The sequence below is a fragment of the Callospermophilus lateralis genome, chromosome 9 (assembly GCF_048772815.1).
Source record: "Callospermophilus lateralis isolate mCalLat2 chromosome 9, mCalLat2.hap1, whole genome shotgun sequence".
In the NCBI taxonomy this organism is placed as follows: Eukaryota; Metazoa; Chordata; class Mammalia; order Rodentia; family Sciuridae; genus Callospermophilus; species Callospermophilus lateralis.
The window spans coordinates 43,981,290-44,125,468 of NC_135313.1; the positions used below are offsets into that span (position 1 = coordinate 43,981,290).

General features: G+C 34.7%; 1 protein-coding gene and 2 long non-coding RNA genes across 3 annotated transcripts; 2 read left to right on the plus strand and 1 right to left on the minus strand.

Moving 5' to 3' along the window:
• Positions 1-4,130: 4,130 nt before the first annotated feature.
• On the minus strand, positions 4,131-30,393 carry Wdr75 (WD repeat domain 75). Its single transcript, XM_076865898.1, has 21 exons — positions 30,296-30,393; positions 28,228-28,357; positions 25,964-26,029; positions 25,001-25,091; positions 22,147-22,271; positions 20,682-20,752; positions 19,068-19,187; positions 18,505-18,593; positions 16,090-16,248; positions 15,166-15,225; positions 14,961-15,076; positions 13,385-13,560; positions 12,136-12,293; positions 11,487-11,667; positions 10,588-10,682; positions 9,711-9,806; positions 8,910-9,079; positions 8,340-8,399; positions 5,209-5,355; positions 4,755-4,846; positions 4,131-4,336 (listed from the first exon to the last, which is right to left on the minus strand). Exons 1-21 carry the CDS (start codon positions 30,379-30,381, stop codon positions 4,132-4,134), a joined length of 2,493 nt encoding a protein of 830 aa, XP_076722013.1. The 5' UTR covers positions 30,382-30,393; the 3' UTR covers position 4,131.
• A 249-nt stretch (positions 30,394-30,642) lies between these two features.
• On the plus strand, positions 30,643-50,678 carry LOC143406797 (uncharacterized). Its single transcript, XR_013092297.1, has 3 exons — positions 30,643-30,719; positions 47,222-47,263; positions 50,631-50,678. It is a non-coding gene; the product is annotated as an uncharacterized LOC143406797 (long non-coding RNA).
• Positions 50,679-53,569: 2,891 nt separating this feature from the next.
• Positions 53,570-59,154, plus strand: LOC143406907 (uncharacterized). Its single transcript, XR_013092306.2, has 3 exons — positions 53,570-53,639; positions 55,710-55,771; positions 59,063-59,154. It is a non-coding gene; the product is annotated as an uncharacterized LOC143406907 (long non-coding RNA).
• Positions 59,155-144,179: the final 85,025 nt, after the last annotated feature.

Consider the following 144,179-nt stretch of genomic DNA (forward strand, 5'->3'; position numbering starts at 1 on the left):
GAGAACATTCAAAATCATCTCTATTTGCTATTTTGAAAGAGTCAATTAGCTTTTGTTAACCACGACTGTCCTATGGTGCTATAGAATACTAGAAGTTTTTCTTCCTCTCCAACTACACCCATATACCTGTTAACCATTCTTTCCTCACTCCCCATCTTGACTTTGGTGTCAAGGTGATTTTTGTCATTTTCACAGCTGTCAAGGAACATAGTTAACAGAGAAAGCATAACTTTTGGAAGTAGAGTTCAGGTAAAGCAGCCTTACAGAAAAATGAGTGCCATTTATAAGACTTAGTTAATTTTAACCATCTGGTTATATTTAACTTAAAATATTTCTACTAAGAGCTCCACTATAGTTATTGTACAAAGAACTGAAATTATTTAAAACACACTATCCACATTACACTGTATTCTGTAATTTTTATACGGGGTGGGATCTATAATAAGAAATGAAACCCCAAAGAGGAATGATGTTCTAGCACATGATTGGTACGCCTACCTAATTAATATGTGGTTATTCAATTAGCATAAACTTCTCATCAAAATTTTGCATATATTCCAGTTTATCATCTCACAATATTCAAATTTGACATACTTTCCCCATACCTGAAACATAATAGTACTGGTCAGGAAAACAAAACCCTCTGTATGGGAAGGAAGTTCTCAGTTGAAGGTAACAGTTTAAGGACTTTAGCCAGGTCACAGAGTTATCTAATTTTTGTTTGCTGCTGGCATTAGCTCTAAATCTGGGCCATTTCATTTATCACAGTTCCTCCCCAGTTGTAAATGCCTTTGCAATGCTAACTAACTGTTTTAAGCTCTAGGAGGCAGGGTTATCCTAGAAAGGCACACAATTTGGAATTTGATAGGCAGGATTCTTGTGTGTTAATGCACTTCTGATAGCCTAGGGATGTAGGTAAGATTTACTTAATCCCTTTGGAGACTGTTTCCTCATTTGCCAAATTGGGGTAATATCTGACACATGGAATCATAGACAAAATGTGATGTGTGTGAAATTAACGACACATGGTAAGAGGTTAGCCTATGTGGTCCATCTACTAGTGAGGTTGAGATTATGTATTTCCTAAATTACAGGCTGTACCTTTCATAGTAGACACAATAGTGTGACGGGTTCATGCCTGGATAGAAAAATGAGATGAACAATGAGGAAGGATAGAAGTAGTCCTTATGAATTCATCTACTACAATGGGACCAGTTTCCTATGGTAAAAAAACTCAGAGAAACAGATCTGCTGAGCGTAAATCCAGGTTTTAAGGAATGAGCAGCCATTTCTTCCTTACTGTATAGTTTTCTTTGGGTAAAAAAAAAATTGATACCGTTTTTAAATATTGGAGGAGGAATTAAGATAATCCCAACAAGGATGTCATGTTTTAATGGAAGAAAAGATAATTTAATTTATACTTATAAAATGATTTTTCAGGTTATACAGTAATTAGTATTTAAGAAAGACATGTCCCAAGTTTAGTTGAAGTAATTTGATTTTTAAGTATAAAATAAAAAATTTATTTATTTTATATATATATATATATATATATATATATATATATATATATATATACATTTTATGTATATTATTGGCATATTTTATATTTCTAACTTTATAAAAGTTATTTATACATAACTGCAAAAATAAGTATTTCCTGGAGATATCATGTCCATGTCTGAATATGGCAAAATAATAATCCACCACACTGGGAGGGGAAAAGAACTGACAAGACCAAAACAATCTTTGTTTTAGTTAAAAGTTCCACGCTAATATGATCAAGTCTCTAGATTCGTGCTATCCAAAATTGTAGCCACTAGCCACATGTGGCTATTGAGCATGGGAAGTGTGACTAGTGCAAGTGGAGATGTGCTGTAAGTGTAAAATACCCACAAGTTTTGAAGACATCATGTGGAAAAAAGTGTGAAATATCACAAGAAATATTTTAAAAATTGATTATATGTTGAAATAATGTTTTATATCCAGGGCTTAAAAAAGTATATCATTAGCATTACTTTCCTCTGATTATTTTAAAATTTTATTGTAACTATTAGAAAAATTAGTTATACATAGGACTTGCATTATTTGGTATTGGATAGCAGAAATACAATCCAGTATTTTAGATACATCCAAAAATATGAAGAGGACAGAGGATAATATTAAAAGTCATTAAAACAATCTGCAAAATCAGTGAGAAACTTTCGTGACAATTGAGATTTCTTCAACACACTGAGCACAGATAGTGGGGGTGGGGAAGAGAGACAAAGAAGATATAGACTGAGACTTACGAGACCTCTGCTGCTGGGATGGCAGAATGAGATCCATGGACCTCTTTTTCAGAATCATAACTGGTAAAAACTATTTCAAAAACTCAGCCATTTAAAGTCTCCAGAAATTGTCCTAAGCGCAAATAAACAAACATTCCTTGAAGAAAATCTAATGTCTTCGTGGAATAGCAAATCTGTCACTCAAGCCATTAGCTGCTTCCTTCTCCCCAATCCAAGATGGCATGACAGAAACTTCTCATTCTTTTCCTCTCAGTTCCCAGCCTTTCTTTTTGCCACCAGGTCCATGTTGCAAAGCTTAACCGAGAGCCTCTACCTGAGAATCCCTGGGGCCTCATTGCCTTGCCCAGTCTCCTCATAAGGCTTAAATTCTATGTCAGATGACACATGGATCAAAGGCTTCTGCCTCAGTTTAGTTTGGGAAGTAGGAGTGTCTTTCAGAGATGTGGGCTTTTGTGCCCAGTGGCTAAGATCTTACCCAGGGCAAAAAACAGTCCATAAGAGAAAATTGACATTATTTGAAATGTAGTGGAGAAGTTCAAGTGTAAGGGTGTTTTTGATAACAATGAAGATTTTTATGGTAAGCAATTAAAAGCCTGGCAGCTCCATGAGAACAAGCTCAACCACAAACTCAAATAGTTTACCAGGAAGAACCAGGGGAAAATAAACAGCTAGAGTCCTACTGGGATTAGGGTAAATCTCAAAGACTAGCCTCAAAAACTAACCCTGCATTTTCAGGGCAATATAAATACCCTGCATAATATTATAATGATAGACAAATGCCATTTGTCCAAAGCCATAAAATATAAAATGCAAAGAATGAATTCATAAGTTATGGACTTTGAGTGATAAAGGGGAAAAGAATATCTATGAATGAAGTACTCATACTTCTATGACACTAATGGATGTTAATTCACAAGCCAGTCAAAAAAAGACTATATCACATGATTCCACTTGCATATGACATGTTCAGAATAGGTAAATTCACAAAGATAGAAAAAAATTGTCATATAGGGAGTAGAGTAAGGAAGCTTGAGGAAAAAGGGAGTTTTGGGATGATGAAATTGTTCTAAAATTTTAATGGTGGTGCACAATTTTGTGAATTTACTTATAATCACCAAATTGTCCACTTTAAATACATGAATGATGTGGTTTGTGATACATCTCAATGTAGCTGTTATTTTTAGAAAAGGAAATATGGACCTTACTTGAATAATGATTAAAACATACTTAATCCATTTAGGCTGCTATAACAAAATACCATAGACTGGGTGGCTTATAAACAAATTTATTTCATAGTTCTGGAGGCTAGAAAGAATGATAAAAGGGCGTCAGATTTGCTGTCTGGTGAGGACCTGCTTTCCTGTTGTTAGATGGTTGTCTTCTTGTTGTATCCCCATATAGTACAAGGTACAAGAGAGCATTCTAGATTGTTTTATAAGAACCCTAACCCTATCCATGAAGCTCCATCCTCATGAACTAATTAACCCCCAAAGGCCAATACCAGCAGAGTGTAGATTCCATTCTAACATGAATTTTGGAGGGTCACAAACATTTTGTCTATAGCATATGCCAAAAAGCCGTTTGCAGCAATTTTGTAAATATTCATTGAGATGTACTTTTATAATTTGAATACCTTACTGTTTTTATGTTTACTTTTTAAATATAAATGTTATGAATATGATGTGAAGGAATATACCTAGCAAATGTAAAGCATGATGCAAATTAAAGGTTCATATTACCAGTTTTTTAAAAATGCAAAGCCTGTAAATATTTAATATTTTATTTTAAGAAGAGACAACATTAAAAAATACAAAACACTCCCCACCCCCCACCCCCAGGCCTAAAGAGTAGCTATCCAGCTATAGTCCACTTTCCTTAATTTCCTCAGTTCTTTCTCTTCAGATTTTGACAACTGATGTATAATGTCTTCTTCCAAACCTGGGTCATTTGTAACCTGGGCCTTTTCTGTAAAATCATTTTCTTCATCTGAATCATCACTTTCTTTTTCTTCTTCCATATCTACATCATCAGGAATTTCTTCAGCACTTGTGTAGTAACAGAGTAAGATGTAAACACCATTAAAAACTTCTAAGTAATAACACCTTGCTTATTTAAGACACCTACATAGAAATATAATCATATAGACACAGGGAATGAAAAATCATGCTACTGAGTGCACTTTAAAAATTATGGGTTATTGGAAAAAGAATAGGTGAACTTATAAAATGTATGATTTAAAATTACATATTGAATCCTTAGGTACTTAAATAGGACATTTTTTTTGAATTATTTTCAATTTATTTTACTTGACTTACTAATCCTATGTTCTTATCTATATTTTTAAAGTTAAAATAAAAAGAAAATACAGTGGAAGAATATTATAATAAGGAATAATAATAAGGAATAATATTCTCTTTCCCAAAACAGAATAGAGAATAACAAACGTTTTAAGAATGATTTTACCTTTTGGTCTCTTTAGATAATAATAATGAATTTATAAACATGGAACACAGGAAAGAAGCAGATGGCAGTACATGAGCTGGAGTGTGAAGAAGCTGGAATAAAAAAACAGAAAAACAGGGTTTCATTTAAGAATATCATCCTTTGGCACAGTTTGTACCTTTACAGTCCTTAGTACCCTTTGCTGTAAATGCCAAGAGTCAAAAACAAAATGTCTCTTCCCACAGAAAAGCCAAACCAAAGAAAAAAGCATTTTCACTTTCCAATATTTAAAGCAAACCTCATCTCCTTCACCCCAGGTGCAGGCCAAAATAATCCCAACTCCTAGGGTTACGTTATTTAGTGTATTAACTGTATAGCATAAAGGTGATTATTCAAAAGTGATTTGTAAATGCCAATTTAAGGTGATGTAATACATTTTATCGATTTCACATGGTTTGCTCAACTAATTTCTTACCTCATTAACTGCAGGTATGTTCTCGGTTAAGGGAAGTTGTACCAATTCATTCTCCAGTGTTTCATTTAATTTTTCATCCTGTTGTTGCCTGTGCTTTCCCAATATGAAATAAAATGGGGTTGTAGGAAGACTTTCTTCTGTTAATAGCTGTAAGGATATAAGAAAAAGGGAAGTTACCTGCATAAAAAGGGGGAATTCCGTTGATTATAGAATCACAAAATGTCTGGGATGGAAGGAACTTTAGAAATTATTTAGTATGTCTCATAGGTAAAGCAACAGGCCTAGTACCCCACTAGAAAAAGCTAACAATGGACACATAGATGTATGAACCAAATAGGCATTTATCACTGTTTCTTTGCCTAATCCTACAAAAAGGACAATATAAGGGTTTCAAAGGGTAGAAACCCAAAGACAGAGAATGGGGGAAGAGTCCTGGATAGTAACATGTTGGAAGGATGAAGCGGGTTGAAGGACAATAAATTAATAGAGCTGAGAAAGCAGAATTTTAAGCTGGCTACGGGAAAAGTGAAGAAACATCCCAATTCACAGTACAGAGTCGAAGAATTGGTACAACAGAATCTATAAGTAGTAATGAAAGTAGGGCTAAATAAACAAGAGGGGTTGGTGAAAAGTTTATGCAGAAGTCCTTCGAAGCCATATCTCCTTCGAAGCCCCAGCAGAAGCCAAAAAAAAGTATATTCCTTGGAGAAGAGAATAAAAGTTATGTCCTTAGACTTGGGGGGGGGGGGCGCGGGAGGGGGCAGGAGCAGGTGGTATCCTTGTCATAGCTGGAGGCAGTTTTCCTCCATACAGGGGAGTTCTCAGAACACTAGCAAACAGGTTTAAATTCTTTAGACAAGATCATAAGAAGAATTTTATTTGTATAATTTGACTAGTGTAAGAGAAGAAAACTAAAAAATAATGACTCAGATTTTCTCAACAAAATAGCTCAGCCAGATGACAGTTCCACATTGGCAGAGAATTTTCAAACAGATGCTTGTGCCCACATTTAAAAATAAGAGCAGACAGTAAAAAATCAACAGACTGAAGAAAACCTATAAAATAAAAGATAGCTATCCAAATAATTGAATCAAAAATCTGATGAAACAGACCATGCAAGAAGGATAAAAAGATTTGATGATAAAAGATGAAGAAATTGCCCAGAAAATGGAAACAAAGCAGGCAAAAATAAAATAAAATAATAGCACTATTCTAGAAGACTCAGCACTAAATAATAGAAGTCCCATAAAAAGAACAGAAAAATGAGTGGTGGTAAGTGGGGAATAATTAATTCCTACTTAGGTTTATATTCAAAACCTATATTTCATTATATTTATATTCAAAATCTATATTTCATTCAGAGGTAAAGCAAAGTCTTTTCAATAAGATCTACAATGAATCGAAATGCATTCTGCTGTTATATATACCTAATTAGAATATACAAATAAAAAAAAAAAATCTACCTTGATTTTCCTATTTATTTATTTTTATTTTTTTTAAAATTTTTATTGTTGGTTGTTCAAAACATTACATAGTTCTTGCTATATCATATTTCACACTTTGATTCAAGTGGGATATGAACTCCCATTTTTACCCCGTATACAGATTGCAGAATCACATCAGTTGCACACCTATTGATTTACATATTGCCATACTAGTGTCTGTTGTATTCTGTGTAGACGGACACAACACAATACCTTTATTTTTAATGTGGTGCCGAGGATCGAACCTGGGCCCCACCCGTGCTATGCGAGCGCTCTACCACTGAGCCACAATTCCAGCCCCATTGATTGCCTTATTTATTGCAAACTACCCCTCATTTAACCTCTTACACATTCTTCATTCTACTACAATTCTTATTATCTTCTAGAGTATTATATATTTTAGTTACTTAATGCTTGTTGTTTAGTTCTTTATGTTCCTGTAGACTATAGACAAGTCTCTAAACTTGGGGGTGTTTATAGGTGTTTATGTTCACTAATGTACCCCAGGGGTCTAGAATAGTTTCTGGCATATGGGAGATGATCAACAAAGTTCTTAAATAAATTCAGTGAAATTTCTATGAAAACAAACAAGCCAAGGATAAAGGATCAAAGAATAATAATGGTATTAGACTTGTAGTAACACCAGAAGCTATAAAATAATGAAATAATGCCTTCAAAGTGCTGAAAGAGATTTTTAACATCTCCCTACTCAACCAACCAATCAAATAGAAAATAATAAAGCAGCAATAGAGTGATCAAAGAAAGAGGAAAACTGTGGGAGCTGATAAAGTAGAGCTAAAATGAATCCCTAGAATGATGCTCAATGTGTATACTAAGGCGACTACTGGGTAGCAGATCTATACAGCAAGCAGTCCAGATTGAAGAAAAGTCAGAAGAATTTTGCAGATACTTCTTTATGATTTCAAAGAACATCTAGTGGGTCTGAAAATATTAAAAGAAGACATAAATAACTTGGAGAGAGTCTGGGGTTGAATTAGATAAAAATTAGGGGGCAGGTAGGGGAAATGTGTTTTGTGTATATTCAGGGAATAATGCGAAAAAGCTTAAGATTTCAGGTTCAGTAGCTTTAATAGATCAGAGTTAATAACACTAAATCTGCAAAATCCAGAATTAGTGACATAGACATGCTTTTTAGAGATATAAAGTTAAATGAAAATTTCATCTAAAGGAGTTGGAGGTGATTATCTTAGTGGAAAAAGGCAGTGGTATAGAGAAGTTTTTTGTAAGAAGTTTGTAGTATTATAGTTGTCCCTCAGTATCCATGGGGAATTTGTTCCAGAACCCTCTGAATCCAAGAATGCTCAAGTCTCCCATATAAAATGGCATAGTATTTAAATATAACCTATATAAATTTTCCCATATATTTTGGCATTTTTTTCATGAATATTTTTGATGCAGAATTGGTGGAATCCATAGATATGTAGCCCATGAATATAGAGGGCCAATCATATTTGACTTTTTAAATCACAATCCTATCTTACTGACATTTTAAATCAAACCAACATCAATTCACAAATGTATGTTTTAAAGTTTCATTTAAAACATTTTTTCTCAGACTGAGTTCTAAAAGATAACTAGCTTTGTAGGCAGGCAATGCAGTCTGCACCTTGAATGGCTAAAACATACCTGTTTGCTTGTTGGTGTGAGTTTTTCTTCTGGAGACTTTGTACTGAATGTCAATAAGCTCTACAAAGAGAGATCAATGAATGATACAAAATTAATTTGTAGAGTGCAAATCAAGTGTTAAAAAATGAGGCTAGTCTTTCAAGATTATATATCTACCCAAAGAGAAGATTTAAATTTATTTAATAACCTTGTGAGAGTTATAAGATTGTGTTCTTGTAGGAGAGATTTAAGAACTGGCAACAAATAAAAATGAACCATGCTAATAAAAACAATTTAAAGTATTTTTGTTGTCTTCTTCTGGTTTTCTTTTGTGTGTGTGTGTGTGTGTGTGTGTGTGTGTGTGTCACAGAGTTAATGGAGAAAATATTTAAGGAGCCTCAAAGTTTAGGGGTATGTGGGTAAAGTGGTACTAAATATTAACAGGTTATTTCTTTTGGGGAAATAATCCTTTAATGAAACGATTCCATCTAGAAATAAACTCACATCAACAGTCATGGGCTGACAACTACTCTCTAAAATTATAGGTACAAAGTGGTCACCTTTTTTGGGGTGGGGAGGACGGTCATTTACCTGTGACTTTGTTAGAAAGTAAAACTGGGATCTGTTCAGCCACTGGTGAGCTTCTGAGCTGAACAACTCAGGGACATCTCTTGGAACAAACACTCCCCACTGGACTTCCTCTCTGGAGATATTTTTTTGAATATACAATGGCCTTGGCTCACTAGGTTTAAATACAAACACTAGAGGAAAAAGGAAAAAAAAATAGACAATGACATTTTGCCTGCAAAAGATAGCTCTAACTTCAGACCCCACTAATTCTGGGACTCACCCCACTGAGTAAATGGTCCAGCTCATGATTGTCTTAGATTCTGATTCAACAAATATCTACTAAATGCCTACTATGTACCAAGTAGGTTGGTAATGAGGACTATGAACCAGAAAAAGAGAAAAAAGGTACCCCTGTTCCAGAAAACTGGGACTACTGCAGAGGATAGATACAAAAATTTTATTGAACTATTTTGTCTGAAGTACAAAAAAGACATATGTAGAAATGGTTTCAAAAACATAGAGGACAGTTATACCTTGTTATGGAAGTTGGAAATGCACCAAAGGAGTGAGGCCTCTGTTGGATTTTTGAAAACTGAGTGCAAATTGGCTGTGGAAAAACAAGGGATGTAATGGAGCTCTCCTACAACTAAGTCTGAATTTATATTTGGTGTTGGAAGAAAGGAGGGGTTGGGTCTCAGGCAAAATGGCTTCAAATGAATGTCTGATTTGAAGGCAAGTTTATTTCAAATTATATTCAAGACACTAAAAAGAAAATTTAGGTACTGCATTTCTTATAATTATCAAAGTATAGTTTGTACTTACAGTCTGAACCCTCTGAAGATTGAGAGACTGCAGCAAAATTCTCTGAATAAGGATCAGGTTCCATAACTCTAATATTTAATTTTGCACTCCATTCCACTGAGGGGGGAAAAAGTGATTCACTTCTAAGAACAGATTTACCAAATTTATTTGAGGCACGTATTCTTAATCTCTATCAGGACAATCAATTCTACTAGGGAGAAGTATTTTATGCTTTTGTCAATGGAGACACATTGAAATTATCTGGGAAGCAGTGCACTGAAGTGAGGAACAAGAAGCAGAAAAATGAAATAGAACTTCAGCATTTCTTCCATATACTATGTGTTATAAAATAAAGTTATTCTTTCATTGATTCTTATGTCTAGTGCTTTTGCTGCTGCTAAATGTGGGTAAAATGTTACCCAGAGTTACCACAGAGACTATCACACACATTGATTACGAAGCAACTACCATATCTTCCATACTCTCAAACAAGTAAATACCAGTGAATTCACATTTCATAGTTGTTAGGATTTTGCCAGACTACATTAAAATTTTATGCTGTCAGGGATACTACAAATTAATATGCATTCAAATTAGTAGAAATATTCCTGAAAACATTAAGGGATAAAGAATGTAGAAGACATCAAAAGTCTCATACCTTGAAGACAGTAGAAAAAAGTGAAGATAATGGAAGCTAATTTACTGATAATTAGGTGGTTTGTAAGTAATCTATTACAAGCCTACCACTCCCAATTTGGTACTATGTGTCATGCAAAAAATTCTATAATGTCTAGGTAGAAATAGAAAGATATGATTCCTCATTTTTAAAATGTCAAAGTTTAACGACAACTTTCTCTACATGTTTTTCCAAGTCACTTTAGAGTAAAAAGTATCTTACATGTACAACTGAGCAGATTCCAACAGCAAAGAATGCCATCTTCAGTCCCACCAAGAAGATACTTTGAACACGTCAATTTTCCAAAGCAGAGGTGCCTAAGTTAAAACCATAAGGAAGTTAACATTTAGTTACAAAAGACTGCAGGATTTCAAGCACTGTATTAGTTTAATGCAATGTAGATGTTTAAGAAGATGCCTATACTATAGTAATACTGAAGAAAAAGAGGCTAGGGAGTATAAAAGGTTTGCTTTAGGATAAGAGGATTGATGATCAATTCTCTAAAATGCGCATAGCACAACAACCAACCCAACAAAGAAAATGTATATAAAATACACAAAGTCACTTAACAGAAACTCTATTTTATGCTCTTTACCAAGAGGGAAACCTGTAATTTGAATTCTGAAGAAAAGTTTTACAAAGTAAATTCAGAATCAGATATGTTGGGAATTAGAAACAATTTTATTAGCTATTTGCAATTCTGCCCTCAGGCTGAAGGAGGACAGAATTGAATGACACTGTTATTTTATTCTATTCTTTTCAGAAAACAATGAGTATACAACATTTTTATGGGAATACACAGAAGTGAGCATAGTTTAAATCCACTGAGGCTTTAAATGTAGCTTCTATTATTATACAGCACATCGATGGAAATGTTTGGTACAAAGAAAACAATCTGCATGCCAGGAATTAAATATTAATCCTGATTTCAGAATTGTTGGCATTTAGCTCATACTCATAGTCAGAATTTTTAACTTTCCAACATTTTAGTTAGCTGTTTGCCCCTTTAACCTACAGGCCACCTATACAGAAAGTCTAAAGTTTAAAGTTACTAAGGTTTAAAGATTTGCTTAAATAAATTTTTAAAAAAAGTACTTCATACTTCCCAATGATTTACCTACCTTATCTTCCCAGCTCGTTGGCAAAACGTACATTTAAGTTCCCATGTTTCTGAGTCCCATATGGTAACTATTTCCTCAAAACTAACTGCTAGTAAAGAGCCATCTTCGGAAAAACAACAGTTGGTTGCTTGATACTTGTGATAGCTACCAACAAAGTCACAGGTCCAGCCAACAGCTTTCTCTTTGGAAAACAGAAACCATAATGTTCAACAATGGCATCAATGCTATATAGGGACATTAAAGGACATTAAGGATTAAGAAACAAAGACAAACCAAACAAGTCTGTTCCTCACAACTTCTTTCAGTTATAATTGCTGCAAAATATTGATTAATTTGAAATGTATGCCCCGTTCTAGAGACTTTGAACTCCCTCTAGTGGAGCAGAGAAAGGACTAATAGCAAAAGCCCTTTGTACTATAACTCTCACAACTAAACAGCACACTATTAATTAAAAACAACACTTAAAAAGTATAGATTTTTAGAGAAACTTATGTAAAAATCTCTTTAAGTCTACTAAAAATTAAGCAATCTTACATAATTTTTATTTGAAAAAATAGAAAAACATTCTTCTGAAATGGATATGTTATAAGGCAAAAGTACCAATTCTTAAAATTGTATACTCTTTGAATACACTACTTAGTTGACTTACTGTATATATCAGAATCATCTGTTAATATCCACACTTTGAAGTAACCATCTTTGCTAGCTGTAACCAAGGTGGGGATTTCAGATTTTTCTGCATTACAGAAGCAGAGAGCTGTGATGTGGTCATCATGTGGCATGCTAATCTTTGTGTTAAGAACAAACCTGAAGGAAAAAAACCCACAAATTTATTCTCTCATCAGAACAATATGATATACTGTCATGAGTCTGAGAATGTCTTACATATTGTACATTTTACAATAGCATCTTTAAAAATGTAATTGGTAGATTACCATGTTGAATTAGAATTGAGTGCTCTTATTCAGGATATAGAGATCAAACAAACACCAGTGTCCTTGTGTGACTTTTGATTGTAAAATAGGGGGTTCCTCAATCATTGTCCAAAATCTACTGCACAACTGTAGAAAAACTGCATAAAAACTAGATGTCTATTTACTTTAAAAAAAAGGTTAAAAAATTGTGTGAAAGACCCCACTTGTAACAAGAAAACATTCAAACTGCCTTCGTCATTATTTACTATTTTTAGTCACCCAAACTACCTCTTGAAGTTTCCTCCAGCTTAAGAGGGCAATAACTTAAATGAAATATATGATAGGATTGTGTGTTCTAAAAAAACATCAAGGAGACATACTGTCATGACTTTTAAAAAAAGCACAGTTACAAGAGGAATGACTAGAAACAATCACTTAGTTTTGGACCTATTTCTTCACCTGTAAACGTGGACAACAGGCCCATCTATAATGTTCTTTTAAAAATTAACAAGACAACAGGTATAAAAACAATAAACCCAATTTTTGGCAAACAGCAAGGAGCTGATAATTGGTTGTTAAAGCCAGTGGGCTTCTTATCTAACCACAGCACACATGCTACCCTACAGCTCCACCTACACTCTCTTTTCCCATGGAAGGTGGCATGATGTTAAGGAAGAGCAAGCCAACTTTTGGATTTTAATTCTGGATTTGTCTGGAACTTGGTATTATGTCCTCAGGGCTGTCATTTTTTTCATGTTTCTTCATTTATGCAATGAGATGACATTATGACTAGGCAGACATCAATGCTTTCTCAGAACAGAAAGTTTAATTAAGGGATTATTAGAAGAATAACATCTCCCTGGAATCTCTAAATGTAAATTTTATCAAAATGAAACATCTTGAGGTCTGATAATTACAACCACAAAGTAAGAACTCAAATATTTTATATTCTGAATGAACAGGTAGCTCTATAGGTAATATTACCCTTGCGTTTTTTTATTATACATCCACAGTTTCATTTGCAATTCAAGCTCAGTTTCCTTTTCTTGCCGTTGTTCCACTGTTGCAAGCCAGTTACCATAGCAGCCAAATGCAGCCTTTGTTAGTTCAATTTGGATCAGACCATCATCATTGATATATTCTTGCTGTATAATATCTAACTGAAGGGTTAAAAAGAATCCAAAATGTTTATTAATACATAAATGTTAAAGAATGCAAGGCATAATTAACTACATCTAAGATAAATTCCACAATCTAACGTTAATAGATTTGTAGATAATGGAAACAATGAACCAAATGTTACCATGGACAGTAAAATTGCCATTAAAAAGGGGAACATACTGTACAGTACCAATTTGGTAGTGATTTTCTTCAATGACCTTAATAAATTAGTGATGACTAAAACCTATTATATGATTCAATAGAACCTTTAACCTATAGTAGTGCTTTTGTCTAAGAACATATAGCTTTACATAAAATTCTAGGCTAAATTTTATATCATTAGAAATAAAAGATCAGAAATAACATAATCTTTACAAAAGATAAATAATAACAACTTAAGTAGGCTAGCATTTATTTACAATTTTAAAAAAATCCTATTTCCTTGCCTATATACTAAGTAAATAAAGTGGCTACTATAGGTTGAACATTCTTTATCTAAATTGCTTGGGACCAGTAGTGTTTTGAACCTCAGATTTATTTTGGACTTTGGAATCTCTGAATATGCATAATGATATATCTTGGGGATGGGACCCAAGTCTAAACATGAAATTTATTTATATTTCATATATATCTTATTATATACACATTCTGAAGGTACTTTTATACAATATTTTTAGTCACATGCATTGTGATGCAACCTATCACAGAGGTCAGGTATGGAATTTTCTAATTGTGGTGTCATGTCAGCATTCAAAAAGCTTCAGATTTTGGAGCAGGGTGGATTTCAGCTTTTCAGGTTAAGGATGTTCAACCTGTGTTAAGTGTACTAAGTGTCCACTATTTCCAGGCATTGTACTAGATGTGAGGTTATTAACAGGCTTCCTTTTTTGAGGGGTTTAAAGGACCTGGAGAGAAAGAAACAAAGTGACAGAAATCTATAAGCAGCATTGTAGAGGACAATGAAATGATGGGATTATGTTGATTGGGATTATAAAAAGTGTTCCTCTTTAGTCTACACTGAAAATTATCTTCAATATGTGAATGACATTGTTTCACCATAAAGCAAATACACATTTGTACTGTCAATCCACATGTTCTCATTTCCTTATCTTTGTGACTCAAAGGCACAGGTGTGTGGGATAGCTAACTGCAGTGCATTCTGAAACAACAAAAAAAGTAGAAAAAGAGAGCGTGTGTAAGAGTGCCAACTGGCTTCCATGTAACCTGCAAATGTGGCCTTATTAAACCCTGTTTTATACAACTGAACTAAATAACCACAGACAATACTATGTTCAAGTAAATATATGCACAGGAGCATGAAGCTACAAATAAATGACTTGACCCTGGTGGTAAAGAACTTTCATTAGTTTTACTACCAGTTAACAGATCAAAATCTTACATTGTATAATTGCTTATCACTCTGGAGAGAATAAAACTGCAGGTGACCAGGTTTTCCATTCAAAACTAAAGCTTTAGTTCTTGGGTCAATCATCAAACCAGTAAAGATACTCCTATCTGTAAAAAAGTGACAAATAATAGTTGAAGTCAGAGAAACATGCATTCTTAAATATATGCAATTCCAAATCCATGGGATGCTGCAGTACCTTTTACCAGGCCTTGAATTACTGCAGATGCATCAAGGTTTCGGTGAATGACTATTATCTCTGTAGATAAAAGAAAAATATCATTTAAACATAAATAGGTTGGGAACTTTGAGGTAAGAAGTCATGTGAATTTATAACATTTTGTAATATGCCAGAATACAAAATAGCTCAATGAGTTCAATTAACTCAATGTTAGTAGAAAATCAGAAAAATATTTTGTAATTTAGCTAAAAAATCTGGGGTGGGGATGGGGGCTTTTGTTAGAGTCTAAGTTCTACAAACTGCACCTATCAGCATATAAAGTATTAATTCAGAAACTATTATTGTCAAGAGTATATATAAAACATAGTTAGGGTATCTTTGAAGTAAATCATTCCACTAATGGATTGCTCAGAATTACATAATATTTCAAAGGGAAAGGAAGCAACGGGCTATCAATCTTACAAAGAGGCCCTGATCTAGGCTGAATAGTAACAAGATGAACAAAGTTTTGGAAGAATACTGAGATTGTCTCTTTCTACTAAAATCCACAGGACAACAATACTAACTAATGGCTGTACAAAAGAGAACTGCACAATATTCTTTTGAAAATGTCACTGTACTTATGAAAGCACCAATGCCCATTTGCAACCCTTCCTTTACTTCCCCATATCATTCAACTTTAAGATTTTGAAAACATAAGTGGCATAGCAATAACCAAATATGCTTAATCCTCCATTTCATAAAAATGATTCTGAACATGTTGGCTTCTGGTGGCACCTGGGGATAGAGAGGGGTGGGGAAAAGAGGAATGAAAGAAAAAAACGCTCATTAACTATCACATTACTCTAATTAATTTAAGGTCTCTATTTTCCCTTCCTACTGTAGCTAGCTGATTTATGGCATTATACAAACTGTATTTCCTCACAATAAATTTAAGCTTACTGTTATCAGAGTGAGAAGTACAGAACAAATCTCCTGCAGGTGAGACAGAGATATGTTCTATAGTAGATCCTAGACGAGGGAGAAACTCTTTGTTCTTCTCTGCCGCATCGCGCCATTCAACAAGCACACACTCACGTCCACCGCTCAGCAGGCTGGTGCCTTTGCATTCATCCAAAGAAATTAAAACAACAGTATTTTGGGGGAAAAACAGAAAAATATAATTAATATTTTAGTTTTCCTATCTAGTAGAGAAATAAAACTCTTTAGAAATACAGGTATCATCATTTTCTAATGATTTATTTAATTTTTATCATTATTTTTAAAGTCTCATTTTAAATTGATTCAATACTTGTACAAATTATGGACTACAATTCGATCAATATGTGTGTATATAGCATAATGATCAAATCAGCATATCTATCAACTCAAATCTTCAATCTTTTCTTTGAGTGAAACATTAAAAATCTTTGAAACACACAGTATGTTATTACTATCTGTATGTACCCTATTGTGCAAAGGAGGAAATAATCACAGCACAGAAACTTCCCTCAAAGAAACTATCTGGGCAAACTCAACATGGGGGTTGGTTAATATCTAGAATATATAAGAAATTCAAACAATTCAACAGCAAACAAATAATATGATTGAATATGGGCAAAAGACCTGAATAAACATTTCTGAAAAAGATATATAAATGGCCAACAGGTATGTGAAAAAACACTCAACATCACTATTCATCAGGAAAATGCAAATCAAAACCACAAGGAGATAGTACTTCACTCTAGTTAGAATGGCTATTATCAAAAAGACAAAAGAAAACAAATGCTGGTGAGGTTGTAGAGAAAAGGAAACTTTTATACATCGTTGATTGGTGGGAATATAAACTTTTAAATATAGGCATTATGGAAAAAGAGTATGGAGTTCCTCAAAAAAATCAAAAAATAGAATTGTCATATGACTCACCAATACTACCTCTGGGTACATACCCTAATGAAATATAATCAGTATATTGAAACGGCTATAATTTACTGGGTTTGATAACAAATGAAAAATTTAAACAAATAAAAAATTTAGGTTCAATGAGGAATTTGAATAAGCTGTGTTCATGCTAAAAATGCCACTAAAAGGACTGTCTTTTCATTACTTAAATGTCAATGACTTCCAAAAGAAATTATCATGGTAGGATATCAGTCACATGAAGTTACTAATATATGCACATAATTGGTTCTTACCCTGAATTCAGGCAGACACTATAAGAAAGAAAGAAACTGAGGAGGAAGGGCAAAAGAAATAAACCTGAGTTAGGAGGGAATAAAGACAATGCTTGGGACATGTGCACATATGCACACTTGTGCATCATATACTCGTTAGTACTTTGGGGAGGTATGTGGAAAGGAGTACATTTTTTATCTGTAGGGTTAATTCTTCTTCATTCTCTTCTAATCTCAATTTTCCTCAGTACTCCTGCTGTGCTACTGTGTTAGGTGGGATGTGGCCTACACACACTCTGCTCATTGTTTCCCAAATCCAAAGTTTTAAGGAGGCTTAAATTGCCTCTGATTTTCAGTGAGTAAAAACCAAGTAAACCTCTAAGGATCCTAAGCACAAGGTACCATCTAATACTTGTCCTGTCAGTCTCTAGGGAGACCCACAGAAAGAAAAATAACATTCGTGCCTTCTTGTTTTTCAAGTACACTATACTTTCTAGCATCCTGTCATACATAGCAAACTGACATAACTTTCACCACACAGGTATGAGGGTGTTAAAGCAACCAAATGCAAAATGTACTTTTTCATATTTCTGTTGAAGACAGAATTTCAAGGAGGTATTTTCACTCACTATATTCATACTCTCATACTACTTAATGGAACAAAGATCTGAATTAATTTAAAATAGTAAAGACTGAATGATGCAATATGTCAGTTAAAAACATGAGTTTTTCAATCAGACCCAGGTCAAATCCTACTTCCCATGTGACCTTGGGAAGTTACCAACTCCAAACCCCATTTCCTTCATCTATAAAAGGAGAATTAATGATATATATTTTATAGGATCAAAAACTAAATTACATAATGGATGTAAATGCTAGCATCATTTTTTTGTGCCTGATAAACTGTAGCTAAGTTACGGATAGCAAGCACTTAGCTATGTAGACATACAATAAAGAAAAAAAAAGTAACATAACTTAAAAAAATAGATTCTTTATGTCAATAACAGATTATACCACAGAGGTATACTTTGGATCTCTGAAGGGCTTTGAAACAAAGCCCCAAACAAAGGGATCATAGATAATTATTTATCATTCATTTGGCCTATGCAATTTTAAAACTCTTTGGACTATAAAGGCAGTAAAGTAAAACACTACACAAACACATACTTTAAAGGCTCATTTTAATTATTAAATTGGCACTTACCTGTCACTGAAAAAGCCAAATCCATAACCATATCATGGTGCCAATGTAAGCAAGTGTATGTGTATTTCTTGTCATCATCAAAATTTCTCCTATTGGAGAAAACAAGATTCTTAATTTAATCAAAGCTATAAATAATGACATGCCAAATGTAATCAATCATAATATCAAGCTTTCTGGTCTAAATGTGTAAAAAGTTCATTTTTATTTAAAACTAGAGTCATTTCTATAAGCAATGTTATCTATGGGTACCCTACTAGATATTAGGTATTGTCACTCTTTTTTTTAGGTAAAAGCTGACAGAAAAGTTCTCTTCAATAAGATGATTGTAGGCAACAGAATTTTTCATTCTCTTCACAAGCCCAAAGTTAGAAATCATAAAGTAATTAAGTATGAAATGAAAAGCACAATAATAAAAGAAATGGAGGGTATCAGCAAGCCTCCCTATAACACGCAGTAGTTTTTCAGTATGGTCCTTTTTACTGGACCCTGTGACAGCCCTGTTCTGCAGGATTAATATTAAACAGTATAAAAGTGACCATCATGCTTTTTATGTGTTCACTGACCAAAGGCGAATTTTGCCATCCATGTGACCAGATGCGATGCAGTCCTCCTTTGGGTGGCAGGCTACACATGTAAAGTTGTTCTTAGAATGTTTTTTATTTCTTGATGATGACAGAGTAAACCTAGTGGGGGGAAAAAAATCTTCCCATCATTATTAAAGTCTCTGGAAAGTAGTGATGTAGATAAGTCAATTCTAACCTAAATTGTGAAGTTCTAAGAGTTCAATCAATGTGGGATTTTAAAACAAAATTTTTTATTTACTTGTTCTAATCATTATACATAACAGAATGCTCTTCAATTCATTATACACAATACAGCCAATTTTTCACTTGGCTGGTTGTACATGAAGTAGGGTCACATCATTCGTGTGATCATACATGTACCTAGGGTAATGATGTCCGTTTCATTCTAAATGTGAGATATAAAGAAAAAGAACTTTTGATCAAGAATAAAGCATTGTTTTGTAAACATCTATTAACACATGATATAAACTCCATGTTGACTACTATCCTATCAATAACTTGCCTATGGAAGCTATTGACATTTAAGTAAGAAAAGCCAATCAGTGTCTTTTTTGGGCAAGGCATAGCTTATTCATATTTCTCAAGGAACCTAAGTTTTATTGCACAGTATGGTCTGAGACAATTGGCCAATGTGTCAAAGGGACAAATTCAAAAGAATAAATCTACTTGTCATACATAGGCCATTTCCCTCTCTTAAGCCAGATATTTGCCTATCTTTTGGCTCTGAGGAGATCAGGATCCTTATTATTTTGCAATGAATTAACAAATGTTAATCTTAGCAGAGTAAATGGGAAGATAGGACAGAGCTAAAGAGAGACTGACTACTCAGTGCTTAGCACCAATCTCCCTAAACATGTTATCTTACTCATTTATCCCTACGACTCCATTAAGTATACAATATCTCTTTTAAACACTTATTGATCTAATGTACATAGGAGTTTAAATGGACTAAATTTGACACATTTATAAACCTAGGTATCTTAAAAATTATATTCATACCTATAGCCATAAAACAGCAATGAAAATCACCTGGTGGAGTTATTTCAATCTACATCCAATTTTGAAAGCAAATTAATTACAGCAGATGGGATAGAGAGAGAAGATGGGAGGGGAGGGGAGTGGGGATAGTAGAGGATAGGAAAGGTAGCAGAATACAACAGTTACTAATATGGCATTATGTAAAAATGTGGATGTGTAACCGATGTGATTCTGCAAACTGTATATGGGGTAATAATGGGAGTTCATAACCCACTTGAATCTAAAGTATGAAATATGATATGTCAAGAGCTATGTAATGTTTTGAACAACCAGTTTAAAAAAAAAAAAAAAGAGAGAGAGAGAGAAAGCCAATAATCAGACCAGAATTTAGCTGTAGTGCATTGGGAATTTGGGCTGGCAAAAGCTCCCTAGGTTTTTATAATTAACATACCCCAACACTACCCATGATGAGTTAAAAAACTCTACTTCTATACCTTGTGGTCTCACACTCTTGAAATGTAGAACTAGAAGCCGCTTTGGATCACAGCTAATAAAACTCATATCATAACAAACTTTTCATTAAATAAGACAATACTAACAAAAAGAAATTCTTACCTTGATGTTGTTTTCTTTTTGAAAAAATAAACAGATAAATAAAAGTCTCGTACTGCAGCGACATATTCTCCCTGTAGATTCAAAGATAACATTCAGAAAATAGTCAACATTCTTTTAAGGGTATATTAACATAAAATGATACATTATACTTTCGCTATAGAAAAGAAAATTTTAGTTCTGAAACAAGAAGAACTTAAGTATACAATCCTAAAAGTAGAATCTCTAATTTAAAAGTGTAATGCTTTAAGGTTTTTTTTTTCCCCATTAAGGCATAATGCACCACGTACAGCAATATGCAATGTTTAACATATAGGTATAGGTATGTCCATATAACCATCATCATAATAAAGATCTTTAGCATTTCCTTCACCTCAGGAATGTGCCCTCCATCTTCTTCAGTCATTCCTAATGTCCCCACCCCACCAGCAACAACTAATTTCTATCACCATTGCTTATTTCTGTTTTCATTTGAACTCTTTTGCTGGACCTATCTCATCTTTTTCAGGTTCATCTACATACTATGTGTCACTATTTTCTTTTTATTGGTAAATAACATTCCACTAATCATAATTTGTTTGCTAGTTGATGCATATTTGGATTATTTACATTTTGGAGCTACTATGAATAATAATAATAATTTCTATACACATCATTTTATGGTCATGTTTTCATTTTTTTACCTAAGAAGGGAATGACTGGATAGAGGTAGTTAGTTTTGCTCCATCTTTCTAACATTAGCAGTTCTAGTGGATGTAAAGTGGTATGTTGCTATGGTTTTAATTTAACAAAATGACTAATAATACTGAAGAATGATGACTTAATACTGTAAAAAACAATTTTCTCTATTCTGGAAAATTTATCCAGAAGAATAACAAAATAATGCTACAAAACTTAAGGCTAAAGAAACATGCCACTACAGTGATGTCTATGGTCTCTTGGTGATATTTGATATCAAAATAATGAAGTAATTACTAACAGGGCTTTGCTAATTAAATGAACTACATACCTTAAATATTATCACTAGGGAGATTACAGATTTTCTTTCCTCACTATATTTTTCTGTAGTACCCAAGTTTTCTATAGTGGGAACATTTACTATAAATAGAGAGGTCATATTTTTTTAAAGCCACACAATTTAAAATGAAATAAAAATTTGAGCGGCTTACTGAAGAGTAACACTCTATCCTATAGTGGGACAGGGAAAAAATATAGGACAAACAGCAAACATTGTTATTTTTGAGGAAAACGAGAGACTTTAGAAGGGCCATTGGAGAGAATACACAAAATAAGGAATGTCCTAAAAAACTACACCAAAAATACACATTAAAGCAATGAAACAGATTTCTAAGTTAATATCAAAATAAAAGCATTTGAGGCAATATAATAGCATCATAATATAAAATATGAAGACTGCAGGAAAAAGAAATTATATGTATAAATCAAAAAACCAGCAAAACCAATTTACCTCATTTCCAAAGGCAATGCACTTCGGTGACTGGTTTATGTAATCCAAAACAAAAGACAGCTCCTTGGCTTCTATTTCCTGGCTTGATGATTTTGGCAGTTTCACTGAAACCAGCTGAAATACATCTAGCCAAAGGAAGCTATATTATTATAAAGCACCTCCAAAGAGAGTGAACATGATCATTCATTCATATGAAACTATAACTCAGCACTCTAGAATGTAAAGATTATAATCATGAGCTATCTTGAACAAAATGTACCTTAAAGTTGGACTTTTTGTTTAAACATACAAGTTTTAAAATCAAGTCTAATTCCATAAGTTATATACATATATGGCCCATACATGTAGAAATTGAAAGCAATTATGTCTTATATTGGTGCATTCTACATTTCAAAGTACTGAGCTGAGTTTAAAATGGAGATGAAATATGAATACTGTACTGATGAAGTGAGCAGCCAAAAGCAATGAGCCATCTGTGAGAACTTTCAGAAATGCTCTGGGTTTATCACAACATTCATAGAATAAATCTCCTTTCCTGTAATATTGACATACTCTTCAGGGGTCTTCAAGGCAGTATATAATCTATTCTCCCTTGGTTCATCCCAATTTAGCCTTTCTGCTATTCTGCAAACACATTATTAATGCTCTAGAATATGATTCTTCAAAATAGCTACACACCACTTACTCTTCTTCCTCTGGGGACCTTCCTTGAACACTTATTTAAATGTGTTTTCCTCCAACACTGACTCTTCCCCATACATGCTTATTTTTCTCTAGAACATCTAATTGTACCATATAATTGATATAGCCAGCTTACTGCTGGAACTCACTGTCTGCTTTGTTCAGTGCAAGCAGAATGGTAGATGCTCAATTAGCTGCTGAAAGACTATATTATATCCAAGTCAAGAAATGAAACCATAAAAAATAAAATACAAATAAAAGATTAATTTGTTTTTAAACCAGAGAGGGATACTGCCATATAACTTATATAATTTTCTATCAGAGACTCTGGTTTAGGGCTATGGAACTCAGATGACATTTATGTATCTATGTTTATTTGATAGATTTATGTAATATATATCCAGATTTTCATATGCTGGGTACCTGTAATGTACAAATACTGAAGAGTAACACTCTATCCTATTATAAATGGAATTCAGATTAGATTACGGTATTTGACATTGCCACAAACTCCCAAAGGCCAATGACCAAGATCAGTAGCTTTTTATTTGTCTTGTACATGAGGTCCAACTGAGGAATTTTTAAGCAAATAATTAGGTCCCATTGCAGAGAATCTTAATATTTAGTTCCTTGGGAGATTTTGATGTGCAGTCAAAGTTAAGAATCATTGGTCTTACAGGTATAACTTGGATAACAAGTAGCTACTGGCAACTACTTTTCAATAGAGGAATATCCAGGTGAGTATAGAAGGTGATTATCAAATCTTGGTGGTGAGTAGAATAACATCTATTCAAAGATACTAAAAATGCAGATTCCTAGACTATACCCCAGATCTAGTGCATCAACTACCAGTGAGAAAGATCAGGAATCTGAATGTGGACTGATGTTACAAATCCATATATATATCACAAGAGTGGAATCTTTGAAGCAGTTATCTGGGAAGTAACAATCTTTTAAGAATGTTGCTATTTTCAGAACATTTTTTGAATGTCCATTAGAAGTAGTTTATCAGTCCCATGAAAACATTAAACTTAATGCTTCTTATTCTTTCATGCCACATTCTTTTTTTTTCTTTTGGGTACCAGGGATTGAACTCAGGGGCACTCAACCACTAAGCCAATCCCCAGCCCTATTTTGTATTTTATTTAGAAACAGGGACTCACTGAATTGCTAAGTGCCTTGCTTTTGCTGAGGTGCCTGGCTTTGAACTTATGATCCTCCTGTATCAGCCCCTCAAGCCTCTGGGATTATACTCATGCGTCACTGCGCCCAGCTTCGTGCCACATTCTTGATAAACTCATTACCAGATTTGGCACTAAGGAATTTTTAACTAGAAAAATAGATTCAGCTTTTGTAGTTTTGACTATTCGGGTTTCTTAAAAGCCTGTGATATATGAGAATTTATAAATGTTTCAGAAACAACAACAACAACAACAACAACAAAAAAAACAAACAAAAGCATGGCAGAAAGGATTCACTTAGCTAATAAATCTTGAACAAGTCTAGCCTAATAGTCATCTTAAAAGCTGCTTTGTACCTCCGAATATGACTTTTTTTTGAGTCCACCACAGGATGTATTCTTGAATTCTGAGATTAGAAATTTTCCTTGGATGTATCATTCATGTCAATGTTCTATTGATTCAAATTCTATGATGAAGGACAATTATTTGCAACCACTGACAATATTTCAGGAATTCCTAAAACACTTGATATATGGAAGTTTCAATGGAATAATGCTCCATTGATAGTAAAAAACACAATAATAATTCAGTCACACCACTGGCTCTTATTATCAGCCTATTTTTTATACTCTTTCCTACAATTATTCAAGACCAACAAGTAGGTACTCATAACAGATAAAAGAATAGTGATGGTTAAGCATGATGGGTTTAAGTTCTAAGAAGACAAAGTCTAGCCTGCCTTTCAAAATAGTTTAAAAATTTGATTTCTGAAGTATATTATTACAACCAGGTATAAAATAATCATTTCCTCATTGAATATTTCAGGACTGGTAGTCTCCTCAAATGAATGCAATGACGACAAAGGTAATTTAAATTTCATCTCCAAAAGATGGTCAGCTTCAGATTAAAAGCAAAATGTTAAATTTTGAAGAACTGTAACATGTAAAGAGCCACTCAATGTCCTATTTTAAAAAAAGTTCATTACACTATACCTGGTTTTTCTTTATTTGTTATAACAAAGACAGAATCTTCAGCATGGGCAAGAGTAAAGAGGGCATGAAGTTTATGTCCAACAATGAAAGTCTGAAAGATAAAAAGCATTGAATTGTTTACTGTCTATTTCCTCCAGCAGAATTTCAAGTTCCTCAGAGCAGGGATTTTTACTATTTTGCTTGCTGCTTTATTCTTCCTAACACAAGAATACCTGATCTACAGAGAATAATTAACACATATTTGTTGAGCAATTTTTTAAGTTTTGTACATACAAATCTACTTGAGTCTTAAGTGGTCATATAGTATTCTATTATGTGCTTTAAATAACATCAAGATTATATTTAATTTTTTCCACCATAAACAATATTATAAGCATTTAAGAATTGTGTATAAAAAACATTACTTTAATGATAAATTCGTATTGGGAGGTTGCTGAAAAAAATGTGTTTTCAGGTTTACTCTCATTGATCATGCTAAAAAAATAATCATTTCTCTACATTTCACCTATCAATAGAATTTTTTCCATGTATAATTTGTCTAAAGTGATAGGGAAAAATACCATATGTTTGTTTTAATTTACGTTCTAATTATTAATGAGGTGAAGCATCTCTTCATGTTTATTAACTATTTGTAATTCTTTTGTGATTTTATATATTGGTCTCCTATGCCCATTTTTTTTTTTCTATTGCGTTATTAGTTTTTCCTTATTAACCTGGGAACATTTGTGTATACGTGTGTGATATTTTTGAGAAATGCTTTCTCCCAGTGTTTTTGTCTTTTTTTTTATCCTAGAAATTTATAAGATTTTTATATAGTCAAGATTATATATTTTAAATGGTGTGTAAATTTCAAGACTTGTTCAGAAAGTTTCTCTAAAGATTAGACCTTCTAGCAAAAAACAATGTGTGTTTATATTGCCATACCTTTTTTACATAAGGAAAACTGAAGCTCAATCCACTTACCTTTATCAAAATGCCATCTAGATAGTCCCACAGTTTAATTGTACCATCAAAGGAACAAGAATATAGCTAAAAGGTAAAAACAGTACAAAACAGATTAAAATGGAATCCCATTAAGATATCAAGTTAATAATTAAAAGCTGATACAGAAAGCATTTTCTGATCATTAATTCACTGTTAACCTTAAAGATGGCAAAGTTTATACAGGTTGAATATCCCTAATCTAAAACCTGAAATCCAAAATTTGTAAGCACTAAGATGATGCTTAAAAAGTTTCAGACTGGAGCATTTTGGATTTTGGGTATTGGGATTTTTACAACCAGTGAAATTTTTGCAAATATTCCCAAATCCAAAAAATTCCAAATTCTAAAATACTTCTGGTCCCAAGCATTTCAGGTAAAGGATACTCAACTTATATTGCTTCTGCAAAATAGACAATCTTGTCACAAACCTCAGGAGAAAGCAAATCTATCATTTTCAAGTTTTAACTAAAACTGAGGGGAAAAAAACCTGTTTTAAAGAGGGACATGGTAAGACACTGAATTAAGAAAAGTACAATAGTTTTTTTCTATTTTTCCCAGAGCTCAGTCCCTTTTTATCAGCTGCACTGCTTTCAGCTTACATGAGCATTCAAGGATTGCTTCTCAAATGAATGGATAATGTCCTGTTTAAAAAAAGATAACATTTCCATTAAGGACCAATATTCTCATTATTTAATGAGAATTAAACTGAAATTATTATGCACTTGAATGCTGTAGCATTGTTAACATGTTATGAAATGTATGGGCACTCAATTTCTGTACTCATCTTGTGGTAAAACTCATAACCAATGATTTAGGACCATACTTCAGTGGCAACAGAAGGTCTCAGTAATACATGGGTTTATTTTTATCTCAATGAACTCAGTTTTACTAAGGTTATGTCAGATTTTTTTATTGCTATGCAAATATACTTGGTTTATAAATAATCTTAAATTTTCTTATGGAAAGTGGCAATTTTAGGATTTCTGCAAATAGGGACATAAATTCAGAGAAAAGAAAAAAATGCTAGGGTAAGACAATATTATGTATTTAAGTAAAATAATCATATTAAGTAGAAAATGTATATCACAGTTATTATCTATCAGAATCATAAATATAGATTAGTGAAATAAACAAGTCAAACATACACTGTCAAAATAAATACGGTGACTCCTAAGCTTATACAATCTCTGTCCTTTAACTTCAACCAACCCTACTGATAAAACTGCCCACCTCTAATTTTATTAACTCTCAGTCACCTGAAACAGAACTTTTATCTAATGTGTATGCGTTTTTTGTTTGCCTATAAAGCTTAGTAATGCATACTTCACAAATTTCAATTTTAACCAGAGAATATCTTTTGCCATTAAAAACTTCAAGTGAGGGCTGGGGTTTGTGGCTCAGTGGTAGAGTGCTCATCTAGCATATGCAAGGCGCTGAGTTCGATCCTCGACACCACATAAAAATAAGTAAAATAAAGGCATGTGTCCAACAACAACAACAACAAATATTAAAACAAAAACAAAAACACTTTAAGTGACACACATGAAAATAAATTTTTGTCAAACCTTCAGAGAACAGGATAAAAAGTGTACCTGGGCCCTGCAAAAAAGCTGTACTTAACTTTCATTTTTAAGAGTAGCTCATTTAGTTTTGGAAAGAAAAGACCAGTGTTATCTTACATCCTACTTCTTTTGTGATAATGAAGTGAGTGGCAATGTAAATTCATTTTAAAATCAAGTAATAACTTCCAACTTGGCTGTGATTAATCCATAAAAAAAGGTAGGTGACTAATCCAGAAAAATGGTACCTCTTAATAACTATAGCAAGAGTAAAATATTGTTGAGATAAATTATCAGTAGCTTTGCTAAAATTTAAAAACAGAAAATACCTTTGTATATTCACATTGCTAATGTTATAAGAGGACCCATGAAGGTCCGCAATCAAGAAATCCATTTACCTGTGTATAAATTCTAGAATTTTAGAAACGTATACAGCTAAGAACATTCATCTCAAGTTAACATCTATTTAAGCATCCTGTGGATCAAATAGTTCACAGAATATACTATGGGCAACATAGTTTTAGCTGAGATCTTACTTTCGTAACTAAGAACAACAGAAAGATACCCTAAAACAGAAAATCAACAGATATTTCCTTGTTCATAACCTGGAAAGTTTCCAGTCAAATTTAACTCAAAAATTTCTGTCAACAGACCAATGTTAAGATATTCAATTACAAAATGGCACCTGCAGAGGATTGTTGGGGTTAAGTTGGATTCCAGTCACTAGATTTCTGTGCCCGTGCAGTACGTGCACACACTCTTCTGTAGCAGTGCTATAGACTTTAACAAAATCCCCAGAGACACAGAAGATATACCTGGGAAAAAAATAAAAAGAAAAATAAGTTATACTATCTCCTCTATAGGAAGTACAGTCTTCTATGGTCCATTACAAAAATAACAACATACAACAGAGGTTTCTTTCAAAGTTGTTTAAGAATTGTGTATTCAAACTTGTAAGTTACTTAAGTCTATGGGGACATCGAAGATTGAGTCATTCATTGACTCAAAAAGATTAATGAAGCTAATGTCACTTTCTTTTCTTTCTTTTTTTTTTTTTTTTTGCCTGTTCACAGATGGAGGCTATATACAAGCATTCTGCAAAAACAGCTTAATTAAGTTGCCTGTTCATGAAATGAATTCAGACACTGTTATTCAGTGTATATCAGCTATCACTCTTTATGATTCTGCTAACAGCAATGTGTTCCTATGTTCTTAAATTCTTCAAATGCTGAGTCAAAACTCTCTTGTAGTTGGTGAGGTCCAGGCCTTTCTTATATAGCAAAGTCATTTTATGTCAGTTTTTGTTTCTGGATTTGTGGCTTTCATAGCAGAGGCAATTAAATTACTGAAAGGATAAGCTGGGGTAAGTTTTTGACTATTTTTATAATAGATATTACCATAGAATAAAGCACAGAAATATGTATTAAATAAAACGAATAAGATGTAGAAGGAAGAAACTGGATATATGCATATGGTTCTGAGGAGGCAGAACCTGTGACAACTTCTTGAAGCTTCAATTTCTTCTTCTGACTGGTAAGAGAAATGTCAACAAAGCCCCTGGTTCTTGTAAAGACAAAGGGTTTGATATGTGTCTAAGCTACTTTTTTGGTACATGCATTCAACAACTATTTGTCTTATACCTACAAGGAGAATATTGCAGGGGTAGTGGGAATACAGACTTGTATTCACAAGGTTCCAAGGCAGAAAAGATTTTTACTAAGTATCCATCTCCATTCTTACCTGATTTGAAAACCTATTCTTAATACAATATGTCACTTATAGATGACACAATGTAGCAACAATGACAACTGACACACACTGAGCCATTAAATGCCAGGCAATTTTGTAGAGATTTCATATGTATCAAAGCAAAATTCTTTTCAAGAATCCCAACAGAGGCAGATTACTAAAAATTACCCCTAGTTTACAGATGAGAAAAGAGAAGCAGAGTAAGAAACTTGAAAGAAAAAGTCTCACAATATAAGAATTGAGTATCAAACCTAGAGTTTAGCTTCCAGCTACAATGAACTTCCAAGGGAATCAATGTTTTTTACTCCTAAAGAGTCAATATAGTTTTAATGCAAAGCTCCAAACAAGACTGGAACATATCTTTTGTAGGGGTGTGTTGTGTGTGGGGCGAGGAGAAAGCAGAATCTTTTTTTTTTTTAAAAAATGTAGTTTTTAGTTGTGTATGGACACAATACCTTCTTCTTCTTCTTCTTCTTCTTCTTTTTTTAATTTTTATGTGGTGCCGGGGATCGAACCCAGTGGCTAATGCATGCTCTAGACAAGCACCACTGAGCCACAACCCTGGTCCCAAGAAAGCAGAATCTTCACAGGCTTAGCAATTCCCAAACACTATTCCGTACCAAAGAGTGAGGATACTCTTTGGGTTACTGCAAGGGCTGTTGCACACAATGCAATATCTGGACCATTTTCCAGCCGCCCCACCTACCAGCTGATACTACACACGTGGACCCGCTTCTGGGCCCATCAATCCAACTGCAGGTAAAGGGTCCAGGGAGGGGAGGCGCACCCCGGCCTGCAGCGCCACAAGGCACTCAGAGAATCTCAACGTCCCTCTCCTTACAGGCGCTGGCAACCTCTTGTGCTCTAGGGTCGCGGGCAAACGCGCCCCCTGCGCAGAGCCCAGGTCCGCCAGCTGGGTAGTCCGGCCGCGCCTGACAGTTCTTTCTCGAAACCCCAGAGGGCTCACGGCCCTCAGCCCTGCCAACAACGCGCAGTCCCCATACTTAGAATCCGCAGAGAACACCGCTCTTCTAAAGTTCAGCTCACTACCGCCACAGTGAACCACGCGGATGCTCTCCTCCTCCACCATCTTCGCGCAGCCGCAGGAACTGCGGACAGCTAGCCCCACCCCGAACTTCCTTCACAGAGCTGGACCCGGCGGGTGTTTCCCAGCCCACAGCACACACTCCCGGGCTTCTCTAGGCCCAAGACTCTGTGGTAGCATCCAGCGTCTGTGCAGCCATCTTTTGTTTGGGCAACGTCAAACAGAGACACTTGCGCAAAAAAGTAAAAGCAAAACACGGAGACAGTGACTTTACGTGAGCCATCGCTACACAGTTACTTAGTACATAGAGACTTCTCTCCAGCTTTACCAATCTGACTCTCATAAATTCTCTCAGAAGCGGAAGGTGGCCCACTACATATCACGTGAGCTTCATTCCTCCCACAGAACTCCTTTGCGGTAACTGTGGTTCCGGCGCTGCTAGATGATGCAAGAACCCCGCGCCACCAGGTTCTTTGGTCGCTCAGCGGGGTTCTTTTGGATGGAGATGTTTCTCTCTACTTGCTTAGATTTTTGCTCCTGTTAGTAATCTTTACTTTGTCCCGTTTCTGTGAGTATCCGGTAACTTTCCGGCAGAATCTCCACAGCTCACAGGGCCTTGCTTTTTTCTTCGGAAATTTGGTTCCTAGCCCCGAATTATAGTGTATTTTAGCCATGTTCAAAGTAGCTGCTCTGGTCTGTAGGGCATTGCTCCCCAACCCTGGCAATTCCTGGCCCTTGCTCTTTGATTTGCTAGGCTTGTTCTGTGAGTTGCCCTGGTTTTAACTTCCTCCATTAGTGGACCATTCATGTGACTTAGGAAGCCCTAACTCTTGAGAATACCAGACCTGTTTGTGAGTTTTTGTGTGTTGTTTTCGTGGTCCCTGTATATTGGGGATTGCTTATCTTTATTTAGTCGTTCATCTTAATATTTACATCTGTGCTAGTTCTAGCCACTCCTAAGAAAAAAGAGCCAATGCTGGCTTGACTTAGAGTTGTATGGTTCACTCCTTGTGGTCACCAGTATACACCTAAGTTTATTCATCGTGGAAAAAAAATAACATTCACAACGGTAAAGACATATCTTTGATACCGCCGGTTACCAGTGAGGAGTTCTGCTCCCTCAAATGTTGAAGTCTGAACATTAGAGAAGCACTCTGAGGCAAGCATATAAAGCAGGGTTTATTTAAAAAGGGGTAACAGACTTCTCCTGGGAGCGGGGAGGGAGCCATAGCTGGTGTCCAGGTATTCCAAAAAGCGAGGTATTCTGCCCTTTTAATATGTTCTAGGCTTCCTTTGTTCTCCTACCCTCTTCCACCTTTCTCCTTTCTGATTAGTGACTAGGCCCAGGAATGCTCTGTGGGCTGGCCAAAGGTGGGAAACTGATGGGCTGAAGCAGGAATGACAGGATGGTGCAGCCAAGGACACATTAACAACCTTCTACCTCCCTATAGGAAGGGGCAATTCCTGGGACAGGTTATCTGTAACATTTCAATCCCTCAGGGGAGCATCTCCAACTTGCCAAACTCACTCAAAATTGGCCTGACTCGATTTACCTATCTATACTGACTGCTTAATTATGGCTTCATCTTCAGACATGACCATTGCAAAAAAACAGGGATAAATTTACTTTTTTGCTAAGGAGGCCAATGTGTGGGGAATGTTCAAAGCATTATTTTGGAAGCCAGACCTAGTTGGGAGCTGCAGAGGTCACCTGCCTCCCATAATTGTGATGTGCTTTAGTATAATTGGAGGGCCACAAAGTGTCAGTTTTGAGTCCATAGTCTTAAATATTGTTTTTGCCCAGTGCTTTTAACTTTCTTAGATAGTTTGAAATTTGAGGTAGGCTTATTACTGAGTGAAGGAATAAAATAAAGAGACTCAGTCAAATCAGTATGGGCTTCAGTTGTTTTAGGGCATGGTAAACTTTGCTTAAAGAATCAGAATCCAGTCATGGTGGCCAATCCCTGCAATTCTGGAGGCTGGGGCAGGAGGATCAAAAGTTCAAGGCCGGCCTGTACTATTTAAGGAGACCCTATCTCAAAAAATAAAATAATAAAGCGTTGGAGTTATGGCTTAGTGGTAGAGTGCTTTCCTAGCACAGGTGAGGCACTGGGTTCCATCCTCAGCACCACATATAGATAAATAAATAAAGAATAAAGGCATTGTGTCCATCTACAACTAAAAAAATATGTATTAAAATAATAAACTTTTTTAAAAAGGGGGACAGGAATGTAACTCAGTGGTAGACCATACCCGGGTTCAATCTCCATTCTCCCTGTACCCCAAATCAGAAATTCTGATATGAATAAATTCTAGCTAGATCGATCAACCTCTGGGAGGATTATTTTCACACAGGAATCTATTAAATCATTTGTGTTTTGAGTTCTTTTTGCATGATCTTTGAGAAACCAAATCCGCCTACAGTTGCTTAACTTATAGTATCTTATTTTTTTCACATTTATTTTTTAGTTGCAGTTGGACACAATACCTTTATTTCACTTATTTATTTTTATGTGGTGCTGAGGCTCCAACCCAGGGTCTCGCAAGTGCGAGGTGAGCACTCTACTGCTGAGCCACAACCCCAGCCCATTATTTTTTATCAGGTATTTTTATCAGATAACAAGCAGACAGGGCTAGTGCCATGGTTCTCTAATGTCACCAGGGACTTATGCTCTCTCTACTTGGTTCTTTCCATTTTCTCACAGTTTATTTTTTTTAATATTTAGTTTTTAGTTATAGGTGGACACAGTATCTTTATTTTCTACATATGTGGTGCTGAGGACCGAACCCAGTGCCTCACGCATGTTAGGCGAGCACTTTGCCTCTGAGCCACAATCCCAGCACCTCCCAGTTTACTTTTTATTGATTGAAAATGGCCTTGGCAAAAGATGAATAATTTGAATTGATTGTGGTGAGTGGATGCTAAGGCTATATACTGACAGAGCCCAACACTTAAGTTTGTGTCAATCTGGAAGAGCTGCGGTTCCTCATAGCACAGTTGGAAAGCTGGTCCAAAAGTCCAAAGGTACATTTGGTGGGTTAGACAGATCCTATTGTGAATGGCCACCTATTTATAATTAGGTGAAGAGAACAGTTATTGCAAAGGTAAAACCAATTCCAAAAGGCCAACCTATGGGAACATCCAAGGAACCGTGGCCCTCATAGTACCACCCAGGAATTAAGACAAATGTCTTTCCTCTATTTAAGATACATTTCCTGTAAAACTTATACAAGGATGGTTCCTACTGTCATTTTGATATACAATATGTATAATATATCATTTGATGTTATCGAACATATCATGTATTGTAATATCAATAGCATTTATTATGTATTTTTTGTCTTTGTTTCTAGACCTTATGGATGCTATTTTTTTTTAATTTTTGTTTTAGGTGAAGGAACAGAGAACCCCAAAATTCACCTGTATTTTAAAAAATTTATCAGCAGTGCAAATGAAATACAATTAACAAGAAACTGATGCTGTACAGTGTATATCTGCCTCACACAATACTTTAATGTTATTATAATTAAATATCTTAGAATTTTAAAATAAATATTTCTGCTACTTTTGAAAAAAATATTAACAGCCTTTCACATATAGCATCAGTAGAACACTATACTGTGCTGAAATTCAGTCAATGTTATGTATTAAGTTTTTAATAAATATAATTAATCCATATCTGTACAGTGTATGTCATATCTGGCTGGTTTTCCTGTTAGTGGTATCTCCTGATTCATACAATATGACTACCCTATAAGATGTAGTTGTTATTAAGTTACCCTTTCTTCCATTTATGACTTGTGAGGGACTACAGTGATGTTCAGACACAAAACTTGGAAGACAAATTGATAACTTGTGTGAAATAAAATATAGAATATTTTATTAATATTATTAGATGTTAAAATCTATATTAATATTTATATTAAAATATAGAAATTAATATTTCAGTAATAACAAAATTTCACAAGAATCTGTATATTTGGTTACAGGATGAATGATAGTACCTTAATATTATATATTTTTTCAACTAATATCTTTTGAGTGCCTTTCACTGTTTTTGGTGCTGAGGAGTCAATATTGAACTAGACAAAGTCCCAGTTTTTGCAGCAACTGTATTGTAGGTCTGTGAGTAAGAGAAGATAAAGATGAATATGAAAATTGATAACACACTTAAGGAGAAATGAAACACTATATAGGAAGGGACATTTGAACCTCCCTGAGAAAACCTAAGTAACAATGCTGGGGTTGATAACTTATTTTTATAAAAGGCCAGATAGTAAATATTTAAGTTTTTGGTTCATATATATTCTCTTTTGCATGTTCTTTGTTAGTTTTACAATGCTTTAAGTTGATAAAGATCATTTTTACCTTAAGGCCATATAAGAATAGTTTGTAAGGTGAGATTTGGCCCAAGGATTGTACTTATGTTGGCAAGTATCACTGCAAAGGAGAATTTTCATTGTTATGCTGGAATTTTTTTTCTTGGAATATCAAAATGACATCTCAAAATTTAAAAATTCAAATTAAACTCTTAGACCCTCTGTGTTAGTTTTGAATCACTAGAATGAAATACATGGCATATGCTACTTGTGAAGTAAAGTAAGATTTGTTTTGGCCCATGATTCTGGAGGTTCAAGTCCAAGATTAGGCATCCCCATTTGTTTGAGTTTCTTGTGATGGCAGCACATCATGGTGGCAGTGTGAGGTGAAGCCAATTGTTTACCTCTTAAACTGAAGCAGTGATAGGAAGACTTCGATCCCACAATTTCTTCCAAGAGGGCATGTCCCCACTGACGAGGTCCCAACTCTCAAAGGTTCACAGCACTCCCAATAGCACTGCCATGGTGTCAACTCTTTAAATATGTATCTTTGGGAGACACTACCCACATTCAAACTGTAGCATATGCATGTCTCAATCTGAAGACCAGGCAATGAAGAAAGTCTTCATAAAGCATTCCCCTCGCCATCCAATCACATCGTCATGACAACTATGCAAACTAATAACTATTAAGTAGACTTGCAAACCTTATCTGGAAAAAAACAAACTTATGCAAAATACTATACATTTAAGTACTTAATAAGGTACTTTTACCAGTTGTATCCCTGAAGGATATTTTAGCTATTCATATCAACCTTCAATGAATTGTCTTTACAAATAAGTAGTTAATTGTGATAACATAGGAACTACTTATAGGATGTTGGAAAATAATGAAACCAGTTCTACCACTAGAGAGTCTCATGTAATTGATTTGCAATGCCACTTGGGCATCAGCTTTTTTGCTTTTTAAAAATTGTAGTTAAAAAACCCATAAAATTTAAATATTAGTGATATTTAGTACATTCACAATTTTGGTTAGCCACAGTTCCTCTGTAGTTCTAGAATATTTTCATCACCCTAAAAGAAAATTCTGTACCCATCAATCAGCTGCTTCCTATTTTCCCCTTTTGCAAATCTATAGAAATACTGATTTTTGTCTTGCAACTTTTATGAATTCATTTATTAATTCTAATGTGCGTGTGTATATTCTATAGGATTTTTTTAATGTATAAGAGCACATCATCTGTGAATAGAGTTGATTTCACTACTTTTCCTTTTGTATGCCTTTTATTTATTTTTTGGCCTAATATCACTGGCTACATCTTCTAGTACATTACTGAATATCAGTGAATAAAATGAGCATCTTTTTCTTGTTCCTGATCTTAGGTGAAAATTTTCAGTCTGTCACCATTGAGTTTTATGTTAGTTGTGGGTATTTCATGAAAAAAAAATCTATTTGATGGGGTGCTACCGGGGATTAAACTCAGGGGCACTCAACCACTGAATCACATCCCCAGCCCTATTTTGTATTTTATTTAGAGACAGGGTCTCACTGAGTTGCTTAGTGCCTTGCTGTTGCTGAGGCTGGCTTTGAAATCACTATCCTCTTGCCTCAGCCTCCCAAGCTGCTAGGATTTCATAAATCTTATTTATCATGTTGAAGAGTTCCTGTTTATTTCTAGTTTATTGAGTGCTTTCTTCATGAAATGATGTTGGATTTTGTTAGGACTTTTCTGTGTCAAGGAAGATGATTATGTGGGGTTGTTCATCATACTATTAGTATGTTATTAATTTTCATATATTAAAACACCCTTGCATTTCTGGAATAAATTATACTTAGTTGTGTTCTATAATTTTCATGTGTTCCTGGATTTTGTTTGCTAGTGTTTTTTAAAGGGTTTGTTTTGTTTTGTTTTTCTTTTTGACACGGGATCTTGCTGTATTGCCCAATCTGGCCTTGGACTCCTAGGCCTGCCCCATCTTCTAGCCTCAGCTTCTCATGTAGCTGGACTACAGATGCAAGCCAACTGTCAAAAGATTTTTGTACCTATATTTATAAGGAATATTGGTCTATAGTTTTCTTGTAGTGCCTTTGTATGGCTTTGGTATCAGCATAATTCTGGTTTCATAGAATAAATTAGGAATTTTCCCTTCCTATTATTTTTTTGTGGGGGAAGAGGTTGAGAAAGATTGATGTTAATTCTTTAAAATATTTGGCAGACTTCACCAGTAAGCCCTGTCTTTTTAGATTTTTTTTTATTATTGCTAACTTTGTGATTCTTGATTCAATCTATTTACCTATTACAGGTTTGTTAGAATACTTTATTTCTTCTTTAGACAGTTTTGATAATTTGTATGTTTCTAAGGACCTGTCCATTTAATTTAGGTTACCTAGTTTGTGTGCTTACAATTGTTCACTATATTCTGTAGTAATTTTAATTAATTTAATTCAATATATGAAAATTAATAACATACTAATAGAATGATGGACAACCCCACATAATCATCTTAATTGGCACAAAAAGTTGTAACAATAAGGCCAGCAATAATGTCCCATTCTCATTTCTGATTTTAGTTATATGTCTTCTTGAGACTAGAATAGCGAATGATATAAAGAGGGCTACCACATGGAAGAGAACTGAGGAACCCAGCTGATACCTAACACCAAGGTCTCAGACATGAAGGAAATCATCTTGGATCTTTCAGCTTCAGTCAAACCTAACTAATACCACACTGAGCATCTCCATTGAGTTCTGCACATATTATAGAGCCTTAAAATTACAAATCAGGTACTGGTTATTACTTTATACCACTTAATTTTGTGTCAATTTATTATCAGTATAAGATAACTGAATCAGGAATTTAAATATTTTAAAAGAAGGTATAATATAATTGGAGAATATACCTCTTTCAGTGCTATGTAATGATATAACTATAGGTTTACAGATGACAGGCTGAAAATCTATGAAATGTAATTTAATATTTAATTTAAAAAAATTTGGGACAGGACCTTGATAAGTTGTCTAGGCTAGCCTTGAACTTGCAATCCACCTGCCTCAGCCTCCTGAATTGTTGGGATTACAGGCATATATCACCAAACCCAGTGAAATATGTTATTTCAATCACCTTAGATACAGGTCATTAAACTAAGGAACAGGAAGGACGTTAGAACATACAGACTTGTGATTAAAAGAGGAAATTTTATGTTAAGGTCTTTAATGTAAAAAGTGTATGACATGCAAGGACATGTGGATAATGTAAGATGAGAGTGGTACACTTGAAGAAAGAATCAAAAAGAAATGCTGGAGAACTTCATCTGTAACAGAAATGAATAATTCCTTTGATGGGCTCATCAGTAGACTGGATACTTCCAAGGGAAATGTATTAATCTTGAATAGTCAATAGAAACTTCAAACATTGAAATGCAAAAAGGAAATAGTACAAAAAAGAGGGAAAATTAATAACTATGAGGCAATTTTAAAAGGTTTAAAATGTCTAGTGGGAATACCAGCAGGAGAAGGAAGGAAAGGAACAGAAGAAGTAATTGTAATAATGACTGAGAATTTTTCAAAGTTAATGATGAATAATCATCATTATAGAAGTTCAGAGAACACCAGGAGGAATAAATACCAAAAATCTATATGAAGTGGCATCATAAGCAAACTTTAGAAAAATCAAAGGCAAAGAAAAAAAATCTCAAAAGAAGCAAGAGGAAAGAAACCACTTTACCTGTATGTAGAACAATGATAAGTACATTGAACTTCTCTTCAGAAACCATGTAAGCAAGAAAGAGTGGAATGAATATTTACAATATTGAAAGAAAAAACAACAACTAAGATTTTGTATCCAGTGAAATTATCTTTCTAAAATGAGGAAGAAATAAAGACTTTTTTAAACAAACAAAAATGGTGGGAATTTGATCCAATAGACCCAACTTGCAGTATCAGTTAAAAAAGTAAGTTTAAATGAGAAAAAAGAAGATAATTTAGAAACTAAGAGCTACATAAAAAGGAAGAGTGTTAGAGAAGGATAACTGAAATATATTTTATTTTTGTCATTTTTAATAGGGCTAGCATAACAGTTCTTTCTAAGTAATAATATATTGCAATAATCATTGAGTTTTGGATAATTCCAGCTTATGGATAAATGAAATCAATAACAGAAATGTTATAAAGTATGGGAGGGAAGAATTGAGGATACTTTGTTATGAAGCACTTGGACTATCTATGAAGTATTATTATTTGAAAGTGGATGTGGATTAATGTGTGTGTGTGTGTGTGTGTGTGTGTGTGTGTATATTACACACATATGTAGTATATGTATATATGCATATATATATATATATATATATATATATATATATGTATGTAATTTATATGCCCTATATATATTGCAATCTCAGGGGCAACCATGGGGAAAGATAGCAAAAAAACCCCAATATTCTAAAAAAGAAAAGAAAACAGAATCATCAGATGCTCAATTTAAAATATGAAAACAAAAAACAAGTGAAATCCAATAAATAAAAAAAGAAAGAACAAACAAAGGTGAGGAATAAAAATAATAACAAATATGTTAGATATTAATCCAACTATATAAATAATAACTAAACTTCAGTGGTCTCAGTGCATCAGTTGAAAAACAATGTTAATAATGGATCAAGAAACAAGACCTAAGTATATATTGCCTATAAGAAACCCACTACAAATATGAAGACAGATAGATTAAAAGTAAAGAGAGAAAGGGAGAAATATATATTATATTATTCCTAATCAAAAGAAAGCTTGAATTACTCTATTAATTTCAGACAAAGCAAACTTCAAGAAAAATTATAAAGAATAATAGGGAGACCAGTTCTCCAGGAAGACTTAATAATCTTTAATGTGTATGTGTCTAACAGTTTATCATAAAAACACAAAAGGCAAACCCTGATAGAAATGCAAGGAAAAATAGATGCATTCATCATTGTAGCTGGAGACTTCAGAATAGTCACAGCCTGTCTTGTTTCAAACAGGGGAAATGGACTCACCTCTCAGTGGGAGGAGTGGTAACATTACCTCATAGAAAAGCCTGTAGGTTAGGAGACTTTCATGTCTGTCACTGGAAAAATACAATCTTCCAGAGTCCATAGCCTCACAGAGGAAATCTGATCTTTTTTAGAGGTTTCCCTCCTTATTATGCATCCTCCCAACCCATCCCCCAGTTTGTGCATTCTTGGTGAGATCTCTTTTTCCCAGGCATACATAGGAGTAGGAGTTGAGACTTTCTATAATCAAAGCCTCTGCCTATAGTTGAACTGCTCTTCTGCTCTGGTCACTGCTGTCCCATTGATGTTTCTTTGTTATATCCTTTAGGGAACAGTTTTCTCTGATGCCTTCAGTAATCTCTAATTAGCATTATACGAGACTGTGGTAGCAATGCAGTTTTTTTTTTTTTTTCTAATTGTACTGCACAAGCACTTTTTGGAGGACAAGGAGGAATAGCCTGAAATGGAATTTCTATTGGAAACCACTGTTCTGATTCTCAGGTGTTTTAGTCAGCTTTTTCATTGCTGTGATTAAAAGGTCTGACCAGAACAACTTTAGGGGAGGAGAAGTTTGTTTGAGGGCTCACAGTTTCAGAGGTCCTAGTCCATAGAATGCTGGTTCCATTCCTTGGGGCTCGAGGTGAAGGAGAACATCAGGGCAGAAGAGTGTGGCAGAGGGAAACAGCTCACATTATGATCAGAAGGCAGAGAGGTCTCCACTTGGGATGATCTCTCTCTCTCTCTCTCTCTCCCCATCCCAAAGCCACGCCCCCAATTCCCACCTCTTCCAGTCACACCTTACCACTTCAGTTATGGCTTAGTTAATCCCTACCAGGGGATTAATCATTGATTGGATTAAGACTCTCACAACCCTTTTTTTTCCTCCTCAGAACCTTCTTACATTGTCTCACACATAAGCTTTTGGGGGATACCTCACATCTAAATCATAATATCAGGTCCTAAAATCCTTGTCAGTCCTGGTAAGCTTTTCTTTTAGGGTGCAGCTGAATCTCTATTCAGTCTGGCTTCCTTTGTTTCATACTCCTTCTTTGGGCAATAATCTTTCCTGGGCAGCTAAGATATTCCTTAAACGTTCTTGGACAGGAGAATTGGGAGATGGGTCCAGTACAGGTGATAGAGTTTGCCCGACTCCAGTCTTGCTGTGGTTCATGTTTTCCTTTTTGAGAGAAACTTCAAATCAAGTCTGTCCGTGTCAGAAAGCACCTTAAAGAACTCATCATCTTGAGGATAAAGAATTAAGAAAGTCCTTTCCCTTTCTATCATAAGTATATGACCTTTAGTTAACTCTCTAACTCTGTTCCACTGGAAACCAGATAGATAGAATATCCACTATGTTACCTATGATAAATGACCCCTGAATGATAAAGTACATCTGGACAGGAAGGCACTGTAAAGGTCCCACAAATATCTGATGCAGAGGCTATAATTTTGATTTTTCTAAGGATGTTAATTCCTGAATAACTTAGTATACCATGTATGTGAACCTTGGAAGCAAAGCCTTTGGAGTTGTTGCAAGAGATAATATCTTTTGTGGGACATGGGGCTCTTAAGCAGGGCAGCCCCTGCACCTTCCAGATGAGATATGGATGAGGTAAACATGAAGGTGAATTGAAGTTATAATTTTTAAATTTCAAATCCCCAGGCATCATCTTAGAAGCCGTTCTCTTTGGAAAGTCAGAGAAATTCTCCCAAGGTGCAGTTAACTATAGAGGGTCTCTGAACCAAGGAGCCAATCAGATCCTCCCACCTAAGATTTTGAGATATAGAAACTGAAACTGAGGACAAAAGGATTTAGATACTGAAGTTGCAGGTTTTTAAGTGAGATCATGTGTTACCAAAGAGGCAAGATAGGATATTCCAATTTAGCAGGTCTGTGGTGGGGCATGTATTGTATTATGGTTGTCCCCTGGTATCTGTGGGGGATGATTCCAGAATTTCTTAGAGATAAAAAGCTCCTGGATGCTCAAGGAGCATCCTGGATGTCCCTTATAAAACATGGCATTGGGGAAACTGAGGCAGGATTGTTTGAGCTATGCCTATGAATTTTTCTTATTCAGAAAATGAAGAATCAAGAAAGATTTAAATATTTAATATTGCTGTGTCTTTGGACTAAGCGATGGCTACCTAGCAGCAGAAGATTCTAGTATAAAAATTTTTAGGAATCCTTAAGATCCCAGGAAGCAGTAAGGAAGTTGGAGAAGAATAAAGTGAAATTGTTGCTATTCTGAATATTAAGGTAAAGAACTATTTTCATAGTGATTAGCAACATCTGTGCATATTATATTACAATTAGGAAAATGCTTTCAATTACAGTATGAATTTTATTGCATCTTTTTGGGAGTTACTGTTTTTCCTCTTGAGGGCACATTATACAAATTTCTGTCATGATTTCACACATGAACCTTGTTTGAACCTTGTTCTGTAGATGCTTTATACCTCTTGGTGTTCTGTGACTCCATTTTAAAAAACAGAAGAATATAGCATCCAATCAAATATGACCCACATTAAAGCTTCCTTTTTAAAATAATTTTCATCAAATATTTTGTGTGATTGGAACCAATCCTAGGATATTTACTTTTGCTGGGACATCTGAGTCTCACTCACCTTGAATCTGTCTTGGATCTTCGGTCCTTTGCCTAATCTTGCACTTCCCTGATAGAAATTATATTATAGCCTGCTGTGTAAGGCCCCATGAGTTTGAATTCCTTTTCCTGATCCTTTGTTGAAGTTCTTCACTACCATGCACATACCATCTTCTCAAAACAGATCTCTGAAATACCAGGAAAAAACTCTCACATCTTCCTGGGCCCAGTCATTATCTTTTTAAATATTTATTTATTTATTTTTCTCCTGGAGACTAGCAGTGATTCACTGATTGACTTTGGTTTCAGGGATCTGGAACCCTAAGTTGCTTACTTAGGGAGAGGGTTAAGCTACTGGATTATTGTAAAATAAATTATTTTCATAAAAATTCATAGATATCCAGGTGGCAGAGGGATTATGTCTACCCAGGGGATTAATCATTAATGCATAAGTTGAATCAATGAGTCCCATATCTAGGGTCATTCCTGTGATGACCTGGAAGTAAAGGTGCCACAGTCTGGCTGGGCACAAATCATGAGCCACTGAAGCAGGAACAAATTTTATTTCTGAACTCCACGAGGAGCACACTCCACATATGCTCCCCTGGAACTCTCCCGAATGCCACGCGGCTCCTTCAGCAACCAGCAACCGGAAATATCCCTCCTCTGGCACTTCTTCAACCAATCGGAACTCTCTGGGAATCCCCACGAGAGTTCAACTGGAACTCAATGGGAACTCCACCAGAACTCACTGGCATCACCTCTCAACCACTACTTCTGGCAAAAATGCCATGCGTCATCCCGACTCGGCTGTGGCCCTCAACATAAAGGCCCATCATAAATTGTCTTGACTTAATATTTTCTTTCCTCCATAAAATCCACTCTAGATTTTCCTTGAACATTGCACAATTCTAGATTTATACTTTTTAACATTATGGCCACCTGAAATGCCTTCATTCTGTATGTCTAACCCCTTTCTAACAACTATTAAACTTATGTTTACTTCCATGCCCATTCTCATGCACCCTCCTATTTTACACACAGGGCAATTAAAATTTTCTTTGACATTCATTGTCATCCAATTATACAATAACTCTTGAACTGTGCATATGGATGTTCGACTTGCCTGTGTTTTAATCTTAAAAGATGTGTGGTCTTTGGAGCAAGACATATACTCTTCTAAATACCCATAATACAACGCTTGCATTATTGGCTCTTATTTAGTGTGAATTTGTTACTGATTCATTGTCATGTAAACTATCTGTGAACAGATCTTATGTTCATTGAGTCTTTCATAGTACTTTAAAGCAAAGGTTTGAGCTCATGATTATGACTTCAGAAACTTATTTAAAAACTTGAACTTTAACTGCAAAAATATAGATTTACCACATGGTGGCAGCAAAGGTCCATTGTTAGTTTTGCAGGTTCACATTATCCTTCAGCCTGCCAGAAATTCTTATTATCCTTTTAGCAAATGTAAAATTATTGTAAATGACTAATTAATTAATGAAGAAGTTTAGTGGAAGGTTATACAATGAACATGTATTAGTATAAAGAAGTTCGACAAGGTCTTTAGAGTTCTCTTGGATCTTAAATTTTAGAACTCCTCCCAACTGTTTTTACAACCAAATTCCTCTTCTTCATTGTCTTCTCCCTCTCTACTACAAGTTTAATGAACATTAGGATGATGTTCTGTGACATTTGGTCTTTGAGAATGGGGCCACAGGATATTATGCTGTGTAGAATGTGAACCTATACAAATTCCAGCTGTTGATGGTACACGTAGTTCTTTTGCAGACAGTCTGCTTCTTAGGCATGATGCCTAAGTTTAATTTCCATGTGTAAAGTCATACTTAAAGTATGTAAACTGAAACAGATGTTAGGACTCTGAGAATTCATTTGGTTCATGAAGGAACTGTTCCCTGGCCTCTTCGACTCCCACTTTATTTTGAAAGTCCTTTTGAATAGATAAAGGCCTCTGGAGAACCATCTCATGTCTTTGACCTCATTAGTGTGGAGCAATTCATTCCTGGGAAACAGTTGCCCCAAGTAAATGTTAGATTCTGTTTGAAATTCTTTCTTTAATAATGGTATGATTTTCTTCTATAAACTTTTTTTATAAACTTTAAGCTTTGTTTATTCTTTAATTAGAAAGCTGTTCACCCTAATAATTTAAGTTTTCTTAAAACCAAACAAGATCTTACTGATACCATTTAAGTAGGAACTCTGAAATTATTTCTCCAAAGATTAGCAGTAATAACCAGATGTTTGTGCAATATCAATACAACTTTTCACTGCTACAGTTCCAGATATTGTATTTATAAATGAAATATTTTGAAAGTCTTCCAATATCTGAATTGTTGATGATAGTTAATAGATTTCCAAATGTGATTATTTGTGCTTTTAGTAATTTTCCAAAGGGAAAATAAATGGAGTTATTAGAACATCTAATTGCTCTTTTCTCTCTCTGTTCTCCTTCCTCTTTCTCTCCTTGCCTTTCTCTTTTCAAGACTATGCTAATATCTAAAAGATGATTGAAACAATTCAGTATTAAGAAACATCGAGTGTAACTTAGGCATGAAACATGCGAACATCAAATCATAATTTTTTATTATATTGGCCAAGAAAAAAATCTCTGACAACAAAGAAGAGCCAATCCATAATTCTAAGATTCTAGGAAGACTTAACAGAGGAGATGATGTTGGAATTGGGCATGGAAATATAGAAGGAAATTTCTGTAGGCAGTGAAGGGGAAGCATATTTTCCAGGTAGCAGTATTGCAGGAGCATTAGTATGATTGGTTTGTGGAACATGAAGAACTCTGGTATGGTTTTTCATGTTGGAAAAATTAAGTGACCAGGATGAAAAGGAAGGATGAGGCCAGAGTAACTCATTCATGCTGAAAGGTTTGGGAATATGAATGTAATATTCTCTTTAATTAAAAGTTAATAATTATAACTACAAAGTACTTTGAGTTATATTATTCTAGGAGGATAACATATGATCCTTTTTTACATAGTAAAAATTTAAATATACTCTTTTTTTCTTATTAATTAATTAATTTTAATTAGGTGTATATTACAACAGAATGCATTTTGATTGATTGTACACAATTGCATCACAACTTTTCATTTCTCTGCTTGTACACTATGTAGCATCACACCATGTGTCCCTATGATAGTGATGTCCATCTCATGTGAGTTACTTTCTAATTTCAGACATCCAATCCAAAATAACAATTGATTACAAATTTCGGTAATTTCAAACATATTTTTTACTTCATTATATAAACATTTGTAAAAGTCTCCATGGATTTTCTTTATCTTTAATCATTCAAGTCCATAGATAATTAGTTTCTAGATTAAGAAACAAAATTTAAGTGAAAAAATGCTGTGGATATATGGTTATAGTGCAGTATTAGAGATTAATGGATAATTTGGTCTTTCTTGATGCTCAATTTGATGACTAAGTGGTAGCTCTAGTATACTTTAAATATAAACTAGAAGGAATTTAATTATCTATACAGTATTTTCCTGACAAAGTAAAACCAATTCAAAATTTTCTAAAAATAAATTCTTTGTTATTTTTGCCTGGCTTTTAGACTTATGAAAATGTTTCACTTGCTCTTTGTTTTTAGACATATAAGATTATTTCTCTATTTTATAAAATAAGTTAAATTTTCTTGTTTTTGGTTTTGCATTTGCTTTATTGTCTAATCACATATTTTTTGGGTCTTGATACTAAAATTTTGACTATATGGAAGAAAAATGGTAATTATTTTATGGAACATATGTGGATGTCTTTAAAAATGTTGTTGGAAGTTTGTCTACAAGGATTTTATAAATTTTATTTTTTCACAATACAACATACTTCTAAGTTAATAAAGAAGTTTTCATATTGCTTGCTTCCATTTATTGCCTGACATTGAACTCTCTTTTTATTTTTTCTGCCTGAACTATAATTATAAAGCAAACAGATCCTAAGTGCTCTACTTTCCATTTTAAAGTTTCCATCAAACTGTGGTTTGGGAGTGGATAGAGAACTTTTATGAAATTCTTTAAGTTTTCTAGTCTGTTTGAGTGATTTCACAAATAAACAGTAAAGGTTCAGTAATTTCATTTATGAAAGTCACTTGGAAAAATAATTGGTTAATTCAGGTGTTTTGTCACAAATGAGTTCAGTCTTATGAAGGGATGTTATAAAGCTTATATTTTTATTTTTCCATTAAAATATTATATTTTTAGAATTAAGTGAAGGGTGTTAAAGGAATTAAGTGGTAGTTTTAATCTGAATTTTTATAATTATTGAAAGTTTCCCACCTTACCTCCCAATCAGAAGTAGAAACTTCTCATTTGTAAGACTTCTCAGAGTATTAATGAGAAATAGTGATAATTTCCTTGTTTCTTAATCTTTTACAGAATACTGTAGAACAGTTCTAGTTGAACAATTAGACTTTCTGCTTGATGAGGGCATGTGTCTTAGCATTAACAGTGGATTTATAAAAATCAATAAAATATGGGGCTGGGGTTGTGGCTCAGAGGTAGGGCTCTCGCCTAGCATGTGTGAGACCCCAGGTTTGATCCTCAGCACCACATAAAAATAAATAAAATAAAGCTTTTGTATCCAACTACAACTAAAAAATAAATATTTTTTAAAAACCAATAAAATATAAGGGTATTCTTCTCATTCTGTGAGCAGAATCTATCCTGTCATTTTGCAGGTATAATTTTTTGTTAAAAGCATATCAGTGATATTCAGAAAAAGAGGAAAATATATCTATATAAGATTAAGTGCCACAAAGGGAAAGTTTTATAAATAAAACTTCAAATAAGGGAGTGGATTGGTGCTGATTTTGATATAACTGAGTGTTGTCATAAAAACTAACCTTGTAAAATACTCAGATTGTGGCAACCCTCACTTATTCTTCTGTTTTTTTCTAGGTGGGGTTTCTGCAACCAAAGTCAAGAGGACCAGTTAAATAAGTAATCTAATTCACTATATCATCAAAACACTTGATAGATTCACACTATACTGATAACTAGGACAGTGATGTTAATTGGTTGTGCTGAGAATGATGTGAAGTGCCTTTTGTTATCACATGCCATTGTGGTTCTGTTATACAGGAGATGAGTGCAGTCAGTAGTAGAGATGGTGATTGTGCCCTGAGTGGCTTCTTTCCAGTGTTTAGAAAGGTCATGCAAAGTAAGAGTGATGATAAAAAGAGTAGTACATATGAATCATGTTATTTTAATTTTGTTACGTTCCAATTTAAAATATGACTATTAAAGGCCATCGTGGTCACTCAAGTTTTATTCTCTGGGTTACTTTTCTATGATTCATTTGTGTAATATTTAGAGTAGTATTAAGAATTGATGGTCACAGATTTTTTTTAAGAGTCTGATTTGAATGTAGCATGTCAACTCTGTTTTAACACTTTGTACTTTTCTTTTCAAAATTATACCATCTTAGAGGCAAAAAGCAAAAGAGAACATATGATTAAGCCTGATAGTTTATATACCATGATGAGTATATTAATGTTTGTGGGTTTGAGCTAATTTATTTTAGCTTCAGCTTCTATTAGATCCTTTGATTTTAGGTAACATTTTTATTCAGCTTTGTGTTCACTTAAAAATAATAATGGAACTCAGACTTGAAGTGGGTCTCTTGTGATAAATAATACAGCACAATTTCATGACTACCTCAGACTAGAGCAGACTGTATCTTGATCTGTAAATCAAGCATATGCATCTGATGAAGGGCAGCAGTAAACAGAGCCAGTCAATCTATGTCTGGTTTGAACAGACTTAACTAATGCCCTTTTTTTCACCATCAAAAATATTGTATCCTTAGTAAAAGATCTTTCATCTGCCATAACAAAATCTAGAGTTTAAGTTGCAATTATTGGAAAAGCAACTTTAATATTTTTTTCCTGCAGAAAATGAAAAGCAGAGAAACTCCTGTTTCCTGACAACATGTCAACTGTTACAAATGGCTTTAAGCAAAGAAAATGGAGTCTGCGTTTTTAGTACAACCATACTAGTAAAGACATGATGTCTTGCTGCAGTATTCCTGGAGGCTAATTTATTTGTTGCTTTAGAAAGAAATTCTGTTTCCATTAAAATTATGTCTCTGGGTAGGTGATTCATAAACAGAGGATTGGAAATGGAATCAGTCTCTTGAGCCTATTTACATTCTTAATCATATGCAGCTGTTCAGTTGATTGGGGATTTTGGATTTTTCAAAGGCAAAAAGAGTATTATCTTTTGTGATTAAGACCTTAGATCATGGTTACCTTAAAACATCACCAAGTAACATAATTTAGAAAACTAAGTTTTGAAGAAGGTGGATGTTCTTTTAGTGCACAGGGAATCTCTTTTTAGATATTCTGAACTCAGCATTTAGCACATTTTTAAAAACCTTGCCTTTGATGCAAAACAGCTGTAGCTGTTTTGAGTGATATAAACATTCTCCTCCACATCCCCCATAGTCTTATGCTTTCCAGGCTTAAGGCAAAGGATTTAAAACTTTGCAATTTTTTTCTTATCATGCATCTCCCATAACCATTACCTTTTAAACTAAATAGAACTTTTAAAGAAAACTTACAAGATGAAGCTGCAATTCTTACTTGAAGCAAATAGCCTAAAAATGGTTGAAAACATTAACCATTAAAAAAAATAGTATAAGTGTAAAATATAGTAGACTAGCCATTAACAAATCTTAAGTGTGTTTTCTGCTTAGGATGTGCTTGGCCAGTGCAAATAATACAAATTAATACATGTTTGATAGATATTTGAGTTGAAACAGGCAAGCCAATTACATTTATTTTCTCATTTACTTAATGGGAAGATCCTTCCAGTTTCCTAACACTTATAAATTGCAGCTCCCTTTTTCTGGATGCTTTTGTGATGATTGTCTATGAGCTCTTTATCTCAATAATGTTCAGAGGAGATCATTTTGCATCATCATTGGTAAATTTCCCACATCATAGACATTGTATTCACAGATTAATAGCTATTTCTTGGCATTTTGTATCTGAATAACATCATTTTCATGTGGCTTTTAATACAAAAGTAAATGAGTGCAAACCCATTTCGAATAATTTTTGCAGTTGTGTGGCAAGAGGTCAGAGGTGGGTCAATCATGTTGAGTTACAGAACTTTTTTCCCTATAGAAATTTTCCTGAAGGAGCTCAAACAGTACATTTTTCTAGTGGAGTTGAGCAGAACTTGATTTTAGACTGAGGGAAACAAGGATAAAAATATAATCTGTGGCAGAAAAAATACACTTAACCTAATTTAAAAAAATTTAGCAATATATGCATTTGATGGTCTTGGATATTTCTGAATGTGTCAACTTTTAGTAGCATCTGAGATGATATTATTTCAGAGTTGGAGTTTACTACTTCTTTTGTTTGTAAAACACATTGTTACCAAAAAAATAAAACACAGGAGAATAAATATTTCTTAAGCATCATTTCTATGCTTTTATATCTACGGCATAAAATTTAAATGGAATTGAAATTAAAATTGGCAATTTCCAGTACATTTTTGATAATGGATTTTCTTTCTGTAACTATGGACTTATTTTATATCTCTGGTTAAATTTCATTAGTCACTCACTTAGTAAAAATTTAATATTAGCATTTGGAAATGTAAAAATTAATTATTGCTCATGACTGTGCTTTGATCTAGGCTGAAATTATATGTTTTTCTTTTATCACTCTATAAAGTACTTATAAATACTCTAGGAAGAAGTAAGCTATTTCTATTTATTGCTTTGAACAAAGATTAAGGATTTCAAATGATGCAACAGATTGATTAATTAGCCTAAAAATTAATTCTTAATGGATCACGAATGCTGACTAAGTTTTGACATGACTTTTAAAAATGGTCAGAAGAAACCTGGAACAACAGAAACTTCAGACTAAAATGTGCTATAATTTCATATTGGGTTCATGCTTGTAGATACCCATCTGGTCTTACATGCATTTTCCAAGGAGAGTATGAAATAAATTGCATGCAAGTGTCTGTCTTTTTGGTTTAGCACAGTATTATGTTACATGCATCTGCTCTGTATTTTTAACCTAGTTCTCTTTGCTCTGTATTTCCTGCATACTTCCCCAGTGGCCAATACATAGAATGGTCTGTAGAATGCAATAATCTTAAGCAAGTTCTGTGACACTAAACGTTGTTAAAAAGTATCTTAATTGTACATAGATTTCCTATGGCATTTTAAGTGTTTAAATAAATAAAAATGTTTCTTTTTATTTATTTTCATTCAATTAATCTTAATGGTTTACATTATTTTGAAAATAATGCCTAATACTTATTAAAATTATCTATTTTCCAGGAAATTATTTTTGCAGGAGTATCTTATTTATTTCTTACAGCTCACCTGTAAGTATTCACATATATTATCATTTCTTAGATTAGGAAACTGAGGCACATAGATATTAAATATTTCATCCCAAATCATGTAGCTAGCAAATGGCAGAACTAACATTTACATTCAGATTTTCTGTCTCCAAACATACCTTAAATGAGACTAAATGAACACTTTGCAGTATATTAATACAAAGGAATACTACTTGGTAGTAAAAAAGAAGAACTGCTCATACATGCAACAACATGGGTTGAGGTAAACAGAATATCAGATGCTCTCCATGAGGTTTACTCCTTTATGTATATGCTTTGAATAATTCCTTGCAGTGTGATTGCTGCAAATCATTATGGCAAGACAGCACTTGTTTTAGGGTCCTTTAGAGAAATAAAAGCAAACCTCTCAATTATAAGAGATTGATAGACAGGAGATTTATTATAGGCCTTGGCTTATGTGATTATGGAAGGCTGAGACATCCCAATATGTGCCATCTGAAAGCTGGAGAAGCAAGAAAGCTGGTGGTGTAATTCAATTTGAGTCTGAAGGCCTGAGAACCAGGGGAACTAAATAGGTGCAAATACTAATCCAAGGCTAAAGGCCTTTCTGGGACTGGGGTGAGGTTGGGTGTAGGTCCTTGATTCTGAAGGCCCTGAAAAACAGGAGCTCTGATGTAGGAGGGCAGGAGACTATGAATGTCCCAATATTTTGTATAAACTGACTGAGGAAGAAAAGATTTTACAAATCTATTGTGTTCCTTGTTTGCTGACTTAACCTGCCTTAGTTTGGGCTGCTAATAAAGTCTATTCCAGAGGCTGAGAATCTGAGATCAGTGTGCCAGCATGGTCAAGTTCTGGTGAAGGCACTCTTCCTGGTTTGAAAACAGTAGACATGATCTCACTTGGTGGAAAGCAAAGACAGAAAGCAAGCTCTTGCATTCTTAGCTATTATAAGGTCACTAATCCCATCAGGAGGGCCCTGCCTTCATGACCTACTTTTCTTCCAAATGCCTCCAACTCTAAATGCCATCATATTAGGGATTAATATTTTTAGCATAAATTTTGGAGTGAGTCAATCATGCAATCATCAGTCCATATAGCATATCTTTCTAGGAGTATTCACATTTTAAGGGAGAAACTTTGTATGTAGAACCCAAAGAAGCATCTCCCCCCAGTCACCCTGATATTTCTCAATTTGTATGAAGTTAACTCTTATAGCACATTACCTACCCTAAATGGGTTAAAATCAACATTATCCAGACACTTAATTTCTCTGTTGGAGAGATAGACCCTAGAGAAGAAAACATAATGATTATTAGCAAGGATTCCAGCAATCATACGGAATTTTTTTTTTTTTTTTTTTTTTTTGCTATGGGGATTTGAGATCAATCAGGAGGAATGTGCAAGGTGAGGCCTCACTTAGTTTCTGATTAACAAAGTTAAACTAAGGGAAATGGTCTATGAAGGAAGGGGAACATTGCAATTGTGGCTGAGAAAGGTTGCAAATTAAGGGAAGTTTGTCTTGCCACTTTAACTCAAAGTACGGAAGAGATTTTGGCATAAAATGGAGTGCTTACAAGTTCCTTTCTTTTGCTGTTCTAGGAATAGCTGACCAAAGAGGAGGTACCTGAATAGAAGAATACGAACTAGTTATTGAAACATCCAGTTATCACTTATGACTAATACTTCTTTGTAAATGAAAAAACAGCTTGTGAGCTGGGTGCCATGGCACATGCCTGTAATCCCAGTGACTTAGGAAGCTGAGGCAGAAGGATGGCAAATTTGAGGCCAGCTTCAGCAATTCAACAAGGTCCTGAGCAATTTAGTGAGGTTCTGTATGAAAAATACAAAATAAAAAGGGCAAATTCCTGTTATAAAAACATTCTTCACCAACCTGTTCCATTGACCATCAGACAATTTACAGATACTACTTTGGCAATGACTCTTATTTTCTTTGAGTCAAAATGGGAATTTCAGAAATTAAATTTAAGTAGAGATTTAGACTGTAGAAAGGTTTCTTTCATTCTAGTCACTATTTAAGCTGGTGAAAATGTTTAGAAGTGTATTAACAAAAATGTGTAAAATATGAAATATTCTACCTACTACAAAATGAAGTATCATCTAATCCCATTTAATTATTAATTGTCTTTCATTTTACAGTTGATTTTTTAAAAAGCACTGGACTAAAGAATAAAATAGATGTTGACGGACCCAAAAGTAGAAGATCATACTACCTTTGGACATATGAAATGAAGTCATAGCTGGAACCAATTACTTTCTGTGTTTTCTGTACAAAGAATTTTAGTATTTCAAGAAAGTTCTGAAACAATGAGAGGTTGTGGGTTCCAAGGACACATATTTTAAGTGGCATTGCTAGTTAGGAGCAAATTGGCAAAAGGTTTATTTCAATCTACTGTCTTTCTTTAAAGTTGTCATTTGTGATCTGAGTTATATGCAGAAAACAGGAAGTATAAGACATAACTGTAAGGGCAACCTTCATGTAACTACTATTACACCTTTTTTCTTATATGGTTAAAGGTGACATCTCTTAAATTAGTTTCCTCAGCATAGACTCTTAAACTGCCAAGGTGATAGGATAGTTCATCCTTACACTAAATCAAAAATACTGATGCTTAACAAGTCTTCCAGGCAGAGTTAGAAAATGAATGGTCTTTCAAATGATTGTACCTTGGGCCAAGTATCGCATGTGATTTATTGTGGTCTATCTCTCTTATTACCTCTGTAATAGATTCTTACCCTGTTTCTACTTTTTCTACTTTTTTTTTTTTTTTTTTACCTCCTGCTCAGGTTCAGTCCCCAGTCTTAATCGCTCCAAGCTGCTTATAGCCTCAGAATAGTGGGATGGAGGACAGTTACTTAAACTGGTGATAAAGTAGATTTGTTTCTCCAGGCCAGGGGATGTGGAAGAACATTTGTCCTATAAAGTTGAAGGAAGAAAAAAGGGACATCTTTGCTTCCAGAGGTAAGGGCATGTAAACTCTGATTAAGTGTTGAGGAAAAGGGGTAATCATTTGATATGAGCATGAAAGATGGTGACGATAAATAGCCGTAGTGGAACATAACTACTCCTGGAGAGGATAAGATCAAAGTGAGTATGACATTTTTGAGGAAAAATTTTCTAAATGCTAAATAGATATTTCCAGTTCTGATTTAATGCAAGATCTATTAATGAATTTGTCAAGACACCTATTCTTAGGACAACTGAAACACATAAGTGAAACACAATATAAGGAAAACATATCCATTCAAATGGAGAGAACTTATGACCAATTATCTAAAACATCCACCACAAAAAAGAAAATTTTAGTATGTATGAGTAAATGTGATATGTCTTTAAAGCAAGCTTTATTATTCCTCTTTTTATATTCCTGAAGTAAAGAAGAAGACAGTTTATGAATGTTTCTAAAAAAGGCCTTATAGAGCCATCTTTTCAGAATGAATAACTGTTCCTTATACTAGTGGGAGAAATCTGGTGGATACTCTCTGAGGACAGTATTGGAGAAACTATACATATTTAATATATCAGATAACTAGTTTCTATTACTAAAAGAGAACCTTGAGTAAATTATACCTTGCCCATCACTTCTTCTGGGACATTATATTAGTATTTTGTTCCCATATTACTTTTTCACTCTAGTTTTGCACTTTGTGATCCCAAACAACCAACTTTTGTTTAAGAAACAAGCAAATGAATTTTTTCTGCTTAATGGGAGCAGTGGGTTCTCATCTCAAGTTTGTCAGTATCCACAGAAACTTAGCCACAAGCCAGAGATATTCTGCATGATTCTCACTACCACGCCTAAAAGTCTGTGCAGATTAAATGTTAAACTCAGTTCCCCATATAGCATAACTATCAGATATTATGCATGGAATATAGGGGTAGGAGGTATCTTACCATTCTGGATCTTAAAATGGGTCTCAGAACATTTGGTCTCAGAATATTTGCTACTTTCAAAGTAGTGCTATTGCTTTGTTCACATTTCTTTTTTCTTTTTTTGAGGACATTTTAATGGTTTTACATACACGGATGATACTTGCAAACAAAGTCAATGTTGTGATGATATACTTTCCTGAAGTAAAATTTGAACAAAACATTAAAACAAATTAGAAATATCTAAGAGTCTTTACACAATTTATACCTCCAGTATTAGAATTGTTGCAAAGAAGAAATGCTCTGTACATATTTCAAAAGGGACACAACCATATCAATGTTTATAGCAGCACAATTCACAATAGCTAAACTGTGGAGCCAACCTAGATGACCTTCAGTGGATGAATGGATAAAAAAATGTGACATATATACACAATGGAATTTTACTCAGCAATGAAAGAGAATAAAATCATGGCATTTGTAGTTAAATGGATGGCGTTGGAGAAGATAATGCTAAGTGAAGTTAGCCAATTCCCCCCAAAAAAATGCCAAATATTTTCTCTGATATAAGGAGGCTGACTCATAGTGGGGTAGGGAGGGGGAGCATGGGAAGAATAGATGAATTCTAGATAGGGAAGAGAGGTGGGAGGGAAAGAGAGGGTGCAGGGGATTAGCAAGGATGATGGAATGTGATTGACATTATTATCCAAAGTACATGTATGAAGACATGAATTGTGTGTCAACATACTTTAAATAGAGAGATATGAAAAATTGTGGTATATATGTGTAATAAGAATTTTAATGCATTCTGCTATAATTTTTTAAATCAATAAAAAAATCTGAAACTTGAAAATCAACATTATCCTAATGACTTAACTTTTCATCCAACTTCAGTAAACTCACTCTAAATAAACCTAACAATCAAAAGAAAAATCTGATTACTTTAAGAAATTATCTTCTATTGTGATAGTTAGCATCTCATCCCAAAGTGACATTTTCTGAGCCTGAACAAAAACAAGTTCAGTTTAATTCCAAAAATAAATGAGAGAGGCCTTCATTAGTGGTTAAATACTGATCAATTTGCTAAATAAATCACAGAAATACTTTTTTAAGTACTCACTACCAATCCTTACCTTTGATATTTTATTTTCTTGTACTCAGTGAGAAATGAAGACTACAGTTGGGAACTGGTAACTAATATCATTAAACAACCTTGAGAAAAGGTGAGCATGGACCATACCTCATGTTCATTTCTGTTTTCTTTGAAGACAGGAAACTTACTGTGTTTGAATATCTTCTTATCAGAGTTTTTATGCTTGGCTTTCTCTGTCTGCCTCCTTTAGCTCATAACCTTATTTTGCTCCTTGCTCCATCCCAGTCCTAGTGATCATGTCCAGCTAGGCTGTGGTGGCAGCTGCCATATTTGATGTAATTCACATAAAGACTAACTTGCCTTCTGTGCTATTCTTTTGGTCCCTTTCTCTCTATTAGGAAGTATGGGAAGTCAAGTTTGCTTTTACTCTTCAGTCCTGAATTTTTTTTTTCTGATGTTTAGAGACTATCAATCATTTTGTCAGATATATTAGGCTTTTGTCTTTGCAAACATTTTTGGTGACTTTCAAGTCATAGCACTTAGGTTGTTCTGTGAAACTATGCATATCTTGGCCTGAAGGATCAAACTCGCTGGGTATAAGTGCTCTAGGTTGTGCTGGTGAGCTCCTGGGCCCTGGGGTTGCTAAGGTGGGGAGTCTTAAACACAGAGCAATCCTCTGGGGACCCACTTTGAAACATTCTGCTCTTTTAGATCATGCATTAGGCTAGACTTGCCAGATTTGGACAGGTTGTGGAGCGCCAAGAAACCTACAAGAATTGTGTCTTTTCCAGGAATCGGTCATCTTGTTCATTAGGTAGAAAGACCAATGTGATTCTACAAGTATTGTGTATTCACAATTCAAAATGTTTCATAATGTTTCTAGGATTTATGGCGTTTAGTGAGAAACAAAACTGTGTTGATGGAATCTAGCTTCTTGATGCAAAAATATGTTCCTTCCAGTCTTTGGATATGTTAATATTACTATATACTTATTATTGCTGGCAAGTCAAAAGCAGTTATCTTTCTCACTGGAGCAACCTTTAGCTTAGGTTGAAATAGTCTTTGTTTTTATTAATGATCCAATTAATGATGGAAGTATATTATATGATAAGGTGGAAAATTAGGGCCTCTAACTTATGACATTTTCTTCTCCTGAAAACAGGACTAAACAGTATCCTGTTGATTGAATTGATGGATTAAGTCCTTCTGAAGACAGTAGATAAATTTTTACAAGTTATAAAATGTTATAAAATATTTGGGTCATATTTTTCTACCAAGAACTTTGTAAATATTGTTCTATTACTTTCTGGCACTACTGGTTTCTGGTGAGATTCTTAGATTACTTTAGTTAGCTTCTTTCCCTCTGTAGTGACTCATTTTGTTTTCTCAGAAGGTGGCTTCTTTAGTTTACCACTCTTAAAAAATTCTTATATATAATACTCTTCAACAAATTTCTGTATTTAATACATAAAAATTATTGGATAGCAGAACACACAGATTAATTGTGTAAGATCTATTTTAATCATTCATTTGTGCTTCTATTCATTTTAAAAATTAACTCTAGGTTTTTAAATGGAATACAATATCATACTTTTAACTTAAAAATGAAGGCCAAAATGTTTTATTTGCTCACCAGCAAAATTCCCTCCAATAATAACTACTTATGTGAGTTATGTTTGAAACTTCTGAGATTGTTTCTTTCACCATTTGACTTCCTTTATGAGGATTTTAAAATCCATAAACAACCAGTGCATATTGGACAAATCTGGTTAACTAAATGGCTCCCTAACTATTATAGAAACAAATGGAGATTCCATTAAGGCAAAAACCTTCACACAATGCTATTAGTTTAATTTTAACAAAAACCCCTTATCTTCGTTAACTTCTTTATGGAGGACTTATGGAAAGGGTCTCTTAGAATGTAGGTTTCTCAGCTTCTGCTAGTATTAGTGGGCAAAGCAAGGAGAGGAGAAAGTTTGCCAATATGGTGATTAGAAAGACCATGACCTTGCCATATATGGATGAGTTTGTTGGGATGAACCCAACTATTAGGTATAACAAAGAACTCTAATTAAAAAAAAAGATAAAAAATAAGGAGCATTAGGATAATAAGAAAAAGAAGAAAGACCATGATCCTAAAGTCATACAACTCAGCTTAAATGCTAGCTTTGCCATTTACTAACTATGAAAATCTGAAAAGTTATTTAACATCTTTTATCCTCGTTTTCTTCATATTTATAATACAATAATGATGAATATTTTGTAAGAATTAGGTGGAATAATGTATGTAAAGCATCAAGAACAAAGAAAGGACTCAATATCAGTTACCATTTCTTGAGCAAAGTGAATACCAAATATGTCTGTAAAGAAAGTTTGGTTTTAATTTTGTCCCTCTAGGACTCTACTTTTCTGTGGCTTTTAATAATGAGATGTCAATTTTACGACCTGGTAGTTTATCTACCAGAACCTAAGGACCCATTTTCATTCAGGCATTAAAAAAAAAAAAAAGGCCTTCAGAAAGCAAAAGTGATATTGCCTCAGCAGTTAAGTGTACTGTTAGCATAGGAACAGTTACTAAAGGAAGGACTTTTTTTCCTGTGGGTTTTCAGAGTCATTCAGATGAAAAATCTTAGGAATTTCATGTGTACTGAAGCCTTCTCATTTTTATCAAAAGTGTTAAATCTGAAAAGTATTAAGTTAGAAATTCTTTGGATTATGTCTGAAAATCATTTAATATTTTAGATTATTTGAAGACTGTTTAATCCATCTATTCTCTAGTCCTTGGGACCTATAGGTGGGTTTCAACAGGTCAGTACACTCCCTGAAATCATATACAAAGCCAGTGTTCTATATATTTTGTGCTGAGAAGTCTATAGTATTTAAAGATTATTAAAAGGTTTCACAGCTCAAATTGAATTTAAATTCCAAGCTACTCTCATAATTATCTTTGAAAAAAATTAGACCAAGAGAGGATTATTTCATTAGACTATATATTTTAGCCTGATGTATAATAATCTTCACTGAATAATGCTTTAATAATATGCCTATGTGATTTAATAAAACAAATAATAGCCATATTTTTCCCTAGAAAATACTATAAACATAATTGTTGATCGTAAAGTTCAATAATTACTTGTGTCTCACATTTCACATATACAAGTTTCAATGAAAATTTCCTTTTAGAATCCAGTGTCAGAAAAATCTTAGGTTTGTCTTAGTATCTGCAATTCCAGCTTCTTTTTCACTAATTAAAAAAAAATTTGAATTTATTTGTATGTGGTGCTGGGAACTGAACACAGTGCCTAATGCATGCAAGGCAAGCACACTACCACTGAGCCACAACCCCAGTCCCTTCTTTTTATTTTTCAATAGTGAGAATTTTATTACTCATTCTATTTTTCATTTTTTCCTTGTCTTTCAGGCAACTGAAGCTCAGAATTCAATGGGATTCATTGAAAGCATCTAAGTTGCTCTTACAAATGACATATTTACTTTATCTATTCCATAGAAACCAACCACTTTCTCTTTCTAATTATATTTTATTATATATATTCATATTGTCTTTATATAAACAGTGGAATATTATAGATGTGCATTAAAATAAATCATTTTATAATTGACTGTGTAGGATTAAATGAAAGGAAGATTTTCTTAATTACAGTGAGTAAGGCAAATACATTTTTCATGGGAGAGAAAAAAATGACAAGAAAGAATAAAAACTTATTTCATGATCTTTATAACAGATCATTGCCCTCCATATTTGTCAGGTAACTCTTGAAATGGATTTTCTCAGCAGTTGGATGCTGCTTGTGCCCTTAAAAAGTGGGTCAGCTGTGACTTATAAGAATACTTCAGGCCTTGCAGAACAGTCTAGTCATTTACTCAATACCAATTACTGAATAATTGAGTCACAAAAGGAATAGAAATCAGGCAGTTCATCTGTCTATTCTGGAAGTCAAAGTCTTATTCTTTTAAGTCAAAGTCTCTCACTTTTGTATTCACTCTCTCCTATATGAATGGAGAAGGAAGTGAGTGGATGCATTAGGGTTGGGAAATACAAAAGCTTCAGGGTTGTCATTTCTGAGTTGGGCATGCAAGAATGGTATAATTAAGAATTTGATAATGGAGTAGATGGATTAGTGTGCATCTAAGAAAAGATCTTGGTTATAACCTGGAATCATTTTAAGTTGGTGAATGATTTATTCAAACATTCACTTATTTATTCAAGGTGTATTTATTGAGTTTCTACTCTCTGTAGGTGTTAAGAAATTGGGGACACAAACAAGAAAACACCATTGCTTCTTGTTTCTGAGGATCACATCTGTAGTTTATGGGAGATGAATAATTATATCATTACCCACCAAGAGCAACATAGGATTGTACAAAATGCTGCAAAAACATGGGGACAAAGATGATTGGTATTTCCCAAGTTCAGAGGTCTTTAGAGGAGCTGATTTTGTCCTGGTCTTTACAAATACACAGAATCATAAAGCAGAGAAAGGAAGCATGTTTCAGCCAAGGGGAATGACTTTCAAAACTCTGGGGATGTCAAAATCCATACCACACTTGGGTACTATTTATTAGGGCTGCAATTTAACCTGCGTTTTTGTGGGTGCATGCTAGAAGGTAGTGGGGGATACAGCTAAAAAACTAGAAACAGATTGCAAAGGGCCTTGATCATTTTAAGGTGTTTGGATTTTTTTTGTGTTGGATATGATGAGCCTGAGTCACTCATGCACTTAATTTGAACCCAGGGGCACTTAACCACTGAGCTACATCCCCTATTTATTTATTTAAATTTTGAGACATGGTCTCACTAAGCACTTAATTTGAACCCAGGGGCACTTAACCACTGAGCTACATCCCTAGACTCACTTTTTTTTTTTTTTTTTTTTTAATTTTGAAACATGATCTAACTAAGTTGCTGAGAGAAGGTTGGCCTCAAATTTATTATCCTCCTGCCTCAGCCTCCTGGGTGCTGAGATTACAGGGGTTCACCACACTGCTCAGCTGGTCAGGGTCATATTAACTACCTTTTATAATTTTAAAACAAAATAATAATAACTGCTATCTGTTTAAAAATTCAGCATATTTTTGTGTGTACTCTATAGTTACTGGAATCTGTACCTAACTCAAATTGTAAAGTGCCTTATAGGTGACTGTTTATTACTTCTAAAAAACAATTCAGGTGACTATAAGTGCTTTGCCTGTGTTAGTGATTACCAAGGGAAAAGTTTATTGCTTATTCCAATATTTCATCCATTAGATGAGGACTATTAACCACAGGGCTTCACAACTGCATAGATAATATAAATTCTAAATTGCACAAATCTTTCTATACCAGAGAATACAAATGTGTCTATATACCTGTGCCAGCATTTTTGAAGTAGCAGCTGTTGCCTGGAGCATTGTTTCCCTCTGCATCTGGATTCAGAGGGAAAGAGTACTACAGTTGATTAGCAATACCTTCCTAGGGAAGGTACAGTCACATTTTTGCTGTCCTTGGTTATATCCTTTGTGAGATAAATCAAGGTTTACTGTTTATATCACAAATATATTCTACCTTGCTTTTTAAAATAATTATTTTTTAATGTAGTTGGAAATAATACCTTTATTTTATTTTATTTATTTTATGTGGTGCTGACGATGGAACCCAGGGCCTTGCACATGCTAGGTGAGTGCTCTACCACTGAGCCACAACTCCAGCCCTCTTGCTTTTTAAAATCATATGAAGAATATGGTTGAAAGTTAGTTAACTTAGTTCCAGGGTTACCCATGGAAGAAATAGTGTACTTAGTGACAGAATAATTAAATAAGTTCTTTATTACTACAAGTTGAAAAAGTATAAGAAGATAAAGAAGAGAAACAGAATTTCTAGGATGCAAGATCTTAGAAGGTGATCAAATGCCAATACTAATGAATAGTGCAAAGATTATAAGTATAAAAAATTTAATGTGAAAGTATTCAATAAAGGAGAGTTGAAGAATAAAATAAGGTATAATATTTTTCCTGAAGCTGGAAAAGCTAGATTCATGAAGTAACCATGCATGCCAGAAAAACAGAAAAGAGTAAAAAGATCTCATTCTCCCTGTGGAGGACAAGAAGACAGAGCCAAGTTGAAGTCTGGGCTGAGTTCAAAGCTTCCTCAGAAGGTTGAAGACTTCTTTCCACTGTTCTGACCTCTGCAGATCTTGAGACTTTGTTAATATACTATTAAAAAGTCATACAGAATAAACTAACTTTTTCCTTTTTACTCACTTTTCCCCCTCAATTCCAGATGGCTAAGTGATTATTTTCATATATCACAATTTTTATTTAGTTGTGTGGCCTATTAACCACTTTGGACATATCTTAAAGCAAGATCTTGGGCCAATTAGCCATGCAATCCCTTCCAGATCTGTGAATGTACTATAAAAATAGATAATACTGTACTTGGAAAATTCTCCTCTTATCCAAAAAGCCTTAGTAATTTGAGAAAGTAAATTCTTTCTGTAAGAATTTAAACATCAGTAAACAGTGTACGACTTAGAAACAAAACAGGGAATCATATTAGTTGACAGAAGAAGCCATTGTTCTCACTTTGAAGATGAAGAGAGAGAATCATAAATCAATACATTATTTATAACCTGCACACCTTGTTCAACAAATCAAAGATTGGACCTTCAAGCTATCTAGCAAAATATAATTATGAAACCAAACTATTTGATAAATACAATTGTTATAGATCTAAAAATAGTTTATTCAAGAATTTGCTTTTATGTTTATGTACATTTTTTTCTATTTTTTATTAGAGCTTTATAGTTATACATAGTAGTTGGGTTCATCCCAACAAACTCATATAATGTGTAGTATCTTAATAATTGATTTTATACCTTACTTTACCTTTGTAGAATCATTCTTAAGTAAATACAAGCCTTCAGAATGCCTCTTTTCCACTTTTCTTGGTTTGAGCTTTACATTTCCTCTAAATAATGTGTTTTGAATATATGAATGCTAAGGTATAAATTTTAAAATATATTTGGATATCTATGTATTGGCATATGGCTTAAAAATACTTACGTTTTGTTCAGATTTACATTATGAGACAATATTTGATAATTAAATCTCCTAAGAGGCCATACTTCCTGTTAACCTAATTGAAGATTAAAGTACTTTGTTCTCCTTTGTTCAGAGACCCAGAGTGTGAAAGGAAAATTTGTAAACTATTATACACTGATGATTTATATTTGTTTATATTTATTTATTAATTCACAACTTCTCTAGTTCATATCACCTTTAGCCTGAATGCATAAAATCTTGGAGGGTATATCTTATAGTAAGACATGACTACACATTAATCTTAGATTTTTAAATGCAGATACACTTAAGAGTCATGACACAAAAATTCTTTTTAGAAGTTCTTTGAAGTTTCCAACTGTGATTTTGTACCCTTTGTCAAATATTGAAGAGATATGGATCTCTGAAAATTTTTTGAAGAAATTCATCCATGAACAACACACATCTTGTAAATGTGTTCCACTTACCCAGTGAAATTGGTTCTCTACCAGTCACTGCTTTAATATGATAAATTCATTAAAAATTACTTTGAGGTGCTGGGGTTGTGGCTCAGCGGTAGAGCACTTGCCTGGCACATGCAAGGCCCTGGGTTCTATCCTCAGTACCACATAAAAATAAGTAAATAAAATAAAGGTATTATGTCCAACTACAACTAAAAAATAAATATTTAAAAAATTATTTTGATGTAATGATCAATTTGTTTCTAAGTTTGATTTTTAAAACTAACCAAAAAGGGGCAAAATTGAATAAAAGTGACATCAGCAAGCATAGAATCAGAATACTTCCCCTCTTAAAAAGACCTTTGAGATTTCCCTTAGAAAAGAAAAAAGATGTGGAAAATGGTAATTTAATTAATTCAGTCTTTGAAGAAATCTGTATCCTACTCTATGCTCTGCCTCTCATGTACTGTGTAACACTTAATTTCTCATAATTTCTTTGGAGTACTCTTTTTCAAGTTATGACTGTCCTTGGACTTGATACCCTCTTTTATGCCTACTTTCCCTGGTGGGGTTCATGGAGACTGCCTCCTATTTCTCGAGAGGATATTTGCTAAAACAAAAATGAAATCAATTGCCAGGATAATTCTACCTAGTTGTGTGTTTTTACAGCAAAAGTCAACAGCACATTGTCCCATTGCTTTTAAAAAAAAAGTTCAAAATTGGCATCAGGAAGTGATGCTGTGACCTCAGTTACATGGGGATTGAAGGCATTTCCTGGGTTGCAGATGTTTTGCTTACAGGACTGAAGAATTATAGAACTGATTCATTTTCTCTTTTTTTTTGCTTATTCCCTTTTTTCTTTTCTCTCTCTCTTCTTCCATCAGCTGCATTCCTTCTGAGCTCTCTAGGGATTTAAATTTTTCATATGGACCCTAGTTTCACAGATAATGAGATCCAAAGTATATGTCCCTGCCACATTTCTCCCCAAACACTTGTCATCATTGTCATTCATATGGAATATTATTTAGAGTCTGATTATTTACAGATGTATAAAAAGCCTGGCACAAAGAAAGTAAAGGAATTTTACTAGCAGGAACTCATAAAATAGAAATATCAGTTTGAATGGAAGAATATATGCTTATTTTGAAAAGGAAAAACCAGAGATGTTCGCCTCTTTTGTGGGTCTTTCGCCTGCAGGGCTTAAGTTGAAATTCTCCTTAGATATGATATCTCTTTCCCTTTTGGATTGATGAATATTTGGACAGCAGAGAACACCTAACTACCTTTCTAACTCTTGAGCTTAACTCAGTTTGTGGTCTGTAAGATGATTAATAAATATTTGTTGAACTGAAAGGAATCTTTCGTAGTTATTAAGCAGTAACTGTAACAACACAGTAATGTTTGGGTCTGAAAAGGCTATTATAAAAATTATAAGAGTCATATATTCCCTGCTGAGATATTAATGTCTGCCAAACTTGAACAGAAAAAGGGCATCCTTAGGGAGAAAATGAGGTAATACATAAATTAATTTTGCCATGAAATGATCCAGAACAATCTAGGGCATTCTGAAGTGAGTGCCAATTGAGGCGGATGAAAACTGCTTTTTAAAATATGTCAACTTTCCCAAAATATGAAGTCATTGCATTTTCTACTAATTGATTGGCTTGCAAAATTCACCTCCTGGAACAGTCCTAACTTCCAATGAGAGAGGTGTGAGTTTAAGAAATAAATCTTGTTTTTGTAGATATAATAAAAGTCTACAAACAGAATGTGACATAATGACTTAGGTCATCAAGACTTGTCCTTTGAAGTGTAATTTTTAGGTATACCTACTTATTAAAAAGTGCTTCATCAGAATAAAAAAGGGATCTGTTCCACTGTTTTACTTTATAATGACTTTTGGAAAAATCTATGCTTACTGTTTTAAGTGATCACTTGAGTAATACATGGTCTCTGTGAAAATCTTAAATAATATGTAAAGTTTTAAAATTGAAAAATCCTTGTGCTAATCCATTTCTAGAAATATTACTATTTATAGATTTTAATATATAATTACAGAGGTTTTCTGTAAGCATAAGTATAAATCACAAAAAATGGACTTTTGTCCATTTTCAATGTTTTATAAGTATATATAGTATATGTGTACTTGCAAACTAACTAGATATACATGATAATAAATAGATCCATAATTTGAACTATAATAATACATATTTTAGTTAATCCTAAAATAAATTCGAAATGCTTTACTAAATTGAAAGTAAATACTCTGAGCAGGCACAGTGGTCCATGCCTATAATCCCAGTGACCCAGGAAGCTGAGGCAAGAGGATTGAGATTGAGGCCAGCCTCAACTTAGCAAGACCCTCAGCAGTTTGGCAAGACTCTGTCTTATAATAAAAATAAAAAAAAAAACTGGGAATGTATCTCAATAGTAAAGTTCCCCAAATTTAATCCTCAGTGGGAGTGTGCACGTGCGCGCGCACACACACACACACACACAGTACTTTGTGAGTAAATAGAAAATTAGTATTATACTGATTATTTTATACTAATAGTCTCAGAAAATTTGAAGTTAAAGTAAGTCAGAATATATATACTGAGTAGTTGGTTTTGTTCTAGGTGTTTCCCCATTTTTCTTCTCATTAATTTAATTCTTATATCATCTCTGTGGAGTAGTATCTCCATTTTTACAGGTCAAAAACTGAGGCTCAGAGGTGAAGTAACTTATTCCATGACTTAATAAAAACAAATAGCAGAGCCAGTGTTTGCTCTTAAAAGTATAGTGAACTTTATTCAGTCTGAAAATTTGACTATATATGATTTAATTTTTTAAAAATATAAGAAATATAGCTTGTTAGAATATTAAAATCAAGAGGACAGAAACTTTTTCTCTCCAGTCTCCTGACTCTCTTCTTTTAGGCACAAAGTAATGTTCACGTTGTTTTTTTTCCTGTGCTGGGGATTGAACTAAGAGCCTCCAGCATGTGAGGCAAGCACTCTGCCATCAAGTTATATCATGTCCAACCCCTGCCCCCCCCTTTTTTAGGAAAGGCTTCACTAAGTTGCCCAGACTGGCCTTGAATTTACAATTTTCCTGCCTCAGCCCCCTGAGTTGCTGGAATTCTAGGCCTGTGCCAATACACTCAGCATGTTAACGTTTTGTTTTCAATGAATTAAATCTATGCTCTTCTGTTATCCTTTCCTCAATAATTGTAGCTGAACCATTTACCCTTTCCATTGGAGCCTACATTCTGGTGAATGCAGGTAATAAGTAAGCTAATCAATTATATGATTCCAGACACTGAATAAATGCTATGAAGGAAATGAAGTATGACTCATGTACCCAGAATTATGTGTGTGGTTGTATGTGTGGGCTCATTATAGGTATTATGTTGTCTGTTGTATGTGTAAGTTTTATATGTGTTGAATGTTTTTTTGTGTATATGCTGTGTGCATTTTTTGAGTGTGACGTGCAGTGGGTTCTATGTATGTGTTGAATATGAATGTGTGTGAATATTGGTGATTGTGTTTTATTTTAGGTAAGATGGGGCCAGAGAAGACATTTCTGAAAAATGCCTTGTTGAAATTGTAGATCAAAAGTTAATGTTGTGTTTATGGTATAGTTCTAAGAATAAGGTATATGCAATTATGTTAGCACCAAACTGTAATGTGATGATGAGGAGAGAACAATACATATTTAACAACTTCTCCTTTCATAGATTATCACACTGAATCCTCACAATTACTCTATGAAGTGAATATTTTAACTGGGATTCAAAAGGCATCTTCTGACCTCAGACCTTGGTGCTCTTTAAGCTTAAAAAAAATGGAGAAGGAAAGATGTAAAGCACTGTTAGAAGTAGATAGTGGAGCTGGGTGTGGTGGCACACACCTGTAATCCCAGTGGCTCAGGAAGCTGAGACAGGAGGATTGCAAGTTCAAAGCCAGTCTCAGTAAAAGTGAGGCGCTTAGCAACTCAGTGAGACCCTATCTCTAAATGAAATACAGAATAGGGCTGGGAATGTGGCTCAGTAGTGAGTATCCCTGAGTTCAATCCCTGGTACCCCCCAGGCCCCTCCATAAAGGAAGTAAATAGTGGAGAATCATAATTTCTGATTGTGGAGAAAAGTAAATGTGAAAGGGAAGCATGTGAAGTCCATTATTATAGCATAACTGACTTACTGGGAATATTAATAAGCCAAAATAACGTAAAACAGAATAATGACTGGCACAGTGTGTGCTACCTGTGGGTTTTTTTTTTTATTGCTGGCCTGGGACATTCATAGGAGAAACTAATGCAGTATATTGACACATGAGGTCTATGACTTTTAAAGCTTGAAGAAGAATTGAGTGCATGCTATATAGTCCAGCTGTGTACCAAGATGCTTGTCCTCAGCATGCAAGCTGAGAACAATGGAGATGTAACACAAATCCACCATACATTGCTGGATAATAGTTGAAACTTAACTTTTGCCCATGGAGCTACTAAAAATATATTTGGAATGTATTTTTTGAATTATTTAATTTCCTTAGAAATGACAAAGAGTTCATTTAGTCACATTACCGTGGAACAATGATTTTTAATTTTAGCTGTACAGATCTCCTCCTTTTATAACAATTGAATTCATAGGTAGCCCAAAATTGAACAATGTAAAAATTAGAACATACATATTTAAAAACTCTCAAAAATTGAATAACCACATGTTGAGAGCCACAGCCAAAGGGGCCCCAGCAAACTTCCATTTCGCCTAGCCGTCTCCTTGCAAAATTCCTCATTGGCAACCTTCCATAACAGGTACTGTCCTCCATTTAGCACAGCTTTACACATATTAGCCCAATCTGCTGGCGTCATGTTCAAGTTGGTAATGGATTCGACCAAGCTTACAGTGAAGGGTGCTTGAGGACCATAGGTTGTTACAGCCTCTTTTAGCTGATTCACTGTTTTGAAATTTAAACTTTTTAAATTTGGATTCATCAGAGCTTGGTGCTGATAATGCCAAGGTCGCGGGTTCGTTCCCCGTATGGGCCACCAAATGCCGCAGTCTGGCTGGGCACAATTCAGGAGCCACTTGTCAAAAGAAACTAACTTTATTTTTAGAACCACACATGCCAAACAAAACAGCTCCTCAGGAAAAAACCCTCAGAGCCCAACTGCCACCACTGGCTTCCCACAAGCCACTTTCACACTCACCAGCCTCTTCACCTCCCACAATCCTCCTGCTCTTAAGGCCGATTGGCTGGGTTGCATGGGTGGAGCCAAAAAAGTCCCCCAATGAGCATTCCGTGGTCTGAAAGGGCAGGGAAACAGCCCAATGAGCATCACCGCAGAGGAGCCAATCAGCTAGATGTTGCTGGGGCCGCTGTGAGCCAATCATCAGCCGGCAGTCTGGAAGTTTGCTGGCAGCTGGAAGTTTGCTGGGGCCCATTTGGCTGTGGCTCTCAACAACCACACTCAAAACAAATGTAACAAGTTCTATTAAAAGACAAAGATTACCAGATTTAAGAATAAAATAAAGAAAAAATAAAATGAGCTTCTGTACTTGAAAATAAAATGAGAAAATTCCAACTAAAATAAAGTTGGCATAGTTGTATTAATATCAGACAAAATGCACTTTAATATTGTTAGAGAGTTTAGATATTGATCAAAAGAACTTGACAGTTTTTGAATAACCAAATTAGCTTAGCCCAGTTCAACACATATGTTTTATAATATGATATTTGAGCATTAGCAGTCCATGTTCTAACTTAAGTCTTTAGTAAATCATAGTAACTTTCTTATTCTGGTTTGTTACAAATGCTAATGTATTTTGTTTTTCATCTGAACCTATATTTTAAACTCTGGATTAAATATGTTATCTAGACAAAATAAATAGCATTATTATTTGGTTGTGAGCAACAACAGGGACACATTCTTATGGTACAAATGAAATCACTCCCATTTACTCTGTTTTAGTGGATAGATGACCTATATTCATTAGTGAGAAAGTAACTTTAGAATGATGGAATGCCTCAAGGAGCAGTCCTCTTTTTTCTTCATGATCACCTGAATAGGCCAAGTTAATTATGGTACAGGGGTTAGCGGAGCTACTGTGTCCTCACAAAATGGATAGGCACAGAATCAGCATCAGCATTGAGGAAGCAGAAAGCCTCCACAGTGGCCAAAGGATTAAGTACTTTTCTTTGGCATGAATTCATTGTTCCTTCCAACATTTATGCTTTTGTATAAATATTTTTATTTTGTGTGAAGTCAAATCAGTATCACCAGGGCAATGAACTTTATTTGTTGGACATATTGTTCTGGTGATTTTATGTAGTAGACTGTTAAAAATTCTATTCTATTAGAGATGTTGACTTCAGTGTTAGGTAATGGATGAGGGAAAGTGAATTAGCAGGAATTTAGATGCTAAATTATTTTGATTTTGTTTACATGTTAATTTGTCTTTTTTTGTGGTTCATTTTAGCATAATTATAGTTTTCTCCCCCTCAGAAATCTGATTTTTCTTAACATATGTCACATGATTTATGTTGTACAATATGATATGTATTGACTCTTATGTCAGCCACTGGCCATTGATAAAAGTGGACAGTTTTCATGAGGATATTATCCTGGCAAATGAGATATCTAAAGAATTCAGAGCGATTGAATAAGTCACTGTGTATTTAAGAAGTGTTTTTAGACTACAATTAAAATATAACAGCTTTAAATGTTCAAAATATGTTTATCTCTTTTGATCTTAAATAAGTTTGCTCATCAGTAAAAATTAAGAAGACAATTGAGCTACCTAATTTGTAGGGTTCTTGTGAAATTAAAGGAAATGCAAATATTTGTTATTTTTTAAATATAATCTGGAAGGGCATGATGGTGGGAGGTATTATAATAGGCATTTTGAGACAAAAGGTTGAAAATGTCATAAATGAAGGCCTTTGACTTAAAAGCTAAAATTCTTTAAAATCTTCAGATTGCTTAAAAGTGAGACTTATCCAGGTAAAGACTGTCATAAAAACAGGTGGCTGTTTATTTTCAGTAATTTGAAGGAGCTTGGTAAGTACTAAGGATTCTTTCTTCTGCCATGTAAAGATGACTTAAACACATCTAAAGGCCTGGTACTGCAAATGTAAGTTAGAGAGATGGGTAATATTACTAGAAACCGTGATATCATTGAAACCAGAGAGTGGACTACAGATAAAATTTTTCAGTTACTATCTTTACTAAATAAAAAGCTCATTTTGGTTAAGAAGTTGTTTGGGTGATGCACTTGGTTTTCCCTTTCCATTTTGTTATAGTGTGGAAAGTAGCTTCTTAATATGAGGAGTATCTACAGTGCTCTAGTGTTATAGCATCAGTATATGAAGGTAACAGAAGTAAAGCAAGCTTGGGAGAAAGAATGTCCTGGATCAATGCTCCAATATAGAAGTTAAATTTAATATAACATGAAAGCAAATACATGGGATTTTTGTGTTATCACAAATTATTAAAATATAGCTTTTAAATATGCTGAAAAGAACTTGAGTAAAGTTGTATGACAGATTATCCTGGTTTGTCTATGGATTTTGATTTTCAGTGCTTAGCATCCTTCTGGGAAAACTGGGACAGTTGATCATCCTAAGAGGAAAATATCAGATAAATATCTGGGCTTTAAGTTGCACCAATTGATCTCAATATAAATTGAAGAAAAATAACAATGCCCTTAGGAATGTCTCTGTAATATAGTTTTACCAAGTGTTTTGTGAGGAGCAGGAGTTGGGGAGAATTTCTGTCTGCATTATTGAGCATATGGTTGTCATAGTAGTTTTTCCATTCACCTTGTAGCATTGAAGAGAAATAAGATGGTATCATGCACCAACACCCACACCCTTTAGGAGAGTTTCTGGTGGAATGATCCACGGTCTCGTTGCAGAGATGGGAGAAGGACCATGCAGAGGAAAACAACCCACCATACTAGAGTAAGTCTGTGACAGCGATATAATCAGAAAGGTAGGCTGACTCCTCGAAAGCAAGTGTAGCAGCATGAAGTTCCCATTCCTTGATTCCTCGAGTGTGGACAGCAACAGCAAAAGGAAGAGGCTTTTCTTCAGTTAGTATACCAAAGAGAAACTGTAAGAAGAAATAGCTGTTTGGTTAGAAAAAGCAAATATCCTGGTTATCTTATAGGTCCAATATTTGTTGAACACAAGCACACACATATATACATACTTAAGAATCTTGCTAGGTGCTTGGGGAATGTGATTATAATTAAGATGAGCCATAAGAGCAACAGACTATGGTTCTTAGCTCTTCTGAGTTTTTGGGCTGGATAATTCTCTATTATGAGGGGATGTCCTGGGTTGGTGTTTATCTGCATCAGTGATCTCCAATTACCAGATGTAACAGCACCTCTCCCAAGTTCTGACAGTCAAGAATGTCTGAAAACATTGCCAAATGTCCTTTGGAGGATAAATTGATTTTTGTTGAGAATAACTACTATACATACTGATAGTTCATATTGCCATGTAAAGATGACTTAAACACATGTGAAGCAGTGAATTCCATCTTAATTAATACTGCCATTAATGGATGTAGTTGGATCTTGTTGGAGAGAGAGAAAATATTAACCATTCATCGCTATCATTTATTGAATGCTTACTATGTATAAGGAAGTGCATACGATAATTAAGGCTTTACATTTATTATATAGATCCTTCAAGGGTTTTATGAGGTTGGGGCTTCACAAGGTTGAAAAATGAAAGGATTCTCAAGGCTCTCAGAGTGTACTCTTACAAGGCACCTGTTTTAGCCAGCTTTTTTTGTTGCTGGTGTCCAAAAGACCCTGACAAGAAAAACACAGAGGAGGAACAGTTTATTTTTGCTCATGGTTTCAGAGGTTCAGTCGATAGTGTGCCAACTCCGTAGCTCTGGATGAAGCAGAACATCATGGCAGAAGGGCATGGCAGAGGAAAGCAGCTCAGACATAGCAACCAGGAAGCAGAGGGAAAGCTCTATTTACTAAGGACAAAACATAAACCCAAAGGCACATTCCAATGACCTACTCCCTCCAGCCAGCTCTACCTACAGTTACCTACAATTACAACCTACTTAATGCACTGATTATTTTATGTCTCTGGTTATCTAATTATTCACCTCTGATAATTCTTGCATGGTCTCAGACATGAAATTTTGGGGGATACTTTATACAAAAACCATATAATTCTGTCCCTGGCCCCCAAAAGCTCACACCCATCTTATAAGGCAAAATACATTTAGTCCATTTTCAAAAGTCCCCATAGTCTTAACAGTTCCTACATTACCAAAAAGTTCAAGTCCAAAATCTCATCTGAAACTCAAGGCAAACTCATGGATGGTTTTTCCCTGTAAAGATCAAAAGCAAGATGTATCTATCTATCTGTCTATATAGAGAGATAGATAGATAGATAGATAGATAGATAGATAGTATAATAATAGTTATATATATATAATGGCACAGAGTAAACATTTCCATTCCACAAGGAAGAAATAGGGGCACAGAAAGAAGGGATGGGATCAAAAAAGATCAAAATTCTGCTGGAAAATTCTGTAGTTCCACATCCAGCAGCTGGGGCACATGACATTGTGATGTTCTCTACAAAGGGCTTGTATAGTTCTGGCCTTAATGGCCCTGCTGGTGAAGTACACATGGCCTCTCTTGCTTGTTTCTGCTCAGTTCCTGCAGCTTCCTTGGCAGACATCCCACATTATTGGCATCTCTTATTCGTGGGGCTCTCCAGTAGCTTCAACTGCCTTCTTACATCTTTATGCATCACTCTATAAGGGACAGCCCACAGAGATTTTGGCCTCTCAGGTCTACAGCATTCTGCATTCCTGCAGAACCAGCACTATATGGTTGATGCCAAGGTCTGTCACCATCTCAATCAGTAACCAAGTCTCCTGGGACCATCAGTGCGGCAGCTTCTGAGTGTTTGGGAAACTGATCATGGTAAAACATACAACAAACAAACAAAACAAATTTTCTAGTCATCCCCTTCCCCTGAAAACAGGGTGCCCCCAAGGCTTCTTCTCAAAGGAATTTTTATTTTTGGACCCTTTAGCCTGAATTAGGTGTGATCTTGCCAATTCCTGAGATAACCTCAAGCCATCTTTCCTATTGTTTCTAAGTACTTAGCATTTCTTTAGTGGCTGTACTATCTTTAACAACCACACTTAGCCCCAGTTTTACTTGCACTTTTTTGTACAAACTGCAAGTTTTTTAGATCTTTCTGCTCTTCAATCTTCTCCTGATTATCACAGCAAATTTGGCTAGTCTACCAGAAATATCCATGTAGTCTTATGAAATTTCCTCCGCCAGATGGATTAGCCCATCATCTTTAAATGCAGCCAGAAAACTCAGGGCATGGGCAACATGAAGATAACTTCTTTGCCAGAACATAACATGAATGGCCTCTAGTCCAATTTCCAGTAGAGTCTTCCTCCTTTTCTGAAATCTCATGAGTCCAATCTTTACTGTCCATAGTGTTATTGGCATTCTATTCTTTTGAACTCCCACCAAAATTGTCCATTAAGCTCCACTTACAACAACCTAATGCTTTTCCAGCTTGCATCTGTAAACTTTTAAAATTCCCTCCCTGTAAACCAGTTCCAAAGGCTTCTAAATGGTTAGGTTTGTCATTCTACTGGTACTGATTTCTGTTTTAGTCAGTTTTGCATCACTTTGACTAGAAGACCTGATGAGAACAAAATAGAGGAGGAAAAGTTTATTTTGGCTCACAGTTTCAGAGGTTCAGTCCACAGTAGACAAACTCCGTAGCTTTGGGCTGAAGATGAGGCCAGTTCTTCAGATTTTAGACATTCAGATATGTATCATGGTCTCTTGTTTTAATTTGCAATTTTACAATGACAAATAATTTTATGAATTTTTCACATGCATTTTTCCCATCTGTGCATCTTTTTTGGAGAGGTGCCAGTTTAAATGTTTTACCAATTTTAAGTGAGTTATTTATTTTCTTTTCATTAAATTTTAAGTATTCTTTGTATATTTTGAAAATAAATCCTTTATCTAATATGTTTTAGAAATATTTTCTTCCAATCTGTAGCTGTCTTTTCATTCTGTTAATATTATCTATTGCAGAAAAGGAATTAATTTTAATTAAGTACAATTTATTAATTCTTTCTTTAATAGTTCTTGCTTTTGGTGTTGTATTTAAAAACTTGGTTCCAGGTATGGTGGTGTTCATGTGTAATCTCAGCAAATAGGGAGGCTGAGGCAGGAAGATTGCAAGTTCCAGATCACCCATGGCAGCTTAATGAGACCCTATCTTAAAATAAGATTACAAAAAAAGAGGTTGGGAACATAGTTCAATGGTAGATCACTCTGGGTTCCATTTCTACTAACAAAACAAAACAAAACTAAACCTTATCATTAAAACTAAGGTTACCTGGATTTCCTCCTATTATCTCCTAGGAGTTTTGTTGTTTCAGATACTACTTTTATGTCAATAATCTTAGGGTAATATTGTGAAAAAATAAGATCTACATTCTTTTTTGCATTTTTCTTTTTGCTGTGAATGCTCAATTATTCCAGTATTATTTCTTGAAATTACTTTTTTTTTCTTTTGGTCAACTTTATTGATATCAAATACATCCCTTCTTTTTTCCCCCACATTTTTAATTGGGGCATTGTAGTGCACCAATTGTAGTTGTACATAATGATGGGATTTGTTATTACATATTTGTTCATAATATAACTATATAATTCGACTAATATCACTTCTTAGTACTTCCCGTTCCCTCCCTTGATTTCTTTCCTGAACTGATCTCTCTTTGATTTTCTTTTCTTTTCTTTTTTTTTTTAAAGAGAGAGAGAGAATTTTTTTAATATTTATTTTTTAGTTATCGGCGGACACAACATCTTTGTTTGTATGTGGTGCTGAGGATTGAACCCGGGCCGCCCGCACGCATGCCAGGCAAGCGCGCTACCTCTTGAGCCACATCCCCAGCCCTCTCTTTGATTTTCATGAGATCTGCCCCCACCTTTCTTTTTCCTCTCTGGCTTCCACATATGAGAGAAAACACATGACCCTTGACCTTCTAAGTTTCACTTATTTTGTTTAACATAATGGTATCTAGCTCTATTCATTTCCATACAAATAACAAAATTTCATTTTCCTTTATGGATGAATAAAACTCACATTTATAAGTATATATACACCACATTTTATTTATCCATTCATCCATTGATGGACATTTAGGCTGGTTCCACAGTTTGGCTATTGTGAATTGTGCCGCTGTAAACATGGTGGGTATGCATGTATCACTGTAGTATGATAACTTTAATTCTTTAGTATAAATATTGAGGAGTGGCAGAGATGGGTTATATGGTAGTTCCATGTCTAATCTTTTGACAAACCTCCATGCTGAAAGAGGAGTGTTTCTTTTTCTTCACATCCCCTTCAGCATTTATTATTTGAATTCTTGATGATTACCATTCTGACTAGTGTGAAATGAAATCTAAATGTAGTTTTGACTGCATTTCCCTAGTTGCTAACAATATTGAACTTTTTAAAATATTTTTGTGGGCCATTTATAATTCTTCTTTTGAGAAGGATCTGTCTGTTTAATTCATTTACTCATTTATTAACTGAGTTTTTTTTTGGTGTAAACTTTTTGGGGCTTTTTATATATTCTAGATATTCAGCTTCTGTCAGAAGAGTAGTTAGCAAAGATTAACTCCCATTTGTAAGTTCTATTTTCACATTTCTAATTAGTTCCTTTGCTATTCAGAAGCATTTTAACTTTATGACATCCCATTTATTAACTCCTGTCATTATTCCCTGAGTTTTAAGGGTCCTATTGAGAAAGGAAAATGACCATTTTCCCCTCTTTGTTGATTGCCTTGGCTTCTTTGTTAAAGATTAGATAATTATGTATGTGTGAGCTTTTTTTCTGGGTTCTCTATTGCATTGGTCTATGTTTCAATAATTATTTTAATAATACTGTACTGTCTTGATTACTACAACTTTATAAGAAGTCTTAAAATGAGATAGCATCAGTCCTCCAACTTTATTTTTTGGTATTACATTGGCTATACTGGATCATTTGGTTTTCCCTATAAATTTTAGAATTAGTTTTTAAATATCTATATAATTGTAAGTATAATGTTGAATCAGTAAATGGAACTGATAAGAATTGATGTGTTAACAAATCTTATGGTTCATGAAAATGAAATACACATAATCATTTTGTTCTATGATACCTACTTTTTCTATTGGAGTGCTTAATAAATTAATTATAGTTATTTTACATTCCCCATCTGACAATTTCACAATCTCTGTCATCTCCAAGTAGTTCTCATGCTTATTTTGTGCTAAGGTATCAAATACCTGGAGAATTTTTGTTTCCTCTATTGTCTCTGAGTTTCAACAAGAAGTTCTTCTAATACAGAGTCATAGCCTTGCAGGTCTTTCAGCTCCAATCCTTTATTATACTGCAAACTTTTTGAGACTCTGGTAAAAAGTGGGGGAAAAGAAATGTTCTATAATCTTATGATTTAAATCTTTTGATGGGCTTGTGTCCCCAGGCTGTGATCTCCCAAAGTGTTTCAAAGCTTTTTATTTATTTTTCCTTTCTGCTCACCTCCAGACACTTAGGTGAGAAGGTAAGATTAGATGGTAATGGAGTTAGAAAATTGCCCTTCAACCTGTAAGTCTCTGGAAAAGCCGCCCCCTCCCCTCAAAGGAGAGTAGGCCTTTGTTACAGTGAATACAACAGGCACATCTCAGAATGATTGCTTTCCCCTTCCTGCCAAACATGAGGTAATTTTTCTTGGCTTCACCATAAGACCTGATGGCATTCCTAGAGGTAAAACTCATGCAGGCATTAGAGCTCATAAAACTGCAGCCCATAGGAATTTCTTAGTCTCAAGGTAGTACACACTCAGCCTCCAGAAATTTGTCAAAATTACCATGGACGTGTACCTACCCATTTATGATTCTATTGTTTTCTGCTTCAGGTAAACTGATCTCAGCTGTGTTTCTTTTTAGTCCTGTCTCTCCAGACTTTGTGATGTTGGTTTGCATTGTGACCTCAGTTCTCTGCTGAGGCAAGAGAAATCATCAGTTTTCACTTAGTTGCATTTTTTCCCTTATTTGAAGAACAAGATGATGTTTTCAAACCTTTTACATGTCAGAGTTGAAACTGGAAGTTGCTACATACATTTTAATCACCTCTGCACGTATTTAAATTAAAAAATACATATATATAGTCCATATGTAGGGAGGATAGAGAAGTATTTTAGTCTTTCTTTTACGTAGTTAATCAAAATAATTTGTTACTGATAGTAGAAATGAGGAGGATATGGAGCATTACACACACATGTATCCATAGTTAGTGGTACAGGTATAAATTTTTTCCTACAAATCCATAAATTTTGATAAATGCTATTTCACAAAATTTTTAACAAAGGGAAAATGCGCGCTGACATTAATTGTGTTAGTTGCATTATCATGTATATTCCTGGTGGAGATTACTTCTGGTTTCACTAGGCATTTGTGAGCCTGGATCCATTGCTTGCAATTTTCTGAATATGATGATTGATTTTTGTTTTGTTTTCTGGTGCTGAGTATGGAACTCAGGGCCCTGTACATGCTAGGCAGGTGCTCTACCACTGAGCTATATCCCCAGTCCCATGTGTGATCACTGGAAAAATATTCGTTAGATTAATTTCTGGCTGTCTACATTTAAGGCCCTCTTTCCCTTCCTGTGTCTGCCTGTGCCTTGGTATCATAATGATAAGTGTATTAACACAATGTATTACAGTAGAATTCCTGAAAGTCATTCCTATTTTGAGAAGGCTACCAAATGATTCACTCTATTTAGAAGTGACCATGAACTCCAAATATATTCTACCATACTCAAGGTAAATGAGTAGTTAATTCTACTTTCCTTTGATAGATTACAATGCCACCCAGGGGTTGGGGGGAATCATAATAGAGGGAAGGTTGATCTTGCGTTTGATGATTGTTCTGAAATCTCTTACTATTCCTAAGAGACTCTTTATATTATACACTTTTATAGGTGTGTGATCACATAACTGAAAGCATTATTTCAATAAATAAAATGTAAACATTGATAATAAATTCATAAATTATATGAATAAAGACATAATCAGAAAGGGTTTAATCCCAGGAGTGTGAGGATGCTTCAGTATGAAAAAAATGTATAAGTGTAATTTACCACATTAATTGCCTAAGGGTAAAAAGTATGTAATAATTTCAATTTTATACAAGAAAAAGGATTTGATAAAGCTCAAAACACATTTATGACTCGGAACTGTTAGAAACATAGGAAAAATAAACTTCCTGGAATTAGTAAAGGTAATGTATTAAAATTTTGGCAAGCATTATACTTAATAATGAAAACTTAAATGCACTGCTTTTCAGATAGATATGAAAACAAGGCTTTCACTATCACTGATAATACTTAAGAGTTGTGGAAGTTGTAGACAATACTGAGAGAAAATTTAGGAGGGAAACAAAAAAGCATTCCATGGTGTTTTAGAATGCAAGAGACCAAAAGCTGTCACTTTATAAACTATTTTGACTACTATTTAAATTTCTTTAGGGTGTATTTTAGTATGTATCTTTAATCAAAATTCTCTGTTTATGCCAGTGTGACATCTTATATTCTTTAGAAACATACACATTTCTTCAATCTTAAAATTTCTTAGGGTAGAGCTGATCCTTGAATTCCTATAATTTTTAGATCTGATGTTGTACTTCATTTTCACTTTATTTTATTTGTGTTATATTGCTTTTTATTTTTTTAATCTTTTATAATGAGATATTTTTCAAAGAACCCTTTTCTGTTTCTACTTGTTGCTTTACCTTCAATTTAGTACATGTGTGTATACACACACACACACACACAAACACTTGCATAAGTTTTTCTCTTACTTCATTCCAATTTCTTTTTTTAAAAATATTTATTTTTTTAGCTATAGGTGGACACAATATCTTTATTTTATTTTTATGTGGTGCTGAGGATCAACCCAGTGCCTTACACATGCTAGGCGAGTGCTCTACCTCTGAACCACAACCCCAGCCCGTTTTATTTCCAATTTCTTATTGAGAATTCCTTGGAAGCTCAACACTTGTTCTTTTTTTGTTTGTTTGTTTGTTTCAGAAGAAAATTATTTCTCTATTTTTCTCGTGTAGAGTTATATATATTTTATAATGCAGTTGTTCAAGTTTTCAGTACTTCTGCTTATTTTGTATCTGCTCAATCTACTGCTTTCTAAGAAGTTGCTACCACAATCTTTTTAAATGTTGGTTTATGTGCCTCTTCCTGCAGTTGTGTCTGTTGTTGCTTGGTATAATTTGAAGATATTATTTGTAAAACATAAATATCATGCTATTTTATGGATGCATATTCTTTATTTATGACTTCTTTTTATAAGAATACAATGTTCTCTTTTTTCCCTATATGATATTAGTGGCCTGAAGTTCTTTTGTATCCAATATTAAGTTTTCAACTCTCCACTTTGGCTTATCTTAATCAATATTCTACATTCAGTTTAGCATTTTTTTAAAATGACTTAAAATTGATACTATAAAGGATGGGAGTATAGTTTAGTTGGTAGAATGCTTGCCTAGCCAGCACAAGGCCCTGGGTTCAGTCCCCAGCACCACCACCACCACCACCAACAACAACAACAACAAAAAAAGAATTCATACTGTAAAATGTGACCTAAAGTTTATGCTTTACATCAGTGAGACTGAAAATATTCTCAAAAGTCTTTCAAGTGAAATTCTCTCTCTACCAGTTTTATAACATTTAATTCATTAATTTTTGACTTAGATGTGAGTTTGGATTCTTTTTTTTTTTTTAGAGTTTATAGTTATTTATTTATTTTCTTTTTTTATTGGTTGTTCAAAACATTACAAAGCTCATGATATATCATCTTTCATACATTTGACTCAATTGGGTTATGAACTCCCATTTTTACCCCAAATACATATTGCAGAATCACATCAGTTACACACTCACATTTTTACATAATGGCATATTAGTGACTGTTGTATTCTGCTACCTTTCCTATCCCCTACTATCCCCCCTCCCCTCCCCTCCCATTTTCCCTCTCTACCTCATCTGCTGTTGTTCAATTCTCTCCCTTGTTTCCCCCCCTTTCCCCTCACAACCTCTTCTATTTAATTTTGTGTTACATTGAGGGTCTCCTACCATTTCCATATGTTTTCCCTTCTCTCTCCCTTTCTCTCCCCCCAATCGTCTTTGTTTAATGTTAATCTTTTCCTCATGCTCTTCCTCCCTGTTCTGTTCTTAGTTGCTATCTTTATATGAAAGAAGACATTTGGCATTTGTTTTTTAAGAATTGGCTAGCTTCGCTTAGCATAATCTGCTCTAATGCCATCCATTTCCCTGCAAATTCTATGATTTTATCATTTTTTAGTGCTGCGTAGTACTCCATTGTGTATAGATGCCACATTTTTTTTTTATCCATTCATCTATTGAAGGGCATCTAGGCTGGTTCCACAGTCTAGCTATTGTGAATTGTGCTGCTTTGATCATTGATGTGGCAGTATCCCTATAGTATGCTCTTTTAAGATCCTCAGGGAATAGTACGAGGAGGGCGATAGCTGGGTCAAATGGTGGATCCATTCCCAGCTTTCCCAGGTATCTCCATACTGCTTTCCATATTGGCCGCACCAATTTGCAGTCCCACCAACAGTGTACAAGTGTACCCTTTTCCCCACATCCCCGCCAGCACTAATTGTTGTTTGACTTCATAATGGCTGCCAATCTTACTGGAGTGAGATGGTATCTTAGGGTGGTTTTGATTTGCATTTCTCTGACTGCTAGAGATGGTGAGCATTTTTTCATGTACTTGTTGATTGATTGTATGTCCTCCTCTGAGAAGTGTCTGTTCAGGTCCTTGGCCCATTTGTTGATTGGGTTATTTGTTATCTTATTGTTTAATTTTTTGAGTTCTTTGTATATTCTGGATATTAGGGCTCTATCTGAAGTGTGAGGGGTAAAAATTTGTTCCCAGGATGTAGGCTCTCTATTTACCTCTCTTATTGTTTCTCTTGCTGAGAAAAAACTTTTTAATTTAAATAAGTCCCATTTATTTATTCTTGTTATTAACTCTTGGGCTATGGGCGTCCTATTAAGGAATTTGGAGCCCGACCCCACAGTATGTAGATCGTAGCCAACTTTTTCTTCTATCAGACGCAGTGTCTCTGATTTGATATCTAGCTCCTTGATCCATTTTGAGTTAACTTTTGTGGATGGCGAGAGAAAGGGATTCAGTTTCATTTTGTTGCATATGGATTTCCAATTTTCCCAGCACCATTTGTTGAAGATGCTATCCTTCCTCAATTGCATGTTTTTAGCCCCTTTATCAAATATAAGATAGTTGTAATTTTGTGGATTGGTCTCTGTGTCCTCTATTAAACCTGTAGAGAACTTTGGGTAATATCGCCATTTTGATGATGTTAGTTCTGCCTATCCATGAACAGGGTACATTTTTCCATCTTCTAAGATCTTCTTCTATTTCTCTCTTTAGGGTTCTGTAGTTTTCATTGTATAGATCTTTCACCTCTTTTGTTAGGTTGATTCCCAAGTATTTTATTTTCTTTGAGGATATTGTGAATGGAGTGGTTTTCCTCATTTCCATTTCAGAAGTTTTTGTTGCTGATATACAGGAATGCCTTTGATTTATGCGTGTTGATTTTATATCCTGCCACTTTGCTGAATTAATTTATTAACTTGAGCAGTTTCTTTGTAGACCCTTTTGGGTCTGTTAAATATATTATCATGTTGTACACAAATAGCGATAATTTAAGTTTTTCTTTTCCTATTTTTATGCCTTTAATTTCTTTTGTCTGTCTAATTGCTCTGGCTAGTATTTCAAGAACTAAATTGAATAGAAGTGGTGGTAGAGGGCATCCCTGTCTTGTTCCAGATTTTAGAGGGAATGCCTTTAGTTTTTCTCCATTTAGTATGATGCTAGCCTGAGGTTTAGCATAGAAGCTTTTACAATGTTGAGGTAAGTTCCCGTTATCCCTAGTTTTTCTAGTGTTTTGATCATAAAGGGATGCTGTACTTTGTCAAATGCTTTTTCTGCATCTATCAAGATGATCATATGGTTCTTGTCCTTAAGTCTATTGATGTGGTGAATAGTATTTATTGATTTCCGTATATTGAACCAGCCTTGCATCCCAGGGATGAATCCTACTTGATCATGGTGCACAATTTTTTTGATATGGTTTTGTATTTGATTTGCCAGAATTTTATTGAGAATTTTTGCATCCAAGTTCATTAGAGATATTGGTCTGTAGTTTTCTTTCTTTCAAGTGTCTTTGTCTGGTTTTGGGATCAGGGTGATGTTGGCCTCATAGAATAAATTTGGAAGAGCTCCTTCTTTTTCTATTTCTTGAAATAGCTTGAAAAGTATTGGTATTAATTCTTCTTTGAAGGTTTTGTAAAACTCCGCTGTATACCCATCAGGTCCAGGGCTTTTCTTGGTTGGTAGTCTTTTGATGGCTTCTTCAATTTCTTCCTTTGTTATTGGTCTATTTAAATTGTGTGTGTCTTCCTGACTCAATCTGGGCAGATCGTATGACTTAAGAAATTTATCGATATCTTCACTATCTTCTATTTTATTAGAATATAGTTTTTCAAAATAATTTCTAATTATTTTCTGTATTTCTGTAGTGTCTGTTGTGATATTGCCTTTTTCATCCCGTATGTTGGTAATTTGAGTTCTCTCTCTTCTTTTCTTCGTTAGCATGGCTAAGGGCCTGTTGATCTAATTTATTTTTTCAAAGAACCAACTTTTAGTTTTTTCAATTTTTTTTTGTTTCAATTTCGTTGATTTCTGCTCTAATTTTAATTATTTCTTGTCTTCTACTACATTTGCTGTTGTTTTGCTCTTCCTTTTCTAGGTTTTTGAGGTGTAGTGTGAGCTCATTTATATGTTGGTTTTTTCTTTTTTTGAGGAAAGAACTCCAATAAATGAATTTCCCTCTTAGAAATGCTTTCATTGTGTCCCATAGATTCTGGTATGTTGTATCTTCATTGTCATTTGTCTCTAAGAATTTTTTTATCTCCTCCTTTATGTCTTCTTCTACCCATTGATCATTCAGTAGCATATTGTTCATTTTCCATATGATGTAGGATTTTTCCTTCCTTCTTTTATCATTGATTTCCAGTTTCATTCCATTATGATCAGATAAAATGCATGGTATTATCTCCACATTTTTATATTTACTAAGAGTTGCCCTATGGCATAATATATGGTTTATCTTTGAGTAGGATCTATGTGCTGCTGAGAAGAATGTGTATCCACTTGATGATGGTTGATATATTCTATATATGTCGGTTAAGTCTAGGTTATTGATTGTGCTATTGAGTTCTATAGTTTCTTTATTCAGCTTTTGTATGGTGGATCTGTCTAATGGTGAGAGCGGTGTGTTGAAGTCACCCATAATTATTGTGTTGTAGTCTATTTGACTCTTGAACTTGAGGAGAGTTTGTTTTATGAACGTTGCAGCTCCATTGTTTGGTGCATACAAATTGATAATTGTTATGTCTTGTTGGTGGATGGTTCCTTTTAACAGTATATAGTGTCCTTCTTTATCCCTTTTGATTAACTTAGGTTTGAAGTTGATTTTATTTGATATGAGTATGGCCACTCCTGCTTGCTTCCGAGGGCCATGTGAGTGGTATGATTTTTCCCAACCTTTTACCTTCAGCCTGTGTATGTCTTTTCCTATCATATGAGTCTCCTGAAGGCAGCATATTGTTGGATTTGTTTTTTTGATCCAGGTTACCAGCCTATGTCTCTTGATTGGTGAGTTTAGGCCATTAACATTTAAGGTTACAATTGAAATATGATTTGTACTTCCAGTCATGTTTATTTATTTATTTATTTATTTTAGTTTGGCTAGTTTTTACTTTTTGGTTATTTTCCTCCCCCTTTACTGAGATAACTCCTGCCGTTAGTTTTGAGCACTATTTTTCACTTCCTCTTTTTTTTTTTTTTTTTTGCTCAAAATGCTTTGCAGTGCTGGTTTTCTAGCTGCGAATTCTTTTAGCTTTTGTTTATCGTGAAAGATTTTAATTTCATTGTCAAATCTGTAGCTTAATTTTGGTGGATACAGTATTCTTGGTTGGAATCCATTATTTTTCAGCGTTTGAAATACATTGTTCCAGGATCTTCTCGCTTTCAAAGTCTGTGATGAAAAATCAGTCGTTAACCTAATTGGTTTACCCCTGAATGTAATCTGCCTCCTTTCTCTCGTAGCTTTCAATATTCTCTCCTTGTTCTGTATGTTGGCTATCTTCATAATTATATGTCTTGGAGTTTGTCTATTACGGTTTTGAATGTTTGGGGTCCTGTAGGCTTCCAGGATTTGGCAATCCATTCCATCTTTCATCTCTGGGAAGTTTTCTAGAATTATTTCATTTAATAAGTTGTCCATTCCTTTGGTTTTATTCTCTATGCCTTCTTCTATCCCGATGACTCTCAAATTTGGTCTTTTTATGACATCCCATATCTCTTGAATAGATTGCTCATGGGATTTAAGCATCTTTTCTGTGTTGACTATATTCTTTTCAAGTTGATAAACTTTGTCTTCATTGTCTGATGTTCTAACTTCTACTTGATCTAGTCTATTTGTAATATTCTCGTTTGAGTTTTTAATTTGGTTTATAGTTACCTGCATTTCTAGGATTACTGTTTGATTTTTTTTTTAAAGAGCTCTACCTCCTGGTAAAGTTCATTCTTTGCCATTTGAATTTGTTTGTTTAATTCATTTTCAAAATATACTTTTATTGCTTGGACTTGTTGTCTCATGTCTTCTCTAATATTTCCATCTGAGTTAGGTATGCCTTGAGTTCTTTCCCTATCCATGTTTCTGATGCTTCTAGGTCTTCCTGTAGATTTAAGCTGTCCTGCATTGTTTGTAATCCTCTTTTCCCTTGTTTTTTCATGTTGTTCACGTTACTTTCCAGCTCTATTTGATTGCTGTGTTTCTGCTCTCTTCTATAAATTTGTTTTGGTCTTTTATATCTCTGTTGTCTCTCCTTTGTGTTGGTAGACTATGCCTGCTAAAGTGAATTCCGCTGGGAAGGAATTCCGATGGCCGAGCTCCAGTGACATCACCTCTCTGCTATGGCGGGCCCCAGGTTCCTTGCCGGGGTATTCGAATGGGGGTGTGGGACTTGACTGTCTCTGGTTGGTTTTCAGCACCCGGACGCCGTTGGCCGGGTGGTCTCCAGCTGCCCAGTCGCGCGGACAGCCGGCAGGCGATCGGTCGCCGGCTGGCATGCAGTCTCCAGCTGCTCAGTTGCAGGGGCAGCGGGCTGGCTGTCGCTGGTGGGCGGGCGATCTCTAGCCACCAAATCGCAGGGGCAATGGGCCGGCTGTCGCTGGCGGGCGTGCGGCCTCCAGCCCCCCCAGCCTCAGGGGCAATAGGCCGGCTGTCGCTGGCAGGCGTGTGGTCTCCAGCCACCCAGCCTCAGGGGCAATGGGCTGGCTGTCGCCTGCAGACAGGCGGTCACCAGCTGCCCAGTTGCAAGGGCAGCCGGCGGGCAATCGGTTGCTGGTGGGCGTGCGATTTCCAGCTGCACAGTCGCAGGGGCAATAGGCCGGCTCTTGCTGGTGGGCGTGTGATCTCTAGCCGCCAAATCACAGGGGCAATGGGCCGGCTGTCGCTGGCGGGTGTGTGGTCTCCAGCCACCCAGCCACAGGGGCAATGGGCCGGCTGGAGTTTGGATTCTTAATTTTAAAATATAGAGTATTTTTCATCTAATATTTAGCACTTTTCACTCAATATTTCTTCAGCAAGAAGGAACTAGTTTTCACTCAGAAGAACAGGGGAGCCCATAAGTTGAATAAGTTATTGTTTACATTTGGCAATATAAAGTTAATAATATGCTTGCCAGGAGAGTTATAAATCAAAAATGAAAAAAAAAATGGCAGTGGGGATGCAATTGGAACATTTTGCACAAATACAAGCAGTTAATCATCCAGTTGTGCTCTTGATTAATAACTTGCAGAATGCAAGAAGAAAACAAATGACCAATATTTTCCCAACATTGAAGTTTTACTGCTCTAGGTTGATAAAATGCTTCTGGAAAAAATAGAAGCAAAATTCAAAATTATGGGAAAGGAAAAGTGATTTATTTGTTTAAGAGATAAGCTGGATACTTTTTAGTGAGTTGAAACATTTATAATGTTCTACATTCTTCTTCAATAACCTGGTGGCCTTATAAAACCATTATATGCTTACCTAAAGATTACATAGGTAAAGTTTATGCTTTTCAGGCTTTGTTAATCATGGTAATTGATAGCTTTGTAAAATGTTTCAAAACAATAAGTTTTTTTTAATAGTCTTAAAATCATCATCTCCTCATTTTTCTAGTTTTTAAAAGAAAACATACGCATTTGGGTTTTTTTTTTTTTTTGGTATTATCATCCTACCATGATGTTTATGTCATTACACATTTTCTCTTTATTATCTAAATGTTATATTTATAGGTATTAAAGAAAACTTTATTACTATTATACTTTCCTCAGGGATTTCTTTTGATTCATGAGAATTCATGAGAATATATTGCTATTAAAATTTTATTAATACTTTAACAGACTTGTTTTGGGGAGGGTACTGAGGTTTGAACCCAGGTGCACTTTACCACTGAGCTATACTCCCCAGTCATTTTTATTTTTTATTTTGAGATAGGGTCTCACTAAGTTTCTGAGAGACCCTCTAAAATGCAGAGGCAGGCCTTGAACTTGCTATTCTCTTGCCTCAGACTCTTAAGTTGTTGTGATTACAGTTGTGTGCCACTACAGCCAACTTAATAGACTTAACATAGACTGAGGACTATTTAAAAATTGCTTTTTCAAGTTTCGAATCTGGCCTAAACTTTTGTGATTTTATTATGATGTGACCAACTAAGAATCAGTCAATCAGTAAATACAGTGAGTATGATGTTCCTCAGTATATATAGATGTGCAGTGTAACTTTAGGTTTTATAATTCACACTCTATTTAGAATTATCCCTTTATCTGGAAGCAAAAGTTTTATTTTGTAGTACACTCAGTGGACTCACTTTCTTCCCTGCCCCTCCTCTTTTTAAGTGAAGATAAGTTTTATTAGCCAATTTAGCTTAAAGCTCCATGCTTCCTGTGTCCCCCAGGTCTCCAAAGCATGCGGGAAACCATCTCTGTTCTCTCATACCACTGCTTATTTAAAGCCTGGTAGCTTGCTTCTTCCCAAGGCAATATATGGTAAATAGAGAACAAGCTCTTATTTCTCAAACTTGCTGGGGATTCTTTTTACTTTTGCTTGGAGCTAATTGTAGGTGTAGGTAGGGTAGTCCCTTCTAAGGGACTCACCTAAGCATCACACTCTAATGCTCTTAGACTCTTTCCCCTTATTTCAGTTTAGAGACTTTTAAAAACTTTCTTCTTAAATGGAAGAATTATTTTTTCATCATCTTTTGTTTAAAACATGTATTTTGTTTTCTAGATTGAAGATTTTCTGACCTTTGTGTTGTGTCTGTTATGAACTTTAGATCTTTATTTTGAAATTGAAGATTTGAGCATTGGTTCTGTCCTTTATTCTTTCTTTCTGCATTTCTTCTAGAGCTATTGTATTCTGGGGATAAGTAAAGAAAGCTTAATGATTCCCTGGTTTGAGAAAAGTTGTCAGGTAGAAGGAGGTATGTGTGAATTTGGAGTGGGGGAAGGAGGAAGAGTTGTGAGGGGCCATATGGGTAAGTGGTTCACACGGCCATTCCACCACATAAGCATGAGTGTCTGTTAATGTCAGGTGCTTTTGTGGGCATAGGGAAGGAGATAAGAGAAGATATGCATCTAACCTTCAGGGTAGTTGCAATTAGTGGAAGATAATAAAATCAAAGAAGTTCAGGCCAGATTTGAAAGAATAAAATGTATGAAATAAAAAGGTACAATTCAAAAATATGTGATTAATAAATAATTAAATACCTAATTGGATAATGCATACTCTATGGTGCCATTATTATGCAAAAGAGAAGTAGAGAGAGATTAGACTGTGGTGGTGAAGACAATTGTTGGGGATGCAAAACTAGTCAAGATGGCACCTGGCAGCTTGCCAGGAGGAGTGGTTTGTGAAGCAATGCCAGCAAGCCATTAAGATGGTGAGGATTCCTTATTGGCAGATTGCTGTATCTAGATGATGTTAATTGAGTCAAGCTGTGTGTAATCAGTTGGGTATATATACCTCTGCTGTCCTGCAATAAAGCGGCTCCTGCTACCTCAGGTGCCACTTACTTTGAGTTCTCACTCAGTACCTGCTGAGTTCAATCACAATAAAGTAGTTCCCACTTCAACCTTCAAGTTGCTTGTCACCTCTTGGTTATTTAGCCCAGCCGGACTACGGCAGACAATGGTCCTGAAAGTTGAGTAAACTTTGTGTAAAAGGAGAAAATGGTGAAGACTATCCAAAGTGAGAGTAACTATGTGAATTAAAGTTATGTAGCAGAAATAAGTAAGGGGTGCATGAGAGGGACAATAAAAGAATTAGTCTTTATGAAGAAGAAATTGAATGCTGGGAATAAGGTGAAAATAAGCTAGACTGGGGCAACTTACACACAAAATTTTCAAGTTGGCAGAAAAATTCATGCTTTTGCAACAGTCAATGGAAGATTATACAGAGGCATGGCAAATGCTTTTGTAGGGAAAAGGGGTGACAGAAGCCAGGATGAATTGATACTCAAGGATGCTGTTATAGTAGTTCAAGTGTGAGGTAAGTGCTCAGCAAAGGGCCATATGAAGTGGCAATACAATGGGGAAAAAAAGGAAAGGAAAATGAGAGGCAAGTGATACATGAGTTGGGAAAAGGAGAATTGGATCATATATTTACATAGTTGCCTAGTTTTTAAGCTTTATGTTTTTTTAAATTTTTTCTTCTATTCAATTACATGTTTGGTTTTGGGCTCATTGTCTCAAGGGATGTATATAGCAGAGTGGGAACACTAAATTTGGCTTTTGTTTTAGAAATTTAAACCTCATAAAGAGGGAAGGATTTATGTAATCTGTAATATAAAGTTGACATGAGAGTAAAGAATAATATTTTGATTGGATATTTGAAAGAAGAATTGCCTTGAGGCTAGAAAGTAATGGATAAAGAGTTGATGGCATCCTGGAGATCTGAGTGCTCCACCCTGCTTCCTAGCAAATGCTCTGGAGAAGCTGGGGTTTGGTAATATGCTACCAAGGATGTAGCCCCCATGAGGCTTCCAGCAGATGGGAATGGTAAATCTCATGGGAAGATTTCTAAGCTCTAAGAATGGTATGGAAGCTTCTACCTAAAACACCACAATGCTGTGGCACATAAACTTCTCAGTAGTTACTCTTACATGAGAATCGACTTGAAGGTCATGTTAATTTTCTATCTTCTCCAGTTCTTTTTTCCCCTATCCTCTCTAATTCTTACCCCTACAGAATCTTTCTTTTTTAAACCTCAACATGACTCTAGAAAATTGGAGGAAATATTAAAGAACACTCAACTTGAAGTTTCTAGATTGTCTTACAGACTTATAGTAATTCTATTGAGTAATAAAAAATTCATTTTTGGGCTAAAAGCATGCAATGGAGGAAGGATAGCATCTTCAACAAATGGTGCTGGGAAAACTGGAAATCCATATGCAACAAAATGAAACTGAATCCCTTTCTCTCGCCATGCACAAAAGTTAACTCAAAATGGATCAAAGAGCTTGATATCAAATCAGAGACTCTGTGCCTGATAGAAGAAAAAGTTGGCTCCGATCTACATACTGTGGGGTCAGGCTCCAAATTCCTCAATAGGACACCCATAGCACAAGAGTTAATAAGTAGAATCAACAAATGAGACTTACTCAAACTAAAAAGTTTTTTCTCAGCAAAAGAAACAATAAGAGAGGTAAATAGAGAGCCTACATCCTGGGAACAAATTTTTACTCCTCAGACTTCAGATAGAGCCCTAATATCCAGAGTATACAAAGAACTCAAAAAATTAAACTATAAGAAAACAAATAACCCAATCAACAAATGGGCCAAGGACCTGAACAGACACTTCTCAGAGGAGGACATACAATCAATCAACAAGTACATGAAAAAATGCTCACCATCCCTAGCAGTCAGAGAAATGCAAATCAAAACCACCCTAAGATACCATCTCACTCCAGTAAGATTGGCAGCCATTATGAAGTCAAACAACAACAAGTGCTGGCGAGGATGTGGGGAAAAGGGTACACTTGTACATTGCTGGTGGGACTGAAAATTGGTGCGGCCAATTTGGAAAGCAGTATGGAGATTTCTTGGAAAGCTGGGAATGGAACCACCATTTGACCCAGCTATTCCCCTTCTCAGTCTATTACCTAAAGACCTAAAAAAGAGCATACTACAGGGACACTGCTACATCGATGTTCATAGCAGCACAATTCAATAGCAAGACTGTGGAACCAACCCAGATGCCCTTCAATAGATGAATGGATAAAAAATTGTGGCATTTATACACAATGGAGTATTACTCTGCATTAAAAAATGACAAAATCATAGAATTTGCAGGGCAATGGATGGCATTAGAGCAGATTATGCTGAGTGAAGCTAGCCAATCCCTAAAAAACAAATGCCAAATGTCTTCTTTGATATCAGGAGAGTAACTAAGAACAGAGTAGGGAGGAAGAGCATGAGAAGAAGATTAACATTAAACAGGGATGAGAGGTGAGAGGAAAAGGGAGAGAGATGGGAAATTGCATGGAAATGGAAGGAGACCCTCAGGGTTATACAAAATTACATACAAGAAGAAGTGAGGGGTAAGGGAAACAAAAACCAAGGGGGGAGAAATGAATTACAGTAGATGGGGTAGAGAGAGAAGAGGGGAGGGGAGGGGAGGGGGGATAGCAGAGGATAGGAAAGGCAGAAGAATACAACAGACACTAGTATGGCAATATGTAAATCAGTGGATGTGTAACCTATGTGATTCTGCAATCTGTATTCGGGGTAAAAATGGGAGTTCATAACCCACTTGAATCAAAGTGTGAAATATGATATATCAAGAACTATGTAATGTTTTCAACAACCAACAATAAAAATTAAAAAAAAATTCATTTGCTTACTACAAATATGATTTTTTGTGCACTATATTCATCCTAAAACAATAGTAGCATATATTTTATCCCATGCTAGTAAAAAACATTTATTAGAAAAAGATTAATTTAATAAATGTTAAAACCCTGTTTGGAAGAAACTTGATTATGTATTTTTTCTCTTATACTCATTCTTTTAATAAAGAAATTAATGTCAGTTCCTAATGAAAGTTACTCCCCAGAAATGTGAAAATAAAATATGGTGTCTAACCTCAATTAGCCTAATGAGGTAGGAGGACATGTAAACAATTATGATGTGGAGTGTTTTAGATCCATTGTAGAACAGCCTGGGATAGAAATAAATAAAGCAATAATTTTAAAATTGACTTCCTGAATGTTATCTTATTATTATGGATACCAAATTGTGTGTTAGATCTGGTGGTTATAAAGAAGAAATAGTTTATTCACAAAAAATAATATTTGATAAGAATTCAGTAACAAGCTAGTATAAAACACTGTTCTCGTGTAAAGGAGGCTAAAAAAGGAGGTCAAAATAAATAAGTCAAAATCTTCCTGTGAGGAATCTGATATTCAGTTTTGAAGTCAGTGCATGTATATATATAAAACATGAAAGTGGGAGAGATTGAGTGAAATTAGGTTGGCATTTTATTGAAAAATTGGTGGATGCTGTCATGGCTAAGAATTGGAAAAAGGAAAAGGAGAACAAGAAAAATGACAGAAGGCTTACAAATGTTGATAGTGTAGTTTTGGAAATCACCTACAATTAAAATATGCCACAGGAGTATCTGAAGATACTGAAGACTAGCCCCCGAGCTCTTGGAATGCCTACTACCACAGCCTGGAAGACAGAACTCAGGGAGTAAGGAAATGAGGAGTTGCTTGAGAGCTGAGAGCAGGAATGGGAGACTGTCAGAAATCAGGGTAAGGAAGTTCATGGAGGAGAAGCTGCAATCCATTGTCAAATGCTGCTCCTGACAAGTTGCAAAGAATCAGGACTGGGATGGGCCAACCTGTAGCACAGTTGGAAATTCTACCAGTGAGAATAAGGGACAGATCCAACCATCATTTTGGAAGTTAGAATTCCTGTCAATTTCTTTTCCCTCTTTTCTCCTTACTTCCTGTCCCCCTTTCCATTAATTCATGTGTAGAGTTTCCTCAAAGTCATATTTTAAAATTTTCATTTATTTTATTTCCCTCAAACTTTTTTTTTTTGTTGAATAAACAACACTTCTATGTTCAAATCTAAAAAAAGTTATATAGTATGTATGTGTGTGTGCTTGGTGTGTATGTGTGTGATTTACATACATGTATACTTTCTAAATTTTTTCTCCTTATTTTTTCAACTACCAATTATTATGAGAATTTTTGTGCTATTGTATATATACACACATACACATATGTGTATATATATATATATGTATATATATATATACACACACACACACACATATATATATATGTATCTACCATCTATGTATAATCTTAAGGATTACATATTATTCCTTGTGTGGACATAGGTAAAATATCCTACGAGTCCCCTAGAAAGATTTGTTTACACATTTTTTAAATAGATAAGTCATATTTTATTTTTTTAAAGTTCTTTTAATGTTCTTATTTGTTCTTCTTAGTTATATATGATAGTAGGATTCATTTTTTACATAATTATAAAATATGGAATACAATTTGTTCTAATTCAATCTCCTGTACTTCCCCTTTCCCTCTCTTCCTTTCTCCTCCTATTTTCTTCTTTCTATTATACTGCACTGTAAAGGATAGTTAGGTAAGATTCATTCCTCTGTCTTTCCCTATTCTTTCTCCCTACCTTTTCCTTCATTCCCCTTTGTCTACTCCACTGATTTTTCTTCAACTCTTTTTTAAACCACCCCACCTCCTTATTTTGGATTAGCTTCAACATATCAGAGAAAACATTTAACCTTTGACTTTTTGGGATTGGTTTATTTCACTTAGCATGATAGTCTCCAGCTCCATCCATTTACTGAAAAATGCCATAAAGTCATCTTTCTTTATGGCTGAGTAATACCCCATTGTGTGTGTGTGTGTGTGGGGGGGGTGTATATATATATATACATGTACACCACATTTTCTTTATCCATTCATCTGTTGAAGGGCACTTAGTTTGGCTCCATAGCTTGGCTAATGTGAATTGTGCTGCTCTAAACATTAATGTGGCTGCGTCAATGTAGTATGCTGATTTTAACTCCTTTGGATATATACTAAGGAGTGGGATGGCTGGATCATATGGTGGTTCTCTTTCTAGCTTTTTGAAGATTCTCCATATTACTTTTCAGAATGGTTGCACCAATTTCCCATCCCACCAGCAATGTATAAGTGTGCCCTTTCCCCACATTCCCACCAATATTTATTGTTACTTGTATTCTTGATAATTGCCATTCCATTTGGAATGAGATGAATTCATAGTGTAGTTTTAAGTTGCATTTCTCTGATAGAGAAGTTGAATTTTTTTTTATATATATTTGTTGACTAAGTCTTAACAACAAAAACAACAACAACAACAAAAATGCTGTAGTGAATATATTTGCTTCTTGTGAACGTGTAAAATCTTTAGATAATTCTCTAGAATACAATTGCTGGTTTGGAACACATATGAATTGATGATTTCTATATACGTTAAGGCCTGAATTTGAAGTAGTATTTATTCTAGTTTAACACAGCAACAGAGGACATACAGGTGATGATTTCTATTTGTTAATTGGTAGGAATATTAACACACTGAACAAAAGATGCTACTGCTGCTAACAACCCTGTTGAAAGAAGGTGATAGTGAATGGAGAGGAGTGTGGCAGAGCAGGAGAGCCAGGACTCTTATTCTGATATTAGCTAGGATTTTAATTTTGTAAGTTTCCTAAGACATCACAGAAAGTCCTTTGTTTAAAATATTTCAAAGCTAAGAAAAAAATTCAACTTGTAGTTCAGAAGGTAGAGAAATTAGAAACATATGGTAAATTCAGTTGCAGACATGGCTTGCACTGACATGGAGACGTAATAACCCGGTGGTTGACTAGTCCAGTCTAATTCTGGTGAATAATATTTTCTCAGCAGTCTCTTGGCCACAGAGTATCAAAAGGCACTGGGAACATGTTGTAAAGTGCCTCGATGCCCAGAACAATTACACTCTGGAAACATTCTCTTGGCTAGCTGAGGGTGACCCATGACCACAGCTCAGTTCATTCCACAAACAGAATTAGTCACAGAGTGCATGTGGAATAACACTCTTTGCAGGACTTTCTTGGTGCATGATATCATGATGGGCCTTCACACTTTGGAATGATATTGGCTCAGAGTAGTAGAGATGAAAAACAATGTAACACTTTGTTTTACAAGATTATATAAGTGCTATTTTCATCTAGGTACTGACTGTACTTTTTAGAGATATATATATGAGTGTATATATGTAAGATGTACATACAAAATATATTATATATCACATATATATGAGTGAGGCTGGTCTAAAAGTCTATGACTTAAGATTTAACATGTTTTTACTATTTCAAGATTATGTAAGCAACATGTAAACTACCAGTGCCCAAAGAAACACATCAACTTTCAATTTATTCTTGTACTTCTGTGTCTTCTTTGTCTTTCTGTGACTCCAGGGGAAAAAAATTATTACTTCATTTGTACATAATGTTTATGTACTTCAAACAATCCAGCTGAATTACTTGTCATGTTGTCTTTTAATTTATTTATGTGCCTGTCTTTAATTAGACACCTACTGCTCAAAGTTAGGACAATTTTATCATTATAATCCTTGTGACTAGAGAACTATCTGTTCATGATAAATAAAGAATAAATGTTTATAATATGAATGAGACAGCTAAGACCACAAGGCACCTTGACATGAAATCCAATCTGGCCACTAATAATCATTTTTCTACTATGGATCCACTTTAGTATCTGGTTTACTTAAAACTTTTTACTAGCTATATTGCTAGGTAATTTTCCACTGGCAATTGTATATTTTTGTGTACTTTGAAAGCATCAATATGTAGTTCTGTAATTAGTATGTACCACTTTCAAAGATTTCTGAGGATTCTTTATCTGATGGGAAGAGTTCGTTTGTTCTAATGGAAAATTTGACTCTGTATTTTCTAATGTATCTGATCTCATAACCTAAAATATATCCAAGGTAATACATCAAATTCAAGAAACTTTAAAAAATATTTTTTATCAGGAACCCATATTCTGCCTTATTTATGTACCATCACCATCAGATAGTATTTAGAGAACATTCACATAGTACATCCTCGAGTACTGTATCAATTAAATTAGCTACGCTTACCAAATTGATGCAATATACTATATTCCTTTTTCATGGATCTTCTTAGCTTTGGATTCAGTATACCTCTAATCTTATTTATTTCAAGTTGAACATTTTTTGTCACTATTTATTCCTTTTGTCAGTTTTAATATTCAACATGTAATCCTTCTAGTCTGTTTACTGGTGAAAAACATTTTTTTGAATACTTTCTCCCTGAGGCTTCTGTTCTATCCCTTCAAGTTTATGTGAGTTAGCTGAATTTCATGCCAAAATGTTCATTTTCCCTTGTATAGGCATATGGGTGTATTAAGGTATCATTAGACAAGACATAATGATGTTATAATATAGCTTTCATATTTGAAGAGGACTAGGGGATGTGACCAAAATACAAAAAAAATTTATTCATAATAGAGAATGTTAAGATATTATGGAGGTAATAGAATACATTTATGTTATGTAACTTTGGAAACCAAATTACTTCTTCAGAGGATTGGTTTCCTTGTCTTGAAAATATTATGAAGACTGGAAATAATGTTTGTTGAGCATCTTGCACAGGGGAATTATAGTAGATGCTAAAATTGACAGCTGATAACAAAATCTACAGCTTCAAAAAAATCAATAAAAATAAAGGAATCTCATCTGAGATTCGTATATATGTGATGTGCATGCTTCCACTCCACATTTACATTGTTTGTAGTATAATTAGTACTTTTTCCCACTGAGTCTGGGGGTAGCTTTGTGACTGATTCACAGGCAACCATAGCCAGTTAAGCAATGAAGGGAAATGAGTTGCAATCTCTTTCCCATTGTTCATACATTTCATTTTACATGAAGAGAAAAACTGAGGTCCAGTTTTTCCTCAAGGTGACACATTTAGATGTGGGTAGAAACCTGTTTTAGAAGCCAACACTCTTGAATTCTCCTTCAGCAGGCACAACATCTTTGTTTGTATGTGGTGCTGAGGATTGAACCTGGGCTGCACGCATGCCAGGCGAGTGCGCTACCACTTGAGCCACATCCCCAGCCCTGCAACATCTTTCTTTCTTACTCATCTTTTTTCATAATAACTGAAGTAGCAATTCATTATCATTTTCCATTTTTCACAAGCAAATACAGTAACACACAATTTTCTTGATTTAATATTTGTTGGTTTACAGAAGTGAACCATACTGATCACTCTGGTGACTATATGTGATTTTTTTTTTTTTTTAAACATGGTGCTGAAAAAAAAATGGTGCTGATTCAAACCTTATGTTCTATTAGCTTTCAGAGAAGAAAAAGAAAATGCCTGAGGGTCAGCAGATGTTGAAGGAGGAATAATCAAGGTAAACAATTAGATAATTAGGAAGTGGTTTTCTAAGCCAGGGTTCCTCTAAAACTTTTCCACATACCCTCCTTTGATGGTTGGACTTTTTTCTGGATTGGATATTATGCTGTAAATTTTGGGTTGGAATCCACTGAAGCTGACAACGGTTAAATTAATCCTTCTTTTCACTGAAAACACGCTCATGGTTGCTAACAACTACAAAATTAATTTGGACTTATTTAGCCAAAGGAAAAACAGGATGAGAAAAGATAATGCAAAGTCTCTTTCTCATCATTTATGTCTCCACCCCCACTGTTGTTTGTTTTAGTTACATTTTCAAACATTCTCTCATTTTCCCATGTTCTCTGTTCGCCTTGGAAAATCTTCTAATAGCACAGATGACAAACAGGAGTTCCAGGAGTGCTGACTCATCACAGCAGAAGTCCAGCGGTTTGGCAGAATCTCCACTTGTAAATGTTGAGACTGGCCCTTTTAAAAATAAGTCCATGGCAGCAGATGTCACTGTTGGTCTATCTTAACTTTGGGGCACTTCCTGACTAATGTTTGCTCATGAGCCTATAAACCCAGAAATCCTGCTTTTTAGGCAGCATGATCCTGAGGCACATTTTATGATGGCCCATGGCTCTCATATAAGGGTCAGTTTCTTACCCCTGGAACCCAATTTAATTACATAGAACTCAATATTATTGTTATTATAGTTATTTTTCACAGAATTTTCACTTTCCAATTTTAATAGAGATATTTTCATTGAAGTCCAAATTTTCTTTCTTTCTTCCCTCTTTCTAGATGTTGTTAGGAATAGAACATCTTTCTTTCTCTTTTCTGCTTAGATGTGCTAACTTGTTGATGCAAAATTCCCCATTCTCTAAGATAACTTCTTCAACATGTTTTTGTGCTTTAACTGTAATGGAATTGACTTTCACTTTCCCTGGTAAATTTGTGACTTATTTACCTACCATCTCTCAGCTTCACATGCTCCTTTTGACTCTATCCTGTGATGCTGGGGCAATGACTTTGCAACTTCAGACCTCAGATTTCCTTGGCAGTTTTCTGAAGGCATTAAGGTGGGACTTGAAAGTATTGTAGAGCAGGGAGTGGGAAAGGAGACAAGACTTTCTTCCTATTTTTAAACGCGCTCTTTACTGGCTTCAAGTCAAAATGACAGTTTTTCTAAGCATCAGCTGGTAGCCTTCATTGTGGAAGTAACTCTGGATTCCAGATCACTTTTGGAACCAGGCTAATCATGTTCCCACAGAGGTTCCAGCAGCAGCCAGCCCCAGCCTCTTCCTTAGGGCACCAGATTAGTGGCTCCTCATTCCAGTGCCTACTTTCTGGTTATCCTCATCTATTCCCTCTATTCTTGTAACCTCAGGCATTGTAGCTGTTCCTGAGTTCCCTCTTTTTACTTTTTCAACCCTCTAACACCTGTGAAACCAATTCCCTCCATTAAATGTCCTCTGTTGAAATCAATATCATTTCCGTTTTCCTGACTTGTATCATTACACACACACACACACACACACACACACACAGAGTCATGTATATTTCAAATTACATTTCATGTTAAAAATAGTTCAAAGCAAGTAGGAATGAATTCATTGCATCATGTTGTGGATTTACATTTTAAAAAACTTTCCTGATTTGGGCCTTTAGCCTGTATTATGTATGTATTGATTTTGATTACTCCAATATAGACTGTATCTTGTGAAATGTATATATACTTTCAAATATAACCAAAGCAAAAACCAACACTTCATTGCAAAAAAACACCTAATATTTGACCATGGAATTCCAATTAGGTTTTACAATTACTGAAGTGACTTGCAGTTTCTGTACCTTTTCTTTTGAAACAATTCTTGATTTCCCCAAGTTCTCCATATTGCCAAACCCAATAAACACTTTTTGCTTTTGACTTGACCCATAATTGACACTGTTGACCAGTTCTTCTTTCCTGAAGACTCTGCCTTTCTTCTTAGATACTTTCTAAAATTTTTTTCCTTGCTCCTCCTCAACTATTTCTTACATCTCTTATGTAGGAATCTCAAATAGCAATGATCTACTGAGCTCCCTTCCTGGTCTTCCATCCTTCTCATGATATTTCTTCTCCCATATGACCATATTTTAGCTCATATTCTGACCTTTGGACACTATTTATATCTGAAGATTCTCTGATCCATACCTCCAGGTTAGACCTTTCCCATGAGTTCCAGATATTTTTTACAGCTCCCTGCTGGAAAGTTCCTCCATCTGTATGTGTCTTACTTTATTCATACCAAGATCTTATAGCTTCTGACTCTTATTGTGCTCCATATCTCTCTATTCCACAATTGTCTCTCAATTTAGAAGGTTTCATTTATTCACTTTCTTCATTTAGTTAATGCCAAACTATTTTCTAACATCCTATTATTTTTGGTTCCACAGATTGAACCCAAAGGCTCTTAACCACTGAGCCAAAAAACCATTTCTTTATATTTTTGAAGACAGTGTCTCACTGTTTCTTAGAGCCTTGCTAAGTTGCTGAGGCTCACTTTGGACCTGCCATCCTCCTGCCTCAGCCTCCTGAATCTCTGGGATTGTAGGTGTGCACCACTGTGTCCAACTCTAATATCTTATTTTTTAATAACTTATTTCAAATGACTATTTAAATATGTTGGTTGAAATAACTGTCTTAGTTCGAATGTTTTTTTGAGAAACATTCTTGTTTGTTTCTCCTTTTCATCATTCATATTTCTTTTTTTCATTTAAAAGAAGCTTTAAATTCATACCACAATATGATTATTTCTCTGTTATCGTGGTTTTACCCTCCTCCTTTATCATATTTTTGTGGTAGTCTCCAAAGACATGCATCATCAATACTTGCCTCCTATTGCTTGTCTCCTCTATCCAATGTATTTGTTGCTTCTTACATCAAGAGATGGAGTCTCTATCCTCTCCCCTTGAATTGAGCTGTCTTTTGACTTGTGTTAACCAATAGAATGTGGCAATGGATGTTTTAGGCTGGTATAGTCAAACCTTAAAAGGGCTTGTAGTATCCTTGCTCTTATTTCTTGGAGTCTAGTTGTCATGCTTTAAAGGGCTTAAAATTAGGCTTTCGAATGATTAGAGACCATGTGAAGGGAGCCCTGTAGGATGAGAGGCTGCCATGGTTATTTCAGTCCTATTGAGCTTAGTAGTGTTATTTTCAGTAAACACAGCTCTATGAACTATCTCATTTACAACTCATGGAACAAAATAGTCCCACTGAGTCTAGTTAACCTACAGAATCTTCTGTAATCATAACTTGCTTTAAGCCATTAAGTTTTGGATTATATTGTTACATAGCAATATGTAAGAAATAATTATTCATAAGTATATTCTTTGGGTTTCTGTTATGTTTTAGAATTGTACTCGTAGATGAGGGTGAATACAATAATTTACCTCAAGTCCCTTCACTTAGTATAGTGGATACATGTTAATGCCACTAAATGAACATAGTTTATGGAATGAAATAATGCATCAAAATGTGAGCTCAATCTCTTTCAAACAACTAAATAAATATAAATATTTTTCATATTAAAAATAAGTATCTATGGATATAAAATGGAATTGAAAATATGTGCATTTTTTGATTACAAGGTTTTCTAGTTGTTGAAATACTTAAAAACAAAGAGAATGACATTTAGACCAATAAATTCCAACTTAGTATTTTATTATGGCTGTATTTGGGGTGATTTTGTACATTCATTATTTGTATTTAGATGAGACAAAGTACATTATTTGTACTTTGGAGACTACCACAGGAGTTCTTTCTCAAGTTTTTGGAAATTTTTTTGTATGAAGTTAATTTCAGTTTTCTTTAACTGGAAGAATGATGTTTGAGAACCCATTGCCTTGTAACATAAACACTATGGACAGTAACAGCCTGAAGCTCCAAACACTAGGTGTTGTGGGTGACATCCATTGTCCAGTTTAATCTATACATATATCTTATGAACTATTCCCATTTGCATTGTATACATGAAGTGCCTTCTGATTAGAAAGATTTAGAACATGGTAGAGCTTGGAGTTCAATCAAAATTTAATGGCTTCTAAGGAGGGACATACTTGAGAGATGAATAGAAACAGCATCTTTTTAAGACTGATGATAAAGAAAAAAATCTTAATATATTTGATTCAAATGTAAAAAAAATATATTAAGTTTGAATAAGATCTTCAAGTTCAAGTTATAAGAGATCAAATTTTGGAATAAAGAATTTAAGCATACCAATTATGGTTTCCTAAATTTAGACCATTTCTCATTTCTCTGAGTGCTTTTGTCAGTTTTTTCACTGCAGTGACCTAAAGTCCTGATAGGAACAAACTAGAGGAGGAAAAGTTTATTTGGGGCTCATGGTTTCAGAGGTCTCAGTTCACAGATGACTGACTCCATTGTTCGGGGCTATAGGTGAGGCAAAACAACTTGTCAGAGAATGTGGAGGAGGAAAATAGCTCAGGATATGGCAATCAGGAAGCATAGAGTTCTGCTCACCAGGAACAAAATATAAACCCCAAAGACATTTCCCCAATGACTACTTCCTCCAGTCACAATCTACCTGCTTAGAGTTACCACTCAGTTAAACCATATCAATGAATTAATCCACTGATTAGGCTAAGGCTCTCATAACCCAATCATTTCACTTCTGAAAATCCTTACATTGTTTTACACATAAATTTTTGGGTTTAGATACCTCATATCTAAACCATAACACTGAGTTTCTAAATTCACTTGTGTTTTCTAATATACTTGGATTATCATAAAACTGCCAGGTCATGAGGCCATCTTCCTGAGTGCAAGAGAAGCACATGGCCTTTGAGAAGGTCATGGCTGAGTCACAGAATCTGCAATGAGTAGCACATCAACCAAACCATCATCACCTGCCACTTCCTTGCAGGGTGCCATAGAGAGTAAAAGGTTTAGCTTGTGGTAAAGTAGGACCACTGGGGATCCTGGGTAGTAGTTATCAATACTAGTTACTCATTAGAATCATCTGGGGAACTTTAAAAAAATTATTGAAGTTCTAGAAAGTTTTAGGTCTGTGTTGGAGTCTGATATCTGTTTTTATAAAGCACCAAGTCTCTGATCTAGAGGATTTCTTTTTGATGATGCAAAGGACTTTTCTGCATTGATGAAGATACTTGTGAAGTGGGTAGAAGATGACCATTTTTATCTAAAGAGGAGAAATATATATTCTCAAAGAGATACTGTTAAAGATATCCCGAATGCCTAATTAAGGAGTTCACAAACTGTGTGCATAGCAGAATCATCTAAAAGCTTGAAGATGCTAATTCCAGCACCCTTGATGACTAATCATAATCTCTGGGGCTGGGCACCAGCACTCAGAGCAAACTAATCATCTTAGAATCTCTGGGAGTTGGGCATCCTGTGTAGAGAATCATTTTTAACGGACGTTGGCAAGCTTTCTGTAAAGGCCAGATTGTGAATATTTTTGGCTTATGGGCCATCTGGTCTCAGACACAGCTACTCAGTTTTGCTACTGTGGTGTAAAAAGCAGCCATAGATAAGGCACTGAAATTTGAAGGTGTAGTTTATTGACCTCTGATCTAGAATAAACAAGTCTTCATTTTACAGGTGATGAAACTCAGGCCTGACAAGGGTTTGTGAAATGTCCAAGATTATCTACTCATCAATGGCAAAGGCAAGAGAGTACATTTAGTTGCCCAGTGCTCTATCCCTAGGGGTAAAATTTTGTTAATAGTATTTTCCTGGTTAATTGCTATTTCTTTAAAACATGCTGTATATTCTTTGATCATCACAGTGAATTTTTCTAATATAAGGCATAACTGTGGAAAAACTAGATAAGACAAACAAATGAACATACTTCTGTTCCAATATAACTGTTTATAGACCCTATGGATTTTCATATACATACATCTCACTATATCATTATCTGATATTGGATCTTATAAAACTATTTTTGTTATCAAATTAGAAATCATATTTCTTAAAATTGTTCTCTCAGTTTCAAATTGTTCTGCAGCACATCTTTATGCTGAATTTCAGTATAAATCATAGATTACACTTTTCTGTATCCCATTTTTGCAGTTTCCATTATAAATTCAAAGACAATGAAGAACTCTGAAAATGGTAAAACAAGAAAGATGATGAATCAAGGAATACAGAGAGTGCTGTTTATTAGCTGAATGAAGGAGGAGACTGAATTGTGGAATTGAGGAGAGCAGGATTCTTTTGTTACAGAATCATCTAAGTTCATTTTTCAAGGTGAAATAGGAAAATACTGAAGTAGAGGTCAACAGACTGCACTCCCTCCAAGATACAAGTGAAACCCTCTTGAGCCTTTTGGTGTATTTCTAGGCACCTTATGCAGTTCTTTTCTCTATAGTCAGAGATCTCCACATTGTACTGAGGTAAGTCAGGTAAGAAAGATCATACTGACTACTACATCAGAGCATCTACCTGGTCATTTCTCAGTTCTAGATGTTGCCACGTAAAACATTGACCCCATATTTCATGATCTGATCATCAAGTGAAACTGGAACTCTATTTAAGGATCACTCTTCCAATTCCTATACGTTGGCAAATAATTGGAAAAAAACCATAAAATGCTATATACATCAATGTAGACATGTACCTGGGTTGGATCCAGTTTGCCACATCTGTGCAGTATGTGATCTGCTGAAGCAAGGGAGGGATGGGACTCTGGGAGAGGAGCTTTCTTTTCAAAGAAAGCATGTGTCTGAGGATTGCCAACACTCAAAGATAGATGGAACACTGGGAGAGAGAGCAGAGCAGCCATGAGTCACTGAAGGAGTCAGCAGAGGTCAGGCTTCTTTCCATTAGCATGCCTAGTAAATGGAGGAAGGGTCTATTGGGATGATGTTAGCGTATTTTATAATATTATATCTTCCCTTGTGTCCATATCTTCACATTTTTATCAGGAAAATAAACAAAATGACCGTGTGTAGATGATGGTAACTGTAGAAAGCCAAGTGGTTCATTAATTGGAGCTTTCGGGAGAAAAGAAAGAAGGAGGGGGCTGGCTTGGCATAAGAAGAGGCCCTGTGGGTGAAAACTGCTAACTTGCAGGTAGAATGGATCAGCTAGATGAGTCGTATGGGGAGAAAATGTAGCTCGGGAACATTATTCAATTCTAGAAGAGAAAGAGATTGCTGGGCTTAAACAAAAGTGGAGACTAGCCAAGAATCAAGTCCTGGTGGGATGGGAGGTGACCTGGCAATATTGGTCTAAGTAGAAGCCAAGGTGAGATACTGAACTGGGTGGTCAAGATCAGAGCCAGGACTGCTGAACACAGAGCCAGGGATGGGAGGCAGTTTGGAAGGATATGCAAGGGGGACTATGCCAAGGATATGTACCCCTTGGTTGGGAGTTTTCAAATGGGAAAATTGCTAAATTCATAATCCATGTTATATAACATTATAATTCTTCCTTCACTACTCTTTCAGTCCATGTTGAATTAAGAGTTAAATTTAAAATCCAGAATTTTGTTTTAAAAAATTAAAACACCCAAACGTATCATCTTTCCAACAAATGTTTTTTAAACAGATCTTTCAGCCAAGTTGCTTAAGAACAACAGATGACTGGAACTGCACGTCTTTCTTCAAACACTGTCTACTGCAGAATGGAAACAGGAACCTCTGGGAATATCTGTGAGTCATAAAATGTTGTAGAGAATGTTCCAAAGCCATTTTCTTGCTAGGATGGAGAGTTCTAATCTCTTACTGGCAGGCTCTGTTGGCTACAAGGTACATTGTTTACTTTGATTCTTTCTCAGCTGTTCTTCATGATCTTGGATCATCACGTTTTTGATATATTGGAGCAGGAGAGTTGCATAATACAATACAATTGTAACCCCTTCTGCTCTTGTATTCTCTTAAAATAGACAAAAATCTTGATTCTAACCTATGCTTCTTCCGTGGGCATATTAATTTATTTGTCTTTAAAGGGAGTATAGTACCAGTAATTGAAGGCATATGTTTTCATTCAATTAAAAAAAAGATGTCAAAAAACATTTCAAAAAGCTGTCAGAGATATTTCTGAATGTGTTGCTCATTTAATCTGGTTTAAATATTAGTGCTTGAATTATGCAAAGTCCACACACAAAGACATATTTTACAAACATTGTATTAATATTAAGAATGGATTAAAAAACAGGCCTCTGGTCTTACAAGGGTAGAAACATCTCTAAGGCTCTCCATTTTCCAAGAAAAATATGATGAGTAAAAAATTGTGAGTTGGTAAATTGGTAGTAAATTCATGTACATATACATGAAATGTAAATAAAGTTAAAAAGCTAGTATCAAGGTTGGGGCTGGGGCTCAGTGGTAGAGTACTTGCCTAGCACCTGTGAAGCACTGGGTTTGATCCTCAGCATCACATAAAAAAATAAATAAACAAAATATAGGTATTGTGTCCATCTACAACTAAAAAAGAATGACAAAAACAATAAAACTAAAAAACTTAGTAGCAGTAAAACTTTATGAGAAAAGATATATATATATATATATATATATATATATATATATATATATAGAGAGAGAGAGAGAGAGAGAGAGAGAGAGAGAGAGAAAGAATAGTGCTTAACCATTGTCCATAAACTCAACCTCAATCTCAACTTTGGTATTTGATGGAATCTGGATAACTTCTAAATTGATTATTTACAATTTTTTTCTATTCTTTTTTGATTTTTGAGATGGAGATGTACTTTACTTAAAATGTGAAAATTTTAAGTATACAGTTTAGATGTTTTGACTAAGGTTTACCTTTTTAACTATATTTATTAGTGCATTAGAATTATGCATGATAGTTCATTTTGATATATTCATAAATGCATACAATATAGTTTACTCCATTTCAATCTTCAGTACTTCCTCTCCCCATCCCTTCCCATCTCTGATCCCTTCCCTCTACTCTATTGCCCTTCCTTCTATTTACTTATTTATTTTAATTGGTGCATTACAATTATATATATAATTGGAAGGTTTAGCTTTGTGAGGAGCTGCTTTCTAACAGTACCATTTAACAATCCCACCAGTAATGCAAGAAAATTCTTAGTTCTCAACATTTTTGTCAATGCTTCTTGTTGTTTTTTTAGAAAAAAATTATAGCTATTCATTGTGGTTTTAATTTGTATTTCCCTAATGACTAATAATTGTTTCAATGATTATGATGAACTAGGGTAAAAGGTTTATTTTTCTTTTATGCTTAGTATTTTTTGTGCTTCGTCCAAATAATATTTGCCTATCTCAAAGTCATGAATATACTCTCTTTTTGTTCCAGAGTTTTATGGTTCTTGCTTTTATAATTAGAACAATAAACATCAGTAAGTTGATTTTTCACAAGTAATGTGAAGTAAATATTCAAGTTCCCTCCCCACCAATATAAATGTCCATTTGTTGCAGCATAGCATAAGTTTAGTGTGTGTGTGTGTGTGTGTGTGTGTGTGTGTGTGTGTGTATGGTGCTGGGGATTGTGCATGCGAGGCAAGCACTCTACCAACTGAACTATATCCCCAGCCCTGCAGCATAAGTTTTTGAATAAATTATTTTCCCTATTAAACTATCTTGACATTTCCCCCCAAACCAATTGACCATATAAGTGGCATAATGGTTTAGCTATGAGGTAACACCCAAAAACTCATGTGTGAGACAATGCAAGAAAATTCATAAGTGAAACAATTGGATTATGAGACCTTTAACCTAATCAGTGATTTAACTCTCTTGAATGTATTAACTGGGTGGTAATAGTTGTAGGCAGGTAGGCTGTGGCTGGAGGAGGAAGGTGACTTGAGGTGTGTCTTGGGGTTTATATTTTGTCCCTGTTTAGTGGAGTTTCTCTGCTTCCTGATTGCCATGTCCTGAATTTCTGCCAAGATACTCTACCTCACGTTGGTTCGAAAGCAATGGATTTGGCTGTATATGAACTGAGCCCTCAGAAGCCATGAGTGCCAAATAAACTTTTCTTCCTATAAAGTTATCAGATCTTTTGGTCACAGTGGCAAAAAAGTTGACTAAACCCATTTTTTACCCCTATGACTTCCCTCCTATTCCACTGCTAGGTACATCTGTGTTTATGTAAATATTACCTGACACTTGCAGCTTTATAGTAAGACTTGAAGTCAGGATATACAAGTTCTCAAATTTTTTTCTTCTATCTTAACACTGCTTTGGCTTTACTAGGTCCTTTGTCATTTTACATAAATTTTCGAAACTACTTGCAATTTTATGAAAACACTTAATATTTAACTAGGATCACATGCACTAATCCTTTCTTTCCATTTGGTAAGAAATGAGATCTTACAAATTTTAATCTTCCAATTTTATGAGCACATTTTACATTTGCTATCCATGGGGGGTTTTGTTTCAGGATTCCCCAATGACACAAAAAGTTTTGGATGCTCAAGTCTCTTATATACAATTGCATACATAGTAGTTGTTTATAACCCATAAGCTTCCTCCAGTATACTTTAAGTCATTTCTAGTTTACTCATAATGCCTAATAGAATGTACAGTGTTAAATCAGTTTAAATCACAGTTTCTAATTGTTGGTGATATTTGAGTTAATTTTTGTGTATTGAACTTGTGTAGTGAGATATTGCTGATTCACCTATTATTTTTGATATATTTTTTTGAGATTTCCTAGGGCTTTCTCTGATAATATGTCATAATATTCTCTGTAGATGATGATGGTTTTAGTTTCTTTCTAATACTTTGACCATTTCTTTCTTTTGAGTTTTTGTACTGACTAGAATTTCTAGTGTGGTGGCATAGGCCTATAATCCCAGCTACTCTGGAGGCTGAGGCAGGAGAATTGCAAATGTGAGGTCAGCCTGGTCAACTTAGTCAGACCCTGTCTCAAAATTAAGGAAAAAGGGCTTGAGATGTAGCTCAGTGGTACAGTGTTTGCCTAGAACCCAGAAAACTCTGGGTTTTGTCTCAGGAATGAAAATAAAATGGTGAAAATAGACATATTTACTTTATTTTCAATTTAGGGTGAGATATTCCAGTGTTTCACTATATGAGATAGTATTTTTCATAAATGTCTTTTATCATATTTGAGGAGTTTCTATCCTAATTTTGTTGTTGAGAATTTTGAATCATGAATGGGGTTGAATATTCTAAACATGCTTTTTTAATGAATTGAGTTGAATAGTCTATCTTAATAACCCAATCAATAAATGGGCCAAGGAACTAAACAGACACTTCTCAGAAGATGATATACAATCAACAAATATATGAAAAAATGTTCGTCATCGCTAGCAATTAGAGAAATGCAAATCAAAACTACTCTAAGATTTCATTTCACTCCAGTCAGAATGGCAGCTAAAAACAACAATAAGTGTTGACGAGGATGTGGGGAAAAAGGTACACTCATACATTGCTGGTGGGACTGCAAATTGGTGCAGCCCATATGGAAATCAGTATGGAGAATCCTTGGTAAATTGGGAATGGAACCACCATTTGACCCAGCTATCCCACTCCTCAGTCTATACCCAAAGGACTTAAAAACAGCCTACTACAGGGACACAGCCACGTCAATGTTTATTGCAACACAATTTAAAATAGCTAAACTGTGGAACCAACTTGGAAGCCCTTCAGTAGATGAATGGATAAAAAAATGTGGCATTTATACACAATGGAATATTACTCAGTAATAAAAGAGAATAAAATCATGACATTTGCAGGTAAATGGATGGAGTTGGAAAAGATAATGCTAAGTGAAATTACCCAATCCCCAAAAAACAAATGTCTCTGATATAAGTAGGCTGATTCATAGTGGAGTAGGGAGGGGGTGCATGGGAGGAATAGACCAACTCTAGATAGGGCAGAGGGGCTAGAGGGGAAGGGAGGGGGTATGGGGTTAGAAATGATGGTGGAATATGATGGTCATCATTATTCAAAATACATGTATGAAGACACAAATTGGTGTGAATATACTTTATATGCAATGCAACCAGAGATATGAAAAATTGTGCTCTATATGTGTAATATGAATTATAAGGCATTCCACTGTCATATATAAATTAAAAAATATAATAAACAAAACAAAACAAAAACATTTGGTGAATTACAGTGATTATTTCTTAAATATTAATCTTGTTTGGCATTCCTTGGATAAACCCAACTAGTGCATGATGAATTATTTATTTAGATTTGTTGCTGGAAGTGATTTGCTAAAAGCTTTTTGAAATTTTTAGTGCCATGTTCATGACTGCTATTGCTTTGTAATTTTCTTTTTGTATAACAATTTTATCTGATAGATTTGGTGTGAGAGTAATGTTGACTTTATAAGAGTAATTCAGAAGTGTTTTGGTTTCCTTTATTTTCTAAAATAGTTTGTATAACACTGGTATTATTTTCTTCTTTTAATGTTTCATGGAATTCAACAGACACCCCATTAGGGTCTTGAGAATTTTTTTTTAAAACTACAAATTTCATTTCTTTATCAGGAGTAAGGTGTGTTAATTTCTAAAGCTGCATAACAAACTAGTGACTTAAGTAATGAAAATTTATATTCATGAGAGGACCAAAGCTTGGAATCAGTGTCCATAGGGACATCTCTTCTGAGATCTTTCTTGTTAGCTTGTGGGATTTCCTGGGCCTAAGGAACCTCAGTATGGAATTTTGTAGTATGATTCAGCTATGAAGTAAAACTGTATCTACTTGCTACTAATATAACAAGCTACATCAATTTTGGATATGTAACATAAAAATAGCCTCAAAAAATACTATATATAAAACTAGAAGATTTGTTATATACTTAACTCATTGAAATATTATTAGTTGGATATCAGTCAATGAATGTGAATTCACTGTGCCAAGGCATAAGAAGTGAAAAGTGGTAAGCATTCAAAAAGTGCCCCCTTGATATCTTTTGCTGGAATCCAGTAAGAAGTACAGAATGTCAGTTTTGCTGGATAAGGCACAGGGCAACTTGGTTAAAAGCATTGCTATGAAATAGGGAAAGAATGAAGTTGGCTCTTCATGTGACTTGATAGGTATTTCTGTGCCTGCATATGCGACCTGAACATCTCAGAGGATAAACATGTCATTAAATTCAACATTTTGAATCCCATTAGAAGTATTACAAATTGTTTGCAAAGAATATAATGGTTTGGAAAATAACAACATATTTCTTGCCGTGAAAAATTAAATCTCTAAATCAATTCAGTATGCACTCTATCTTAAAAATAAGCAATTGAACATTCCAATTAGGTGGGACTAAGATGTGGATATTAACTATAAAATTCAAAGTCTGTGGCATCATTTTAAAATTCTATCTGAAAAAATAATTGATCATGTTCAATTTTAGGGATATTTGTAGCCTGAGTAATTCCTTACATATGTGCAGCTATCAGTAAATTTTTATCAAATTACCTGATAAACTAATTCAAATAGCTTTCAACACTTTATATTTGATTCTTCATCAAATGTGATTATTTCATTCAGCTCATGCAAAGGAAGCACTGAAGAGAATGTTTATTTGACTTTTACTTAGAAGATGAGGGAATGCACATTTTAATATATAATCCATTATGTCCTTAAAGATCTTATTATTATTAGAGCCAAATAAGATTCATATGTTAAAAACTTAAGAAAACCTTTCCAATTTTCCTTAAACAGGGTCAGAATCTGGTAACATAGAAAGACTGGGTAGTATTTAAACCTATGTTTTTTTTTCTTTTTTCACAGGGTGGTCTTATATTTTTCTTGTGAAATGGAATGATCTCAACATCTTATTCTTGTCTTGTTACAGATTAAACATTAATCAAGAATAAAATTATTTTATATTATTTGCTTTTATATGCATATAATATAGAATTTCCATATATTTTTTGGAGGTTTTAGTTCTTTAGGAATTATGAACAGTTAACCCTTCAACAAGGCTCAAATTCTGACTTATCATCACACAACTTATGTTGATAATCTGCAAAGCATTTTTCTTGAAGGTTACCCATATGACCTCCTGTTATTTAAAAAAACACTCAAATATTGTTGGTGGGACTGCAGTCTAGTATAACCACTCTGGAATGAAGTATGGAGGTTCCTCAAAAAACTAGGGCTAGAACCACCATATGACCCTACTATCCTACTTCTGGATATTTCCCCAAAGATCTAAAATTGGCATACTATGGCAACACATCTACATCAATGTTTATAGCAGCACAATTCACAATTGCTAAATTATGTAATCAACCCAGATGCCTGTCAATATATGAATGGATTAAGAAATTGTGAAACATATACATGCACAAACACACACACACACACACACACACACACACACACACACACAATGGAATTCTACTCAGCCATTAAAAAGAATGAAATTATGGTATTTGCCAGTAAATGGATGGAAATGAAGAATATTATGCTAAGTGAAATTAGTCAAACTCAGAAACTCAGAGGCTGAATGTTTTCTCTCTTGTACAGAAGCTACAGTAAAATAAAGGAAAGGGGTAGGGAAGGACAGGATAACATAGAACCACTCAAATAAAAATTAACAGACAATAGAGTGAAAGGAAGGCCAGTAGAATAAGGAAGCAGAAGGAAAGAGGGGAGGGAGGATAGGAGGAAAAAAGCAGATGGAAAAGGGGGAGATCATGAACCAAAATCAATTTCCATTCATATATAAGTATACTGGGATGAACCAACTGCTATGTGTAATCATAAAGCTCTAACACCAAACAAAAAACAAAAAAAACAAAACCCCACTGATTTGTTACTTCAAAATGTCAGAACTTTGAAATACAATTGTTATGGTTTGGATTTTAAATGTCCCCAAAGGCTCATGCTTTGAAGGCTTGCTTGGTCCCCCACTGATGGCACTCCGAGGAAGTGGTGGAATCATTAGGAGTCTGAGAGCATGTTCTTGAAGGGATAATGGGATCCTTCTCTCTCTGTTTTCTTGCTGCCATGAGGTGAGTAGTTTTGCTTTACCACGTGCTCTCCACTGTAATGTTCTGCTTCACTACAGGTTCCAAAGCAACAGAGCTAACCAACCATGAACTGAAACCGCTAAAACTCTGAGCCAATATAAATCTTTTCTTCTTAAAAGTTGTTTATCTCAGGTATTTTGTCACAGTGACAGAAAGTTAACACAACAGTCCACGGTACAAAATCCATCATTGTGAGGTCATCTGTTAATATACAAATAGACAGCAAGAATAATAGCATCACTAAGCCACTTTCAATATGTCCTATAGCAATTAATAATAAAACAAATCACTTTTGCTTAATTAATAACCAGAGCAATATCTGCAATAATGTCCAAATTAGTCATTCAATTATAAATCCTGGGTTTATACGATGCAGAAATGCAGAAGCTACCCGAGTTAGACACCTTGCAGATGAATATCTGTGGGCAGTGGTTTTCCCCTATCTAGAACTCCGAGCTTATTCTTTGTCATCTACTTGCTTTTACCCTGGTTATTAACCTTCTGATGACCAGTATGGGGACTTTTCTTTCCCTGCCTCTTTATCAAAAAGTTTTTTTCTTTTTCTCTGTCACAAATCTCATACTCTTTTCTTTATCTCTCAGTTCCATTTTAAACCATTGATTTCTCACATAACTCTGATTGTACTTCTTTACTTGTTTCACATTCTTCCTCAGTTTCCTAAGGTGAGTTTTCCTTCTCTCTTCAACTCACTATTTTTTCTGTACCTTTTCTTTCTTCTTTCTAAGTCTTTCTCTCCTCTTCCTTCTCCTCCTCCTCCTTTTTCTTCTATCTTCTTTCTTTTTCATTCTCCTGCCCCGCTCCTGATCTCTCTCTTGATATTCACAATTTAAACATGCTCATGTAAACATGATAAAAAAACTTAAAAAGAGTACATTCATGACTTGGATCTGAAATGTCCCCCAAAGTCTTATTTGGTTAAGACTTGGTCCCCACTGCAGCAATGTTCAGAAGTGAGGCTGTTAGATAATAATTTGATCATGAGGCCTCTACCTGTATCAGTGGATTAATCCATTTACTGGATTACTAATACAAATGGACTATTGGGAAGTGATGAAAACTTCAGGAGAGACCTAGGTTGAGGAAGTAGGCCACTGGGGGTATAGAAGGTTATATCTTGTCTTAGGCCCCTCTTCCTCTTTTCTCTGCTTTCTGTCATGAGATGAATATTTTGTATCACCTCAGGTCCAAAGCAATGAAACCAACCATGGACTGAAACTTATGAATTCAGGAGCCAAAATAAATCTTTTTCCTTTAAGTTGCTTTTTTCAGGTATTTTCATTACAATGAAAAGCTGACTGACACAGTAGTGTTATGATGCCTCATTATGGAGGGAAAAGGAAACAGTTTGAAGTGGAAATAAGTATATGGTCAGATATATAAGGACTAGAAGAGAACCTAAAAAAGGTATATATAATTCAACTTATCTTGTTGGCAGGATCATGACTTAATTTACCATGTCATTTTGATTTTTGTAGATGTTTTCATGCTTTTTAGAGAGGAGCCTACAAATAACCTTCTTGACCAAAGAACTTAGAAGTTCCTTTAAGAATCTCATTAAAATTTTTTCTCACTCTTTGCCTCTAAACTGATCTCCTCCTCAATTAACCTACAAATTAAACTTTTAAAATAAATTATTAATCGACTTACTTGTGTTTATCTTTTTCATAATAGGTATCATACGATAAACCAGTTTTGCTTAACACATCATTGAAAATATATAATATTTTAACTGTGTAATGAATTAAATATATTTTGTACTATGATTTATTTTTTTCATCACCATTTCTAACATCATTTCTATAGTAAATGCATTTTCACTTACAACAAATGTTTGAAGGAATACCCATATATAACTTTGGAACTTTCTATGCTACAGACTTTGGCAACTTGAACTGTTAAAGTGCAAGTAGAAGTATATTTCCTCTCCTTTAATGTTCCTTTCAATGAGAGAAATTTACTCTTAAATAATGTAATCAAGAAATAACATAAAATCACTTCAGATTGGGGCTGGGGTTGTGGCTCAGCAGTAGAACACTCACCTAGCATGTGCGGGGCTCTGGGTTCAATCCTCAGCACCACATAAAAATAAAATAAAGGTATTATATCCATCTACAACTAAAAACCAAAATATTAAAAAAATCACTTTACACATATTCACACACACATATAAAAGCATATGAATAATTAAGTGCTAAGTAGAAAGTAGTTCTGTGTTGTGTGTGTGTGTGCGTTGTATGTGTGAAGGAGATATAGAATTGTTTGTGGCTATGTTTTTCAAACTTTTCTGTTGAAGAACAACTAAAGACAAAGAAGAAGGAACATAAAAGATTAACAAAGATTAAAGGATGGAATGACCAGAAAAAATATCCTTCAACATGGTGTATTTTAATCATTTATTCACATTTTCATTTATGTCATGTTATATCCATGTTTGTTTTAGGTAGAAACAATAATAGGCAAAGTTATTTTATTCTCAAAGTTGTCCAAAGTAGACAGCATAAGTAGCCCTGTCATGTCTAGCCTTGCTTTTGAGCATCTCTTGGCCCAGTACCACATATCCTGGGGGATTTGTATACCTTTCTTTGAGGAGTACAGAAATGAAATAATAGACTAAACATGGTCAGGGCCAGCTGGTGCACTTGGAGGCAACGGTTTTGATTCTATGCAGGTGACTGAAGCAGCTGTGTCAGAATTCAAAACAGGTGTAGCAACTGGTACCCCAGAAGCCTTTCTGCATTTGGCTCTTCTTCTATCTCATCTCCCATTACTGGGAGATAAAATGGACTAATTATATTTGCTTTACATATTAACTAAAAATAGAAGTGATTAACAAAATTTAATGGCTTGATTTTTAACTGCTTCAAAATGTCCCATGTCAAAATGGCTGTCTTAAAATATCATTTACCTGTCAGCTACTATTACTTGGGAGAGTTCATTGAGAATGTGAACTTTTAGAAAAAGCATGCTGTGGAGTAGAATAAGTGAAAGGAATTCTCAATTAGAGGAATACTATTTCATAAGATAATGGCAATTGCCCATGGGTTTTTAAAAATAATATTGAACTAAATAACTAGAAGGGAAGATGTGTAGAGATTAGTTAATTTAAGACTGGAAAGGAAATCAAGGTCAGACTGATATGAGAGAAGAAAATTTAATAAAATGGGTGGGGCTTCCTAAAACCATTGACTTGAGGATGAACTATACATTATATAGGTTGACCCTAGTGGTGAGGAAGACTTAAATGGTATTTCCCCCTCCCACTCATACTTTATCTTAATTTTTAAATTTAACTCATACCAACTTCTCTCAGAGACTGAAGTGTACTGAAACACTCGAGGATTAAGAAGACAGCCATGAGTAGGACCATCTCTATCGATGGTTGCAGACACAGGTGTGCATAATGTGTCAGATACAGAGGCAAGAAAATTCTATCAATTCTGTGTATTGTGCATCTCTCTAGAGAATTCAAAAACTCTCTGTAATAAACTTCCTAAAATTAGAGCTGAAGAGAAAAAGTGTTGCCAGGACAATGAGTCCTTACATTTTCATTTCATTAGAATTACAGTTGTATTTATTGTTCCTATATTTTGGTCAATCTAATAGTTTTCAGCATCAGCTCATCAATTTTACTTTTCAGTTGCAATTGGTGTAGTTTTGAGTGTTGATGTAGTTTCTCTTATCACTTGCAAATCAGTTTTACCTATATTGCAATTCAACTGACTGAATATGCACTTCAAACATAGAAATTCTTATTATCATAAAGTTGCATGCCAAACTTTTGGATCAACTACTCTTTGGGGTTATATATACCTTTTACTACTCAATTGATGTAGATGAAATTGAGTTTTGGCTTTGTACGTAATAAAACTAGCAGATGGAGTTGTTGGGTAAATTTGGTAATAGGGAGAAATAAATTTATTTACAAATTTTATATATTATTTTGAATTGAGAATAATATTAAGGATCTTTGCTAGTCATCAGAAGCATGGATTCCCATACCAGACTGTCTCAGTTCAAATCTTAGAACCTAAAATTTCATGAAAAATATTTAGAATATTTCCTGACATATAGAAAGCCTTATAGAAATGTTAGCAATTCTTTCTATCAGAAAATAAAATGTATTAAAAAGCTAAAAACTGAAAATATGAAATAATGCCATTACAAAATGAGTGTTTCTCATAATGCTTATAGAGGAAATAATACCAAGGTAATACAAATTGGAAATCTCATTCCTAATAAACTTTTAAATAAAAGTTTGAAGATTGTAGGAATATAATCTCCATAAAATAATCTTGGTGACCTGAACTTTATTATTATGACATTTTGATTACTATAAAACAACATGATGGGCTGGGGGTGTGGCTCAAATGGTAACGCGCTCGCCTGGCATGCATGGGGCACTGGGTTCGATCCTCAGCACCACATAAAATAAAAAATAAAGATGTTGTGTCCACCAAAAACTGAAAACTAAGTATTAAAAAATTCTCTATCTCTCTCTCTCTCAAAAACAAAAACATGATGATTGGTTTTTCATGTGTAGAAATGACTTCACAAGTTTTTTGTAAATTAATGTATTTTTTGCTTTATGCAAAGATTAATATAAAAATAGGAATGATCCCTGTATTTTTCTGAAAAATCATTGGTATTCTTGTCATTATTAATTTAAATACTTGCTTGATGTATTTTAAAAAAATAATTAACAGGGAAATATTTATTTTCCTGACCAACCTCTCTGTTTCCTTTTATAAGGAAACAAGAATGAATAAACCCATGATTTCTATATTTTTTCCTCACAAAGTAGAGAAATTGCTGTGTTCAGTGAAATACTTTGTTTTCCTTCTAGTCAGAGAAATACTTCTCTTTTCCCACCTTGCATCTAAGTGGGAACATGTAACCAGATACAGTCAACCAAATATAAATGGATGTATGCCAATTCTACATGGACTCTAAAACCTTTTGAAAACATCCACATGCTTTCTCTATGCTTGTGAACTGACTAAACACAGAGGATCTGGCAGACAACAGGAAGGATCTGGAAGGTGGTCATAGTACAAGGTGAAAGGAGCTGTGATCACCTCAGTATGTGATGATGGTAAGTGGATATACCTTGATTCCATCCCTGATTCTTGAATCCTGCGTTCTTCCTGTTGAAGACATAGAGTAGTTAGCACATAGTACATTGTAACATACAAAGGTCTTGGATTCAGTGCTTGTATTGTGTGTTGGAGGATGAGACCCCATCCTCAGAGAGTATTGCCTATGACCTGAGTGCTGCATCTGAATAGAACCTTAATAGAACATTGGCCTGCAGCAGGTCATTGGATTCACTTCACGACTTCTTTTTCCTATATAGTGAATCTGGTGATCTGATGCAATGTTATAGAGGATCCCATGTTGGTGAATCAAACACCTTTTAAGAGAACATGCTGGTTGAAGCCCTGAGGGAGGTAAGGCAAATCTATATTCAACATATGTGTCTAGTTTTAATAGAACCAGCATCTCCTGATTCCAGGGTAGAAGATGACACCAGTTGGCTCATTGATCTTCTCAAGGAATGGTGCTATAGTAGAGGCTTGGTGTTGGTTTCTCCTGCCAGTAGATGGGATGTTTGGTGGCAGATATAAGTAAAGCAGCTATCTTAGTTGATGCAACTATAGAAAAATAGCATACACTAGGTAACTTTAAACAATAGAAATTTATTTCTTACAGTTTCAAAGTTTAGGAAGCCCAAGATCAAGGTGCTGGCAGGTTTGGGGTTTGGTGTTGGGTGCTCTCTACTTCCAACATAAGTCTTATTGCTGCATCCTCACATGGTAGAAGAGCAAAAGGAACAAATGCTGTGTGAAGCCTGTTATTTTTTTTCCCATAGCTTTATTGAGGTAAAATTGAAGTAAATTTAAATAGCCATATTTGAAGTATGCAGTTTGATCAGTTTTGACATGTGTGTAATCAATGTAATCAATGTAAAAAACATTTCCATTACTTTAAAAAAATATTGAAATCATGTAGACTGTGTTTTCTTCATGATTTATTACGTTACAAATCAATCACCTTAAGATACATAGAACCCCACCCCCACATGTCAACTATTTTAAAACTAAATGGTGCACTTATAAATATTTCAGAGGTCAAGGAAGAAAGCCCAAGAAAAGTAAATAAAAAGTGATTTGAACTAAGTGATAATAAGAGCTTAAAATATCAGGATCTCTGGGATGAAACAGTACTCAGATGAACATTTATAGCTTAAAGTACTTTGTATCAGAAAGAAGCTAGAATAACAATCAAATTATTTTCAAACTGTAGTAGGAAGAAAAAAATAAGAATAGGAACAGAAATATATGAAATAAATAAGAAATAATACAGCTAAAGTTAATAAAAATCAAACAGGTCTACTTAAGAAAAAAGCAAAAACAAAAAATATCAGTGGAAAAGAGCTATTAGAATAACTCTAAAGATGCTAAAAATATATTAAGGTAGTATTACAATTGCAGGCCAACATATGTGATAACTTATGTAACATGGTGTAAATTAGAGAAGGATCTGTGTGCTGCTGGAAGAAAGTGTATTCAGTAATTGATGGATCAAATATTTTATATATGTCTGTTAAGTCTACATTATCAATTGTGTTTTAGTTCTATAGCCTCTTTATGTAGTTTTTTGTTTGGAGGATCTATCCAATGGTGACAGAGGCATATTAATGTTACCCAGTATTATTATGTTGTGGGCTATTTGATTCTTGAAATTGATAAGAGTTTGTTTGATGTATGTAGATGCTCCATTGTTTGGGGCATGAATATTTATGATTGTTATGTCTTGTTAAGCAGTATGAAGTTAAGCAGTATGAAATGACCTCTTTTGTCCCTTCTGATTAACTTTGGCTTAACGTCCGCTTTATCTGATATGTGGATAGAAACCCCTGCTTGTTTATGTGATCCATGTGAATGATATGTTTTTCCCATCCTCTCACGTCCAGTTGGCTTTGCCTATGAACTAAGTCTCTCGGAGGCAACATATTGTTGAGTCTTGTTTTTAAATCCAATCTGCTAGTCTGTATCTTTTGATTGATGACTTTAGGCTGGTAACATTCAAGGTTATTATGGAGATATGATTTGCATTCCCTGTCATTTGAGTTTATTTCTAGTTTTTAGTTTGAATTAGTTTCTCCTTTAATTGACAATTCATTCCTTTATTATAACTCCTCCCTTTGCTGTTTTTCACTTTTTTTTTTCATTTCATCTCCATTGAATATTTTGTTGAGAATGTTCTGTAGTGCAGGCTTTCTAGATGCAGATTCTTTTAACTTTTGTTTATCATGAAAGGTTTTTACTTCATCTTCAAATCTGAAGCTTTTTTTTTTTCTTCCTGAAAGTAGTATTCTTGGATGGCACCCATTTTCTTTCAGAGCTTGGTATATGTTATTACAGGACCATCTAGCTTTGAGGGTCTGGGTTGAGAAACCAGCTGAGATTTAAACGAGGTTTCCTCTGTATGTAATCTGATAGTTTTCTCTTACTGCCATTAAAATTCTATCCTTATTATGTTAGGCATTTTTATTGTAATGTGCCTTGGTGTGGGTCTGTTGTAATTTTGTACATGTGGGGTCCTGTAAGCTTCTTGTATTTCATTTTCCATTTCATTCTTTAGGTCTGGGAAATTTTCTGAATTAGGTCATTGAAAAGATGTGTATTCCTTTGGTTTGTATCTCCATACCTTCATCTATCCTGATAAATCTTAAATTTGAACTTTTTATATTATCCCATATTTCTTGGAAGTTCTGTTAATGGTTTCTTAACATCTTCTCTCTATGGCCAACTCTATTTTCAAGATTATATATTTTGTCTTCATTGCTTGAGGTTCTAGTCTATTTTCCAACTGGTCTAGTCTGTTGGTGATGAATTTTTAATTTGGTTTATTATTTACTTCATTTTGAGGATTTCTGCTAGGTTTCTTTTCAGAATCTCTGCCTCTTTATTAAAGTTAATTTTCACTTCCTGTATTTTGTCTCTGATTTTATTTCTTATACCATCCTTTACTTTGCAGGTCAGTTTAACTATCTACATTCTAAACTCCTTTTCTGACATTTCTTCCACTGTGGTGTTGATGGATTCTGTTATTGGAGTATCTTGGCTTGTTTGGGATGATTTGTTCACTTGGTTTTTCATGTTGTTTGTGTGTCTACCCATCTAACAGTATGGATCTGAGACAGTAACTGAGTTTATATTCTGTGAACTTAAAGTGTCACTGAAGGTACTTCTCAGTACCTCACCTGCTGAGAAAATGCCTGTCTGCTTTCTTAGTTTCACTCCACAGAGAAGCCCAAGCCCGTTATTATATAGGTCTCAATTCCATTTACAAGGGAGCAATCCTAATATTCTAATCACCTCCTAAAGTCCCTCACCTCATAATACTGTTGCATTGGGAGTAATTTTCAACACGAATTAGAGAGAACTCAAATATTAAAACCATAGCAGCAACCTTGGTAAGTGGGAGGCCCATGTATAACCTCCATTTTTGTCATCATGGCTACTTTATGTACCATTTTGGAGTCACAGATGGATTCAGTTGGCAATAGAAGATGGCCAGCAATTTTTTATTTCTACAGTCAATGTGAAATATTATTCCTAATTATTCTAATTTTTATTTTGGATTCTAATGACAAAATTTTTTATGATTTTTTGTTGTTAGTATTTTCCTGATCTTTATCTTTTCCCCACATTTCAAATTTTATGTTATCTTTGTGAGTTTTGCAATTATACTAAAATAAAAGCCCCTCAATTGCACAGAAGTTTTCAAATCCTAAATACTAGGATACAATATTAGGGAGATGTCACGGTAAAAGTTTGTATCTCAGAACTATGTGATTTATGGAGAAATCTCTGGGAAATTTCAACATGTAATAGAAGAATCCCATGCTTCTTAAAATATCTTAATTTGGCTAATAGAAATTAATAATAAAAATTAAAGTGGATTTTCAGTGAACTTTAAATTAGGATATGAAGAAATGGGATGTTCAACATAGAATGATCAGATCAACGAGGAATTTAGTAGCAAAATTTGTTCAAATAAAATAGTCTTCTCAATTACAAGAGACAGTATGATACACTTCAGTTTGAGTCAGATCACAGCAAATGTTCCATGATGTATGGAGGCAAAATTTTATTTGTGTTTTGATCTATTTTTATATGATTTAGATATAGACCAATATTAGCACCAAACTCTTCTCCAGAAATTCCTTGTCCATGTATATTTACGACTTAGTTTTCTAATGAAATAGATGCACAAAATGAATATTTTATTTTTTTCTAATTTTAATTTGTTATATGTGACAACAGGGTGCATTACAATTCATATTACACATAAAGAGCACAATTTTTCATATCTTTGGTTGTATACAAAGTAGAGTCCCATCCTGTGTGTAGAGTCCCATCCTTTGTGTCTTTATACATGTAATTAGGGTAATGATGACCATCACATTCCACCATCTTTCTTATTCCCATACCCCCTCCCTTCCCCTTTCTCCCCTTTTCTCCTTTGTATTATCTAGAGTTCATCTAATCTTCCCTTGCCCCCGTCCCCCACCTTATGAATCAGCATCCTTAAATCAGAGAAAACATTCAGCATTTGGTTTTTGGGATTGGCTAACTTCACTTAGCATTATATTATTCAAATCCATCCATTTACCTGCAAATGCCATGATTTTATTCTCTTTTAATGCTTAATAATGTTCCATTGTGTATACATGCCACATTTTCTTTATCCATTCATCTACTGAAGGGCATCTAGGTTGGTTCCACAGTTTAGCTATTGTGAATTTTATTGTTATAAACATTGATGTGGCTGCATTCCTGTAGTATGCTGTTTTGAAATCCTTTGGATATAGTCTGAGGAGTGGGATTGTTAGAGTCTGTAAACAAGTCAGGATGGCGCCTGGTATTTTGCCAGGGGGAGTGGTTTGTGAGGTGGCGCCAGCGAGCCATTAAGTGTGGAGATTTCTTTTTGGTTGACTGCTGTATCTAGTTTATGTTAATTAAGATAAGCTGTGTGGAATATATAAATACCTCTGTTGTCCTACAATAAACGGCTCCCACTCCTGCTGTATCAATCTACACAAGTTGCTCGTCACTCCCCCCGGTTATTTTGCCCAGCCAGTCGGGCTGTGACATGGGATAGCTGGGTCATATGGTAGTTCCATTCCTAGTGTTCCAAGGAATCTCCATACTGCTTTCCAAATTGGCTGTACCAAATCTGCAGCCCCACCAGCAATGTATGAGTGTGCCTTTTTCCCACATCTTCGCCAACATTTATTGTTGTTTGTATTCTTAATAGCTGCCATTCTGACTGGAGTGAGATGAAATCTTAGAGTAGTTTTGATTTGCATTTCTGTAATTGCTAGAGATGTTGAACATTTCTTCATATATTTATTGATTGATTATATATAATTTACTGATTGGATTATTTAAGTTTTTGGTGTTAAGTGTTTTGAATCCTTTATATATCTTGGAGATTAATGCTGTATTTGAGATGTTTGTATCAAATGGAAAAAAATTAAAAGCATTCACTCTAAGAACTAGAACAAGACAAGGATGCCCTCCATCTTCACTTTTATTCAACATTGTTCTTAAAACTCTAGGTATAGCAATTGGACAAAAGAAAGAAATTAAAGAGATATGAATAGGAAAAGAAGAACTCAAATTATCACTACTTGCTGATGACATGAAGATCCAAAAAATTCCACCAGCATAGAATGTTCTAGAACTAATAAATAAATTCATCAAAGTAGCAGGATAAAATTAACTCTCATAAATCAAACACATTTCTATACCTCAGTGATGAATCCACTGAAAGAGAAATTAGGGAAACTATCCCATTCACAATAGCCTTAAATAAACATTTTGGAACCAATCTAACCAAAGAAGTGAAAGACCTCTACAATGAAAACTATGGAACACTAAAGAAAGAAATTGAAGAAGACCTTAGAAGATGGAAAGATCTCTCATGTTCTTGGAGAGGCAGAATTAACATTGTCAAAATGGTTGTACTACCAAGAGTCTTATATAGATTTAATGCAATTACTATTAACATCTATTTTACTATTACTATTACTATTGAAATCCCACTGACATTCTTCATAGAAATAGAAAAAGCAATCATGAAAATCATTTGGAAAAATAGGAGACTCAGAATTCATTTTCCTTAGCAAGAAAAATGAAGCTGGAGGCTCACAATACCAGACCTTAAAATAATACAGAGCTAAACAAAAATGTCACGGTATTGGCACCACCCAAACAGATACAGAGACCAATGGTACAGAATAGAAAACAGAGAGACAAATCCACATAATACAGTCATCTCATACTAGACAAAGGTGCCAAAAACATACATTGGAGAAAAGATAGCCTCGTTAACAAACGGTGCTGAGAAAACTGGAAATTCATATGTAGTGAATTGAAATTCAACCTCTCTGCACAAAAATCAACTCAAAGTGGATCAAACACTTTGTAACTAGAACAGAAACCCTGCACCTAATAGAAGAAAATGTAGGACCAAATCTTTACCATGTCAGCTTAGGAACTGACTTCCTTAACAAGACTCTAAAGTGGAAGAAGTAAAACCAAGAATCAATAAATGAGGTGAAATCAAACTAAAAAGGTTTTTCATAGCAAAGGAAACAATAAATAATGTGAAGAGAGAGCTTACAGAACCATTCATTAGGGAGAATATCTGACTTTCTCAAAGCTACCTTTCTGTTCATTGGAGCAGCCTCAAAATGAAAACCCCAACATGTCTGACAATACAAACCTAAGACATCTCTCCACTCCCCACTCCATCCGGGCTTATTTCACTATGAAATACTGGATGTTCGGGAACCAATCTGAACTCTTTTCATTAACTTACCATTTTTCTTCTCAGGTATGTTCAATATGCAGGACTTTCCCCAACTTTTGCTATGACTTCCTAGGGACTTATTTATTTTTCTTTTCTTCCTTATTCTTTGGGAATTTCTTTTTCCAAGAACAGTTGAAGAGTTTGAATACAGTTTCTTCCTTCTTTCTTTCTTGTTGCCCTAAGCATAGAATTTTTTTCCCTTTTTTCACATTTTCTACCAATACCTGTGAATGGAATTGCTCTAGAGAATTGTCAACATTTTCCCTCAGTGTTAGTAAGTGCTAGAACCAGCCCTTCTGCTTCAGCCACCTCCCTACCACCTTTAATATAATATTGCAAATGCATGTCTCTCGGCCTATTTCAACAAAGGAGAACTTAATAAGAGATGTTGGCAGAATGAAAGAACCTACATTCCTACCATTTGGTGGGTCAAAGATGAGATCAGAAATATATTCTGCAAGGTAAGCATAATTTATACTGCTTGCCCACCCTGCAGAGTTTCTTGTTGAGTAAGGAGGTCCCAGAATAAAGGAAGAGTAGATGTACTGCCTGGGGGCGGGGGAGTTGGGTTTGGAAAATGAGGTTGACATGGAACCTCATCTACCTTTACAGAGAACTGTGCTATAAGTGAACTCTTCAGCATTTTTAGGATCAAGAGATTCAGAATTTGGATGGCTGCCAACCACAGGACTACAGTGTCAACCAGGAGAAGCAGAGAAAACACAGTTAAATAACTGATAGCAATCAGTTAAATAAAGAAGCACTAGTCCTCCCCTCCCCCCATTATCCTATCCACAATATGCCAAAGGGATTAGGCCATGAAGAGAAAGGGTGCAAAGGGAGAAAAACAATAAAAACCCAAGACATCCCTCCACTCCCCACTCCATCAGTCTAGGTCTGTCCATTTGCTTAAGCTAGGTCTGTCCTTATGCTTAAGCTGATGAGATTTAGATTGAGTTTGAAATTGAAACTTTATATTGGTCTGAATTTTAATAAGCAAAAGTGATTAGGAAGTTACGAAATCTACTAAATGTGACATTAAGAGATGGTAAAAAGATTTGACAAAGCATTATTAAAAGCAGTGATTGAAAAAATATATGATATCATGTTTATGTTCCAACAGTTTGAAATTAGAGTGGTATTCATATTGAGAAAATGTTATTTCATTGGTTTGGCAAATGGAGTGGAGAAATAATGGGAGAAATGTATACTGAGAGCTCTCTCTGCTTCAGCTTCTGGAAAAAGTAATGATTTCAAGACTATAGTGCATTTAGTTACAATAAATGATGATGGACATTTCTTTGTGGTTGTGGTTTTTATATGAGTTAGACTGTTAGGTAAGAACATGAAAAAGTAAATCTCACATAACATGAACAGAATCATGATTTTCTTTCTTTCTCCTTTTTTTTTTCTTTTTTTTGGTGCTGGGCATTGAACCCAGGGCCTTACACATGATGCAGGGAAGCACTCTAGCATGGGGCCACATCCTCAGCCCACCTCTTGATATCTTTTCATCAGATAACATGTTGTAAGATACGTGAGTGAACCACTGTGAATCAGTTTTTGAAATGGACACATCTGTGAGATGCCAGTTTGCATAATTATTCCAAAGAAGTACAGATGGTAAAGCATGCAGCCTCTGTGAGAAATGAGCTGCTCAGAGAGCCCCAGACACCTGTTTTTTAAATAATGACATTTTATATCATCACTGAAGGAATTCACATTTTATGTTATAAGTACAGTTGTTTCTCATGTGTTTTTGAGGCATTTTTCATATATTTGGTCTCACAGAATCATCTTATGCTATCAAATCATACTGAAATATGTTTTTTCCCCTCTAGAAATTACCATCATTTAAAAAGCATTAGGATGAAATAAAAACATCATTTGAAATCAAGAATATATTTTTTTAAAAGGGCTTTGAAAAACTTTCAGATCAAATAAAAAACATCTTTCTACCTTACCTTACAACTATATCCTAAAACAAAAATCTAGGATAAAAACCATATATTTCAGATAATCTATGTGTTTTGCTATGGAAAAAGCTAATCATAAGCTATCAAAAGGTTTGAGTTTTGTTGTTCTTGCAAAAACATTGGAAATTAAAAGCAAATTAGTTCAGCAAAATAATTACTTCAAATTTGTTTTTGAGAATGTTTGTAATTTACCTTTATACTTTTGTCCATTATAATTTAATAAACTTAATCCAACTGTGAAATTCTATGGTATTATTTTTCAAAAATAGTAGTTTCAAGTGGGTATAGTTGCTGATTTTAACCCTTAATCATTATTCAAGCTTTATGACTTTAAGAATAATACTTAAGCTCTCTGTACTACTTCTGCATCTCTAAAATGAATATGACACTATGTACCTCAAATAGTTGAGTGAATGTTAAACAAGAAGGCACATGAGGTACTCAGTGTCTAGCACAGAATGAATGTGCTAAGTGAATTGTTTTGATGTTTATGGGCAAAGATGGAGACATGGGTGTGAATAGAAATGTGAATCTTAAGAGGTTAACTTGAGGGAAGAATGGATAGAAACTAATGACAGAGAAGGAATCAAAAGTGAGTCCAACATTTGTATTTATCATCCTGATCCCAGCTACAGGTTGGTGAGTTTGGTCATTAGAGCCAAAGAGCCGGAGATAGTGGTGCATACCTGTAATTCTCAGGGACTTGAGAGGCTGAGTCAGGAGGATTGCAAGTTTGAGGCTAGACTGGGTAACTTAGCAAGACCTTGTCTCAAATAAAAATAAATAAGGGCTGGGGATATAGCTTTTTGGTAGAGTATCCCTGGGTTAAAATCTTCAGTACCAACAAAACAAAACAATATAATACAAAATAAATCAAAACAAAACATTAGACCAGCCTGATGACTGTAGCTGAGATGTAGGAGGGCTTCTTCTGCAACTTCCCACTCAAGGGATTAAGGCTCTGTCTTGGGTGAGGAATACTGAGAATATTTAATCTTAGATGATCCTTGTCCCAGCTCAAAAAGGTGGTCTTTTCATAGCAGAACTTAAATATTGCCTTTAATACAAGCTGAGAAAGCTGAGAAGGACTACTTAGATTCTCTTGGGCGATGTTTCCTTAAATTTTATACTATAGGAGAGGTTCTGACAGAGAGGGAAAAGAGAGATTCTCTCTTTTTTTTCTCTCCTTTTTGAAAGTGGACATGATAACCAGTAGTGTAACAGCCACAGAATAAAACTAAAAATAAGGAGAGAAGAGTGGAAAATTGAAAAAAACCCTGTCTTTGGTGACAAAGTCCAGCCACTAAAATAATCACCTGTGTATCATTGAGTCCAGAGATCCAGTGAGGTCCTATTCTGAGGTCCACTGAATCTCTAGATTTCCTAATGTGAGAAACAACAATGATTTCCTTAACATTTAAGCTAACTAAGCACAGTTTCTGTTGCTTGCAGCCCAAAGCATTGTAACTGAAAAGAATTGATTATTTCAATCATCATAATTTTTGTACTATGCAATATAATTTGCTAGAGTTTTAAGTCATTCCCTTTAGATTCAGCTCATAAAATTTTCTCTAGTTTTGATTCCTTGTATGATGTAGTCTCTCTTTATTATTTATTAAAGGAATTATTGTAACTCTTTCTGATTCTTATATCTTAGTCTTTGCTAGGTGCCGCAGTCTGGCTGGGCAAACTAACCCGGTGGGTAACAAGGAACTTGTGAAGGTTGAAGCGGGAGCTGCTTTATTGTCGGACAGTAGAGGTATATATACTTAACTAATTACCAGCTTATCTTAATTAACATAAACTAGATACAGCAGTCAGCCAATAAGGAATCCTCATCATCTTAATGATTACACACAGCTTAACTTAATTGACATAATCTAGACACAGCAGTCAGTCATTAAGGAATCTCTATCATCTTAATGGCTCGCTGGTGTTACTTCTCAAACTACTCCTTCTGGCAAACTGCCAGGCACCATCTTGACTTGGTTATGGCTCTCAGCAGCTAGGGATTTTATTATTTTGTTTTCTTCAGTTAATATTTTTGGCTTCTAATTTTACCTTCTATTGATGGCACCTTTATTTTTTGCCCACATTTGATTTTCTATCTTGGACAAGACTACTAATTTTTCTTATGGTTAAAACATATACCATTGTTTTCCTTAAATGGAGTTTTAGCTCTTCAATTCCCTTTGCATCTGGAGAAACCATATGTAATAGAATGATATGTTATAATATTAATGTCCTGTCTTACCTAAATTTCTAACTCCATTCTCAAAGGGTGAATCATACAGCTATCATTTGCTCAGGGGGAAGGAGGCTCATTTTTTTTTTTAAATAAACGGACAAGTAAACAAAGAAACCAAATATTTATAAAATTCAGATTCAGGCACAGAGGCGTGATTTGAATGGCAATATGAACCTACAGACCTATCTGCCTTTATGGTCAGAAAAATATCCATGTTGGACACAAGGAGGATTTTAGTGATGATGAAGAAGAAACAGAGTAGGCAGTTAACCTAGTTTACATTCCCCATAATTCTTCAGAGAATTCCCCGTACCTTTCTGTCCTAGTTGTGTTCCTGGAAACCTCACAAAAATCGAAATGAGGAGACAGGGGAAGAACACTACATTTATCCCTAAATTTTTCATAGACCTCAGCAGGACACAAGAGACTGTTTCCTGTTCCCATGAGAAAGGTATAAGGAAATAAAGCTGTACTGATGATTCAAATAATGTAGGAAGCAAAGAAATCTCTGAGAAGCTGACATACGAAGCCACATCAGGATTTAGGAACTTTGGAGGAAACCCCCTGGACAGAATATAAGAAAATACTTCAAATGAAATATTAAAATAATATAAAACACAAAATTTAAACAAATATTTCTACCTAATACCTACAAATATAATTTTTTACATATTAGTGGGGTACCATGTAACATTTCTTTTTTTTTATTGGTTATTCAAAATATTACAAAGATTGCAGAATCACATCGGTTACACATCCACATTTTTACATAATGCCATAATAGTAACTGTTGTATTCTGCTAGCTTTCCTATCCTCTGCTATCCCCCCTCCCCTCCCCTCCCATCTTCTCTCTCTACCCCATCTACTGTAATTCATTTCTCACCATGTAACATTTCAATAAACATATACATTACATAATTCATGTGTGTATCTGTGTGTGTTTGTGTGTGTGTGGAGGTGCTGGGGATTGAATCAGGTGTGCTCTACCTCCCCAACCTCTTTTATTTTTTATTTTTGAGATAGGGTTTTGCTAAATTGTCCAGGCTGGCCTTGAATTTATGATCCTCCTGCGTTGGCCTTCCAAATAGCTGGAATTTCAGGCTTGTGTCAACATGTCTGGCTTACATTGAAAATATTTAAATGAAGTTAAACATTTTTCTTCTCAAATATTCATCATTTATGTTTTAGTCAGATTTTTCACAGATATGACTAAAAGGACCCAACCAGAACAACTGTAGAGGAGAAAAAGTTTATTTGGGGGCTCATGGTTTCAGAGGTCTCAATGCATAGACAGCAGACTCCATTCCTCAGGGCTCAAGGTGAGACTTAATATCATGGCAGAAGAGTATGACAGAGGAAAGCAGCTCACACTATGATCAGAAAGCGGGGGCGGAGAGAGAGAGAGAGAGAGAGAGAGAGAGAGAGAGAGAGAGAGAGAGATGCTCCACTCTCCAGATGCAAAATATATGACCAATAGACATGCCCCAAATAAACCACTTCCTCCAGCCACATCCCACCTGCCTTCAGTTACCACTCAGTTGATCCCACAAGGGATTATAAGTGATTATGTTAGGGCTATAACACAATAATTTCTCCTCCAAACCTTCTTACATTTTCTCACACATGAGCTTTTGGAGGACACTACATCTAAAGCATAACAATTTCTTTATACTGAAATTTAAAAAACATTCTTTCTTGTACTTTTTTGAAACGTTCAGAATATCTTATTATTTATAATCACCTTATGGTACAATGTCACATCAGTATTTCTTGTTTGTATTTAACTGAAACTTAGTACCCATTGATTAACTTTTCCCCATCACTCTGCCTACCCTAGTCAACCAGGTCTCTAATAACCACCATTCTAAAAACACTGTATTTTACATAGAATAAAAAGTAATCTGAAAGTACTAGAATTTGAGAAAAATAGAAGACAGGGTTTTAAATAGAAGCTGAGGCATTGAAACTTACAAAGCTTTTGGTCTTGAGAATTTAACATTTATGTAAGGATAAGAACCATGTCCTTGGATCCTAATGAGCAGGGGAGCTGGTTATGTCACAACTATTAAAAAAAAATTTTTTTAAAGTACTGCTCTTGATAAATGGGTATAGAAACAGCTATTATGGTTTGGATGTGAGGTGTCCCCCAAAAGTTCATGTGTGAGACAATACAAAAAGGTCTAAAGGAGAAATAATCGAGTCATGAGAGCCTTAATCCAACCAGTAAGTCAATCACCTGATGGGATTAACTGGGTGAAGGGTGGGTAGGAGGTGACTGGAGGTGATGTTCCTAAGGGTGAGTCATTGGGATATATATTTTGTATCTGATGAGTGGGGGTTCTCTCTGCTTGCTGACAATCATGTGAGCTGCTTCCCTCTACCACATTCTTCTGCCATGATGTTCTGCCTCACCTTGAGCCCTGAGGGATGGACCTGGCTGTTCTTGGATGGAACTGTGATTTCCCAAATAAATTGTGAGTTTCCAAATAAACTGTGAGTTTCCAAATAAACTCTGAAACTATGAGTTCCCAAATAAACTTTTCCTCCTCTAAAATTGTTCTTGTCATGTCTTTTAGTCACAGTAATGAAAAAGCTGACTAAAACAAGAGCTTACACAAAGGTCTAAAAATTTGCTCTCTAGGGCTTTTAATGTAAAACAACAACAACAAAATACTAATGAGAAGATGCAACCCCAGGCTCAGGTGAAATAGAGTGCACAAGGCGAATGAAAGAAAATGTTGGTGAAAATATAGGGTTAACCCAAATAAAAAATTGATTATGTAAAAGTGGCTAGATATTACAGAGTTTAAAATAAGATGTTCTTCAGGATATAATAGTAGATAAAAGAGTGGAGAAGAGTACAGAGTCACATGTTTTATGATTTATGTATATTATAGAGGTGTATAAAGATATTCATTTTTTTCTTAAGTTGAACTTGTAGTTTAAGATTTTTTAGAGTAACAGTTAATGAACTAGATGTAAAGTGTATAGCAAAAAATAGTAGAGGTGATAAAGAGAGAATAAAGATTATCTGATAAATCTGATTAATCCAAGTGTCAGTCCAAGACAGTAAAGGATAAACAAAGAAAAGAAAATAGCAGTTAAAAACAGAAGATAATATAAATAATTCTAAATATAAAATTAATAAAAATAAATATAAACAAGTTTACCTAAACTATTTAAAGCAGAGATTTTCAGATCGGGTTAAAAGCTGCTAAGAAAATTCAGATGTATTTTGTTCATAAGACAGCCACTTAAATATATTGAATCACAAGTAGAAAAAAAATGAAGTGCTTAAAAAATACTTTCTAGAATACACAAATGATAAGAAACCTGAGTTATCTTTGTTGATATTATACAAATTAAATAATTATGAATAAAAATAATGTCATTATTTATCAACATAGGAACAATTAACTAAGAAATTATAAAATTTGATGTCTAAATATTTTGACTTTTCAAAATACATAGTATTAACAAAATGTAGGGAAGAAATTTGAAAAAGTACTACTGGTGGGCACTTTTGACAAAAAACAGACTATTTTAGACAAAATGTTCAGGAAATTTTACAGAAAAACACAGCAATTAAACAAAACCTCTTTGTAAAGTATGAAGTACCCACACGTAGAGACAAAACATGCCCAACAATTGTACTTACCTAGAGTAAGAAGAAACTCAATGACAGATTTAATATCATAAGACTATTTTGGATCCTTCTCAAAAATAGATCATATATTATGTCACAGGGCAACTCTTAGACAATATAAAGGAGTGGAGATAATACCATGCATCTTATCTGATCATAATGGAATGAAACTGAAAATCAACGATAAAAGAAGGAAGGAAAAAACATGCATCACTTGGAGAATGAACAATTGGTTACTAAATGATCAATGGGTTATAGAAGACATCAAGGAGGAAATTAAAAAATTCTTAGAGATAAATGAAAGCACAGACACAACATATCGGAATCTATGGGACACATTAAAAGCAGTTCTAAGAGGAAAATTCATTGCTTGGAGTTCATTCCTTAAAAAAAGAAAAAACCAACAAATAAATGATCTCATACTCCATCTCAAAATCCTAGAAAAAGAAGAGCAAAACAACAGCAAAAGAAGTAGAAGGCAAGAAATTATTAAAATCAGAGCTGAAATTAATGAAATCGAAACAAAAGAAACAATTGAAAAGATTGACAAAACTAAAAGTTGGTTCTTTGAAAAAATAAATAAAATCGACAGACCCTTAGCCATGCTAATGAAGAGAAGAAGAGAGAGAAATCAAATTACTAGCATACGGGATGAAAAAGGGAATATCACAACAGACACTTCAGAAATACAGAAGATAATCAGAAACTATTTTGAATCCTTATACTCCAATAAAATAGAAGATAGTGAAGGCATCGATAAATTTCTTAAGTCATATGACCTGCCCAGATTAAGGCAGGAGGATATAGACAACCTAAACAGACCAATATCAATTGAGGAAATAGAAGAAACCATCAAAAGACTACCAACTAAGAAAAGCCCAGGAGCGGATGGGTATACAGCAGAGTTTTACAAAACCTTTAAAGAGGAACTAATACCAATACTTTTCAAGCTATTTCAGGAAATAGAAAAAGAGGGAGAACTTCCAAATTCATTCTACGAGGCCAACATCACCCTGATTCCTAAACCAGACAAAGACACTTCAAAGAAAGAAAACTACAGACCAATATCTCTAATGAACCTAGATGCAAAAATCCTCAATAAATTTCTGGCAAATCGGATTCAAAAACATATCAAAAAAATTGTGCACCATGATCAAGTAGGATTCATCCCTGGGATGCAAGGCTGGTTCAATATACGGAAATCAATTAATGTTATTCACCACATCAATAGACTTAAAAATAAGAACCATATGATCATCTCGATAGATGCAGAAAAAGCATTCGACAAAGTACAGCATCCCTTTATGTTCAAAACGCTAGAAAAACTAGGGATAACAGGAACTTACCTCAACATTGTAAAAGCAATCTATGCTAAGCCTCAGGCTAGCATCATTCTGAATGGAGAAAAATTGAAGGCATTCCCTCTAAAATCTGGAACAAGACAGGGATGCCCTCTCTCACCACTTCTGTTCAACATAGTTCTCGAAACACTGGCCAGAGCAATTAGACAGACGAAAGAAATTAAAGGCATAAAAATAGGAAAAGAAGAACTTAAATTATCACTATTTGCAGATGACATGATTCTATACCTAGCAGACCCAAAAGGGTCTACAAAGAAACTATTAGAGCTAATAAATGAATTCAGCAAAGTGGCAGGATATAAAATCAACACGTATAAATCAAAGGCATTCCTGTATATCAGCGACAAATCCTCTGAAATGGAAATGAGGACAACCACTCCATTCACAATATCCCCCCCAAAAATAAAATACTTAGGAATCAACCTAACAAAAGAGGTGAAAGACTTATACAATGAAAACTACAGAACCCTAAAGAGAGAAATAGAAGAAGATCTTAGAAGATGGAAAAATATACCCTGTTCATGGAGAGGCAGAACTAACATCATCAAAATGACGATATTACCAAAAGTTCTCTATAGGTTTAATGCAATGCCAATCAAAATCCCAATGGCATTTCTTATAGAAATAGAGAAAGCAATCATGAAATTCATATGGAAAAATAAAAGGCCCAGAATAGCAAAAACAATGCTAAGCAGGAAGGGTGAATCAGGCGGTATAGCGATACCAGACTTCAAACTATACTACAGAGCAATAGTAACAAAAACAGCATGGTACTGGTACCAAAACAGGCGGGTGGACCAATGGTACAGAATAGAGGACACAGAAACCAATCCACAAAACTACAACTATCTTATATTTGATAAAGGGGCTAAAAGCATGCAATGGAGGAAGGATAGCATCTTCAACAAATGGTGCTGGGAAAACTGGAAATCCATATGCAACAAAATGAAACTGAATCCCCTCCTCTCGCCATGCACAAAAGTTAACTCAAAATGGATCAAGGACCTTGATATCAAATCAGAGACTATGCGTCTGATAGATGAAAAGTTTGGCTCCGATCTACATATTGTGGGGTCGGGCTCCAAATTCCTTAATAGGACACCCATAGCACAAGAGTTAAAAACAAGAATCAACAAATGGGACTTACTTAAACTAAAAAGTTTTTTCTCAGCAAGAGAAAAAATAAGAGAGGTAAATAGGGAGCCTACATCATGGGAACAAATTTTTACTCCTCACACTTCAGATAGAGCCCTAATATCCAGAGTATACAAAGAACTCAAAAAATTAAACAATAAGAAAACAAATAACCCAATCAACAAATGGGCCAAAGACCTGAACAGACACTTCTCAGAGGAGGACATACAATCAATCAACAAGTACATGAAAAAATGCTCACCATCTCTAGCAGTCAGAGAAATGCAAATCAAAACCACCCTAAGATACCACCTCACTCCAGTAAGATTGGCAGCCATTATGAAGTCGAACAATAACAAGTGCTGGCGAGGATGTGGGGAAAAGGGTACTCTTATACATTGCTGGTGGGACTGCAAAATGGTGAGGCCAATATGGAAAGCAGTATGGAGATTCCTGGGAAAGCTGGGAATGGAACCACCATTTGACCCAGCTATTGCCCTTCTTGGACTATTCCCTGAAGACCTCAAAAGAGCGTACTACAGGGATACTGCCACATCGATGTTCATAGCAGCACAATTCACAATAGCTAGACTGTGGAACCAACCCCGATGCCCCTCAATAGATGAATGGATAAAAAAAATGTGGCATTTATACACAATGGAGTACTACGCAGCACTAAGAAATGACAAAATCATGGAATTTGCAGGGAAATGGATGGCACTAGAGCAGATTATGCTAAGTGAAGCTAGCCAATCCCTAAAAAACAAATGCCAAATGTCTTCTTTGATATAATGAGAGCAACCAAGAACAGAGCAGGGAGGAAGAGCAGGAGGAAAAGATTAACATTAAGCAGAGTCATGAAGTGGGAGGGAAAGGGAGAGAAAAGGGAAATTGCTTGGAAATGGAAGGAGACCCTCATTGTTATACAAAATTACATATAAGAGTTTGTGAGGGGAATGGGAAAAAAATGAGAGAAATGAATTACAGTAGATGGGGTAGAGAGAGAAGATGGGAGGGGAGGGGAGGGGGGATAGTAGAGGATAGGAAAGGTAGCAGAATACAACAGTTACTATTATGGTATTATGTAAAAATGTGGATGTGTAACCAATGTGATTCTGCAATCTTTGTAATGTTTTGAATAACCAATTAAAAAATAAAATAAAATAAAATAAAAAGAAAAAGTCGGCTACGATCTACATACTGTGGGGTCGGGCTCCAAATTCCTCAATAGGACACCCATAGCACAAGAGTTAATAACTAGAATCAACAAATGGGACTTACTCAAACTAAAAAGTTTTTTCTCAGCAAAAGAAACAATAAGAGAGGTAAATAGGGAGCCTACATCCTGGGAACAAATCTTTACTCCTCAGACTTCAGATAGAGCCCTAATATCCAGAGTATACAAAGAACTCAAAAAATTAGACAACAAGATAACAAATAACCCAATCAACAAATGGGCCAAAGACATGAACAGACACTTCTCAGAGGAGGACATACAATCAATCAACAAGTACATGAAAAAATGCTCACCATCCCTAGCAGTCAGAGAAATGCAAATCAAAACCACCCTAAGATACCATCTCACTCCAGTAAGATTGGCAGCCATTATGAAGTCAAACAACAACAAGTGCTGGCCAGGATGTGGGGAAAGGGGTACACTTGTTCATTGTTGGTGGGACTGCAAATTGGTGCAGCCAATCTGGAAAGCAGTATGGAGATTTCTTGGAAAGCTGGGAATGGAACCACCATTTGACCCAGCTATTCCCCTTCTCGGTCTATTCCCTAAAGACCTAAATAGAGCATGCTACAGGGACACTGCTACATCGATGTTCATAGCAGCACAATTCACAATAGCAAGACTGTGGAACCAATCTAGATGCCCTTCAATACACGAATGGATAAAAAAAATGTGGCATTTATACACAATGGAGTATTACTCTGCATTAAGAAATGACAAAATCATAGAATTTGAGGGAAATGGATGGCATTAGAGCAGATTATGCTAAGTGAAGCCAGCCAATCCCTAAAAAACAAATGCCAAATGTCTTCTTTGATATAAGGAGAGTAACTAAGAACAGAGTAGGGACGAAGAGCATGAGAAGAAGATTAACATTAAACAGGGACGAGAGGTGGGAGGGAAAGGGAGGGAGAAGGGAAATTGCATGGAAATGGAAGGAGACCCTCAGGGTTATACAAAATTACATACAAGAGGTAGCGAGGGGAAAGGGAAAAATAATACAAGGGGGAGATATGAACTGCAGTAGAGTGGGTAGAGAGAGAAGAGGGGAGGGGAGGGGGATAGTAAAGGATAGGAAAGGCAGCAGAATACAACAGACCCTAGTATGGCAATATATAAATCAATGGAAGTGTAACTGATGTGATTCTGCAATTTGTATACGGGGTAAAAATGGGAGTTCATAACCCACTTGAATCAAAGTGTGAAATATGATATATCAAGAACTATGTAATGTTTTGAACAACCAACAATAAAAAAAAAAGAATTTGATCAGGAAAAAAAAAAAGACTATTTTGACCACAATGCAATCAAATTAGAAATGAGTAAAAAAAGATTTCAGTGATGAAGCCTGGTTTCAAGTAATGGTAAAGAAGCTTGCTTTGGACTAATTCTTTTATTAATAATGATTTCAAACTCTGGAAAAAATATTTTTAAAAATATTTGAATCACTAGAAATCAATCAAAAGCAGACAAAACTGGAGAATATTTGTGAATGGTGAGAACAACTATGATTGAGATCCATGTTTATATGGCTTTTCTACTCAGGGCATTTCCAAAATATCAGAAAATCACAATCTTATCATCTTGAAGAGGCAAAAGTTGCAGGCTGCCCAATCGCCTGGAAGTAGATGACAGAAACTAAGAATTCAAGGAGCCACAAGGAGAAATTTTAAAATCTATAAAAATTTCCCTTTTATACTACTTTCTTCAAATATTTGGCTGACCTTTGAATTGCACATATGTGGGCATCTCATCAAGTAGCCCAAGGAGAAATTAACATCTGGAGGGTTGAAAGAACTCTTTAGATATTTCAAAAGCTATTTCAACAACTGCCTCACAGGGAAACAGAGTTTGGATATCCAGTCTTATTAAATTACAGGCTCTCAAAAGCAGTAGAACACAGGAAATAATTAAAATCAAAGCTGAGATCAATAACATTGAAACAAAAGAAAAAGTTCAAATAATTGACAAGACAAAATTTGGTTCTTTGAAAAAATAAATAAAATTGATAAAACCTTAGCCAAGCTAGTGAAGAGAAAGAGAGAAAACTCTACGAAAATTTGCAATGAAAACGTAATTATCACATGCACATAAATTGAAATAAGTTGATAATCAGAAAATATTTGAAAATTTTATACTTTAATAAAATACAAAGTCTTGAAGATATCAACAAACTTCTAGAGACATATGACCTCCCAGACTGAATCAGGAGGACATAGAAAATTTAAACAGGTCAATTTCAAGCAACGAAATTGAAGATGCCATCAAAAGGCTGCCAACTGAGAAAAGCCCAGGACCAGATGGATTTTCAGCTGAATTCTACCAGGCCTCCAAAGAAGAATTAACACCAATACTCCTCACATTATTCCATAAAATAGAAAAAGAGGGAACCTTTCCAAACACATTCTGTGAAGCTATTATCTGCCTGATACCAAAACCAGACATAGGCATATCATAGAAAGAGAACTTCAGATCAATATCTCTGATGAATAATAGATGCAAAAATTCTTAACAAAATTGTGGTAAATCCCATAAAAATATATTAAGAAGGTAATGTACCACAATCAAGTGGGGTTCATCCCAGGGATGCAAGGTTGAATCAACATATAGAAATCAATAAATGTAATTTATCACATCAATAGACTTACAGGCAAGAAGCACATGGTTATCTCAAAAGATACAGAAATAGCAGTTGACAAAATACAGTATCCATCATGTTCAAAACACTAGAAAAACTGAGGTTAGTAGGAACATACATTGTAAAAGCTATATATGCTAAACCCAAGGCCAACATTGTTCTAAATGGAGAAAAATTGAAAACATTCCCTCTAAAAACTGGAACAATACAGGGATGCCCTCTTTCACCATTTCTATGATATATAGTCCTGGAAACTCTAGCCCAGCCAGAGCAATTAGACAGAAGAAAGAAATTACAGGGGTACAAAATAGAAATATAAGAACTCAAAGTATCCCTATTTACTGATGACATGATTCTATATTTAGAATAATCAAAAACAAAACAAAACATTACCAGAAAACTTCTAGAGCTAACAAATGAGTTTAGCAAAGTAGCAGAATGTAAAATTAACACTTATAAATCAATTTCATTCCTATACATCAGTGATGAATCAACTGAAAGGTAAATTAGGAAACATACCACATTTGCAAAAACCTCTAAAAAATTGGGAATCAATCTAACAAAAGAGGTGAATTACATCTACAATGAAAACTGCAGAACTCCAAAGAAAGAAATTGAAGAAGCCTTTAGAAGATGAAAAGATCTCTCATGTTCTTTGATAGTCAGAATTAATATTGTCAATATGGCCACACTACCAAAAGAGCTATACAGATTTAATGCAATTCTATTAAAATTCAAATGTCTTTTTTTCATAGAAATAGAAAAACAGTCATGAAATTTATCTGGAAAAATAAGAGACCCAGAATAGCCAAAGCAATCCTTAGTAAGAAAAGTGAATCAGGAGGCATCACAATATCAGACATAAACTATACTATACAGCTATAGTAACAAAAACAGCATGGTATTGGCACCAAAACAGAAATGTGGACTGATGGTGCAGATAACCATATTTACATGGGTTTTTCTCGGTGAAGGCACTGAGAAAAACCCATGTAAATATGGTTATCTCATACTAGAGAAAGGTTCCAAAAACATATATTGGAGAAAAGATAGCCTCTTCAAAAAAAAATGGTGCTGGGAAAAATGGAAATCTATATGCAATAGAATGAAATTTAACTCTTATCTCTCACCCTGTACAAAGTTGAATTTGAAGTGGATCAAAGACCTAGGCATTAGACCAGAGACTCTGCACCCAATAGAAGAAAAAGTAGGCCCAAATCTCCATCATATCAGCTTAGGAAATGACTTCCTTAACAAGACTCCTAATGCACAAGAAGTAAAATCAAGAATCAACAAATGGGATGGTATCACACTATAAAGCTTCTTCACAGCAAAGGAAACAATCAAGAATGTAAAGAGAGAGCCTACAGAATGGGAGAAAATCTTTGCCACCTGTACCTAAGATAGAGCATTAATCTCCAGGAAATATAAAAAAACTCAAAAAACTTAACATCAATAAACAAATAATCCACTCAATAAATGGGAAAAGAAACTGAACAGACACTTCCCAGAAGAAGAAATACAGTTGGTCAACAAATATTAAAAAAAAAAATGTTCAACATCTCTAGCAATTAGAGAAATGCAAGTGAAAATTACTCTGAGATTTCATCTTACTATAGTCAGAATGCCAATTATCAAAAATACAAGCAACAATAAGTGTTGGCAAGGATGTGGGGGAAAAGGTGCACACATACATTACTGTTGGAACTGCAAATTGGTGCAACCACTCTGGAAATCAGTATGGATATTCCTCAGAAAACTTGGAATAGAACTACCATTTGACCCAGTTATCCCACTCCTAGGTTTATACCCTAACACTTAAAATCAGCATACTACAGTTATGCAGCCACATCAATGTTTATAGCAGCTCAATTCACAATAGCTAAACTATGGAACCAACTTAGGTGCCCTTCAGCAGATGAATGGATAAAGAAACTGTGCTATATATTACTCAGCATTAAAGAAGAATGAAATTATGCTGTTTGCAGGGGAGAATATCATGCTAAGTGAAATAAGCCAATCCCTGAAAACAAAGGCCAAATTTTCTCTGATATGTGGATGCTGCTCCATAATGGTTGGGGGCTAGGGAAGAATGGAGGAACTCTGTATTGGGCAGAAGAGAGTGAGGGGAGAGGAGGGGTTTTGGATGTGGGAAAGATGATGGAATGAGATGGCCATTATTAGCCTATATGCATGTATGATTGTACAAATGGTTTTACTCTGCATCATGAAGAGCCAGAGAAATGAGAAGTATGTTCCATTTGTGTATGAGTTGAAATACATTCTTCAGTCATGTATAAGTAATTAGAACTAACTAACTAAATAGAACTCAAAAAACTTAATACCAAGAAAAAAAATAACCCAATCAATAAATGGGCAAAGGTCCTGAACAGACACTTCCCAGAAGAAATACAGTTGGTCACAAATATATGAAAAAAATGCTCAACATCTCTTGCAGTTAGAGAAATACAAATTAAAACTACGTTGAGATTTCATCTCACTCCAGTTAAAATGGCAATTATCATGAATAAAAGTAACAATAAATGTTGGTAAAGATGTAGGGGAAAAGATACACTCATAAGCATTACTGGTGGGACTGCAAATTGGTGCAACCACTCTGGAAAGCAATATGGAGATTCCTCAGGAAACTTGGTCCAATTATCCCACTCCTTGATATTTACCCAAATGGACTTAAAATCAGCATATTATAGTGATGTGGCCACATCAATATTCACAGAAGCTTAGTTCACAACACCCAAACTATGGAACCAGCCCAGGTTCCCTTCAACAGATGAATGAATAAAGAAAATGTGGTATATGTACACAATGGAATATTACTCAGCTTTAAAGGGAAATGAAATTATGGCATTTGCCAGTAAATTAATGGAACTGGAGACTATGATACTAAGTGAAATAAGACAATACCAGAAAACCAAAGGCTGAATGTTGTCTCTGATATGCAGATGCTAACTTACTATAAGCAGGGTCAGGGAAGGGAAGAACAGAAGTACTTTGAATTAGACAAAGCGGAATGAGGGGAAGTGGGGGAATGGGAATAGGAAAGACAGTAGAATGAACCAGACATTATTTTCCTATGTTCACATGTGAATACAAGACCAATGTAATTCCACATCATGTACAACCAGAAGATGTATATCTCAAAATACATTCTACTGTCAAGTATAACTAAAAAGAACAACTAAAAAAAATTACAGGGTCTCAGAAAAAAACTTGAGGATTTTCACTGATATGTATGAAGGACTATTCCTTAAGAATAAAACTACATTTAGTATTATGGAATTCACATTTAGACTCAGGGCAAAACTAATTTATTTGCTGCTAGACCAAAACTCAACACTCCTCAGAGGAAGATAACACAAGGAAAAGACTATACATTTTATAATCAGTGGTGTCTAATATAGAGTTATTCTAACTAGACAAATGAAAAAACAGCATAATTGACCTGTGACTAAGATTAAAAACCAATCACCAGAAACAGACCAATAAACATATGTTAAAATTAGCAGAATGACCTTAAAATGATTAACAACATACCTACGGAATGAATCAATAAAAAGACTAGGTATAATGAATGATTAGCTAAATTTATTCGTAACTGCATTGACACATGGGGAGGAGTACAAGAATCGTAGATTATTAGTAATACTATAAAATTTCTGCAATCTCTAAAAGATAGTATGTGCTTTTTCTCTAAAAATTAGAGTTAAAGTAAATATGTGACAGTTTCTGTCTCATTATGTAGAAGCACACATGTTTTCAGAAAGCCAATTGAAATGAACTAATATAAATACAGTTTTATAATTGAAAGGAGAAAATAATTAAACTACCTTTGTTTACTGCCATGTTTCCCAGTAGCAGTCCTAGAGTCAAGGTATTGAGTGCAAGAAGTTATTTGAATGCTGGTTCCAGGAAACACTTGTAAGGGAGTGAGGCACTGAATGCAGGCAATAGGATGTTGTCTTAGTCCCTTTGGGCTGCCATAGCAAAATAGCATAAACTAAGTTGCTTATAAACCATGATATTTGTTTCTTACATTCTTGAGGATGGTAAGTCCAAGATTAAAGCACTGGCAAACTTGGTGTGTGGTGAGGATGATATTTCTGATCCATGGACAGCCATCTCCTCACAACAAATGGGAATATATAATTTTCTGAGGTCTCTTTTGTAAGTTTACTAATCTCAGTCATGAAGGCTCCATCCTCCTGGTCTCATTGCCTCTCAAATGTCCCACCTCCTGATACCATCAGTTTGAGGGTTAGGATTTCATCATATAAATTCCAGCCATAGTGTGTGCATTATCAAACAAGTTACTACTTAGCCTAGTCTGCTGGGAAATTCTGGAAGACAGCGTATAATACCTCACACTTATCCCAACTGAGGGAAGAGTTCACAGGGATAATTACACAATAATTCATATAACTCATTGACTAAGAAATGTTTCCAAAGGGCATTCCAAATCTTTTCTGTTCTGACTCCTGTATGGTGTAAGCAAGCTCTGATCAGATAAAGCCCTCAGGTTTTTTGAAAGCTGTTATTGGCATGCAGCAGAATGGTCAACATCAAAGTGTATGAGTGAGATACTGACAGTGTTTTCTATAATTTTAATTTAGTAATTAGGCAAACAGATAAATGTTTGCCTAAAATAAATATTAATCATGGACCATTTTCCTAAGTGGATTTTTTTTCACCCCAAAGTAAATTACCAACTCACATAGATTGTTTTAGGCTGTTGTCTCCTGTTCAATATTTGTTGTCATTATAAGCCTGTGGGATATGGCCAGATAGAATATAGAAAATTTGTTTACCATAAATCTGATCACTTAGGGCAGTTTCTTGGTTTGGAATAGACTCATTTTCTGTGTAAAGAAATTAAAAAATTCATTTCATAGGCCCTACAATTGTCCATTGATTAAAATGATTGACTTCTGGGGTGTTCATTATGATCATGTAATAAAAATGATACACAGTTTTTGGACGCGGACTCTTCATTTTTATAAAAGTAAATCCCCAAATGTTCAAATAGGTTTACATGGAAGATATACTAATGATACTAAATTAATAAATTTTCAGTATAATCCAAGAATCTGAACAAACCAGTATAGAATATAGCAAACTCTTTTTAAACCAAGAAACTTAATCGTCCACATAAAAAAAAAACAAAAAAAATTCAGTAATACAGAATGAGAAAAAATGTCTATCTAGATAAAAAATCCAATCTATAATGAAGAAAAATGACCATCCCATTATAGTGAGTCATAATTTCCAAATTAGTTTGAGAGTGTGGTTAACAACTACATTGTCTGTCATATCAGAAGTACTTCTGAAATGAGAGTAACCCTCCTCTAAAAGAATTTATACATGATTAAATTTACATGAAAATTAGTCAAATACCATAATAAATTGTGGGGAAAGATGCCAGATGAAATAATTAATTTCAAGTATAAGAGTAAAACAGATAAAATTAAAATGAGTTTCATAATTTTATTGATTTTTTTTTATTTTTAAGCAATTGTAGAAATCAGTGAATAGTTCAAATAACAGGTGTAGCAAAATGAGAAAACCTGGTTTTCTTTTTCCTGCCAGGAAGTAATTAAGATTATAGAGCTTTGACCAGAAATCAGCAATGAAATCTAAACCTTTCAATTTGTTCTCTTTAATGAATGTAAAGCTATCTACCAGCACAATTGGATTTTTTAAAACCTTTTTAAAAAGAGCCAATCTGTGCCCAAGGTGTGTAAAAATCAAAATGTTTATTGAGATTTATAGAATCATTCATGAGATTTAGATGAGAATCACTGATATTTTTAAAATGAGATTTCTTAACTGCATTTATTAAGTGTTCTGAAAATTTTGATTGAATATATCCTAATGTGACACACTGTGTTATAATTATTAACACAAAAGAACAACAGGATATGAAAAATTGAAACATTTTAATTTACTAAAATACCCAAGGAGGAAGCTCTGTGCTTTAGAACCTAGAACAAAAGTCATTGTTTATGAGTTTGCACATTGGACTTCTTAATTCGATAATGGGTCCTTTCTAACATGTAGAGATATTTTCCCTTATCTTATGGCTTTATATCTTTCATTTATTTGTTAGGACTAACAAATATCCTTTTAAAAGATATTTAGGGAACCTATATCAAATGATATGTGTATGT

Coding starts and splice junctions, on each gene's coding strand:
- Wdr75 (XM_076865898.1), bottom strand. CDS start 30,381: ATGGTGGAGGAGGAGAGCATCCGCGTGGTTCACTGTGGCGGTAGTGAG. Junction 19,188..20,681: donor AAAAAGAAAACAACATCAAG/GTAAGAATTTCT, acceptor TCCCCCCACTAG/GTTTACTCTGTCATCATCAA. Junction 9,807..10,587: donor GAATCTGCTCAGTTGTACAT/GTAAGATACTTT, acceptor TTCCCCCCTCAG/TGGAATGGAGTGCAAAATTA.